The sequence below is a fragment of the Nipponia nippon genome, unplaced genomic scaffold (assembly GCF_047370975.1).
Source record: "Nipponia nippon isolate SJK-2023a ecotype South Korea unplaced genomic scaffold, ASM4737097v1 scaffold_1, whole genome shotgun sequence".
Classification (NCBI taxonomy): Eukaryota; Metazoa; Chordata; class Aves; order Pelecaniformes; family Threskiornithidae; genus Nipponia; species Nipponia nippon.
Window position 1 is genome coordinate 51,418,122 of NW_028262290.1, and position 123,348 is coordinate 51,541,469.

The 123,348-nt window shown below is 41.2% G+C and overlaps 4 protein-coding genes across 14 annotated transcripts; 2 read left to right on the top strand and 2 right to left on the bottom strand.

Annotated features, from left to right (window-relative positions):
* Positions 1 to 310: 310 nt before the first annotated feature.
* Positions 311 to 29,434, top strand: NPC1 (NPC intracellular cholesterol transporter 1). Of its 2 annotated transcripts, none has more exons than XM_087754957.1 (25): positions 311 to 583; positions 7,763 to 7,885; positions 9,140 to 9,246; positions 9,849 to 10,024; positions 10,930 to 11,097; positions 11,721 to 11,970; positions 13,912 to 13,988; positions 14,641 to 15,011; positions 15,410 to 15,636; positions 16,207 to 16,307; positions 17,292 to 17,394; positions 18,842 to 19,031; positions 19,446 to 19,628; positions 20,379 to 20,493; positions 21,311 to 21,438; positions 21,524 to 21,664; positions 22,247 to 22,336; positions 22,447 to 22,637; positions 23,432 to 23,547; positions 24,087 to 24,216; positions 24,624 to 24,824; positions 25,697 to 25,928; positions 27,056 to 27,169; positions 27,963 to 28,125; positions 28,802 to 29,434. In XM_087754957.1, exons 1-25 carry the CDS (start codon positions 500 to 502, stop codon positions 28,882 to 28,884), a joined length of 3,864 nt encoding a protein of 1,287 aa, XP_087611083.1. In that variant the 5' UTR covers positions 311 to 499; the 3' UTR covers positions 28,885 to 29,434. The 2 variants fall into 2 exon arrangements, with proteins under 2 accessions (XP_087611083.1, XP_087611090.1); XM_087754964.1 differs by lacking the exon at positions 311 to 583 and adding an exon at positions 7,189 to 7,278.
* On the bottom strand, positions 25,992 to 46,107 carry RMC1 (regulator of MON1-CCZ1). 3 transcript variants are annotated; one of them, XM_087754984.1, is made up of 21 exons: positions 45,729 to 46,107; positions 43,341 to 43,417; positions 41,770 to 41,854; positions 41,329 to 41,385; positions 39,895 to 39,981; positions 38,553 to 38,693; positions 36,817 to 36,920; positions 36,251 to 36,340; positions 36,034 to 36,139; positions 34,642 to 34,753; positions 33,497 to 33,541; positions 33,013 to 33,066; positions 32,569 to 32,697; positions 32,104 to 32,210; positions 31,315 to 31,434; positions 31,063 to 31,140; positions 30,796 to 30,900; positions 30,642 to 30,710; positions 30,273 to 30,498; positions 29,429 to 29,527; positions 25,992 to 26,248 (listed from the first exon to the last, which is right to left on the bottom strand). In XM_087754984.1, the coding sequence occupies exons 1-20, from the start codon at positions 45,894 to 45,896 to the stop codon at positions 29,448 to 29,450; spliced, it is 2,040 nt and encodes a 679-aa protein (XP_087611110.1). In that variant the 5' UTR covers positions 45,897 to 46,107; the 3' UTR covers positions 25,992 to 26,248; positions 29,429 to 29,447. The 3 variants fall into 3 exon arrangements, with proteins under 3 accessions (XP_087611110.1, XP_087611102.1, XP_087611120.1); XM_087754976.1 differs by lacking the exon at positions 25,992 to 26,248 and having other exon boundaries at positions 29,350 to 29,527; XM_087754994.1 differs by lacking the exons at positions 25,992 to 26,248; positions 41,770 to 41,854; positions 43,341 to 43,417; positions 45,729 to 46,107 and adding an exon at positions 41,517 to 41,762 and having other exon boundaries at positions 29,350 to 29,527.
* Positions 46,108 to 48,543: 2,436 nt separating this feature from the next.
* RIOK3 (RIO kinase 3) lies at positions 48,544 to 60,289 on the bottom strand. Of its 5 annotated transcripts, none has more exons than XM_087755025.1 (13): positions 60,135 to 60,289; positions 58,916 to 59,037; positions 57,897 to 58,042; positions 57,664 to 57,768; positions 57,011 to 57,120; positions 56,153 to 56,296; positions 55,132 to 55,259; positions 53,717 to 53,902; positions 53,076 to 53,235; positions 52,024 to 52,104; positions 51,846 to 51,935; positions 51,378 to 51,485; positions 48,544 to 49,945 (listed from the first exon to the last, which is right to left on the bottom strand). In XM_087755025.1, exons 1-13 carry the CDS (start codon positions 60,195 to 60,197, stop codon positions 49,844 to 49,846), a joined length of 1,545 nt encoding a protein of 514 aa, XP_087611151.1. In that variant the 5' UTR covers positions 60,198 to 60,289; the 3' UTR covers positions 48,544 to 49,843. The 5 variants fall into 5 exon arrangements, 4 of the variants coding, with proteins under 4 accessions (XP_087611151.1, XP_087611140.1, XP_087611129.1 ...); XM_087755014.1 differs by having other exon boundaries at positions 53,717 to 53,905; XM_087755003.1 differs by lacking the exon at positions 60,135 to 60,289 and adding an exon at positions 59,634 to 60,012 and having other exon boundaries at positions 53,717 to 53,905.
* Positions 60,290 to 63,677: 3,388 nt separating this feature from the next.
* SLC35D4 (solute carrier family 35 member D4) lies at positions 63,678 to 121,984 on the top strand. Of its 4 annotated transcripts, none has more exons than XM_087755043.1 (15): positions 63,678 to 63,825; positions 66,289 to 66,335; positions 68,931 to 69,008; positions 73,430 to 73,511; positions 76,765 to 76,842; positions 78,252 to 78,277; positions 79,711 to 79,762; positions 80,923 to 80,971; positions 83,004 to 83,049; positions 84,052 to 84,087; positions 91,378 to 91,412; positions 92,690 to 92,759; positions 95,313 to 95,406; positions 117,815 to 117,879; positions 121,298 to 121,984. In XM_087755043.1, exons 1-15 carry the CDS (start codon positions 63,754 to 63,756, stop codon positions 121,356 to 121,358), a joined length of 891 nt encoding a protein of 296 aa, XP_087611169.1. In that variant the 5' UTR covers positions 63,678 to 63,753; the 3' UTR covers positions 121,359 to 121,984. The 4 variants fall into 4 exon arrangements, with proteins under 4 accessions (XP_087611169.1, XP_087611176.1, XP_087611193.1 ...); XM_087755050.1 differs by having other exon boundaries at positions 78,255 to 78,277; XM_087755067.1 differs by lacking the exons at positions 83,004 to 83,049; positions 95,313 to 95,406.
* Positions 121,985 to 123,348: the final 1,364 nt, after the last annotated feature.

Below are 123,348 nucleotides of genomic sequence, written 5' to 3' on the forward strand. Positions count from 1 at the left end.
GCTGACCGGCTGCCGCCGCAGCCTAGGCGGGATTTGCCACGCCGGAGAGGCACGGCTTCGCTCCCACACCGCGCCGAGCTCCCCCGGCAGAGCAGCACCCCCCGGCAGAGCAGCACCCCCCCGGCAGAGCAGCACCCCCCCGCACAGCAGCCGGCCCCCCCCGGCCCCCGCCGCCACCGCCCCCCGAGGCGCGGCCCGGCCCTGGCGCGAGGCGCGGCCCCGCCCCGCCGCCGGGGGGAGGTGGCGCCCGGGGGCGGGGCGGCGGCGGCGGTTGGCGGCGGTGCCCGAGCGCGGCCTCCCCCCCCCCGCCCCGCCACCGCCGCTCCTGCAAGGGGCCGGCAGCACCGCCCGGCCTGGCGAGAGCGGCCCTTCCGGACCTGCGCGGGTGCGGCTGCCCGCCCGCCGCCTCCTCCACCTCCTCCTCCTTCTGCTTCTCCTCCTCCTCTCGGTGCTGCGGCCGAGAGCCCTGCCGGCCCCCCGCGCTTCTGCCCGCGCCGCCATGGGGAGCCCGCAAGGCAGACCCGGGCGGGGCGGCCTCGGCCTGCTCGTCCTCTTCCTCCTTCTGCTTCTGTCGCCCGTGCAGGTGGGTCCCTGCCGGGGGAGGCCGGGCGTCCTGGCACCGTCGGGAGGAGAAGGAGCGGCGGGTGGCCGCCGTGGGGAGCGGGATCCCCCCGGGTGTTGCTTCGGGGCTGGGGGGGAGCGGCGGCGGCTCTCCGCGCTGCCTGAAGCCGGGGGTCGGTCTCCCGGGCGCGTAGCCCGGCTGAGGGAAGCGGCTGTCCCGCCCGCCGCCCGGTGCGGGTTAGGCCGCTGGGCTCGGGGCGGTGCGAGGCCGGAGCGCGGTAGCGGGGTGTCCCCTCCTTGTCCCCGGTGGGGCTCTCCCTCCCTGCCCTCTCCCTCGCTCCTCGGCTCGGTGCCGGGCGGGGCGGCCCGGTGGCACAGCAGGCCCGCCTGCGAGCGAGCACCTGCGGCGCGAAAGCGGCCGCGCTCGGGCTTGGCAAACTTCAGCTTCTGCCCAGCCCTCGTCCCCTGCCGCGGCCTCCGGCAGCGGCTGCCCGGGTCCTGCGGCGTGCCCTGCTTGTGCAATGCCCTGTGCATGTGAGTCGCCGTGCCGTCACATGCTCGTGCGGAGGCTTGCATGTGTCCTCAGCGTCTGGTTCGGCTTGGTTAGGGTGTTTCTTATGCTAGGTGACAGCTTCTTGGAAGTAACAGGCTGTGCGTAGTAAGATCTGCTATTTATTGGTGCGCCGATATTAAAACTATGCGTTTCCTTAAAATTAAGGACTAGAATAAGTTGGACTTCTTGATACTTTAGGAAAAAATAGTGTGAAACCTTCACTTCTCTCTTCTCAGGCACAGTTTGTTTATGCTCTAGTGCAAGACAGGGTTGAGATACTCCACGTTCCTCTGGAGAAACAAGGAGTGTCTTGTAAGCTTGAGTGTTTTTTTTTCCTCCTCTCTAACCGACTTGGAAGCATACTTTCTAGGTTAAGTTTTATGCTTAACCCCTCGTTCAACTCACAAGTTTGTCATCCTGTGTGTGCACTGAGGTTCTTCTGTATCCTCTTCAAACAACCTTTAAAGAGCTTGAACAGAAAACTAGGAATTCATTCCTCTGGTACCACTGGAGAAGCTGATTGTTTAGTAATGACTCATGGTCTCCGGGTGGGTAGGTAAGGAACTTCACACCTTACCAACACTCCTTTATGTACTGGTTTTGGAGGGAGATACCATCTTGTAGCAATGAGGCGTGTCCTAGGCTGGTAATGAAATGACAAGATGCTTTCTTTTAGGTGACAGAAGGATACTGAGCTAGAGGAGCTTGAAATAAGTACTCGTAAGATTTAGGGAATCCTTGTAGAGGATGTGGCTTTGTGGTCCATAACAAGTAAACATTGCAAAATGACTTCAACCATGCAGGTTTCAGTTTTGTAATGTAAGAAAGCAAAATTTGATATTTTTTTTTTTTTTTGCCATTAACTCTTACTTACAGCCTAACACTCCACAAAGTGGACCTTGATATCTTTCAAAGGGAAGCTGGTCCTTCAGTTAGACTGAGCCTATATAGTGTTAGATGCTTGCAGAAGGGAAGCATTGTGAAGGTGAACCTTTTCTCTCCCTCAGGTGTACTGGTATTGTAATGTTTCATGCTTCCGTTTGTGGTGTGTGTAGGCTGAAGTGCCATATGTCATGCTGCTTCTTTTAAAGAAGTCAGTGGGCTAAAGTGGCATTTCAGTTTGCAGTCCTTCCGTTACGTACGCTTTCACAATGAACTTGAAGCGCTCAGCCTGTATAGGATGTATCTTTCACTCTGAACAGTGCATGGTACAGGACTTGTGCCAGCTAACTAGTTGACAGTTAACTACCCATTAATACCATCTAAGAACTGCATTGAAAATCTTGGCTCCTTTAGTCATGTTTCTGAATGTGGACTTACAGGAAGATGAGGTCTTGAAACTGTTCTTGTTCTCTTATGAACAGGATGGCATCTTGTGTGCTTAGTGGCAGCCGTTTCAGTTGATCCTTGTATAGTTATATTAAAACATAGACTGTCAAATTAGTGGCTAAGCAAGGTTGGACACAGGTTTCCTATCAGCAGCTGGGATCCCAAGCTGTAGGATATATTTGAGTTTCTGAACTCCTGTGGGAAGATGTTAATGGCAGGTGCTGCTCTGTCTCAAACTTGCCAAGTGGCCCGCAGTGCGGTGTTACCTGACCTTGGGCACGAAGTCCTGAGATGCCTGTGTGGAGCAACTTGCTTGGCGGGGATGGCAATGTAGCTTCAGAACAAGGCAGTAACCACTCAAGTTGCTTCCTGGAAAATCAGGAGTGACTTGTTCATAGTCTTTCTGGATGGAAAGTGAGGAAGCTGCCTTAGAAGGGGAGAGATGACTGAAGGGAATGACTGGTAGAACTGAATAGTACTTTGCTGGGCAGTAGACAAAACAATCTCGGTGTTGTGCCGTGTTATTACTATTCCTCTGCAGGGCATCAGGTATTTTGGTGCAGATGGCCTTAGTTGCAGACAGCTGCTAGTGAGGGGTCCTGTGCTTTCTGATCATGCATGCAGTAAGTGTGTATTTTCCCAATAAATCATTGTCAGCCAACACCAGCTTGCTCCCACAGATACTGAACTACTACCATTATTGCAACTTTCTCTTGCTGCTTGACCTTGACTTTCCTGTGACATGTGAAGTGTGCTTGGATAACTGCAGAAGGGGGGCTTGCTTTGCCTGACCAGGAGTAGCTAATGATTTTTCTGTCTGAAAGGGAACAGTCCCTTACCCGTGAGCAAAGGAACAAGAGGAGCTTGGCAGACAAGCTTGTCTCTGAATTGGCTGCCTCTGAACAAGTTACCGAGAGAGACAAAGTAAGAGTAAGAATTAAACCTGTAAAGTTTCCTTTAGTTCATGGGCCTCCTCCCCTCATAAGGAGGGCTGTGAGTAAACATGCAACTTCTGGGGCAGATCTGCAAACCTGACCTGGTCACCTGTTTCCATAAACCAGTTTTGCCATTTATTAAGGGTAATGTGGTATTGTGTTTCCCTAGAACTCAATTTCTCAACCTAGTGGGCCATATCACCTATTAAGGGTGATGTGCACTAGATATTAGCGGGGGGAGAGAGTATGCCGTTTCCTGGAATCTTTCTTCTTGCCCTGCAAGATCCCAGATGTACCATCCTAGATGAAGGAAGGGGAAACAGCTGTATCTGATGCCGTTGCCTTTTGCATATATTAGTAATCTTAATTTGGAGAGCCAAACAATGTTCTCTTGTCATCTGGTATTTGCAAGACTACAAATAGTTGCTGTTTCTGTACACAACATCATCATTGTTCTTTGTCTGCTTAACAGCTACATATTCATTGCTGGTGATGGCTAATGTTGCTTGAAGCATTGAAGGTTATTGATTTGTTTCAACATGCAGTTGAAGAAACTTGGACTGAAGTAAATGTGTTTATGATCTGTTGGAACACTGGTTTTATTACAAACAAATGATAATGCCTGGGCACCAGAAAGCTGTAACAGAACCTTTGTAGAATGCTAGTAGTCATGAAATCCCCATACATGTTCATGTGCAAGTTCTTTATTAGGGCTCCTGGAGCTCTGACCTGAGGTGAAATTTCTCTTCAAACAGCACACATCTGCCAGAAGTAGGAAGACACTTTTCTGAGCTCTGGGGATGTACTGAAGGCTAGTGTTAGTGTACTGCCAGATGGTTTCTAAGCTGTGGTGGGGGCAGGAGGGAACAGCCTTAGTCCAAGGTTATGTTGCTATTGCTTTATAAAGTACTTAGGAAAGTCCCATTTTAAAATATGGAGCACTTAGTAATGTGATCTTTTAAAAAAAAAAAAAACCAAAACAAAACCAAAACAACAACAACAAAAATCCCCAAAACCCCCACCAAACACAAAAACCCAAACAAAACCCAACCTTGTGTTAGTCTTATGGAGTCTCCTGCCTTGTTTAGAAGGCAGCTGGGTTCAACACATTTCTGTTAATTTTGGGGCTAGGAGGGCTTTCACCCATTTAAGGAAGGTGATTGTTCACCCATATCTAAAGTGACTTGAAAGTCTGACTCTGCAAGCAGTAGCTTTGTTAACTATGACTTACTTACAACCACACTTACTCATCCTTATCTCTTCCTACCAGTGTAGGAATGTTCTTCTGAAATAATGGCAAGAGCAAAGTACTACTTGTTCTGTAACTTACTCTAGTTTTTACTAGAGGGTTTTTGGGGGAAGAACTTCCAGCTGTATCTTATCAGTGGTAATGGCATAGTTACTTAGTCACTTGCAGTACCCCCGAATACTGTCTGAACCCTAGGAGACCAGCCCTTTCCCATATTTTGTGGCTGACTCGGTGATGAGCATGCTGTTGACGTGTTAATGTCCGAGGGCTATGTTGATGACTTTAGGCTGCTGACTTTGAATAATTTGATGTGTTTTAGGCTTATTGACCTAGTTCAATCACTGTAAATCAAGGATCACCAAAGCTTACTGGTTCAAGGAAGAAATTCAGACTTTTATTAGGGAGATCCTGTTAGGTCATGGCATAAACATTTAATCTTAGATTGTCTCTGAATTCTTGGCATTAATACTGAAATAGAGTATTCAAACTTGCAGTTCTAAGTGCTCTTCTAGTAGTTAAAAGTAACTGATCTGTTCAGCTTTTCTAAACAGGCTGAAAGTCTGAGTGATAACCATGTTGGGTTTTCCATTGTAGGTTTTATCAATGTGGAACTTCAGTAATATGGTTCTAAATTCTTTATTTAAATTACAATTGTGAACTAACACTAGGCCGAAACATCTCATCCTGCTTTTTCTTCTGTGTTTAGCTGAATAATTTTTGTTGCATGACTAAATGTCAAGTGCAAGTAAGTTGCTCTATGTTCTGTCTTGAAAACGATGGCAAAGAGCCTTGTAGGTAAACTTACAGACATAATACAGCTTGTATTTTATTTTGTATCTGTGTAGTTATAACTGAGGAAGTGTTACCTTGAAATACAGATGACATTTTTAAAATAATAGAACTATCAGTCAGCCTGATGTGGTAGCTGAAATTTACTTCAAGTTTTTCTATGTAAGAAGTGCCCTGATAAGTGGTGTGGTCTGGGGTTTTTTTTGTTTGGTTTGGTTTTTTGGTTTTTTTCTTTTTTTCTTTTTTTTTTTTTTTTTTTTTTGTAACACAGTTACCAGTTCTACCACACTTTCCACTCTGGAAGAAGTTAAGTCTTTCTGAAAAGAGTAGGTTGATAATTTTGTGGGGTTTAAAAAGAAGTGTTAGATAACCAGACTTAATGAAGCATAGAAAGTGTTTTTTAGGAAGTGTTCATAGAAAGTATGATTACAAACCATTCTAGACTAAACATGCAAGCCAGCCTGATATTGAAGAAATACCTAGCTCTGTTCTCATGGGGAGTAGTAAGCAGCTCAAAATTCTTCACCCTTTTGCCAGAATAGCAGTGAATCTGTGCTTCCTCTTGAAAAGATGATTAATTCACTTCTGACACTGGTACATACAAACACTAAACCGTCTTCTTTCCCCACTAGTAGATTGTTTGCTATTAAAACTGGGGTATACAGGTGTGAGGAAGTGGTGAAGATGGTGACTTCTAAGTTTGCATCAAAGAAGTGTTGTCTTCTTAGATTAATTTGATGCACGAACAAATTTACAATGTAGTTTCTGTAAATAGTCTCCAAGTTATGGGAATTTAACTTTTTGGCTTATGCTGGTGTTAAACATTCAGTGTTCACAAGTGCAATCTTAAGGGATCCTTTCCAACTTGTATATAAGAATACGGTGATACTTAGCAGCTGGCTACAAGTTTATCTAGAAGAAATGCTAGAGTAGACAAATGAAAGTGATCTGGATGGGTGGTACTTAAACTGACTTTCGGACCTGTCTTATAGTGAGTAACTTTGAATTAGGCCATGCTAGCTAGATTAAGTTAAAAGGAAAACAATTCTAACAGGGTCAGGTAAATTAACAATGGTTATTGTCCCTGATAAAAAGCCAATTACTGATGTCCTTTTTGAATAACTGTCAGTGTTGTTCAGTACAAAAATTGATGTTGTGGAGGCATTGTAATTCTGGGTAGCTCCTGGGTATTACTAATACAGGCTTTCAGGGGCCCCTTTGGTCAGTAAACAATATTATTCATGGTCAAGCACAAAGCACAGCAGTCTGTCCTTGCAGTGTAAGCATATGGTGTTTCTGGAAATGCTAGGTCAAGGTTGTTCAGGAGATAAAAATAGGCCAGTGATGTCTCAAACTGTACCATGCAAACTTCTGATCAGAGCTGGCAGAAGTGTAGTAAATGTTTGTGCAGTCTGCTTTCTGCTTGCAGCCCAGGTGCATAGGAAAACCTTGCAGCTGTCTTAAAGCTTTTGCTGTAAATAACTTGTTATTGCATTAAATGTTTTAATTTTCAGAATATATATTTTGGTTTAGCATTTCAGATGTCTCTGTGTCAGTATCACTGAACAAAAATACAAGGCTTGCTAGGTGCCACTGTCCTTTTTGAGTTTCCTTTATGCACGTAATAACAGATTTCTGAATTTTTCAATAGTCCCTTAAATCAAAACATCTTTAAAATGAGACTTGAAGCTTTTTTCTTTTTACTTAGTGCTGTGAGCCCATTTAAATGTTCCATGCTTAGGCTTGCAAGTGGTGATGGAGAGCATCCTTTGGGACTGTGACAATACATGGCATTCTGTGGTGAGTGCAGAGCTGTGAGGTGCAGAATCCTCTTTATGCTGCTGCTTCCTCAACCTGTCAGTGTAAGTGACTGAGTTTGCAAGAAGGGTTAAAAGGTGGCAGGAGGAACTGAAATATTGCATATAAGCAATGCACTTCTCTCCATGTACAGACTCATGCTCTAAAGTGACAGTTTAACCCACTAATCATATGCATTGTCTTGCATGAACAAATTTTCCACATCACCGTATATTTGAGATTCTTATCAAGTATTGATTTAGGTTTTTGTTAAGGAACTCTTGGTCTTAACTATAGACAGTGTGCTTCCTGTTTCTAGACTGGGCGAGGAAGGGTGGGGAGCTGAGCTGGTGATCAGTGGTGATGTGCACCATGTCAAAAACACATGCTTTTTTTAATGCGTGTTTTATGTAGTGCATGCTGATGTTTAAATTAGCAGTAATCTAATCTGGATTGTAAATGACTTTTGGAATGGTAGCACATAAACTCTACAACAGGTGAAGAATTTGGCAACTATTCCTTCCTAATCGGTTATCTTGTGTTGATTAGGTACTTCCACAATTGTGTGTCTGGTATGGGGAATGTGGAGTTGCTTCTGGAGACAAGAGATACAACTGTGCATATGATGGACCACCAATAGCACTACCAGAGGATGGCTATGACTTAATGCAGGTGAGCTTCTTTTGGAGGTCTGCTGCTAAAAACTAATTCTCCTACGCTTTCGAGTTTTGTATTGGGTTCTTTTGGACCTGCACTATGACCTTTAGCTTTCTTGTCCTAACTTGATGAGAAAGGGAACAGATTATCTCTGATTTCTCAGGTATAGCTTGTAGCCCCAACTGTCTGAAGGTAATATACTTCAGTTTGTGTTCAGAGATATGAGAAGTCTCCAACGTGTAATTACAGGCTTTCACAAACCTAACCTTAAATATAGGGTTGGTTCACTTTCCTGTGTGTTTTTCTCACTGGTTTGAGCACTCTTTAGTCAGACTGGGTTTTTTTTAGGACACTTCCAAACTATGGTACATCCTGCAGTTATGCCCTTCTGATCTCTAAAGGACAAGACTAAACTGTGTTTTCCATCAAATAATCATTCCTGATCCCTTCCTTTTATAGGAAGGCAGTAACCAATACCCATTCAAATGGAGCAAACTTCGACAAAGTTCAGTCTCCTTAGGTGTGCCTAGTGTGAGACTGTATTTCCTTATTTGGGCTTTAGTTGTCAAAGTGAACAAAACCAAAGTCAAAATAGAGTTTGTGGATTTGATGCACAATATAGGATGATCTGCCAGAAGGCAAGTCTGGCAGATGATAATTCAAAGCTTTAAAGTGTGGAATAGCTGTAGAGTTAAACAATGGTTTGGCTGGTGGCAAGAGTGACCTAAATATGTAGGTGAGCTAACTACCGTTTTGTAATGTTTCTGAAGACTTAATGTATAGTTTTTGTATGTTACTATCAGTTATACTTGTATTAAATGCATTTGTCTCTTCTATAAACTGAATATGAAATAGCTCTTCCAGGTGATCAATGATTTTGTGGTTAGTGGCTTGCCTTCTGAGACTTTAGAATCTGATACTATCTGGAAGGTATACTAGAGGATAAGCTGCAGGAATACTTTCAACTTGGATAAACATGTGTTGTCCTCTTACTAATAGACTCTCAAATACCATTATCATTCTATATATAGACCCTGGTGACTAAAGATCATCTGAAGGAGCTTTTTAAAAGGAAGTGATTCTTCTCCCTATTCTCTAAAGAATCTCATTGGCTAGGCTGATTTTTTTTTTTTCCTATGCATCTTCTGCAGCAACAGCTACTGTCTTCTGAAATATGCTGAAACAGAACCCATGACTATAATGAGTTCTGAAGTCTTAAACATGCTTTTCCTTCCTTCTCCCCTGATCTCAATACTGTTTTTATTTAAGGAACTCTGTCCAGGTTTATTCTTTGGCAATGTTAGCACTTGCTGTGATGTTCGTCAGCTTCAGACTTTGAAAAACAACTTGCAGCTGCCTCTGCAGTTTCTCTCCAGGTATGCTAATTAATGGTTAAACAACTAGAGCTTTGTAACATAGTAAGAAAGTACATTAAGACTCTTCTGTTCGAGTAGATGGTAGAAAAGGTGGTGATTTCATTTAAAGGCCTATTGGAGCAAGCTCTTAGAGAGACTTCCTCATCCATATCAGGAGGCTTTAATTTCATGAAACAACTACTTACAGTCTGGATTGAGTTAGTTGATAGAATAAACATTACCTTAGTTTGTCTCAAGCTACTATATTTGTAATGAAGCCTTCAGAAGAGGATGACATAAAGTATTGTTTGGTCTTCTTGTTCTAACAGAAGTCTTCCTGCTAGCAGCAGTTAAGTTTTCCTTCAAATTCTAGTCAAATTCTGCTTGTATCTGCTGTTTGAGGTAGGCAATTTTGCTAGTCAATGATGTTGATGTTACTGATGAGTATTAAGCAATTTTAATTAGCAATCCAACATCAGTTGGTGTTTAAAAACTTGCAGAATTTAAATATTTTGTTCTGTCACTCTGAGCAGAACGTTTACACTTGCTGCGTAGGTCAAATCAGGTATCCCTTGCACCTTTACCTCTTAATCAGATTGCTGTTTATTGACTTTCCTACCCAGATGTCCATCGTGTTTTTACAACTTGATAAACCTCTTCTGTGAACTGACTTGCAGTCCAAATCAGTCTGACTTCTTGAGTGTTACGAGCACCATACCTTATTATGATCCAATTTTAAAAGAGAACAAAAGTAGTATTACAGAGCTGCAGTATTTTATTGGAGAACGCTTTGCAAATGGTGAGTAAACAGTGTGTTAATTTACTTAGGCTTTTGTCAAGGTAACAAGACCAATGCTTTCTCAGGAAGAATTAGGAGGGGGAAACATCTCTTTGACTGTCTTGAAGTTTGAGGCATCAAGTAGGTACCAGTAGGTCCCCCTTAAAACTGCTGGACCACTAACTTCTGCCTGAGTAGGAGACATTACACTGACACCATTAGTAACAGTGTTTTTGAAGACTTGGCTGAGACTGGACATCTATACAAATGGTTAATAGCTGATGACTTTAACTTCAGAAAAACAAAGTTGTTGTCAAATACTGAATGTCCAAAGCCTACCTGATAATGAAACTGGTAAGTATGATAGTGCACTGTGTACAAACTTTACTACAGTGGTTCTCTAAGAGACAGTCACTCCTCTTGAAATGGACTGTTCTAGTCCTTTGTCAAATCCAAAGACTTTTTCTAAGAACAAACAAATTTGGCTTGTATTTTGGGTTTATAGCAAGCTTGAAGCATTAATTCAGTCTTTGTACGCTTTGTGCAGTAACCTTTAATCAAGTCATGAGACACTTGAAAGTCATATATGGCCTATAGGTCAAAAGTACCTTAAATATGTCATTAACTTTCCCTGAAAGGAACTTTATATTAAGTACTGTTCCCTCTCAAACAGTAAAGTAGGTTCTAGTGTAATGCAGATTCAGGTGGCCTACTCAGAGTAAAATAGCTGTAACAAAGCGTTGCAACCTTGAATACTGTAAATACAACTGAAAGCATTATTTCACTATATTAAGATGTTTCCTCTTGAAAACTATAAGCATGTCCTTTGAACTTGGTGAGTCTTTAATTACTGGAAATACTTGGAATGCTCACTCAAATACTAAGATTGGTTTAATGACTCTTCTGTCTTCATGCACTCTTCATAGCAATGTATAATGCCTGCAAGGATGTGGAGGCTCCATCAAGTAATGTTAAAGCACTGGGGCTGCTGTGTGGGAAGGATGTCAAGGACTGCAATGCAACCAACTGGATTGAGTACATGTTTAGTAAAGACAATGGACAAACTCCTTTCAGCATTATCCCTATCTTCTCAGGTAAGAAACTGAATAGTCCTTGCCTTTGAAGCTTCTGTCAAAGGCTGCATGCTACAGCTAGCATACTGATTTGTTAAACAGCTGCCCAGCAACAAATGTCTGCAGTCAGAGGCTTTCAAAGCAATGCAAGATAAACTGATTATCTCTTTTGATTTCTGCTTGGAAGTCGTACTTGGCGCTTTCTTTGTATGTGGCTTCTTGCTGTATAGATCTCTAAAACTCATTAAGGGATGGACTGAGCTTAGGCAACTGGATAGCTTGTATTCCTTGGGAAACTAGGGCAGTACCCTGATCCTTTAGGATTTCTTTGTAAGGAAATCGTTACACATTTCACAGTTGGAACAGATGAGGGGGATGACAGAAGTATGTGCTTATTAGCTTTACAGACTGAAGCGTTCTAAAACACGACCAGTCATTTAGTTAGCAGACAACTGTAAATAGTCGGTACCTGCTATGGAAAAGGCAGTGGCTTCTTCAGCTGTAAGACCAAGAAGAGCTACTGTATACAGAAGCTAGGGGCTTTCATGTAAAGGGTTAACTCATTTAACTGGGAAGGTTGTGTTGTGAAGGTCTGAATTTTTACCTGGTAGTAAACTGGCTCTGCAACTTGTGATTTGTCATAGATGTTCCTGTCCATGGAATGAATCCTATGAACAATGCTACCAAAGGCTGTAATGAGTCTGTGGATGATTCGACAGGACCATGCAGCTGTCAGGACTGTTCAATTGTTTGTGGTCCAAAACCTCAACCCCCTCCATTGCCTGCTCCTTGGCTTTTGTTTGGTTTGGATGCTGTGTATGTCATCATGTGGATCTCCTACATGGGATTTCTACTCATATTTTTTGCACTAGTTTTTGGAGTCTGGTGTTACAGGTAAAGCATTCACAAGGCTCAGCTCTGAAAGTCACTTGCCTTTTCCCTGGAAGCTTCCTTTGCCCAGGACAGAATGCTTATATCTCTACTTCTTCACCCAGCCAAACGTCATGTTCTGTGGCAGATGCTTATACTTACAGGGACACCAAAGCCCATGTGATAAAAAGTGAGCACAGAAATGGGTTAAGTTGATGCACAACTCGCATAGCATCCCTAGCTACAGGATCAAATACACAAATCTACAATTTTCATAAGCAAGAACTTGAGAGTATGCAGAAGTCTGGGGAAATGCATATATCTGCTTCATCTGATTGACATTAAGCCTTTGTGGTAAAGAGTAAAGTCTCAGTTCAGCTGTGTCTGTTCTTGGATGGTATGCATATAAGATACCAGAGCACTGCCTTCCAGGAGCAGTAAACTGCCTTCATACTCAAATGTCAAACTTCTGGAAGCTGTGGGGTTTTACAATGCTTAAGTCTAGGTCAATACACTAATAAACTAATATCTTGGAGAACCCGTATGACTAAGTGAAAATGCAATCCTATTCTCTTCCTCAAATCACTTGTTCCTTAAGTTGCAATTAGAATGAGCTGGAAAATTCCAGTGCTGGAGTGGCCTGTTTAGCATATGCAGCGTTTCATTAAAGCCTCCATTACTTCTCCCTGTTGTTGAACACTTTGTTGCACGTGTAACACACCATACTCTGTCAGGAGATGTGGCTGAGAGGGAAAGAATCACTAAAAGTTTGACTTAAAGATAATGGGATTGTAGGAACTCAATTCAGGATCAGTGGGAGAAAGCAAGATCTAGTATTGGCAGCAACATGCAATCATAACATAGTTTTCCTGAAGAGTAATACTTGTAACAAAGCAGTCATTGCCCCATTGCAAATTGTCATGAATACTTTTACTTAGTCTCCCGTTTTGAAAAAACTAAACAAAAGCTTAGCTTCCAGTAATTACAGCATTTTGTAAAGTAGGGGGGCAGCAAGCCAGCTTCTCTGTGCTGTGCGATACTCGCTAGTAAAGTGCACAGGTAACTGCAGTTGTAAATGCTTTGATGTGGGTGTGCAGCAATCCAGAGCAGTGGAAACCTATTAATACTACTTAATAGCATTTTCCAGAGGCTTCCACTGTCTGATATCCTAAAGTATGGTGGTACTTTTCAGTGCAACTTTAACATTGTTCAGTTATGATCAGGAATCTGAAATTGCTGTGTAGTAAGAATTAAATCTGTGTGGAAAAGGATAGTGGATACAACAAACTTATGACATGCTCAGCAGCCTTATCTTACTGGGCAACATGCGCTGTAAAGTACATGAAATGAGATGTCTGGTTCATAACCCAAAAGATCCTGCCATAATTGGAGGTCTGATTAGATTACCATGAGGAGGCTATTGAACTTCTCTCCTGCTCTGGGTGTCAGGAATGAGTATAAGCAATATAGGTCTGTTGTAAGCGTTCTGTGCTATAACTTGCCTGTCTTCAGGACAGGAAGAAAGTACCTTACTTCCCTTTTTTTCCACTTCCCTCTTTCTTCAGGCTAAGTAGGTGTAACTTAAGCAGTTTGACTAATGAAGTAAAATATTTCTAATGTAGAAATTTCTTGCAAATGTTATCACTTCAAGTTACGATCAATTTAAAGAGATTCTCTGTGCTGTTAATGCTACTGATCTTCTAAATATGCATGAAGAACGTGTGCTTGATCGAAGCTGGAAAAGTTTTTTAAGACAGCCAACATGGCTCAAAGTTGTTTCAAAGGATCATAAAGCTGGAGATGGCTGTTTTTGAGTGGGTGGAGGTAGGGGGAACATGGTGACTAGAGATTCTGGAGGAGTCAAATATCAAATTTATTACTAGCGTTGGACTCTATTCTTACTGTACAAACCCCCAAAAATACCTTTTGGAGGGGAGCAGGGTAACGTAGCTTTTTGTCTTGCAGGAGGCGGCACTTTGTCTCAGAGTACACGCCAATTGACAGCAATATAGCCTTTTCTGTGAATTCCCATCGTGACAATGGTATGTCTTAGATAAGAGTAACAGATTTATTAAAAACTCAGCTTAAGTGCATCCATGGGCTCTGGAATTTTAGCTTTGTTAGGCCATATAATCTATTCTTCCAGGGCTTTATTTCATTCTTTTGGCCAGTATATCTCTTCTTTTAGAGTAGCACTTAACCCTGTTTTGCCGGATGCTAAAAGCCCTGGTTGCTAGACAGTTTATGGTATGGGTCTAGCTATGCTAATAGGAAGTTCTGGAGTGCTTTGTAGCTGGGAGTGAAGGGGGCCACATGATGCTAAAATCAATTTGATCATGTTCTGACCCATCCATGTATCCATTCAAAGCATGCCATGAAAGAACTGTAGTTTAATTTGTGTAGGAGCTGAGGTGGCTCATTTTAATGCTTATGTATCTTTTAGCTGCTTCCTGCCTTTATTTGCTGTCAAAGATAATTTTGCATTAGAAGGGGCAGCGTTCGGTACAAGCTGGTTTCTGCCCCCTTGACCTCAATCAAGGATTGGTCCCTGGGTCCGACTGTCAGTGTAGACATAGCTTCTGGTGCCTGCTACAAACAGAGCTGGAATAAAATTTCATCTTTCCTAGTGGACTTAAAGAAAATGCTGCTTAACTGACTTCTCAAACATTTACTGTTTACTTCTTGCTCTTACAGGGAAAATTACCTGTGGTGAAAGGCTTGGTGAAAGGTTTGAGAATGGCCTAAGGATGACATTCACATCATGGGGAGCTTTCTGTGTCAGAAATCCACGTCCTGTTATCCTCTTCTCTGTGGTCTTCATTGCAATGTGCTGCTCAGGCTTTGTATATGTTAAAGCCACTACAAACCCTGTAGATCTCTGGTCAGCCCCAAGCAGCCAAGCTCGCAAGGAGAAGGAGTACTTTGACACACACTTTGGGCCTTTCTTTCGTACTGAACAACTTATAATTCAAGCGCCAAATAGCCGTCCAGACACCTATTCACCTTACCCATCGGGAGCAGATGTACCTTTTGGGCCTCCGCTTACCAAAGATATTCTCCATCAGGTAATTGGGGCTTCCTAAGAGCAAAGACCTAAACATACCTATCAGGTATAAGCATATGGAGTTGGCTTCCATCTATAATGCCATGTGTCCATCAGAACAATCACTAGATATTCATATTAAAAATCCTAGTCTTACTACAAAAGCTTTTTGCTGAAAACCTTGTCTTTTGACCTCTTCTGTTTGAGGTAGACTTGCAAGCTAAGTCTGAGTAAGTATTATTAGCGTGAACACAGAAATAATGAGATTTAGTCATGTGCTTCTATTGATGTGTGCCACTGCCTTTGGAAACTTACAGAAATATAGCATGCGCTTAAGTCCTGTCTTGCAAGAGAAATGCGCTTAAGTCCTGTCTTGTGCTGCTCTTAAACTATGGTTCAGTTTGTTTTTTTTTTTTCAAGGTGCTGGTTTTGCAGGATGCTATTGTCAACATAACTGCTTCTTTTGACAATGAGACTGTAATGCTGAAAGACATTTGCCTGGCTCCTCTTGCTCCCTACAACAACAACTGCACTATACTGAGTGTACTCAACTACTTTCAGAACAGTCATTCTGTGCTAGATCACACTGTTGGGGATGAGTTCTTTGTCTATGCTGACTACCACACTCACTTCCTATACTGTGTTCGGTAAGCAGTGCGATTATGTGTTTTTCTAACTGTAGGCCAATAAGGTCTTTGTCTTGCTGGCAAACAAAACTAACTAGTTCTCGCTGCCCCCTTGAACCTTGTCTTACCCCTTTTTAAACTTGCAATACTACGTGGAACTGCAGGTTAGTACAGATTTGCTTCTGTTTCTTTGTCTTAGTACTTCAGCAGGAGCTGCATTTTAATCAGGTTTCAGGTTAAGCTTGGTTCGGTGCAGACACTGGCTCCGTTGTACCTTAACCATGTTTCAAACACTTCTGAGAAGTAGAATTCTGATACAGAAGACAGTTTCTATCTAAGCTTTCACTTCAGTTTATAGTTCAGCTGAGTAAAAGCCACTCCTTGTCTTAGAAGCTATAAGGAAGACACCTTTAAAACTGTGTTTAAATTCAAAGCAAACATAGGGGCACAAGGCAATGTACTGCTAGCAGTCTTATCTCATTTCGCTCTTGATAGTCAGTTATAACACACAGCTTTTTAATTTTTTGTCCTGTGGTGCTGTGCCTTAGTTGTCAAGCAGAAGCTAACAATTATTGCTGGTGATCTCTTTAGGGCTCCAGCATCACTGAACGACACAAGCTTGCTTCACGATCCCTGCTTAGGAACATTTGGTGGACCTGTATTTCCATGGCTGGTGTTGGGTGGATATGATGGTAGGTGGCAAAACAGTGTTGCAGTTTAAGGCTTGGAAGTACATACTTGTGTGCTGCCTTTGGCACTAAAGGTGCGTTCTCATTCAACACGCGTTTAAATGCACTCCAGAGAAACTGGAGTTTTGTTAAACTTTCAGTAAGTAAGGATATTTTAAATGACTTCTCTGTAAATCAGTGCTGAGATTGGAGGCAGACTGCTTGCATTTGGCACTTCCAGAGTAGTCTATTACTGGAATATACTTGTCTTATTGACAAGTATGCAAGTATTCAGTCTACTTTGGGCCTGCTAAAGGATCTTTAGTTTTTGGAGTCTACATAAAGATGTGAAGTATCTCAAGTTGTCATGCTGGGATACACATGTATTTTGCTTTTGAGTTAGAATAAAGTTTTGTCATTGATCTGACAAAGCAGTTAAGAATAGATTAACATGTTCACAAAGGAAACCCTTTCATAATTATTCTGAAGACAGAATTTTGTTGAAGCAATTTATCCAATTAAACATAATTTGATAGATATATCAAACACAAATGTACTAAAGCAGCCTTTGAAGGCAAGCAGTTGATTAAACTGTAGGTTTTTGTACTTGCTTCCAGTAAAACCGAAGTATGCAAGAGGCACCATGTTTAACAAACCACATACTGTTATCTCACTAAATGGAAAGTCATAAGCACTGGTTATATTGTAGCCCCTTGTCTGACCGTGCAACAATTTAACATTAGGGTGCCATGAACACGGTAAATGATGAATGATTACTTTTGCATGCAATCTGGAGTGCTTCTCAACTTCCATTCTTATTTCAGTAATGTTTGTTCTTATTGCAGTAGTATTTTTGAGGACTGAATGTTGTTAAACAGATGGCATTTAATGGAGTTGTGGGGATGGGATTGCTTTGGACAATACTAATTTTAAACTTAATTGTACCTGCCTATACTGGAATGTAAGCTCCATTTTGTAATGCCTGACAATTTTTTTCCTACTCTACAGATGATAACTATAATAATGCTACGGCTCTTGTTATTACTTTTCCTGTCAACAACTACTACAATGACACAAGAAAGCTAATGAAAGCCTTGGCATGGGAAAGAGAGTAAGTAGGCTTCCCGTATTCTGAAATGCATACATTACTTACAGCAATCTTTGAATGTAGATACATGAAAAATACCTGTACTGCACTGATAGTTTCTCAGTATAACTACAGGGATGTTTTGAGAAGCAGCAAAACCTGTTAAGGACAGACTATACTGGTCATAAGACTTTCACTTTATCCGGCATACTTCATTTGCTTTGAGGAGATAGGTTCTAGTCTTGTTAGTGATCATCTACTCCAGTAGTGCTTGCTGATAAGTAATGTTAGAAAGGATTTTGTGTATTTTGCTTTGGCTAGAATTACACAAGAGAACAAGTCTTAGAGGAGCAGCTGAGGGAGCTGGGGTTGTTTAGTCTGGAGAAGAGGAGGCTGAGGGGAGACCTTATTGCTCTCTACAACTACCTGAAAGGAGGTTGTAGCGAGGTGGGGGTTGGTCTCTTCTCCCTAGTAACAAGTGATAAGACGAGAGGAAACAGCCTCAGGCTGCGCCAGGGCAGGTTTAGGTCGGATATTAGAAAAGACTTCTTCACCGAAAGGGTAGTCAGGCACTGGAACAGGCTGCCCAGGGAAATGGATGCGTCTCCATCCCTGGAGGTGTATTTATAAGATGGGCAGATGTGGTGTTTGAGGACATGGTTTAGTGGTGGACTTGGCAGTGATAGGTTAACAGTTGGAATCGATGATCTTGAGGGTCTTTTCCAACTTTAACGATTCTATGATTCTATTCTATGATACACAGGTAGACTCTCCAATCTACTGAACCGTTACCACCAGAGGAAAGGTCCAGCATTATCCTGTAATTCTTAAACTGTAATTTTTACAAAAGTCTTCCAGATGAGGCTCTAAAGCTTTCATCCCCTTCACCACCTTGAAGAGCTGATGTTGGCTTACACAGGCCAACTGCTCTGGCTAACAGTTCAGATGAAAACTACTGTACTAGGAAGTCTGAGACTAAGTATAACTAGTATCTACCTGTGTCACAAGCACGTCCCTTCAGTTAAGGGAACTGAAATAAGGGCTAATAAACTGTTCAAGTACTGTAAGCTGCAGTCGTATTTCATGTGTGTACTTTTAGGTCTAGCTTTGAGGAAAACTGCACTTACGCTTTGAAATAGTTTATGCTTATGCGAGATATCTGGTTATCCTCAAACTCTGGAGAGAACATGAAGATATTTCAGCATAGTGTATTTCTAGTGCTTGGAGTAGAGTTCTAGGGATGTGTAGTCAGCACCCCTCTTTTAAAAATGAGGGATGTCCTTCCAAGCGTTGTCTGGCCACAGTGCACTCTTGCACCACACAGACGATTTAAATTTGCCTTCAGCTGACTTCCAAGTATTTCTAATGATGTTTTATCATTTTATCATTTCATCAATTTATCATTTCTAATGATGTTTTATTTCTAAGATGTTTTATCCCTTGAAGTGTGACTGATTTTTTTTCCTTTCAGGTTTATTAACTTTTTGAAGAACTACAGTAATCCAAACTTAACTATATCATTTTCTGCGGAACGGAGTATTGAAGATGAAATCAATCGTGAAAGCCAGAGTGATATTGGCACTGTGTTGATAAGCTATATTGTAATGTTTGTGTACATCTCCATAGCTTTGGGACATATCCAGAGCTGTAGAAGACTGCTGGTATGTGTATATTTCTCACTGCTATAAACACTGAAGCTACAGCTTGCTGACTAGCTTTTCTTACCTTTTAAGTGACTGAAATATTTTTGCAGACTGCTCATATTCAATCTTGTCTTAAAGCTTTGAGTCCTCCTTGGGCAGGAGCTGGGGAAGCATTGTCCTTCTTGTCATACTTGACAATTCATGTGCTTCATAGCCTCAACTAAGTTTATTTTCACTTGAGATGTGCAGTCAACTTAAGCTTTAAGGCTTGTAGCTTCAAGTATTTTTTTATAAATATCTGGATCTTCAAAAGAACCAGAAAAGTAAGCTTTCTACTAACTACACTAAATATAAGAATATGGTTTTTTACCTTTGCTATAATCTGTCCTGTGTGATGATGCTGGTTTGGTTGACAGTCCATTACATTTTTAGGTGGATTCAAAGATCTCCCTGGGCATTGCAGGCATCCTGATTGTACTGAGCTCGGTGGCATGTTCTATAGGCATTTTCAGCTACTTTGGAATCCCACTGACACTGATTGTGATAGAAGTAATTCCCTTCTTGGTGCTGGCTATTGGGGTGGACAACATTTTCATTATAGTCCAGACACTTCAGGTATGTATTCTTTCATACAGACTCTTCTAAATGCGCCTGTTATCTTTGAAGGCTGTTAACTTGGAGCAGAAAGTCTTCTGCATTCCAGTGCTCAGCCCAGTCCAAGCAGCTCTGGACTCTCACAGGATATCTAGTGGTCTTGAAGAGAGCCAAGATTATATGTACATTTCCTGCCCCCTCTCCCCTACCCCCCAAAAAATTAAAACATCTGCTTTTTCTTACTGCTGGTTGATATCAAGCTCATTTAACATAGTTAATCCACATACTAATGATGTACAGATGAATAATATTTTTAACATCCTTCTCTGGTAGTTGTAGAACTTGACTACTATTTTGATCACTTGTAATTTTAGTGTATTGTGAGCAGTAATCATGGACTAAACTACATGCTTCAGTCCAGGGAGTTCTGACACTAAGTCTTAGTGGGTAATCGACTTTCTAAATTTGACAGGCTCAATAACCCACTGAAACTGGCACTGCCTCTGGAAAGTGTGTGGTTTTGGCTGAAGCACTGAACTTACTACTGCATTTTAACTTAAGTTTGAAGCAAGGCAACAGGGGATGTTCATACTGTTTTTGTCTTAAAGAATATCTGCTTTTTATATTGAACTCATGTTAATGCAATGAAAATGATAAAAGATAGGTTTGGATGTTTGAAAGTGGTTTTGTATGGGTGTTTTTTTAAGCCATATGAAAGCACTTTCTGAAGTGCATGATTCCTAATAATAATAAATTAATGCCTTAAAACAGAGAGATGAGCGCCTTCAGGGTGAAACTCTGGATAAACAGATTGGCAGAGTCTTAGGAGATGTGGCACCCAGTATGTTTCTCTCATCTTTTTCGGAGACTGTGGCATTCTTTCTTGGTAAGACTTCTCTAATATTTGAAGATAAGGGCCTTATCATACCTGCATGTTGCCAGAATAAATGCAAAACTAAAATACAAAAACAAAGCAAGAATTTGTAGAGGAAGTTTAGCTTAGTTGTTCTTTGCTATAATCAAGCTTAACTTGACTTCTGCTGAGGATAGACATTGTAGTACTTTAAGAGACTGACAGATTCAGAATTACGTCTTTTTAACTGTGCCAAGGTCTTCAGCTTGAAAGGCTGGAGGTTTTTACTGATTTGTAGTGACTGACAAGTCTAAATTTGACCTTAGTAATATATCAAATACCAGGGTGTACTAGTTCCTACACTGCACTCGGTCATCTTGCCACTGCTTGGAAAAATGCCCCTACGATAGATTATGTTTGGGGTTCACTCTTGCGGTATGTGTTAGAGGCGTATTTATGTTGTTACCCTTCAAGGCCTTCTTTCATAATGAACTTGTCTACTTGGAGTGTAATTTGCCATTGGTTCAACTTGCATTGAGTGGTTTAATATTGAAGCAAGATCTTGCCTGACAGTGCTCTTTAACTATACTCTTATGCAGCCTACACAAGACTAGTAACTTTGGAATTGAGAAATGTCTTAAAGCTGGTCACTTCTTTGCACAGCCTTAATGCTGTCAAACAGGTCAAAGACAGCAGTCGCAGCCAGGCTCATATCAGCTGTTTTCTTTATTCTGGAGAGAAAGGGTCTTTGTCCTGCTAACACTTAAATTGGATATCTGTCTAGAAAATGCTCATGCATTTCTTCGAGAAGGGAGCTTGCTTGTTTAACAAACTGGGTCACTTCCTTCAGGGACACTGTCTACGATGCCAGCGGTTCGCACATTCTCCCTTTTTGCTGGAATGGCTGTGCTCATAGACTTTATTCTTCAAGTCACTTGCTTTGTAAGTCTCCTGGGCTTGGATATTAAGCGTCAAGAGGTGAGTATAAATGCACCTGTAACTGCAGTGTAATACAGATGGCATCTTCTGCAGAACTGTACTAAATCTGGCACTTAATTTTCAGAGGAATAGACTGGATATTCTGTGTTGCATCAAAAGCAATGAAGAAATGAGCAGAGTCCAACGTTCTGAGAGCATCTTATTTCTGTTCTTCAAAAATCTGTATTCTCCATATCTGCTTAAGGATTGGATGAGACCAATAGTAGTATGTATACTCTGTTTACAGTAAGCATTATCTAACCTTGAGCAAAACTGTAGTGATCCTGCAGGTCTCATGCTGAAGAAAAGTCTTCAACACAAGGAAACAAATGAAGCTTCTAGGATTTTTGCTTTCAGCATTAGTATTGGAATAAGCTTTTGTAACTGCAAGAGTATTTCTAGTAAATAAGGGGTTAGACCTTGGGTTGTCCAAGGCCCAGATTTAAGAGTTGCACTACTAGCAATCAAATCACTTTAGGCATATGACAAAAATCAGCACGTGTTGACTCCTACACAGCACTAATCTAGAGCGGTGTTGCTGAATCTGTGATTTGGTTTGAGGTTACTGTGCTTATTTACAGAAGATGTTTGGTGTATCTTTCACTGCTGCCTTCTAAGTATAAATTTTCCATTATGGCTCCAAAGGGAACTCTTGAGTAGCTAGGTTTTACTGCCACTGTTGTACTAAGCCTGGGTAGCGTACTTAAACTAGAGTCTCTTCGTGTGGTTGTTATTAACTTAGTAAATTACTTCTATTGCTTGTTGCCTCTGTACAGTTCTCACTTCCGTGAATTTGCTTTTTTTGCAGGTAGCAGTGTTTGTGGGTGTTCTGTCATTCAGTACAGCAGTTATGCACAATGTAGAGATTGGACTGGATCAGTCTCTCTCAATGCCAGATGTAAGTCTTAAGATCACGTCGCTCTTCAGCAATTTGTGGCTGAATTGAAACCTTGATATCTTGTGCTGCCTCAACGTTATGTAATAGTAACTGAAACCTTTCCCTTTAAGGACTCCTATGTAATGGATTACTTCAGCCAGCTCAGCAAGTACCTGCATGCAGGTCCTCCTGTCTACTTCGTCCTAGAAGAAGGGCACAACTACACCTCTTTGGAAGGGCAGAACATGGTGTGTGGTGGAATGGGATGTAATAATGATTCGCTTATCCAGCAAGTCTTCAATGCTGCGGAAATTGGTAGCTAGTAAGTCTTTCATGCTTTTTTCTGCATAGTCACGTGAAAGAGATGTAGCTGACCAGTGTGTCCTTTTTAATTTATTTCAGGCTCAGCTGTTGATTGTACAATTGACTCTCTGTCGTACTTGCTTTATACTGTGGTTTGGGGTGGGAAGGGAAGAAGCTGTGGCAGTCTCCTAGAATGAGGGTAAAACCTGTCTGGACTGGTGGGATATATTGATGTACTTCCTTTTGGAAAAGGGGCTTGATCCTTCAAGGAATATGGGAGTGGTAGGAAGCAAAAACTCATGAAAACTTCTTAGTATGGTTAAGCTCTCCTAGAAGATGACTTGCATGCTCAGCTTCTAAACTTGGTGGATAGGCTAGCCTAGCCTGTCAAGGCTAAGCAGGAGCTGTATCTGGAGTTCAGTAGGTAACAACTGAAGAAAGTATTTTCCTGATTCCTTCCACTGTAGTTCAGTGGTTTTACTTCAGCCTAACTGAAGGAGGAGCCTTGCTTGAAAACTGAGGCAACAATATCTGGAATAGGATGGGACATAGAGTGGACAGGGGAATGGAAAGCTGAGCTTTGCAGTGGAACTTGAATGCAGGGAAGAAGCCTCCTGCTCTTTGCTAGCTGCAGTGTTATGAGCAAGACTGGCTCTTGGATGGGGTACTGGAGCAGAGGACTACATGGAGAGTTAAGTAGCTTGGACCAGAATGAGTTGGCATGGTGTAAGTCAGCACTGGAGAGATCAAGGGATGTGTTCTGAAATGAAACATAAAATTACTGATGCTGGATATGTTACATTATTTTGTTAGCACGAGGATAGGCTATGCCCCATCATCCTGGATTGATGACTACTTTGACTGGGTGAAGCCGCAGTCATCGTGTTGCAGAGTCTACAATACTACTGGACAGTTTTGCAATGCTTCAGGTATCAGCATCCATCTTGTTACTAGGGGATTAGCTTGGTTTATAAATTTCACAGCCAAAACATTCTGTCATGGTATGAGTCAGGTGAATAGCTTTTACTGTGAGCAGGCACCTCTTGAGTTGCCTTCTAATTTGTTTGAAGTGCTGTTTGAGTGAACTTAAACATTCTACTGGAATGCTGCAGGTTGAAGACAGCCTACCTAGACAGCCAATGTAATGACAAAAAATAACTTGTTATAAAAAATTTTGATGCTTCTGTTGGTTTCATTAGAGCACATAAACTTAGTGCTCTGGTTCTGTTTGGATCCTTCAGTTTGTAATTCTCAGTAACTGAGTTCTCTGGTAGCCCTTGCCTTAGTAGTAATAAATAAAAACAAAGGACTACAAATTTTATACAGAATTTTGGGGCTGATTAGTTATTTCATCAGTGAAAATGCTTTTTATGGAATTGTATCCTACAGTATTGCAAGTCAGAAGTTACTACTGTTAAGACAAACAATACTTGATCCTGTAGCTGACCTTCTTCCTGTATTTCTTCAGTCACCGATCCATCCTGCACTCGTTGTCGGCCACTGACTCAAGAAGGCAAGCAGAGACCGCAGGGCAAAGATTTCATGACATTTTTGCCAATGTTCCTATCGGACAACCCTAATCCTAAATGTGGCAAAGGGTAAGAGCCATATTCTATGTATCTTGCTTAGACCAGTGTGTCAAAGATACTTGCTCTGGAAGTGCGACTTTGTCTGCAAGGCTGGATATCTAATGTCCTTCTACAAGGCATGCAAACATTGACATCTCACCTGTTCTGTAGTATTTTCTGGAAAAAAAAAAAAACAAAACTGGGAAAACAAATGCATTATCAACTAAATGGAACAGCAGCTTTCCCCTGTACAAAGAGAAACAACTTCTATAGTCAGTCTGTTCTAGTATATTCTGTGCAATCTTGAAATGTATTGTGCTCTGAAGCTTTTATCCGTTTTGGAAACTGTCAGAAATAAGATTCTGAGTTATAAAAGCTAATAAATTTGAATGGTGCTCACTGACATTGACATCTAAAATGTTACTATGTTTATCTAGAGGACATGCTGCATATAACTCTGCTGTCAACTTAATAAACAACAAATCTGATGTTGGAGCTACTTATTTTATGACTTACCATACTGTACTGAAAACATCGTCTGATTTTATTGATGCTATGAAGAAAGCTCGGGTTATAGCAGATAACATTACTGAAACCATGGGCATCAAAGAGAAGAACTACCGGGTGTTTCCGTACAGGTATGCTTAGATCTTTCTTGCCTTAGTGACAAATACTCAACTTGAGGAACTGAGAAAAGATACTGGTTAATAACATCTTGAGACTTGAGTCTTGAGTTTTGTCTAACAGGAGGTAACATAGAGGCTCTGGAATGTCTAGTAAAACTACAAAAATACAACTTACATCCACAGCACTAACTTCTCTTTACTATGGTTGATAACTAACTTCAATCAAGGAACCTGTCCTTCCCCGTTCACCACAAAGGTAGCTCTGGCTTCAGCTTGGGTACTTCCTAGCTTTCATGGTAGGGTTTAATAGTTCTAACTTAAGCAGATATGTTGACTTACATCGTTGCAAGCTGTGATGTGAATGTATTGACTTCAAACTTAAGTTATTTAAACTTAAAGCAAAGGCAGCAGTGATGCCAAGTACTGCTTGTCTAATGCTTGCATGATGAACACGCTAAAGACTCTGTATAAGAGTACCACAATTAAATTGAGTTGGAATTGATACCTGTACAGCTGAAATACTGATCTCTTTGCTTCAAATAATCATAGCCATCCTTACGGTCTCACTGCATAATGAATCAGTTCAGACCCTCTGTAGTCATCCTGCAGATACCACAGTCAATTTGAGGAACTACTTTTCTGGCAACTACTGTAGCTGCTTAGTGGGGATTACCCTGACTTTCAGATACAACCTTTATTTGAAGTGTTAGTGAAGAGTTGTCATCTAACAGCCAGCGTTCCACAGGAGTCGTTCCACTGATGCTAGGAAGCCAATTCCTGTTGGTGACCTCTATACGGAGAAAACTTTTATCCTTGGCACAGAAGCTAATCTATTATCCTGTAACAAGGAAGATGGCTAACTACAACTTCTGTTCTTTCCACAGTGTGTTTTATGTCTTCTATGAACAATACCTGACAATCGTGCACGATGCTATCTTCAACCTCTGCATCTCCTTGGGATCAATATTCCTGGTGACAACTGTGCTGCTTGGTTTTGAAGTGTGGGCTGCTGTTGTAGTTTCAATAACTATTGCTATGATAATCATCAACATGTTTGGAGTGATGTGGGTCTGGGGCATCAGCTTGAATGCAGTTTCATTAGTAAATCTTGTCATGGTAAGTTAACAAGACATCCCTCTGCTGCTGTTTCCAAGTCTTGAACAATTGTGCGTCTTACATATATATTCATGATGCCGAGTAGTATTTTCTACTAAACTTTGTCAGGCATTTGAACAGTAGTGGAACTATCTTAATACAGCTAGGTGGTGCGTAGAAAACACGTTTATTCTGACAACTAGTCCTAGTACTGATAAGATACAGCAGTTGAACTGTAAGCTATATGGCATCTGGTGGTGGTCTCTTCTGTTCTGCGGCAACGGTTGTATTGCTGCTACACAGGGTAGGTGCTGTTGCGCATCAACAGAGGTTGTTCATGCCTAAGGTAAGGATACACAAGTCAGTGTTAAGGCTTCTGCTGTATTTACGATCCACAGAGCAAATCCTGTGGTGTGCTAGCAGTGGTATTGTTCCTGCATAAATGGATGAAACCACCGGGGGCAGAGTGTGCCTTGGTGAAACACGCCAGAACTTAGTAACTAATGGCTGAGTGCTGGAGCTCTGGCTGACCTTGCTCTCTAGAGATTTATTGCAGATCTGAGAAAGTTATGACAGAGTAAACTGTTGCTCCATGTTACAACTAGGCATATGTTCATGCAAGTCTACCTGCTAGATAAGTCCTAAGATTTGCCAGCTGTTCAATCAATGTTGTAAATGACTATTTAAACAGCTTGTTTTTAAGATTAAACTAAAGGCTAAATTCAGCTGAGGTTTTTTTTTATGGTATCAAATCAGCATGTATACTTAGTGTTACTTTAAAGCAATGTTATTGCAGCTAATATCTGTAAAGTGATTTTAGCGTTCAGTGTTCACTGCATGCACTGTATTGAAGCCAGCTTTCTTCAATGTCAAGAAGCTTTTGTCCTCCAAAATGATCTCGTGTTCTGATTCCTGTTTAATCAGATTAATTGTTCATTAGTAACGACTGGTGGTAAAATGCCACATGGTACCTGTAACAGCCTCTAGCAACCAGGTAATGCTGAGCTTGTAACTCCCAATAAAATTTTAACCCTGGGAATTGAACACAGCTGCTAGAACCTGTCTAGCCTGTCTAGAGTTCCGAGTGGAGACCTTATCATCAAAGTGCTCATCTAAATGATATTTTCATGTTTGTTTTCACTCTCTAGAGTTGTGGTATTGCTGTGGAATTCTGCAGTCACGTGACAAGAGCGTTCACCGTTAGTACTAAGGGCAGCAGAGTAGAGCGTGCAGAAGAAGCTCTGTCTCACATGGGCAGTTCAGTAAGTATCTCCTTTATGGGGGGGGGGAAACGAGTAGCCAAGTTACAACTTCACAGACTATGCCAGTATCCTTAAGTCATAAGGATGGCCTTGCCTTTTCTTTTTGGAGTACTTGGTTAAAGCTTAGAGGTCAACCTAGGCTTCTACTAGTAATAGGGGGGGTGATCAAGACTCAATTTTTAGTCGGATGTTACTACCACCTTACAGTAGAGAACAGAGCTAAAAGCCTTAGCTGAACTAAGAGTTTGGATTAACCTTGAGTTGTCCCGTTAAAGTTTAAGTGCTTCTCTCTTCCAGGTACTCAGAGATGACTAGGAAAGGTTGTTCTGAATACAGGATGCAATTGAATCTTTGGGAATGCAAGCAGGGCTTAGTATTTAGGCAGTACTGTCATGTCACTTAGACCAAGATAAGCAACCTGGGTGGGGTTGGAATAAACTTCTGCTGATACATGTACTGGACCCAGATAAGAAACTTCACTGGAATGTGCATTACTTCAGTAATGGCTTCCATCTGTATCTGCCTGAAGTAAAAATTCACTAAAACTAGCTGGCTGTACGGATCAGAGTGGATTTTTAATCATACTGAGCCTGGCCTGTGGTGTTGGGTTCTAATGGGACCAAGAAGTTGAACACTTCTTGGGTTTGGTTCTAAGGACTAACAGGTAAGGAGGCATACTGCATATAGGAGCCTCAAATTACAGAAGAATTTTAGCAAATGTTAAATACTTAAAGCAAATGGGTTACATAAAGCCCTACTTATCACTTAAACCCACTTTTTTTTTTATTGACAGGTTTTCAGTGGTATCACACTGACCAAATTTGCAGGAATTGTAGTACTGGCTTTTTCCAAATCTCAAATCTTCAAGATATTCTACTTCAGGATGTATCTAGCTATGGTTCTGCTGGGAGCAGCACATGGACTAGTATTTCTTCCAGTTCTGCTTAGTTACATAGGTAAGATGCGACAGTGCTCCAAGATGCACTTCAAACAAAAACAGCTAGCTACCTGTGGACACCTTCTCCACATTAAATAGGAAGGACTGCAAGGATAAAAAGCAGTACTTGAATGTGCCTCTCTGTCATTGGAGCAGCCGGTCTGTTGGAAAGCAAGGGTTGACTGGTGGCAGCGCAAGCTCACCGTTACCGGCGTGCTGAACTGCAGCAACCACAGCCTGCCCCGCGCGGCTGCGCTGCGCTGTTCTTCACGGAGGTGGCTGCCTAGGCCCGTGCGGCCTGCCAGGCAGCAGCGTGATTAATGGCTCTCAACCTGGGGACAGGACGGTGGGTGGAAGCCACAAACCTGCTGCAGGACAGCGTTCCTGCATTTGCAGAAGCGATCTCGCTTTGCAGTAAGGATGGTCCAAATGCTGTCCTCTTGAGTTTGGAAATTCACACCTATGGTGTAGCTCTTAAAAGCAGACTTTAACTGAGCCTTACTTAAGGGGGTTAAGACTGATGGGGATTCACCTACTGCCCTTGCTGCTGCTGACAGCTATTAACAGCTGAGCAAAGCATGTTTCTGAAGTCTCGTCAATGTTAAGCTGGACCTAGACAACTATCATGCATGCTGCTTGATGACTGACTGATCTGCTGTTGAGACTTCGGAATAACTCTGTTTTCTCTCACTCAGGGCCATCAGTAAATAAAGCTAAAACTCGCGCTGCACAAGAGAGGACCAGAGGCACAGAACGGGAGAGACTCCTCTACTTCTAGTTTTTAACAGTGTTCAGTGGACTCCATGAACTGTGGCTTAGGCCCAGCTCTTCTTAAGAACTGAAGTGCAGCAGTGTTCTATGACTATCACACTGTAACCACTACTGACTCGACTCCTGCACAGATTCAACTAGAAGATATCAGCTGCAGCTCTGGACATAGCTTTAAACTCAGGAAATGCTACGTGTGGCTCATGTAACAGTATTACTAAAGCTAGCTGTGTTAACAAGATCACTAAAACACTTCTGTTTTCAAGAGGTTGCATCTTTTTCTTCTAGAAACCTAAACCAGCGGTACTGCGAGTTGAATAGCTATTTTTGTCAATGAAACTGAGGTGACATGTGTATGAGAATGGACTGCTAAACCACTGACACTAATTTTAAATGCAGGTCAATGCAATTTTTGTCTCTATTTTTAGGGGGAAGCCATCACAAGTCGTAATATTTTTAGTACTATTTGCCAAAATGTCTTGTATATACTTTATTATAAAATAGCAATTTTGTAGTTCAAAAATCTACTTAAATGCAATAAATTAAGTTTATACATTTCAGTGGAAGAGTCTTTCAGAACGTTGTGGGCTTCATGAGAGCTTGTTCTCCAAAAACTTGTTTGAAGAAGGTGACGTGTTCTTCACAGTGCTCACCTGGGGGGGGGGAATAAAAGTTAACTTGAAAACTCAGAAACTGAGAAGCAAGATCGTGTAGTTTCCCTTACCTCAACTTGTAAGTACTAATTAGCTTTAATGCCTTTGAGTAAAGGAGTTTAACAGTTTTAAAGCACTGGAATACTGAGGTATCTCCAGTCCTGTCCCACGTATTCTTGTGGTGAAGCAGATGCCTGATCTAATTCTGTCTAACCAGCAGATTCATAGCCATGAGAGTTCTTTACTGTGGAGATATAAGACCTTGGAGTGGGATTCTCTGCCTATAGACTACATGGTGATTAAGAACATGTTGCCAGTGCAAGCAGTTTAGGTTGGTTTTTAAAGTCAGAGGAACTGTAGTATAAAACAGCTCTTGAATTTGTGTAATCTGTGGATTACAGACAACTGGACTCAAAGGTTTCTTGACCCAGTTCCTGGCTTCAGGAGAAAGCACTAATTGGAGATAATGGCTTTGTTAAACTAAGCAGTGCAAGCAACTGCAAGCCAAACAGGTTAGCTTCATCTGCAACTTCCTGTTTGGCTCGGTCTTTTTACTCCTGGGTGTGGTGTAGAAAGGGCTAAAACAAGTTAACTTTGGCACTATGCTTACAGGTAAGTCTAAAACACAGGCTAGAATGCACCAAGGGTTTTATCTTATAATAGGGACGCGGCTGGAGTGGAAGTGAAACAAGTCTTAGTTCTGTTTGCACAACTGAGTATCTTGGTCTAACTGCTTATTGCTTACCTGGTGTGAAACTAGGGTTTCCTCGTAACCGCTGATTTCTTTGTTCAAAGAATCTGAATATTGTATAGAAAAGCATGTCGTCATCTGCTTGTTTTGCTGCGTCAAGGAATTTGCGGGCTGAAATGCTGTCGTGTCCTCCAATACCCCTGATGAATCTCAAGGCAGCCAACACTTGGTGTTTGGACAACAGAACTTCCACTATTTCGTCATTTGCTGTGGAAAGTCTCTGTGAAGTCAATCACAGCTGTAAGACTACGCTTCTAACAAATGACCGAGATGCTAGCTAGTCACTTCAAGCTTGGTCAGGTAAGCTGTTTGACAAGTCTAGCCCACATGTGACATGGAGTTACTATAGTCTGAAATGCTTACTTTTAACATATCCAGAGAGAGCTGATGTGCGGGAGGGTAAATGCTTTCCAGGGACAGCAACAGACAAGCCTAGGGCAAAAGCAGAAATAACCTTAAGATTGTGAAGCCTTCCCACCTCCGTCGCTAGCTTATTGAGGCAACTTGTCTTACGTACCAAAGGCTTTGAGTCACTGAGCACATGGTACTGCAGAAACTGATGGAGCATGTAGAACAAGTTGTGTTGAACGAGGGTTTTGATGACCAGCTCATACAAGTAGTGCTGTGAATGCAGGAAGAAGACCATCAAAGGTATGGATCAATACCAGTTTTCACAATCTAGAAGGCAGTATTGTATTGGACTTAAACACATGACCAAGACTGGTCTGAAACTCCATGTAATTTCATGGAGCGAGGCGATATGCTTGGGACATCAATATTTTACCTGAACTGCAATCTGGAACTGGTTAAGAGAGCGAATGTATTCCATCAAGACTGCTATAGTGAACTTATGAGGTGCTTCCTGGACAAGAAAAAAAAGTGTTAGGTGGAGCCTGCATAGCTTCCCCTGTTAATGACAACCCCGTAAGAACGGGCACTAAAATACCCTAATCCTGACAATAAAGCCTTCTGCAGGCTCTTTCAAGCAGTCAGCTTAAGTTTGCTGCTCTAAGACTAGCACTTAAAATTAACTTACCTTCTTCTCTGTAAATACAGATAAAACGTGTGTGTACATGTCAGACTGGTCAATAACTGCTTGAGTGCGGACTGGACGTTTCAGGAGTGGATTACTTCTACTCAGGCCTGCTTCTACCACCTACAAGAAGAAAGCCGTTTTAAAAAGAAAGAAAACTGTAGTGGTGGTGTACAGTTTCGGTCTCATCTGTACAGAGACTGTTTTCCACTGGGAACATAACTATAAACATGTTTTGTTACTGAGCAAATTCACATCTGTGGTCGTGTTATACTGGATGCGTTCTATTCAGTGTGGGCTTTCATATTAAATTTAAAACTGCTTTTCAAAGTTACATAAATGTAGCTACTGTTATATGCCTCAAAGCCAGGAGATGAATCAAACTTACTGCGTTGATACAGGCCCTCAGCTTTAGAAGGATTTTTAGTATGTGGCTGTACGAGTTAGTGCTTGAACTTGGTATTTTAACAGAAGCAATTCCAAGATGCATCAGGGTTGTGTATGTTGTGCAGTGGTGTAGTGTGCCATGAAATCAGTGGTTTGGAAGCTATTTTGGTAGCTATGGATTCCAAGTTGTTTTTTGAGCTTCTACCCTCTTTCTGGGGTATGTTACCTGCCACACCAGGGTGCTAAGTGGGGGTCTTAGTGCACCTTGCACAGCAGGACACCTACTGTGAGCCCAAGGCAGCCAGGACCTTGGTAGGCCTGAACTTCCCAAGTAGAAAAGAGCATGCCTGAAATGCAAAGAGCATCATCCTATCTTTGTAAGCTGCTGTAGCTAACATGGTTTACCATAGTATAGCTTTGCTCAGCTTCCAAGTACTTCTTATATTCGTGATTCAGTTTGTCAAAAACAGTTGCAATCACAGACAATGATCTCCTTTCTGGCTCACTGAGCACTGCAAAAGATAAAAAAAAAAAAAAAACTATGAGGAGAACTAACCAGGGGCTTTTTAATGTTGCCTTTTTCAAAAGGTGATCTTACTCTAAACTTGATTCTAAACTTCAAAGAAACACTTTCAGTCATGTCAGATGTATTTTAACTAAATGGAGGGGGGGGGGAAGTTGAATTCTTTAATGCTGTTTAATAATTCCTTTAGCACGGTGACTGAGGGTAGTCTATACAAATGACATCTTGCAGGACCAAGCTAGCTTCAGAGGTGATCTCAAATCTACAAACAGCCCAGCTAACTTTGTGAGTATTTATGAATAAGCAGTATTGTACTTTCAAGAGACAGACAAAGCATGTGAACTTACTTTGAGAGCATACAGATAGGATAACCATTTTGCATTCTTTCCTTTGGAGAAGGAAATCCATTAGTCTTCCTTTATCTAGCAAGAGGTTAACTACAGGTTCAAGTTTCACTTGAAGACTCCAGAGGTAACCTTAATTTGAAGGAGTAAAACAAAAAGTGAATTGCCTTATATAGTATAGCCTAGACATTCAACTTTTCCACCTTTAAATGAGAACACATCTAGATTATGATTTATTTGCCTTCCTAAGTCTGTATTTTAGAGTAGCATTACCCCTGAAAAGTTGTAGTAAAGAGATGGTCATCCTCAGTTACCACTACCAAGAGTAATTGTCTTACTAGGTACATCTGCTTAGTCACTTTGTTTTCAGCTGCTTTGTGCACTGAAGGTATAAACCAGCCCCCCTTTGGCACCGAATATAGCAGAGTCAAACACCTCACCACTTACCTTCACTTGCACTGATGATAATATCAGGTTGAAAGACAATCCAAGAAGAAGAATCTAAATGTTAAAGTTCCAACATCCCTATTAACATTGATTCTAACCTGTTGCTACTAAATTCACATTACTGTACCAAAGCAGATCCCATTAACATACTTCCATTTACTGTCACCTTTTCTTGTAAGGTCTTGAACCATACTCTTGGAATTGCATCTTCAATTTCACGGTGTACCTATTCAGTAATTTCATACGTGCATCTCAGATGGCCAAGAAATGTGGTATTGTATTATACTAGACTTTCATTTTTACAACTCTCTGAAAGCATTACTGTCTCTTATGAAGCATACTATTTTGTCTTGAAGTAAATACGCATAATCAGCTAAAGCTGGACTTAATGCGTCAAGGTAACAAATGCCAGCTTCTTCCACGCTTGGTACATGGAATGAGGCTTCAGTAAGACTCTTGCACTTTTAGAGTATTTAAAGGATACAGAGTTTACATAAAACAGGAGACTGACTCGTCACAGAGGCTGGACCTGCAGAAAAATTAACATCAGGTGAAGAACAGTAGTACTCTGGCAGCTCTCCTACACTAACAAAATACAAACTACAAGCTTACACTGAAAAGGCAAGTATAGATCATAACACGTCTACCAGTCCTACAGTAGGCTAACAAAAAAGATACACCCATTTGTGTAGCCAGATCATCTACAAAGAAAATCTGACACTGTGAGAAGGCAAACAAATTCCTCAAAACATGATTGTTTTGTTTTTCAGCCAAGTGAATCATGCATGCAGCAGTATTCTACTCTACTCCTATAATTCTAAATAGACTACATTTGCTGAATTTATATGTAATCACTTCAGTTTCTTAAAAAGCAAGACTGGTTTGTACTTTCTGATGCTAACCTTTGTCTAATACAAACCTCCACCTGCAGATTTGTCAGTCATACTCCCTATTAGTGACTTGAACATCCAGGTGTTAAAGAGCTTTAAGGTGCAATCATTCCTATAGAAGCATCTTCTGTAAAGAGAACCACGCTGCTTTGCCATATGCTAGGGGAATTATGCTCAGACTATTTTTAGCTACTTTTAGCTACTTACTTGAGGGTAATTATCTGTTCTCCTGTCCTAGAAGCGTAGCAGAAAGATAATCTGAGAAGAAGAATCTAAGTAGTGAAGTCCTAACATTGATCCTAGCATTGCTTCTAAACTGGTCCTAAACTTGATTCTGAGCTTGGATTGTCTTTCAGCTTCTTTGTGACTTGGGAAGTTTCAATAGTCATGACCTAAGCCAGTAACACATGAAGTGCTTTTGAGTACGCACACAAGTTATTATAGTTGTGGCCAAAAAAGGAAAAAAAACCCCAACTTTGAAGTGTAAAAGTGAAGTACTATGGGAAGTATGCACCTTAAACAGCAACTCTTACTTTTCTGTAGTAGGCACGAGCTTGGAACACAAATTTATGCTCAATTCCTTCTTACCTTCTTTCCTCCCTCACCCTCTGCTAAATACACATAATAGAAGTGTTAGTAACCAGCATCCTGAAAACTGAAGCACTCTTGTATGCCAGCTGTTACATTTAGATAATCTTGATAACAGTGTTTTAGGGTATTTATTATATAGTAGTTCTACCTGCTACAGGTATTTGATAGGGTTGTATCGATCGAGGCGGAAGTACAAACTGATGGATGGTAGTAGACCCATCAAATTCTCCTTTTAGCTTGATGTCAAATATAACTGAAGTCTGCAATCGAGAAGAAATTAGTATTCACAAATGTGAATTATCACCCAGGCTGCTTTTCACATTTCCATCTTGTGTTCTCCATTAGAATGGTAGACTCATTTGGGTTGGAAGGGATGTGTTGTAGGCAGGGACATCTTTCACTAGATCAGGCTGCTCAAAGCCCTGTCCAACCTGATTTTGAGCACATCCAATGACGGGGCAATCCACAACTTCCCTGAGCAACCTGCTCCAGCGTCTCACCACCCTCACTGTAAAAAATTTCTTTCTTATATCCAATCTAAATCTACCCCTCTTTCAGTTTAAAACTGTTGCCCTTTAAACTGTCACTACAGGCCCCGGTAAAAAGTCTCTCTCAACCTGTCTTATACACCCCCTTGTAAGAGATTCGTGTCAAATTCACTGCTTAGTTATGCATGCTAGAAACTGTGAGGAAAATTCTGCATCTTCCTGCGATATCCTCATACTTGTACCCATTCAGTCCTGTTCAACTCGGGTCACTAGCGCTTCTACCCAGTATGGACCACATTCTTAGCCTTGCACAGTGGAAGTTAGCTTCACTTTCAGTGCTAATGAAACATGACTTCAGTTATTGTATAGAGTCATGTTTATAGCTTGACCAAAATGCTGGAGAACAAGTGCCCTGGGTTAAATGCTAATGTGTAGAATTAACATGAATTATAACTGAAATATCAACTAATCATTCCAATGAGATAATGTGCCCCTGTTCTTGAAGCTGCCCAAGAGAAGATAATACAAGAAGCCAAAGCCTTTCCACAAGTTAAGAGCAAAATACCACGTTAGCTTTACCACTGATCAAGCCTTGCTACTGAGACTACAGTCAAGCAAGTTTTACCTATGCTACCATATGCATAAGACCATTTGTGTTCATAGAAGTTTTTGCAGATCCAGGCCTTCGAACTAAAGGACACAAGTTTGTGTCATAGAAACATATCATTCAGATGTGTGCAATATGAGAAGTTCCCAGGATTAATAATGTAGTATGCAATTTAACTCTACCTCTTCATATAATGCCTTAAAAGCCTACACAGTGCAGCAGCAGAGTATCATGGGAAACTAGGAAAAATAAATGTTAGCTGAACAAGGTAAGAGGATAATTCTGAGTCTCTTATACCCTTGTGGTTTTGTTTCTGCAAATACTATAGCTTTTGGCAAAGCTAAGCACTTGCAAAAGTGTTTTACAGAGCTAACAGGCATCATTATTAAAATCTACCCATAACTTTTAAAAAGTTAAGGCACAACATAGTATAAATAAATCACACCTCAGTATCCTGATGATGTACTACCACCAAGTTATCCACAACATTCAGGGCAAACTTCCCAGTTCTGTTCAGCTTTAAAATATGTGTCTTCTTACAGGAGCCCTCTCTACAGAAATAGAGATGAGAAGAACGGGTCAGTAAGCTTGTTTAAACTAGAAAAGCAGATGTCTCTTACACACATGTGAATTGCCACTAATGTTCTTCATTCTGCTCTTACCTTGGTAAGTGATAGAGGACTACTTCTGCTCCTGTACTATTGGAAGTCCTTGAGTGATGCCTCAAATAGAGAACATAAAGCTGCCCATATCTAATGAGACAACAGGATTAAAGCATTATTTTCAAATAAGAGCTCTACCAGTCTGTTAGAGCCATACGTTTTATCCTAAAAGACCAGATGTGAGATTACCTAAGTCAAATGATCAATGAATTAAAAGTGAAAGACCAAAACAGCACTCAGTAAATCACAATGCGCAGCCTATGCTCATGCAAGTTAGGCATCTAAGAACAACTCTACCAACACATCAGTTCAAAAATGAAGGATTCTCAAAATTCTGTACTAATCAAGAACAATTTCACGTAAGACTTCTCAGTTAGCTTCCCTTCCCCACCTTGCCCCAACAGAGTTGTTTAGATGCTTTGTTCAAGGCAGTAACTGAAGCACTTTAAAGCAGTAGTACTGCTAAAACAAGAAATAAGTGCAACCATGTTAATGTTCTTGTCCTTTCTCAGCATCCCCAAACTGTCATACTTTTCCAAGAAAGGCTTGATTAGTTAGATACATACATTGTAGCCATAGCAATATCTCTTTCAGAAAGGCTGAGCTTGGAGGACTTGGGTGCTGCAGGTAACTCAATTTCAAATTTTGATAGTTTTGACATCGTTCCACTCTGTTAAACAGCAAAAAACCCCAAAGAAATCCATTGTTAAGACGTGAAACAGAAACAGCTCAAGTAACCTTTAATCAAACGCTGCATCAATAGCACCCCCACGAGGTGAAGAATGGTGACAGCCGAAAAGAAAAAAAAAGGGTTTGACACTGTTTTTCCTACTGTGATCCCAAACACATACTTCTGATATTACTATTTTAGCAGCTTTATCATCTTGACTTTATAACATCAGCTTCAAGACAAATTTGCATGTAGATCCCATTTACAATTGGCCTGGAGATCTCAAGCAGTTCCCTTAACTTCCTTTCTCTCTTCCAGCAAAGCATATGCTCCGACTCTTAAATAACTGCTTACTGGGAAGGGGAAAATATCAGTACCTCCTACCAGTCACAGTCTCCTTTTGTTCCTGCTAACTCCAGAATCTGCCTTATACTCAGAGCATACTCCTGCTCCTGCTCAAGGTTTCCTCTCTCCTCTTCCTCTTTTCCTATAGAATTTGTATTTAAGAAAGTTTTCAGAGTTTCCAAAGCTTCTACTGAAATTCACTTCCCCTTCTCATCATTAACTCATTCTTGAGCATGAAGTGTGAACACTACAGAAGTATATCCTTTGCTAGAGCTCTATTTTCAAAGATTATTTTAGTACAGTACCTTTCTCAGGAAATCTTTAAAGATTGCCTTCTGAACACAAAACAAAAATTATTTAGCTTCAAGCTACAACTTGACACAAAATGTTAAGGAGGGGGAAGCATGACCTAAGTTCTTAAAAAGAAAGCTGTGAGAGTCTAGTAAGTTCCACCTAGCCACCTAAGAGAACGTCATTTCAGGATACAGTATAGACCCTACACAAGATCAAACCGGGAAACCCATTTGAATAAGCTTCTTTTTAATCTCTTCCCTTAGACTACCAGCGAAATCTTCCTAATCCTTTGAGAGAAGCAAGATGAACTCTGTAGTTCTTTTCCTCATTTTTTAAATCATCTTACTGCATGATTAACTTAAAACGGATCCCAGTTTTTACTACACACTTTTTCCAAGCCAAAAATATTTTCCCAGTAACCTGAAGTGTCGTCCACAGGGAAGAACACTAAGAGAAATAAATACTGTAAACAAAGCCCTCTCATGCTTGGGACAATAGTTGCTTCTTAAGCGCTACCTTTTTTCTTTCTTTTTCAAATTCATCCACTCACATTTGGAAGGTTGTAGTTTTAATCACAAGTGAAAGGCCCTTAATTTTTCTTTATTACCGCACTACGGAGTGCAAATGCCCATAGTAAAAGTAAATAATATATACTTATTTAAGTAGAAAAAAGATCTCTTGAAAGATATTTAAGTTGTCAAATATTGGGTCACTATTTTTTTTTTTCCTTTCTCAAGGTCAACTGTCCCACATTAGCTGGACACACCTCTTCCTGAAGAGGACATAAGAAAGAGCAAATTACTTCATTTTAAGCCATCACCTAGGAACCACCTGATAGATTTTTGCTTTGTCCTTTGCTTATTGTCATATAAGGATGTGAACACATGCGCCTCTTGGAAGAAATCCAGGAAAAGCAATAGAATATTTGAGTGAAGAAGCAGCCTAAAAAAACGGAAGCACACAAAATGAAAAGTTTGGAACATATTCCTTTACCTTGAAATAGAATGGCTGCAGGACATTGCCAAGGACAGTGGTTGACAGAAGAATAACAGAGCTCTCTGGACAATACATGTACCAGTTGACATTAATACTCTGATTCTTCAGAAGTTTTAAACTTCGTTTCTCTGGTAATACCTGGAAACACAGGATATTAGCATTATATTACCACCAGGATTCCAACAGCATAAATGGTACTACACAGTAGCTAGGAATGTTAACTAAGAAACAGTTAAGTGTAAGGGCATTTATAGTGCTAGAATTAAAAATCAAAAAAACGACAATTACAGCTTAGGCCCCCATTTACTGTAGCTAAGGAAATGCATATCAAATCCTCCTCAAATTCTAATGAGGTGAAAGGTGCTGTCTCTTCCCCCTCGTCCAGGTCTGGGTGTAAGTTCTGTCCATAATGGAGAAAACACCTAGCTTGACACAATCAGTGAAGTTTTATTAAAAAGTTATTACAATATCTATCTTTGTTGCTGTCACTCTCCAGTTTCTTTTATTTTAAGAACCATGACAGCATATAAATTGATTCTCTTCATTTTAAGGGCTTAAATAACTTCTCTTCAAAAAAAACACTTACTTGATTTGGTCCTTTTACCTGCAGGGTTGACGTTCATAATCCTTTTAGGTGCCAAATATATTTTTCTCCCTCAATCAGTAGGAAATAATGCTGCTTTTTCAGTTACTTTCTTTAGTAGTAGCTATTAGTAACAGTAATTATGTGAAACACCATGTCTTAGCTCCAAGATTGGGAAGTGCACAACTTTGGAGGAAGTTTACATTACCCCTCATCATGAATGTCATAAAGGGCTATTTATTCATTAGATTTCTCCAAAAACATATGCAAAGGTAATTACACATAACACAGAGGAACTCAGACAATGAGATCAACATAGGAGGAAGCTGCCAATTTGCAGAAGGATATCACTGTCTTAGTCAATTATTTGTTCTTTGCTGCATTTTAAGCATGCACACATCCTCCCCAATGCCGATTTGTTTTGCATGAAGTGATATTTCACATTAGATTTAGATACTTATTTCCATACAAGCCAAGAGCATCTATTAATCTAGAGTTCTCAAGGCTTAATTCAGTACTCCTTTATATAGGGTCTTTGTTAGCTGTGCTAAATAACCTGTTTGTGTTAAGTTTCCCCTGCCCCAAAAAGTACTCCTCTCAAAGAGAAATAATCATAGTCTGCAAACAGAACAGCGGAATTTCTTTTTTAGTAGTGCTTTCTCAATCAGAGAGCTAGAAGAAAGGAATTCAAAGATACTGACACAAATTTATATTTTCAAATTTCTAAATATGTCCTACAGGAGTTGTTTGTATTACCTGATAGAATTCAATTCCTTGATCTGTGATGAAGACGATTTCTGTAGAACTTGTCCAGCAGAATCCTAGAATATTGGCATTCTTTGTCTTTTAACAAACAAGCAAACAAACACTCTTTTACTTGGAAAAATTAACTATTCAGATAAGCTAATATTACTAAATGAAGAATGCGAGACCAAAGGCAACTTAGTTATCCAATCACTGGAGTTAATACTTTTGGCCAACCAGACACCCAGCACCCATCAGCTCCTTTTGTAAAGGCTTCCAAAACTATGTATGAACACAACTACTGTACGACCTGAATTTTTTGGCAGCATGTAAGATTTACAAGTCTATTACACAGTCAAATTTTCTTTTTGCCCTAAATACAACCAAGTTCTTCTGGCTCAAACCATACTGCCAATTCAACCAATTCCTGACATGAAAAGTGGATTCCTTCTGTTGACAGAAATTAAGAACTAAGTGAAAATATTTGCCATGACTCCACTCAGAACAGTACCATAAATGCTTTGCTAGAATGGTTTACTCAAACGCATAATCCTACGTAACGAAGCAGAGTGTGCTTCAGCTTCAAAGTCTACAGGAATAAAGGGATCTGTGCAAATCATGTGTTTAAAAATTTACTTTAGCATTCTATTACCCCAAGATGTAATTTATCTTAGTTAAAAGTTGGAAAGTACCAAACAATGACAACGGTACCTGTTTCTGGTAAAATAATTGTCAAAAAAATAGAAGCGTTGTTTAAAAAATACCAAACATAGTATACAAACTAGTAATCACTTACTGTCACTGATCAGTGAAATGAGGGTAAAACATCCACATTAACATATCTGGCATTAGTATAATTACTGTCCACTGTTTCTGTAACACCACCACTTTGCCTCTTCTCCTTCCCAAACCTCAACATTTGTTCATAACATCATAGAATCGTTAAAGTTGGAAAAGACCCTCAAGATCATCAAGTCCAACTGTTAACCTATCACTGCCAAGTTCACCACTAAACCATGTCCTCGAGCACCACGTCTACCCGTCTTTTAAATACCCTCCAGGGATGGGGACTCAACCACTTCCCTGGGCAGCCTGTTCCAGTGCCTGACCACCCTTTCGGTGAAGAAGTTTTTCCTAATATCCAACCTAAACTTCCCCTGGCGCAGCTTGAGGCTATTTCCTCTCGTCCTTGTTGCCTCCACAGCATTTCCACTCCTTTCTAGGAAAGAATTCAAGTGACTAGACCAGGAAGTTTTTTATGGTATTGTTAATACCTGTTCATTTACCTCAATTCAGATAGAGAGTAGTGCCTACATATCTCATTTACTTCATGTTAGTGTTTTCGAAGGTATCCCAATTAGCTCTCTTGTAGAGCAGAGGCCACCAGCGTAACTAACATTAGAGTTTCACCTAAGCATATAAGCTTTGGACATTTACTTAACTTACCTTACATTCTTGTGTATATTCTAGCTGAGGGCTATCTGGAATAAAATTCAAAAAATCCTGCGAAAACACCCATGAAGCATGTTAGCAAATATGAAGCACAGACAAGATACAAATGCAGATACAAGAGAATAAACATTAATTTATTGAATTATTTTGGATGAGAGATATCAAAGAAAAACTTGACTTACTATATTCTACTTCATCCCTGCCAGGGAATTCTTTATAGGAGTTGGCTCCCCCCACACTTTTTCTTAAATGATGATATCAGCAAGACAACAATGTCGCCTGTTCAGCCCCTCAGGATGATAGAGGAATTTTCACTACAGCTGTTGTTAGCCACTAGACCTCTTGAGAACTTTTGTCTCAGAGGCTTCTACTCTGGTACTGTAAGTAAAAGATTTCCAGCTCCAGTTCCCTGTCTGCAGGGTGTAGGTTTCTTACCACACTCTTCAAAGTTCTCTGCACAGCCAGTATCTTGTTCCCCAAAGAAAACTTGATGCACTTCACTTCTCCTTTGTCTTCCATCCTATACAGAAAGAAAAAGAAGTTACAGAAATATTGTCTAAAATAGTTCCTTACAGAAGTCTGTAATACACCCTCAAAAAGACAATGAGAGAGGGGAAAAAAAGTGTAGTGCAAATGCTTTTGAATACAACTTCGGAGTGTTGCCGGACAAGTACAGGATTCAAAATTCAGACTGGAAGATAGTGGTAGCTCAGCCTTCAGAAGTCCTGAACACATCCGTAACAGAAGCATGGCTAAGATCGCACAAATTACCACCTGAAGTTACCACAAATGCTCAACTCTGTTGGCCTGTGATGTGGAACTGGAAGACCGTGGAAGTATTCAAACCTGCGTTCTCAGTTCTCTCCCAGCGAGTCTGGAGTTCTGTGACACTCACCAACGTCCTGCAATCAGCTACTTTACTTTCAGAACTACTGCTAAGCGACCTAAGCCTACTCGCTTCCCCATTAGGACACATCCTCTAGAAGAATTTCTGATGTTACAGGGAGAGTGAGGCTGTTTTCACATCATTTGAAAAAAAGTAAAAAATGTATTCTTACCAAAGAAGCATCAGCACAATTGGCATGAATAAGGTAGTTCTACTTCCAGTATACATTATTAAGTATAATAACTTAAGAGAGAGCTAGATAGTGAAGCAAGAAAACTGTGGAACCTCCTGAAGTTCACTGAGTACTTTTAGCTCCCTTGGGATTTGTGACAAGGGTAGTCAAATTAAAAAGTCAAATAAAAAGAGCAACTTTCAGGACAGGCCCTATGTAATACCTGACAGATCACAGTAAACACAGCAAACACACCTCGACTGCTAATTGTTTCATCCATATCTGGACTGAAGCAACCTTTGAGCAAAAGAATACTTCCTTACATACGGACAGCAGAGTGCAAAGAGCCATTGCTCTTAACAGAGGCATATCTAAAATAGTTTTCTAAAGACAAAGTAGTTTCACTGAAAGTACTGTTGTCAGATTCTGCAAAAAAAACCGTTTCAACAAAAAAATGGAAGATATAAAAGAAGACAATTTAGATTAAACAAGAAACAGAATGTAAGAAACTGACAGGTAGGAAACACTGCGCTGGAATCACAGGCATGAAACTCAGAAGTTACAGTTCTCTACACATTTACATTTACTTCATTTTGTTTAACTTGCTGAACCGCATCCTTGGATAAGTCACTGGTGTTGTAGGAATCACAAGTTTGAATCCTCACACTCTCTCACATATATAGTGTGTTTTAATAAAACACTGCTGTTTAAAAAAAAAAAAAAAAAAAGCCACAGCCTACTAACTTTTTCCCCCCTCAGAAGACTAAAAATTCACGAGGGCAAAGCATGCCATCTTAATTGCAAGATTATGTCTAAGAACAAAATCCAAAGATGATCACAACTACTTTCAAGTTTTATGCCTGAATTACAATAGATCAGGACTAAGCACCACATAATTTTAAGACTGCAGAATTCTATCCCAAGACAACAAAGATGAAGGTGCCTTACCTGAAGGAAATGGGATTTCTATCCTCCAAACCTTTGACAACAACGCCTGTAGCTCCACCAGATCGAACAGCAAAAACCTATAAAAAAAAGTTTTGAACATATTTGTAGCTTATTCAAAATCATAACCTTAACATGCTTTCTTTTCTGTAAGCCATAGCTTTAATTTTTTTACTAGACATAATTTTTGTTGTTACACAGATCTGTCAGTTCACACTGAGACTCAGTAAATAATCAATTCCTTCCTCTGGAGTGCCAAGTTTACTTAGAGTTGACAGGTTTCCAATGGTATTGTAACAGTCTTGTAGGCATATTCTGAACTACTGGGCAAGTTAAAACAGTAAAAGTCTGTATAAGCTTTTTTTTTTTTTTAATATTCCTATTTTCCTAAGTCATGTACTAGTAAAAGTATCTGAGACATCAGGGCATTGTTTAAAACAGAAAGGAAATCAGCTTGAGGATTGGGAAGAGATGCAACTCAATGACCCAGAAGCTTGATCTTGTCCAAATATGTTATTAGATAGGAATAGTTTAATAGTAATCTGCAGTTTTGCACGTACCTAAAAAGTTTCAGTGAACTTGCACTAACAACTTGAAGAATTCCTTTAGCGCAACTGCACATATATATCTATAAAACCTGCTAGAGCTATACCGCTTGTTCAGCTGGAATAAGGTAACATTAATAAAAAGTCACGCTGTTGTGAACTTTAACTAGCTTAGAAAAACAAAGGCAGATGCTGTATTTGTACTTGTACGTGTGGAAGCACTAGACACCCAGATCAGGTCTCAGAATAACAGATAGACTGTTTTGTAATATTAGCCATGCTACTGGGTGCAGTGTGCTCATGCAGGAATACAGGTGTCAAGCCTATAAACAGCAAGCAAGTCCACAGCTTTACTAGAATGATAAATACTTAGTTTAACTACTGTTGATATTGATGTAGACAGAAAATGAAGGCAACACCCTCTAAATCTTTGTGAGATGAGAAGATAGCAAGGACAGATGTCTCGGAAAGCCGTTCACGTGGGAAACTGTCATTGAAATGCTGATTACAAATGATTTAGAGACACTTTGGAAATTAAACAATTTTAGAGTAGCAAGAAAACATGGAGAATTAAATTTACAGTTGAAAATAAGTTTCTTTCAACTGAGTTCTTAAAACCCAGTTTCTGCATAGGTGTATCACATCCACACTGTGATATAGTGTCTCCTGACAGGCATGTTTAAGTAAACTTATTTCACCTGGCCCTCACAACATAAGGATTATGGTTTATAAAGAGAAAGGACACCAATAATTCTAAACAGAGTGCAACAGGAAGAAACACATCCCAGAAATACTCCCCCCTCTCCAAATATGCCACTGATCACGTCCACATCACACGTAGAAAACCACACCATTTATATGGGGAAGAAAGCTTGAACGTTTCATCCTGTGAATGCTGAGGTCACAGAATGGTTACAGGAATTAGACAGTGGAATGTATCCCCATCTATATAAACCTCATGACAGACTGTGGATCTTTTAGCTATACTGAGCTGAATACTCAGAAGCCCATAGGAATATTAAGGAGAAACACGCTTAAAAGAACTAAAGCCAAGAAATGAAAAGCGAAGCATCCACTGGGGTCCGAGCCACAAGTAAAGCTACAAATATTAATTTTTATGAATGTACCAAACCTTAGGAATTGAAAAGGGAAAAAAAAAATCAGAGAAACGAAGCTAACAGTGAAGTGACAAAGTTCGCCAGTAATGTTGGGACACTTGGAATAGAAAGAAAAAAGTGCTCACTCTGAAGAAATCCTGAAAGACCTTACAGTAGTGAGAGTAAAGGCAGGTGAAATTCAACCTAATAAATCTATGTTGATGCATTTGAGAAAAAAAATTCTACCATCTCTAGCAAGATGACAGGGTCTGAGCCAGCCGCCCAGCAGCAAGACCTCACAGCACAGCCGTTCCCCAGAAGGGGAACGGCCAGCCTCATGCTCAGCAGCCGAGGCACGGGGATGAAATCAAACCCAGGCATGGGAGCCTCCAGACCCCTCTCCTCGGAGAGGCGACAGAGCAGCAGCGGGAAAGGCTGAGGCAAGAGGCCCGAAGCCGCGACCCCAGCCTGCAGAGCCGAGCGAGGCACGGCGGGGGTGCCGGGGATCCGCCGGCCGTTCCCTCTCCCAGCCGCCCGGCACGGCCGGCTGGCGGGGAGGGGCTCGGCGCTGACAGAAGGCAGCGGTTCTCCCTCACACGGCCCCGGCGCTGGGCCGAGGTCCCGAGGCGACGATCCGCCGTCAGTTGACAGATACCGGCCGGCGGCCTGTCAGGACGGGGGAGCGCGGCCTCCCGCCGCCTCCCGCGGGGAGGGGAGGGAGGGCCCGCCGCCGCCGCCGCCGCGCCCACCTGCTTGTTGGCCTCGTCGAAGAAGACGCAGTTGACGGGGTTGGCCTTCTCGAAGTGCACGGGCCGCGCGCACAGCGCCAGGTAGCAGCCGCCCTCCCCGGCGCCGGCTCTCCCTTCTCCTCCTCCCGGCGCCTCTTCCTCCCCCGGCGGCGGCGGCTCGCGGCTCATGGCGGCGGCTCACCCGGCGTCAGACGGTCCCACAACGAACCCTCCGCCGCCGCCGCCTCCCGGCCGGCCGCTTCCTGTTTACACTCCCCTCACACGTGACGCGGGACCGGCCTGCCTTAAAGGCGCCGGGCGCCAAGGCGGCGGCCGGAGCGGAGCGCGCGGCTGGCCCGCCGTGGCCGGGCAGGAAGCGGCGGCTGAGAGGTCCCCGCCCCGCGCTCGGGCGCGCGCCTCCCCCGCAGGCCGGGGGCGTGGCCCCGCGCTGCCCCGCCCACCCCGCCACCGCCCTCGCAGCCCCGGTTCGCCTGCCGCCGCACCGGAGCGGGCGTCGGGCGGAGGCCGGAACGGCGGGGGCTGGGCCTGCGCGGCCAGCTCGAGCCCGCCCTGCTGCCGCACCCCGCCGGGGCAACCGGCCCCTTCAGGGGCGGCCTGTGGCAATGCCGGGGCGGGAAGGGCGCGGTCTCGGTACCGCTCTGCTGAAGTCTCTCCCCGGGCCTTAGGTAGGCCTCTTGGCTAGCTAGGCGGTGGCTTTGCTGGCCTCCTGGGAGGAAAACACCGAGAGCTGAGGCGAGAGAAATACATTTGGCCCAACCTCTTAGAGTGCTTTCCCCAAAAAACCCGAAGCTTTTGGGGGGGAAGGAAGCACCTGCTTCACAGCTCTGCCTTAATGTGTCCACGCTTACTGCATCGCCCCTGAAAAGCAGCCGCTGCTGATGCTGCTTCAGGGCATGAAACCGCTTTCTAGTGGCTAGTTGTAAGGGAAATTATACCCTGAAAACAGGACTGTTTTCAGTAACGTTATTAACTTCAATAATGCTTTAAAGTCTGGATTGTTTCTCAGCGTTTATGCTTATTTCAGTTTGGACAATAAACTAGCAATGGGGTTTTTCTTTTTGGTTGATGCACTGGCTAGTGGCATAGTTCACAGGTTGCAAACAGTATGGTTTAGAAATTGTGTGAGAACATCATTAATTACATATTTGCTAATTGGCTTAGAAAGGGAAACAAAGGAAATAAAAAATAAACAGGGAAAAAAAAAAAAAAAGACTGAGATCATACCAATTCCAAGTTTTCAGATTAGACCGGAGTGGCACAACTTTGTACAGGAGAAATAGAAATTTAAGCACCAGGTACTAACACGGTATCAGGCAAACAACTGCTTGCTGACTTGTGACCCCGCTAGTCTAACTGCAATCATTTCACATCAGACTAGAGAAACTGAAGTCACAACTAGGAATTACAAGCAGCTATTTGTTCTGCAGAACCCTCCCGCATCATCAAACAATTCTGCGTTAACTAGAGAGGACAAGTATTTCCAGAGCATTTGAAGTTCCTTAAAGTTTATCATTTTTTACAAAATAAAAAATTCATTGCATGTTAGCCAAAAGTTTAGTTAATCCAAGGTCAAAATTTAAGAAATTCTACTGACAGTTAACCTTCTCCTACTTTCCTACAGGACAGCAAGCACTTTCTACAACTGCAATAGGAATATTAAGACAGTAGACACTGAGGTATGGGGGGGGGGAGAAATCAGACAAGTATATAAACACAGAACTAGAAACTATTGTGATAGTTTTAAAATTGACCATGAGAGCAGTCATAATGTCAGAAAAGTTAATTAAGCCAACAATGAAAAAAATCTAGATTTACTTCTAAGATTCTATTTGCTTAATAACAATCCTAGAACCTTTTATTTCAAGGGTGTCCAGGAAAATGCTTGTTTTAGCATCTTCTTACTTGTTTTCAACTACTTGACAACATGCCCAGATGTCTCAAAATCTCAAAGCAAATTCCTGAACCAATTTTACTGCTGGAAGTGAAAAGATGTCTAGGCAATATAATTGAGCCAGTAGCTTTAAATGACAGACTTGAGGACCATTGCTTCATTTATTAAGGATTTTTTGTGGTGGTTTTTTTTTTTTTAATCTGTGCTAGACAGATTTTAGAAAGAAATTAAAAATGACAGTAACAACTCGGGCTTCAGTCCAAACACAATGATACAAGCAGGTGCCTCTGTTTCAAAATGACAACGCAAAAACCACCCTCCCCTCACTTCCCCTTATTTCTGCTCTCTCTTCCTCTCACTTGATGCAAATACCCCTCACAATCGGCATCTTTCCTAGACAAGCACATCGTAAGGCATTAGAGAAAAAAATATCTCAAAAGAGTTGCTAAGAAATGTTAGAGTATTGAAACTCATAATAAGCCTAGAAGAGGACTATGCTTTTCTTCTTAAAAGGAGAAGAAGAAGGAGAAGTTCTGGTTATATTTGACAACAGCAGCTGTAGGTCTTCCTGAAGGGGTTAGATAACTTTAGCACCTCCTTCTCAGTACCTAGTCTGTTCTTCCCCTGATAACATTATTTTGGGCAACTGCTTCACTGAGCAATTAGGAACAGACTGAAGTCTCCAAAACACTAAGTTCCTTCCGTTCAAAAGGGATAAATGTCTAATTTAGAAAAGGGAAGAGGATCCAAGTACTGGGATGAAACTGGCAAAAACATCAAGGTTGTTTACCATTTATGTAGTACCCACCAAAATAGTCATTTTTCTATTGCTATAATGAACTAGCGTGGTCCTTCCCTAACGCTGCTTTAGTGCAGCACTGAGGATCAACGAAGGCCTGTACAATGCAAAGAACCACGCAAGAATACCTCCACAAGATCTTAAGTTTTTACTTCGCCACCAGCTTTCCAACAACAAAAAAACCCAGACTTAAAAAAAGTCATTTTCACAGCACACTGTGAGAATGTCACATGTAGCAACACTATATTCTGCTTGATAAAGAGCAGCATCGGAAACAGCAGAGTTAAAAAGTCGATCAGAATTTCTTATTTCCAAACCATCCCACTACATCAGTTCATCTTTAGATGTGTTGTTCTGGAGAGAAACATTGCTAGATTTTTAGAACTTGCTAAAATAAAAAGACTGACATTAAGAATAAAAGCATGAGAAAGACAAATTTGAGTATTCTTTTTGCACTAGGAAGCAACAAGCTTCATTTAAAAATAATGATTATCAATATTTAGTTTTTATAGTCTATGATTATCTTTGGGGCACATAAGAATGTTTGGTGCTCTACCCAGAATTTCAGTTTAGAGACAGGATTATTATAGAGATTTTTTTTGTGTGTTTTGCTTGCACTGAGTTCTTGGAACCGCTTGTATATTAAGCGTCAAGCTCATTGAACTTACTCTTTGTTACGCAGCTTGGATGCAGCCCTCAGGATTTCCCGGCATGTCACCAAAGAAGTCCTCCGCGGGTTGGATTCAAATCTGTTTCTCATGTAACACCCAATTGTATTTACAGAGATAGTTAGAGCCACACTCTATGTACTTCAAATGAAAAGGTCCAGACTTTTGCATATATAAAACACATTGGTTTGTTAAATTAATGTTTTCATATGAAGATTGCAGCGCATAGTTTGACTTTTCATTTTGCCCTTGGTGGAGAAGGATGAAAGGTTCACTGACATTGTGTCCACACACAATTTATAATTAGTTTTTCAAATAGCAATAGGAAAAAAAGAGGGACTTTCCTAGTGTGCTTTCCCACTAAATACTTCAGATTATTTTAAAATTTTTTTTTTAAAAAACTAAAACATGTAAGCTCTGAATCATGCAAAATATGACCACCTCAGCTACATTAATCTAACGTAACTGGGCAATTGGTGAAGTTGCCAGACCATCCGAAGAGGTAGTGACAGTCCATTCTGACAGTGTCAGCCTGATGTGTGGGCTAAGTTAAAAAAACAACAACAAAAAAAAAAAAACAAACCAAGAACAAAACCAAAACACTGAGGCATCACCGTATGCTCGCTGTGTTTTCCATTTTGGTATTCTCAGTCAACCACTCTTCTCTTGACATTGGTAGCTGACATTTACCACTGCACCAACATAGTTAGAAGCAGTAAACTTGTGTTTCGTTTTGTTAGCAGCTCTACACTCAGTGCTATTCATCATATATAGGTGGGTCTCCATCACTGGAAAACATTGACAGTTTCTTTCCATGATTCTGCACGTGATCTTCATTCATCTTCTCCAAAGCTTCAATCTAGAGAGCCAAAAATAAATCCATGCTGAAATTGTAAAAGCACATCTGCACCAGAATGTTTCTCAACAGTGTTAAAAGGTAGCTTCAGGTGACTGATCAGGTATATACAATGTTGGTGTTTCAATGATTCAGTTGTACCTATGGAGCAAGATACTTTAAGGAAGTACAGCTTGAAACATCTGTTCTCAACAAGTCAGTAAAACAAGCAGCACTCCTTCATAGCCTCATGCTATGTAACTGAAATGCAGGAATTGCAGGGAGGAGGGGATGACTCTTAAGACTTCGGCTGTATTCCCCAAAGTACGGAAGCATTCCTTTCTCCAACTCTGAACACCTCTACTGTAACTCAGCCGATCCATCAGCATTGGAGAAATTCCAAGTAATACTAAGATTACAAATCCACTGCAATAATTTTTAACGGTGAAAGTTGAAGACAGTTTTACTTAAATGTTTTGTGCAATCAAAGTAACACAGTACAGTAGCTTATTTTAATCTTCAGGCTGATAAGTTTGGATTACTTCCTCTTGTACTCCAGGGTAAGTAATTTTAGTTACTAGTGACTAAAGTCAAAGTCTGAAGTTCAAGGATGGACCGCTCAAATTCACCTCTATGTAAACAGCAATGTAAGTCTTTCCCATAAAATTTATACAGTAAAAAAGATGACCAAACAACAACAACAAAAAACCTGACCCCACCACACCCCAACACTCACACAGTCAGTGAGGGAATTGGTTTTCGCTTGATTAACTGATACATAAGGATCTTGGAACAGTGCCGTTGTGGTCCCTTTATCTCTTGCCCTGTCACCCTTAATTAGTAAGTATGGAATTTTTGACAACTTATTTTTATAAATGCCTGGTATCAGGATGCATGCCTTGAGGAGTTACAGCCAAAATTTGAAAATTAAAAGCCAAAGGTGACCAAAGATTCCTTGTCCATATTTACATTAGCATGGTTTCAGGTGTCTAATTTTAGGCTTGAACATTGAAAATGCTAGCCGAGTATTCAAGTAAGTTAAAATCTAAAACACAAAAAATAAGCAGTAGAACTTTTTTTTTTTTTAAACCAACTTTCCTTTCACTGCACAACCTTTAACATATGGAAGGAAAGACAACAAAGCTAGCTTTTAAACTAAACCAGATCACTAAATTGCCCTTAACACTGAAAGAAGCAATTATATGCAGCATGAAGCCTTTTATACTTTGGAGCAGGGAGATCAGGAAAGGGCATAGAGAGGTCTGTCAATCCGAGTTTCAGAAAATGTTTTTACTATGTTGAAATAATCAGGTTTAAAAAAAAAAAAAAAGAGATGCAGAATGCTGAAATTATACTCACACACACTAATCATACAAAATAAACGTGGAAAGTTAAGGTATTACAACAGCTACTATAGCTAACCAAATTAAAACATTAGACACGGAGAAAGCCATACCTCTGCTTGGAAGTCTACTTCATTGTCAGCTGTAATATTTAAACCCGAGACAGCATTGAAGAGTTCACGCTCATTAAGTGCTTCTGCCACACCTCCTTTCTGGAAGAACTAGTCAATATAAAAAGCACACATTAAACACTTTACTACACAAAACAAAATACTTTTTTTCCTTCCTCAAGTTACAATTACAGTATTTAGTCAAAATGACATTTTTGCTTTTGTTGACCTACAGATAAAAATAACTGAAAGAAGTTTTAAGTTCTAGTGGTACCATTTTCTTCTTCCACACTTTTTTCCCTTCTGGAGAAGAATACTATCGGTACAGACAATATGCAAGAGAAATCATATATAGGTGTTAGTGATAATTTTTTACAGAGTTGTACTGGTTGATTTTTAGTTAGCTCTGAATTGATTTTATCTTGGAAAACATTCAGCATACCAGAGGATTGTCAGATGAAGAGGTCCTACCTGTGAAACATTCTTACAGTCTCTGAACAAAAACTCAAGTCCGTGAGGATGGGTTGGCTCCACAGACTGACTGACATCAATAAGCCAGACCTGTAGTCACAGAGAGACAGCAATTCACTTTGTGTTAACATTTCACATTAGAGGAAACCTCTCCTCCCCACATCAAGAATACGCTCACCTTCCCATCATGCCAAAGCATGTTGTATTCACTTAGATCTGCATGGACCAGGTTGCACTCCTTATACAACTGTTGCATCATCTGCAAGGAACCAAATTAATGAATGAATGAAGTGTGCTATACTCCAAATAACTATCATTTGCATGACTATAACAAAGCAAATCCTTTCCCCAATCACCCACCCAATTTACATCATTTTTTTCTTGTCTTCAATAAAGTTTCACATAGGGAACCGCAGTTTTGGTAAACCACCAGCAAACTAAGCTTTTATCACTGAGCTTAGCTGGTCTGGGAAACTCATGTCAGCTCTGCCAACCAGTCCAAGTGCGTAAGACAGATAAATATGTTCTCTAAATATACCTGTCATTCTCACCCCTATCACACAGGAAAGAAGTTTCACAGTTCTAGATACTGAATCCTAACTAGTATGCGTAGTCACATGTTGCTCTACTGGTCTCAAGATTTGAGGCGCAGACTATTCATATTATCAAGCTGTCAGGCTGGTTGGTTGGGTTTTTTTAATGTCTGTAGGAAGCTAAGAGTGAGTGGACAGTTAGCAGGGACATGTTTGAACCAATTACAGCAGATAATAGGAAAGTAAAGTATCCACCATGCAATATTCTCTGATTTCTAGATTTGTTAAAAATGGGGGTGGGGAGGGGGCTATCCACTGGAGAGTGCTTAAGCATTGTAAATTAAGTATTTGGTAAGCCCAGAAAGACTTCAGAGAACTTTCTAAACCACATACTGCTTCTATAAAAGGAGGACTACTTGCTCATAATTTCTCTGCTGCTAAATATTTGTTTGTCATCAAGTTCCAGCACGTTTTCTCCTCAGATTAAGATTCAATTTATTTTTTTTTTTTTTTAGTACATAATTTCTTATTTATTCTAAGTCACACATTAAGCAGCAGTAAAATAAGCCTTTGGACTCTTGATCTTGAAAGTGATGCAAGCATCCTGAAAAGTAAATAAATGCTGATTTGTCCTTTAAGTTATTCCCCTAAAAGAAAACACAACCCAGAATTGGAGGAGAAATCAGCATCATCTTACATTAAGAATCTGACAGTAGGCCTTTTTCATATCTTCACTACTAAGTGTTACATCCTTTAGTTTAGGAGCTGGGACTTGATCCTGGCCAATGAAAGACATAACCAAGACGTGTTTCTTAAGGATAACCACTTGAGGACAAGGAATTCCTGCATTTTGCATTCTGTGAATCAGAAAATAGATACTGATTAAGAAAAACAAAACAAAAACCCTACAGTTCTAGTTCCTGCTTGCTCATTTCCAATCCTAGAGAGCTGTGTGTGAGAAATTTGATCCAGTCAAAAAGTCTTTGATAGAGACTGAATTGAAAACTAAATAAATATATATATTTCACAGTATTTCACATAGGAAAATTTAGATCTTAAAGTCATAAGTGGGTCTAAAAATGCTCACTGAAAACTAATTACTTTTACAGCTAGAGCCTGTTAATTTCATTCGTTTGTAAATTCTGCTGCCAAATCGCTGAAGATGCTGACAATTCATTAAACTGTAAGAAACCAGAGGCTTATTCAATCTGTGCTGGGTTGTATATTGTTTAGCCTAACAATCAAATCTAAACTTCTACCTAGACATAGCATAACTTCCTTAAACAGAGAATCGGAAACCGACAGGCATTTGGCAACTACATTTTTTTTTCTCTTTACCTTGTTAAATTATGCATTTCTTTCTCAGCCCACATACGAATAATCTTTCGTGGATTCAATTTACTGAAGCGGTCTTTAAATCTGTAGTCATCCTTAATGTATTTGTCACGGTTCTTGAATTCATTAAGAGTTGTTTTAAACACTTTGATGGCACATTCTGGAGGTATAACTTTATCTTCAGTTGCACTTCTCGTGGAAAAAGTCAAATACATAACAAAGTTAACCATTCACATCTTTACAAGCAAATGCATGGGTTTGGTGGTCCGTCCGTCCGTCCGTCCCCCCCCCAAACATTGTAAGATACAGCGATTTTTAATATACAAGAGGAAAAGATCTGTTTTTCTGTCAAATTTGGAAGCCAATTCAAGTTAAGTTTATAAAAGTTCTATGATTAAGCTTGTATATGAATGTTTGGGTATGGCATTTTGATTATATGTTGCTTATCAAATAGGTTCCATCTCCCAGTTTGTTAATATTTTACTTAAATCATAGAACAGTTTGGGTTGGAAGGGATCTTTACAGGTCTTCTAGTCCAACCCCCAAATGTCATAGCTAATAACAGCCCTGTTAATGGATGTACTTGCTTCAAGAAATTACAAGTGAAAAGAGTCTTGCATTAGAATAATAATGGTAGTATCAAAACATTTTGTTAAGCACCACAAAGATATCACCCATTGAATAATACTAAGCAAAAGAACACTCCTGAACATCATTCAAGCAAAGGTCAATTAAAAAAAAAAAAAAAAAAAGGCACACCTTTACTCCCCACCCCCAACCTACCTTTCTCTGGACATCTCTAAATAGATTATCTGTATTTGGGTTTTATTAGCTCTTTCTTAACTCACTTTAAACTAGTGGTGTTTCAATGCACTACAATCATGACTAACATACTACATTCCTTCCAGCATGGTAGTCTTTAAAACTGGACTCTTGCATGATTTGCAAAGTGAACAGCATCCCAACACTATTCTCAAGGTAACCCAAAAGGAACAAACGGCACCTCCACTGAACTGCACAGATGGAGCTGATAATACAGCAAGCTGTACGGAAAGACAATCTTCAGATAGCCTAAGATCATCATGACAGCACTGCAGTCTGGGGCAGGTCGGTGGAAAGAGTTCCTCAAAATCTCAAGACTTCTTTTTTATAAAAGGAATACATCTTTTTCCACAGAAAGCTATAGTGGATTTGTCCCCGTTCATTAAACGGTCTCCAAGGAGGAAAGCGGGGATTTTTTTATTTTACAGTTGGTACCATTTGGTTTTCAGATTTTTATTATTATCATCTGTATATACATGAATACAAACTTTAAGTCTTGGGAATAAAAAAAAGTGCAGATCGTTTAAATATTTTTGTGGTTTCTGCTTTTTAAACCATCTCTTAAAGCTACTGTCAATAACAAACAATATACCTACTTTCCTCCATATGCATGAAAAACAACAGATTCTTTTCCTGTGCTGATGCAGCCTGTGATGGTCTCCAGCATCCCAGCGTTGACCATCTTGTACAGAAGTAAACGCGTTTTAGGATCCACTGCTTTCTCCTACAGGCAAGAAATGAATACTCAATTCATTAAAATAATTCTTTGCTTTACAGTGAGTTTAGAGTATTTAAGTACCACAATCGTTCAACTAGGTGGAAAGAATAATGTATTAAGAGCATTCTCTCAATTGATAGAGAGAAAAAAGAAAAAAACAAACCAAACAAGCAGATGAAGCAAAGCCAAACTGCTCCAGCACCGTCATCTTAAGATTTAATACTCTCAGGTACCTTATCAACTGTGTAGCACATGCAGTATTTTACCAATTCTGCATAAACTACAGACTGTGGCTCAAGAGCACCTTCTACAGTGTTTTCAAGAAGTCTTTATAAATCATGAATCAAAATATCCCAAGTATCATATTCCTTTTTTATCAGTAACAATAAAATAAAGCGAAACACCCAAATTTGAAGAAGTCCACAGCAGGAATTACCAGAGGCCCTGCTCTAAACTCACCCATAAAGCACATCAGCTGGCTTCCTAAATTATTAAGTCAGAGTTTACTTGGTCACCTCATCTTCCTGAAACTTGCTATGAAGACAGATCTTTGGAGCCACATGGTTCAACTACAGAGGATTAGTCCTCTGGATGGTTTCTATAAATAATTTCCAGGCAGTTTATTCACTGTAGCTGATTAAGAGACAAGTTTAGAAAGACAAAGAGAAAAAAATGGAAGCTGCTTGCTCTTACTTTGGTATGGCTCCCACAGTAATGCAGCTCAAATAAAGACAGCCTTTTTCTAGTTGGAGCTGGCTAATACCATCTCCTTCAGCAATGTTAACATAATACCGCTTAACTGTTTTACTAAAAATAGAATGTTTCAAGAAATTACCAAAACAGTGTTCAGCTGTTACACAAGATAAAAAGTATATAGACACACTTCATTAAAAACATACAGCAGTGGAGTGCTCCTTCTTTTCATGGAGCCTTGCGCTTCGACGTTCCTCAGAGTATGCGTGTTGCTTTAGGGCATTGAAGACTTGATTTGACAGCTTTAAGTCCATCCCAATTCCATCCCCAACTTGGAATTCAGGTGCAAACTACAAGTAGAAATAACAGAAATTTAAGCATTGTTACTAGCAGGCACCAAAAGTTGGCACAAGCAAAAATTTCTCATTCTGATTTGGAAAAACCTGGGGTAGATTAGGACCTATGCGAAACCCACTTTGTGCAATGGTGCCACTATGCTAAAAAACATATTGCTCTAAACTCAGAACTCAAAGTTCTGCCCAAATTGATATGAGATTACCTAACATCCTGTAAAAATCGCACTTGCAGCATTTCCTTTTTTGCAGAAGTTGCACGAATTACATTAAAGAAAACGGAAGGTATGTACTACGGATAAACAGACTGAAAAGCTGTAAGTCACACAATTGACTGAAACTAAAGTTACTCGGCTCATCAGGCAAAAATAAGTTAAAAAAAAATTAAGTTACATGATAGGTATGCTTTTCAAAAATATCCTCGGTGTTTTAATTGCCTGTGTACCAAACTTGCTGATAGTTTTGTTTTGCCAAAACAGTTCTGTGCAAATTCTTGAATCGTGGTCATTAATAAACTATTATTAAACAAAAAACCCATGCAACTCAAAATGCCAGTTTGAATAACTAATCCAAACACTGCATTGCTTTCATCTGATTAAAAAAAAATCAGCACTGTATACAGTACCACAGATGGACAAGCATTAGTGCTTTGGTTGAATTACAGCATTCCGGTTTTATACACAAAATAAGTTTCCTTAAGTTTTCGCTTACATTTTCCATGCGAGCAGTGTTCTTTCTTCCACATACCACTTCATCATGTTTAGTAGTAATGTCTTTTCCTTTGCCAATGAAGCCCCTTCTTGGTGTAGTAGTAGGTTTATCTGCCATCAGTAAGAAAAATAAAACAAACTTTACATCTAAACAAACATAACTAACACTCATAAAGGTTCCACAATGCCCACAAAAGTAACATAATTTTGTTCATTAAACAGAATAAAATACTTCAATTGTATGATGTTAATGCAGTCTTCCCTTATCCTACACGTGACAGCTTCTTTTGCTATGTTATGACTTATTTCTGTATCTTCTCTGGGGTGTCAGACATACTTCTGGTGTGTTAAAGACAGGAATATCCAAGATCATGTCCAGATGCCCCTAGCCAAACGTAGATGACAGATACGCATATCCCACAATACTTTCCACGTACAATAGTTATTTTGCCAGATTCAGCCACCGAAGCCAATATACTGGCAGACAGAAGCCTGAAGCTACCCGCCCAACTTCCTGCATAACACCTCCCAATTAGGTGACCTGATTTTACATACAACTGGTATGTCTCCTTACGTTCAAAAAACTACTTTAACTATGTCATATTCTTAGGTCTATTAACCAAAGAAATTGTATTGTTTAAAACTGCCACATACCTGCTCTATACGGATCATGACGGGTATCCTGCCAATCAACCTCATCCTCTGAGCTGTCACTGTCATAGGGATGCACCTTCCGATAATTTTCAAAGGATATGGAGACTTGAGAAACGGAACAAATAAGCATGACCATGATTACCAGGGACTTGCTACTTCCTCACAGCTCTGTCAACTTAAGCAGAGCGCCAAAAATATCTCCAAAGCAAAAATATTTCTTCTGATGAGGGTACCTTTGCTATCTCCATTGATCTTCTTCTCTTCACGCCGAAGCTGCGCATCATATTCCCTGTCAAATTCCATCTGCAGCATCTGAGCTAGCATTAGGTCGCTAGAAGTGTCAACATTTTCTCCTGTAATAAACGGTCCTTCAGCAACACTATGTAAAATGAAAACAGAAATTTAAAAAATTAAACACAGTAATTCGAACAGAAACACCGCTTTATACCATTTCGTCTCTCTATACAAAAGACCTCATGCAGAGCTGCATAGAAACTAATGGATCTCAACTCTCTGCCCTGCTCCAAGCAAACACTAAATATCAATAGACCATGACTTCATTTCTCTTTGCCACTCCTTTACAATGAAAATATTACTTAAACATTTACTTGTTTACCATGCTGTAAGAAGCATTAGGCTCTATTTTTAAGATGCCCTTCATGAAAGAGAAAGAAGGCATACAGGGGCGTGTGTGTGTATATATATATATAAAATCTCCTTAATTATATTTCAATATATTTTTACAAATAAATAAATAAAACAAATTTTTTAAAAAAAACAGTGTTTCTTTGATCTGCTCCACAGAAAAGACCACAGGCATAATTTGTATAAGTTTAGAACTAGTAAGCTCTTGGCCTATGTTTAGAGCTTCCAAGTATTAGAAGGATACAGGTGATACACCTGCCAGTTCTCAAAATAACATTCTGCACTGTTAACAGTGTCTAAAACGGAAGAAAAAAACCATTTCTGACAAAGTTTCTCAAAACGTAGCTTACAGACTGGCTTAAAGCACCCAAAACAATGCAAAGAAAATATCAAGAAGGAAGGAAGGGTGACAAAGAAGAGAATCTGAGGAAGAGTTTGAACTGGGGAAGCCATCTTCACTGAAAAAGACCTGCAGAAGCAGAATTAGGAGATAACAGGCAAAGCATTTACTATATTGCTACGCATTAAGCAGGTTGTAAGAAAATGCAGAAGAGAGAGAAGGTGGCTTCACAACTGCAGAGATCACTAATCCCGGATTTAAACTTACGCAACCACTTCAGGAAAAGCAGCATTTTCTTCTTCCAGCTGCAGTTCTTTCGCCAGCTGTTCACTCATTACATCAGCAAGGGAACACGATATTGATGTTGTGTTGGGAGCTCCCCACGGACACTGTAAACAAACATTTTGTTCAAGTCAGCAAGAAGTGCAGTGGCAACACAATAATCAGGATAACTTAGCTGTCACTGGCTCTAAAGTAAGCTCATGTAATCTTATAACAGCTTGTCTTCTCCAGATACTTGGGGAAGTTTGACGAACTAAAGTACAGAAAACACCTCAAGGAGCAGTTTCATAAACTCAATAGGGAGAACTGTGATTGAAAGGATGTTGATGGCCACTTACTAATAGGGGGGAGAGGGAGGGAGAAGAATCAGTTTCTCAGTGTCAGTACCCTCTGAAGACAGGGGCAAAGCCTTCCCAGAAAGTTTGCTTGCAAGTGTAAACACAGTCTATGTAAAGATTCTCTTGGAATAACACAGTATTAACGGCTTACGCACAGCTTCCTCCCCCGTTTCTAGAGCCCTGAAAGGACAGCCATCACAAACACCCCCTCCAAAAAGCAGAAGCACGCACACAACTTCGCTTGGGGAGGCGGGGGCTGGGGAGCGATGACTCCAACCGAGTTGCGACTCCCTGCCTACCGCCCCGGTAACCAAACTCGCTTAGACCCGACTCCCCGCTCACCAACAGAGCTTGGAGACAAACACCTCATTTATCGGGGTCCAACAGCAGCTCTCTCCACCAAGATAACCGCCCGGAGCAGCGAACCCCGCCGTACCCGCTCCAGCGCGGCCCGTCGCTCGCTGAGGCAGCGGCGCCAGGCGCTCCGCTTGCCCGATAACCCTGACCCCGCGTTGCCGACACCACCTCGCCGCCTCCTCTCGACGGCCCCCGCCCGCTCCGAGCGAGGCGGGCGGAAGAAGGGCAGCCCCTACCGGAGTCACCTGCCTGCCTGCCCCGCTGCCGCCAGCGAAGGTCGGCCGGGGACGGCGACCGTGCCCCGGCATGCCTCGGTCTTCCTCCACCCCCGAAGCGCCAGGCCGGCGGCGGCCGCACCTCTACGGCCCCGCAGGGTGGAGGCGGGGTGCCGGACACAGCCCCGCGGGCCGCCGCCATGGCCTGGCAGCGCCCAGCCGCCGCCGTTAAGGCCCAGCGGGCCGCCGGCTGCGCCCGCGCCCCCCGCCCAGCCCAGCCCAGCCCGCCCTCACCTTGCTCCGCCAGGCGGGGCCCGGCCCGGCGTCGGGGGCGGCGGCGACTCCTACCGGGTCCATCTGCGCGTGCAATGGCGGGCGGGCGGCGGGGCTGGGGCGGCGGCGGGGGCTCTCCTCAGGGCAGCGGCGCTCCGAATGCGGAACCTTCCGGGTTCTCCCCCCCCCCCCCCGTTCTCTCGGACCGTCACCTGCCGTCAGGCTCCCCATTGGCCGGCGGCTCGGGGCGTCACCCGCCTTTCCGGTGATGTCACCGGGGCGGCCGCGGGGTTACCGGCGGAGCCCTGAGCCCCCCGGGGCTGCCTGCGGGTTGGGGCGGCGGATGGGGAGCGCCGGGGGCGAGGGCGAGGGCGATGGCGATGGCAGAAAAACAAAGAGGATGAAATCAGATAGGTGACGTTTGCTTTTATCTAAGGAAGTAACCAAGGGAAAAAAAACGAAAACAAAACACATAAGCGACTTAATTAATTTGATCCTGACCCCATTACCCGCTGTAAATACAAAATCATATACTTTGTATGTGATCTGACACCTATTACACCTCAGGTTTATATGTAATGTTTATCTGGAAAATAGTATTGTGATTAAAATGCCTTGTTTCCAGGACAGGGGCAACTGGGTGGTGTTTTGCTGCCGTACAGTCGCTGTCTGACATCTGCTCGAGCAAGTTTCCCCAGCAGGAAGGAAGCGATGCCTGGAAACCTCCTCAGGCCTGGCTCACCACCGGCTATCAGAGGTGTCTGCAAACGGAGGCAACTGTGCCGTCCCAGCCGCTGTCGATAACCAGGGACCCAGCCTAGCAAAGCCGGCTGGCTCCGAGAGCGGGAGGAGCGGTAAGGGGTCGTACAGCCCCTGCGGCATCCCCCGGCCCGCTCCGAGTAAGTTCCCTGTTACACACCTGGCAAAGCCCGCGCTGCCAGGGCAGGCCCGGCAAAAGCCACTCGCATCAGCTCTTAGGCATGCAAGAATCAGCTTTGTCAGCCAAAGTTCATCTACTTTGTCCTTAACAACCTGCAATGACGTAAGACGTCACAATCTCCCAAAACAGTCTGTTCCAGTGTTCATTACTGCAGAAAGTCCCCCACTAAAGGGCAGGCGGTTTGGCAGATGGTAGGGACCCAGGTCATAACGGCTGCCTCAGCTACGCGCAGCCTGCAGGTACGACACAGGCGTGTGCCACGGAGACGTTAGGATGGCTTAGTCTGGTGGTGCCGTATCAGTGCGGTTCTTATCCTCTCTGCCTTTAGCCCTGGTGGAAAGAGATTATTTCTTTCCCTTTGCAGCCGCCTTTTGGGGTGTGAAGATTGCTGCCATGCCCCCTTCAGTCTTCTTTGGCTAAATTTATCAGTTTTATAAATGAGCAGAACGTCAAAGCAATGTCCTGCTGCCCCAAGAAAATCATTGCTCTAGCACAGCTATACAAGCACTGATTAAGAAAACGGGTTTTGGTAGTTTTTGATTCAAAAAGACATTAACAATGATTTAATATTCCTATGTCTTTTTATTCAGTTTTTAATTTTCAGAAATAAGCCTTCCGTATTAGTTTCTTACCTGATTAGGCCTTGATCCCATGACCTCTTATATGAATGGATCAAGCTTTGAACTAATTATACTAAGAAGAAATGTTCTCTAAAATGACGTGTAAACAAAATCATTTGCCACACATTCACATCTCCTAATAAAAATAGTTAAAAATCTAGATAGAGCAGAAACTTCCCTTCATATTACTCAAAATAATTCCAAAGCTGTATAGCAATTACTTAATATGTAATTCAAGTTAGTCGTGATAAACAACATTGGCAGAAATTTATATCTTCATTCTTAATCCCTCACTGTAAATGGCCTACAAGAATTCAAACCTGCCTCTGCATTTTGCTGTAGGAAGGTATATCATCTTTGTCCGAGTCTCTCACTTTTAATGAGAAATACTGCAAGGAACACAGAGATATCACTGTAATATTTTGCATGAAAATGATACTCTACTAAAATAAAAAGTCAAAAGTATTCTTATCACATGCTTACGTTCGTCTTTGTAGATACCTGTAAACTTTTCTTGTTCTTTTTTAAAGCTTTACAGGCTGAATTTCTGGCACAATGCAAAGTACACCTTTGTTTGCAAAATACACATTTGAGGTACTTACATAAACGCATGCTCTGCAAAGCAGAAATGCTGTACCACCTACCCTGCCACCTCTTGCGGCATCCATTACGGTGGCATGTCGGTGATCTCTCTAGACCTGGATGGACCAAACCTTTCAGCACTGGAAACCCGATGTCTGTTTTGGGCCACCTCCTTACAAACCAGATAGGATTGCATCTGATGGACCAAAATCCTTGAATTTGTCTTGGTGCAACGGAGACCGTTCAGCTGTTGCGCTCTGTCTGCTGATTTTTGTCTTTTGAGGCTAAACGTAGCAGGTTGGACAGGCTCATTTTGTGGGCTGGGTTTGGCCTCTGGTCTACCAGTTAGTGCCCCCCAGTTTAGGCCACACTCAGTTCCTTATTTATACTGCTTTGCTCTGCCCTCTAAAAATAGGGTCTACGTGTACAGAGCGAGCCCTGGCCTTTGCATTACCTGAGCAAAATCAAGGTGTGAACTGCAGAGACAGGGCCTTGCTAATACCAGATCTGGGAAGAAGGAGGCTTACCTGGGCCATAATGAAAGAACGCCCAGTAATCGTGACTAGGTAGGGCATGTCTTTCACTGCTTCTCTACCTCCCTGGCATATTTATAGTTTACATGTCACCGATGAATCATAGAATCACAGAATTATAGAATGCTTTGGGTTGGCAGGGACCTTTAAAGGCCATCTAGTCCAACCCCTCTGCAACGGGCAGGGACATCTTCAACCAGATCAGGTTGCTCAGAGCCCCGTCCAGCCTGGCCTTGAATGTTTCCAGGGATGGGGCATCTGCCACCTCTCTGGGCAACCTGTTCCCGTGTTTCACCACCCTCATCGTGAAAATTTTTTTCCTTATATCTAGTCTAAATCTACTCTCCTCTAGTTTAAAACCATTGCCCGTTGTCCTCTCGCAGCAGGCCGTGCTAAAAAATGTCCCCATCGTTCTTGTAGGCGCCCTTTAAGTACTGAAAGGCTGCAATCACGTCTCCCTGCAGCCTTCTCTTCTCCAGGCTGAACAACCCCAGCTCTCTCAGCCTTTCCTCACAGCAGAGGTGCTCCATCCCTCTGATCATTTTTGTGGCCCTCCTCTGGACCCACCCCAACAGGTCCATGTCTTCCCTGTGCTGAGGACCCCAGAGCTGGACGCAGCACTCCAGCTGGGGCCTCACCGGAGCGGAGCAGAGGGGCAGAATCCCCTCCCTCGACCTGCTGGCCACGCTGCTTTCGATGCAGCCCAGGACACGGTTGGCCTTCTGGGCTGCGAGCGCACCCCGCCGGCTCACGCCCGGCTTTCCACCCCCCGGTCCCCCCGGTCCCCCCGCGCCGGGCTGCGCGGCGCCGCTGCGAGGCGGCAGCGCCGCCCCTTTAAGGAGGCGGTGCCCGGCGGCGGGAGCCCGCTGCCCATTGGCGCGGCCGCGGCGCCACGTGTCGCCGCCATGGCCGCCGCCGGCCGGGCCCGCTCAGCGCGGCGTTGGCGGCGGCGCCCGCGGTGACAGATGTATCTGAAGAGGCCGGCGGGCGGCCTCGCCTTCTGCCTCTTCTACCTGGCGTCCTGCTTCACCAACAAGGTGAGGGAGGGCGCGGAGCCGCCCCGGGCTCGGAGGGGCCGGGGGCGGGCGAGGCGGAGGGAGGCTCCGCTGTGGCAGGAGTGGGGGGCTGCGCCTGAGAGGGCGAGGTAAGGGCGGGGACCCAGGAGGAGGAGGAGGAGGAGGAGGAGGAGGAGGGACGGTGCCCTCTGCTGTCCTGCCCTGCTCAGGGAGAGGCGGCCGGCCAGCCAGCCCCTCCGGAGGAGGACTCCCCCACGAGTGAAAAAAACCCTGGTATTTCAGCCCAAAGGCTCGCCGCCGCCCGTCCCCGTGTGCGCTCCGAACTGAGGAGACAGCTGTCTTCTACCGGTCCCGTTTTTCTCTGCGTGTGACATCTTCACCTTCCCGTGACGCGCACGTTTCAGTACTGGCATATTTAGGAGAGTAAAAAGGTGACATCGTATTATTCAAACGAATGAAATGTTAGTTATAGAGCCAGAAATTAATCATAGAATACCAGGCTGGAAGGAACCTCAAGGATCATCTGGTCCAAGCTTTCAAAATTATGCCGCTCTGAAAGCATCAGTGATGCTGGATGTATTTTATTATTGGGTATCTAGCAACCGCCGAGCGCATGTTCATTCACAAAAGAAGATCTGTTAACTGGAACAATAATACCAAGTACCCAAGGGAAAAATCTGAACTATTCAAATCATTGTAGTAGTAGCGAAACAAATATTAACTTCCTTCGACCCTTTGACAGTTTAATTAACCTGCAAATTAAGGACATGAAGTCTCTTTTCCACTGTGCAACTTAATTGCCTGTTGGTGTTGCTGAAAGGCCTAAGCAGAAGGAGAAGCAGGCTGAAGACGGCCACATTGTGAATAAAATTGTACAGTTTAAGCATAGTTTGAAGTAGTTTGTTCGCTCTGGGAGGAGGAGATAGAGTAACTACTCCTTGCTGCCCTATTTGTTAGAGAGTGTGTCCATGTTTCTAGTACAGATTTCTGAAAGAAAATACATTTTTGAAGCAACTAGGGTATGGATTTCCAGAGGAAGAGTTAGAGAAAAGCAGCATTTTGGAGGTGAAAATGAAATCTCTTCTCAGCATCGGCCACTGGTTTCTGTTCAGAGACATTAAGGATGCCCAGAAGTAGACTGAAGTCGAGACATGAAGCAAAGTTCATTGGCAGAGACAATACACGTGATCTGACAGACCGCTAAGAGCAGTGTTTAGTTAAACAGAAAGGGGCTAGAAGAGCTGCCAGACTGCATCATGCATTGGAAAAGGTACTCGGCTTAACTATACTTGAGAGGAAGTTGGAAGGACTTTGGCATAGGGCCTCCATTTTCAAACCTGAGTGTAGGTTTCAGTGTAATAAAGTTAAAAAGAACCCGAACACAGACCTTTCAGTTGTTGCAGGTGGTAGGTAAATGCAAATGGGGGTACAGACAAGTGCAGGTATATCGTCCTGATTTAACACCCATGTGGCAGTTCAGACAAGTGTATGTGTAATGTGACCCTTTGTGAATCAACATGCCTTGTCTCTGTATATCGATGCCAGCTTCTTAGTGACACCTCCTACACCTGAAAACTGGACCTTGCAAACTGCTGAGCACAGTTTCCTCTCTGTTGAAAGCTTTCAGCTTCTCCTTTTGCCATTGACAACTTCTCCTTTTGCCATTGACAACTTCTCCTTTTGCCATTGACAACTTATGCTGGCTTCTGGAAGGAATGGCAGGTACTTTTGCTTTCCTCTGAGGAAACTTCAGTCATTCTTCTCCTTTGCAGAAATAGCATTTATATACTTCATTATGGGAACTTGTTAGGTTCTGATATACACGTCGAATGGCATATGTATTTCTGCCTCATGTTTGCATATATATATATATATATATATAGTGGGAGAAGATACTAGTGTCCATACATGCAGACCCTGACAAAGCATACTAAAGCAATGACACAGAGGCTTTGCTTTTTTTCCCCCCGTGTATTACATCTCCAAAGGGCTTTAAGGACTGCTTAGTATTTTACACAAAATGGTGTGTGAACAATATGTTAGGTCTGTAAGATGAATTAATCATCAAGAGACAATTATGTTAAGATTATTGGTCTTGATTCTGCTAAAGGTTGCCTCTGTCTATGATATGATTTTAATTGACAAGTGCTTATGTCTTTTTGTTCCTGTTAATCCTTTTCCTGTTCAGTGTGATGCATGGAGTGCGCTCAGAAAGTTAAAGAGCAATTCATAAGCAATTCTCTCCGTCGTTCAGTGTGTCCACCCCGTACCTCATGTACTTTAGGGTCTGCTCGTTCCACAGTGACTGGGGCAGCATTCAGCCATTCTGGCATGGGAAGAGAAATTACTGAAAACTTTTTTTTGTCTTTGTATTTTTCTTTATTTTGGTGGAAACTTTTTGTGTTTTGTTGCTCTCGTGATTTTTTGTCAATGTTATAATGCTGTAGGTGTTTGATGTCCATTAATTTGGTATTTGTTTTCCAGTATGTCCTGTCTGTCCTGCAATTTACCTACCCTACCCTTTTTCAAGGGTAAGTACCATTTTAAGAATACAGTTGTTTAAAAAATTACTTTAATCAGTAAATGTCTTGCCATTCCATGATGAAGCTAACTTTAGTACCTCTTGTCATTACTGGCTTTTACTGTCTAGAGAACAGACTTCCTGAAGCCTTAGCAAAGCATTCATTAATATGTCTTGGTTAGTTTTTAAACATTGTGATGGTGACGCAATTAAGCTATACAAACTCCATCGTTTCTCATTTTTCTGAAAGTCTTACGCTTCAGCATAGCAAAGTACCAATTATAGTACAGCCTGTCGTCTTTGGAAATGGCACTCATGGGTGATGTGCTGTTGTGGTGTATTCTTTTGCTATGCTAATGAAAACCAACCTTAAACCCATGTTTAGGCATACACAAATACCATGTTGCTTATTTTCATGCTTAGCCTTTGTTGTAACTCTGCATCACAAGTCACTATCATATCTTAATCATTGTAATGGGAAATTTAATGTTTTGCCAAATATCCGTAGGTACCATCAGTGCTGTTAATAATTTGTGAGACATTTAGTGAAAATCTGGCCTCTTAGGGTCGAGACTTCCCCCGTTTGTTCTTTGGAGATAACGGTAAAGTCTGCAGACACTGGATATCTTTGATTCCTTTACTGCTGCTTAGCATGGCTTATATTTTTGCCTGACATGCAGCCCCAGGACTGCGATCAACTCTAGGAATAATTGCCTTGGGAATCTCCATTTTCTTTGAGTGTACTCAGCTCTATTAAATAAGCAACGGATGCTTTCTTTACTTCTGACACAAACACAGAGACTAGCTCTTGGACAAGGCTTTTATCATATGGTGAAAGGGTTTTGAGTAATGTATGTAAAATACAAGTGTGGTAAATCAACAGTAAAAAGGCATATTTCAATGGCAAGCAGCTGCCTTATGGTATCTGTGTTACCACAGTTATTTCCTTTTTCTATTATTTGGAAATGCATCTCAGCATCTTAATATTTTTCCACAAGTTCTGGCTTTTAAAGGTGACCTTTCCCTGAAAATTATTAAGGGGCTCAGGTGTGCTTTCATTTAGAGCTATGACAGATGAGCAAAGGAAGAGTGTTATTCTCAGTTCATGCTGTTATTGTTTGTTGTCATTGGTTTTGTTCCCTATATAATCTAAGACTATATTGCATAGTGCTAAGCATCTGGAACTGTTACTAACTTCAACTTGTGTCCTTAAAACCTGAGATGAGAGGAAATTCTTCACAATAAATTTGATGGGAATTCATCACTGGCTTGGAATAGGGCACGCTCAAACCTGCAGCAGACATCAGGGATACCTGGCTTTTAAGCTCTCATATGCTCCTCATCTAAAAAGGGTTAAGTGAGCTGTGATAGTAGCGCTGAATATTCATCATGCCCATGTGGACAATGAGCTCACTCTTCTCTGACACTGTCCAATTCTATGTAATACTGCATAGAGTGAATATTTGTTTATTTGCGTATGTGTGAGAGAGATTTTAAATAATTGCTTAAATGCATTGCAATGAATGGGAATAATAAATAAAACCAGTTCTGTACCTGTTACAGATGTTAATGTGATTTAACATTGTCGTACAGTATCTCTGTCTGAACTATGCTAGATGTTCAAGGATTTTCACCCAAGAAACATGAAACATGTCTCTGAAAACCACTAGCTTAAGGAAGAAGGAAGCTAATAACTTATTTTAATGCTTAATAAAAATCAGTGTGCATCACTACTAATTTTAAGTTATCTGCAAGCATTTCTAAGGCCTCATATACTACTTCCGTAATAGACTAAGGAACGCCTTTGTGGTAGGGTAAGTCATTAGACAGATAAGTCAATGCAGAATGTATGTAATTGTTATATACCTTTTCAATGAGAAAACCGCAGTATTGTGGTTTATATGCAAGGTTATCTGTCTGTAAAGATGTTTTCTCTAGAGGCTCTGAACCAGAGGCTCATGCAGCATAATGATGTTATTATTGTTATAGCACTTCACTTGGTGCTTGCTGCACAAGGTGCAGGGGAGGGGGGAAAGCAGTCTGAATTCGAGGGAGTTTGTAATCTAATCCCAGCAGGAATAACTGTGGGAAGTCATAGAGCTAATGTTTGAAACTACTAGGACTACACACATCATCCCTGGGGCTTATTACTTCAGCTGAAGCGAGTCTTTGAATCCTGAAATCATGTTTATTTGTTCTAACAATAACAGTTCATGTATGAAAAGGTACTAATCTCTTGCCACAAACCTTGCCTCACTTGCATCTTCAGATCATCATGGCTGTAACATCACTATTATTATTGTAAACCTCGTGTGGGAAGAGATGATAAAATGGGGATTCAGTAACATGACTAAGGTAATTGTGGTAGGTGATAATTTACAAAACATTTGAAACAGAAGGTGGAAAAAACAGAGTAGTAGACAATTTGGAGGAAATGAAGGCCCACAAAAATGAAAGATTCAAAGGGAAATAGTGGCATCCCTGGTAACCTGGAGAAACGGTAGATAACTAGAGTCATGGGTGTGCTGTGAGAAATTCTGTGGTCATGCTCCACGTGGTTAAAAAGGACAAACAATTCAGATGTGCCCTTTTGTTTCTGTTTCAGGTGGCAGACATTAGTGGGTGGACTTCTGCTTCATGTCTCCTGGAAGCTGGGCTGGGTGGAGATAAACTTGTGTTCAAGGTACTGCGGGGTTTTCGGTATCTGTTAAATACTTATTTTCTGTAGCTGGGTTACGACATAGTTAAGTTGGTTGTGGAAGCTACTAACTTGCTAAACTATCAGTTGGGGGACGGGGGTGTTTATATATGTTCTGCTTCACAGGTGTAGGAGAGATCTTGTGTTTTAGTCTGATGAATGTTCAATGACACACACTTTAACTGATCACTAATATAAAGTGGATTCAATTTAACCTTGGTAAAACAATCGAAAAAGCATAGCCATTAGTGAAAACTTTAAGGATAACTTATCCAACCATCTGTCCACCTCTCTTCCCTGGATTATTTTATAGCATTGTAAGAGAAACCTTGGTAATGTTAGTTAAGAGCATTGTCACACGCTTCACCAAAACCTCAGTGCAGTGAAGTCCACAAACGTGATCTGCCTTTGTCTCTAAGAAGTGTGGCCCATAAATGGGAATCATTCACCCTTGCCTAACTCTAGCATTTATAACCGCACAGCAAGAGCAGCGATTGCAGTACAGGATTGATATAATAATCAAACTCCAAATTAAAAGGTGCTTTGTAGACAAAGATCATCTGCCTGAACTGAGTGTGATGGCAACTCAGAAGAGTCGTCCAGCATAATGTACTCTGCTCAGGTGGATCCATTCTGCAGTATGTAGTGTGATGTATCTTTTTTATTTCGCAAAATGTTACGATTTATAAGATGTGTGCCCACAGCAATTGTTGAATCTCCATCTCTAGAGATATTCAAAACTTTACTGGACAATGACCTGAGTAATGTGACTTGACTCTGAAGCTGGGGGGGATTGGACTAGATGACTGCCAGAGTTCCCTTCTGATGTAACTTTCTTCAGCCATTCTGTATTAGCAAGTGACAACTGATTAATTTTCTGTTTGGGATTCAAACAGTTGGCTTGCAAAACTGAATCTCCCCATTTGGAATAAAATCCTGCATGTATGTTAGAAGAACCACGCTAAGTTCTTTTTCCATGTCCGCGCAAGTGAACATCACCACTGAAACTGAAGTCAAGTTGTAAATGGAAACAGAATTTAGCATCCTATCTTTTATCCGCAGTGTAGATAAAATGAGGATATTGGTGTAAAAGCTGTCAGTTATATTGGTAGAGGTAGGATTAGTGTCCAAACCTTGCTTTAGTGGCAGTTACTGATATATATATTATTATCAAATGTATATTGCTTATGCAGATTTTGTCTTCACAGAACAGTCTAAAGGACAAAGGAATACAGCCATCAGTAACGTCCTTTTTAGTTCAGCTTTTCATCACTAGATACTACTTTTGCTTTAAATTATGAAATTAAAGAAGTTGAATCTTTTTTTAAAGATTGGAAAAGATATTTTCATTTTTTTCAAAACTTGGAAGGCACTAAAGAAAATACTGGACAAGGACCATTTTTTGCTGTTGTAGAGGATGTTTTTATCTAAGAAAAGTTTTGGTGAAAAGTTAGTTTGTGTTTTGACGATGGAGACTTCAGGCCACTAGGTGTCAGCACACTATAGGAAAAGCGGTTAAAATACGTCTTGAGAAACCTCTTCATTAGTTTAGCTAATACAGAATGCCTGTTCTAGAATAGACTGAATGAAATGACCAGAGTTCATTGACATGTTTTGGCTATAACTCAGCCAACTGCTTAAGCATGAGTTTAAATCTGTCTTTCTTCAGAAGAATTAGGCACATGTTTCAATGCTTTGCTGAACTGGACTTGTAGGATGTAGCTCCTGTATTAAAACAAAACCCCCAAACCCGTCCAAAAAACAACCAAAAAACTCCCCAACAAACAAACAGAATGTCTCAAAACTTCTGTCTACCACTTCCTCTCAAGTTCCTTCCCCCTCCAAAGGTGATTTTTCTTAGTACTACCACTGGGCTAAGGACACTTCCCCCCCACCCCTTTTACAGAGTATTGGTCTGTGAATCTATCTGGTTTGGGTTGTTTTGTTGGTTTTTTTTTTGTGTGTGTAGGATACTTAAGAATACCATATCCAGTCCTCAGTCTTGTCATGCTTGAAATAATAAACTGCCACCCATTTGTTTGTTTATTTCCACAAAGTCTCAGTATTTCTGTCATGTGGACCGATCTCATATGCTTTCTGAGCCAGGTCAGGTTATCCCAAAGTGTCTCAGCAGAATTATTTTATTACATAGAGATCGTGACCCTTTGTCTAAAGTCCGGAATACTAGCTTCACAATAAAGACCAAATAAAAACATATTACTTAGAGTAATTTCTCTTAGGTTTTGTGGCTATCCTGATTTTCATCTGCTTCCCCCCAGTACTCCCAGCTGTAAGGGACTCTGTCACCATCATTGTTGCTTCTACAGGGTGAATTGTGACTGCAAAACTTATATCCAAAACAAGGGCTCTGCGGAGCGCAGAGGAATATGTATAGCATCTGTATAATGCTTCCAGTGCTGTGGTCTGCCCAGCTTCTGCCTAACCCTTGTAGGCACGTGAGTCCTATGTGTTCTGATTGGCATTTCTTCTAGTGCTGGATTTTCCCCACAGCTAAGCAGCAGCTCAGAGCCTTGCTTAAACCAAAGCTCCAAAGTGTGGTTTAGGGGAAGCTACCCATTGACTTTAGTGGGCTTTGGACCTAGCCCTACAACCACGAGCTCATCTGTTCTTTTATGTCACTGAGGTTTCCTGTGTTGGCAATACAGTGATGTACATGCAAAATAAGAAGCTACTAATTGGTTTACATACAAGACAGATTGTTGGTGCTGACACGTTACATCAAACATCCATGCATTCTTTTTCAGTGCTGAAATTCCCACTTGGCACCATAAAATTCTACCCTTACGTCATGGAAAAAGCATCTGAAGGCCTTTTCCATTGCACTTCGCAGTATTGCATTGGAGATGAAGATATATTTGGGATTCCTAGAATTTAGTGGTGGGGAACATGAAAGAGTGTTATGTTCTAAATGAAAATTCAGTTTTCATCGTGTGTTCCTTTCATCTTCCCAGCCTTCCTTTCTTCCCTCCCCCTTTCTTCCATTTGTTGCAGTTCCAGTAGTGTGGGGGTATTTTTGTTGGTGTCTGATGTGAACTTGTTGGTAATGGGGTATGACAGTTTTAGATCCTGGTCTTGGTGAAATTCCAGTTGAAGTCAATAGCCTTAAAAGGAACAGTGTTTTTATAAAAAATGATGGTGACTACCCCCAAAAACAGAGCAAATATTTATGCCAGTGAAAGAATCTAAAGATTACTCTGTTTTTGTTACCCTGGGTTTTTGATCAAGTATCTTAGAAAATTATGTATTAAAAAAAAAGAGGAAATGTGATGTTTAGGTTTTTTTCCTTGTCTGTGTTTATATGAATCTTTGGGCATGTTTTGTCTTCATTCAGACTGTTTTGATTTCATCCTTTAGTGGTCTATTTTTCTTGTGTTCCATGAAGTGTGGTAGTGTAGCAGTACCTGTAATTACATTTAAACTCTTACATGCTAGTTGGAAGTGTAATCCAAATTAAGGAACTACAAGTAGTTTGGTTTCGTTTTGAGAACCAGCATTATTCACTAACATTTTCTTGACTTTAGTTCAAAGCTTGGGAGGAGCGAATGGGGGTAGCAGTGTCTTCAGTCCTGGGAAGCCTTTGGACCACGCCTTTAGATCACTGCTACTCCTTTCCTCCCTTACTCAAAATCTTACCTTATTCTCTCTGAAATTTACCACCTACCCGATCCCTTTTTCCCCTGAAGTACCAAGATCAGAAAAGGAAAAGTGCAAATTCTGGAGCCCCTTCTCAGGACTGAAACCTGACCCTGCTGCAATAACCATGGCTAAAAAAAATATCAGATCAATCTGTGATGACTTCATTCCTCCATTAGTTGTCAAACTGCCTCTAGGAGTTTGGCTTAGTCAAAGGAGTATCATTAGGAAATCTCAAGAGACAGGCTCCCACAGAGACAATCTGATCTTTAGGAAGAATCTCTTTGTAAATCTGGCTGAGAAATGAATGCGTGGGTGGGCAAGTGTATTTGTACATAGTGAAAATGTGTGCTGTCTGTGCAAGTATGCCATTTTATGCCTTCATTTGTCAGTTTTTTCTTCTTTCTACAGCGCATCAAGGAAATTAGTTGAAATTTCTCTCCCTTAAAACCAATAAGAGTAATTGCCATGAAACAAACAATTTTGCAGGGAGAGGAGCCAGGGGAAGAGTAAAAGAAATAAAATATATTTGCAGATAGCTCCTATCTGGGATTAGATGAAGTGATTAATTTCTGTCTCAGACTTCTTTACTACCTGGGAAGAATACTGAACAATCAGACAATGAATTTAATATGCACACCTTTGAAATACAGGTGTATGTATACATATTATTATATTCCTTGCAAGCCACTGTTGCCAACTGTATGTAAACAGAATGTGGTGAAGTAATGGGATTTTAATTGTTTTCACAGGTCTGAAATCCTGTCATGGCTTCCTGCTTCGGTACTGTTTGTTGGCATTATTTATGCTGGCTCTAGGGCACTGTCTAGATTGGTAAGAAGCGCACAAGTAGAAGTCAGTTCTTTATTACCTGTACTTTTTATGAGCAAGGAACATTCTCTTCATAGAAGCTGTTTAATGCTGTTCCTGGGTTGGGGGGAAAGAAGGGAGGAGGGGTTTAAATAGTACATATATTGTTAATGGTGCTAGAGCAGCAGTCCAATCCTATGAAGAGTAAAGCAGTATCAAAAAACACGTCCGTCACAGTCCAAAGCACTCAGCATCTCTCCAGAGTACTCAGCGTTTTGCAGAACAGATCCTCAGTGGTCTGAATTGTGCAAGTAGGGAAGAAGCTGAAGAAGCTACTAGCTGTAACTTTGCAAAAGGAGGAATGGGGCTGTGGGATCTGTGGGAAATCCTTCCAGGAAAAGGATGAAAACCATTTCAGTGAGAGGCTTTTGATGCTTTACGGGATTTGAAAAAATAAATTGAAAGTTGGAAAGAGATTGTGAAAAGGGTTAGATTAGTCAGTTTTATGATCCATTTGAATCACAATAACCTACCAAATGTTTAGAGGATATCAAATCTGCTTTCATTAAAGTTGAATGCTTTTTATTTAAATTATGTAGTCTTTCTTAAAAAAAAGAGAAGAAAAAAAGCGGTGACGTGAATTTTTAAAAAACAGCAATGTTTTACTGCTGTTACGCAGTCTGCAAAGCCAGATTCTGCACTAGTTCCCTTCTGCATTCTGTCAGTGCATCTTAATCTGATTCCAGAGCCAGCTCACTCCTGCCAGCTCCTAAACCCCAAGAAGGATCAAAAGGGAATTTTTGACAAGATTCTGCTTGTAGTGATCCCTGGCACACCCCAGTGGAGAGGTAGGGCAGAAAAGGACAGGAGGTCTCTGTCCTCACAAAGAAGGCTGGGGGCCTCAACTTGGACCCAAGTGACCTTTGGAAAGCACAGGCATGTGCTCAGAAGCCGCATGCCTCCAGATTAGCTCTGTCTCACAGTGATTGCATTTACTTCTTCTTGGTTCCTTGTCAAAGCAAGCTCCATTGGGCTTCCCTGGTGCAAATTGAGCAAAGATCCCTAAGGAGAGCCCTGTCTGAAAACAGCAATAAAGCCTTGGCACCAGCATCTTTTCTGTCTGTTCACCTGGAAGGTGTAGGAGGTATGAATCACATCCTCTCTGCTATTTCTTCTTACTTCTTAGTCATCCTGTAAGTTACCGTGTTTCCCTCATGTCCCTGCTCTGGTCATTCAAGAGTGAGATGCACTGGAGTGGCAGAGGGGCTGTGAATGGTTTTGATTTGTATCCCAAACCTTTCTTAAGGAGCATCTCCCATTTTTGAATGTCTTTTTGTTGTACACAAATGGGGATTTAGAGGCCTAATTCTGTGGCCATTTTAGGAGGAAAGACAAAAGGACAAGTAGTCCTAGGCCATGGTTGCTATGTAATGCCTTGTACTGGAGCTAAATTCAATCCTACATAGAAGCTTTACTTACAATAACTTCGCATACAACAATTTTGTGACACAGTGAGAAGGAAAATGGGCTCTCCCAAACTTGTACCTGAATTGGCTCACCTCAGCAGTGTATTTGAGTTAAGTGGGTTTATTCCTAAAGCAGAAATTACGTGCACTTTTTTGATCAAAGCCAGGGAGACCCACTTTCAAACACTCCTGTATACTGGCAGGGCTACAATCTTAATCTCTGGTTGTGCCTCTCCCTGGAGGTGCTGGCAGTCTCCCCTGCCCAGGAGTTCAGGGCTGGAACTGGAGGAGGGCTGCTTAGCCCTGGACTGTGATACATTAACAAAAGTATGCAGAGCTGCGAGGGGAGGTTTGTACAGAGTCTATTCACCCTGCCTGCCCAACCAGTAAACCTTTCTTTGCGTAAGCATTAAGCCCACTCACAAATTTAAGAAATACTTTCATCAAAGACAATAGACATATGGAGAAGGTTAACTGGGCTAGGCAAACTGGAGCCACTGTTGGCTCCAAAACACATTTGGAAGAGCCAAAAGCAGGGAGGAGGAAAGAAAAACCCAGTAAATTGGCTTCACAAAAGGAAAAATGTAAATTCTGCTGTCAACTTTCCTTGTGTATGGTTATTTCTTGTATTTCCTATTATTGTGTCAGGCTCAGGATGCTTATGTTAGATACATGTAGTTTTATGTTCTCAGTTGTACAGCAACGGGGTTGAGAATTGGTTTTCAGAATCGGTGAAGCTGGGGCTGACAACTTCACGCCAGTTTTGTTTGTGTGATTTTCATTCCTTGCTAATTTAGAGGTGTTAAAAGTTATCTTGGTGTAACTGTTGTGTTTATGGATCCACCCAAGTTGTCATTATGACTTAAAATGTTTAATTAGTGATGCTTATCCAGCTTTATGGGAATGAAAAGAAAAATCCAGAAAATACAGATTTCTGAATACGAAGTCAAATTTAAGAGATATTTGCTGATTATATCACCTGATACTTAAAAGGCATGGACATCACTGAGAAATTAACTCATTCTCTACTCATGTGATTTAAATACTATACACAAGTAGGGAAATACTGCTTCCTAAAACTGCCTTAGTCTTTAGATTATCTTAATTGGAGCAGAGAATTGCTTGTTTCAACTGTCTGAGAGATCATGGATCTGATTTGGAGAAAGTATTATGGACCACTAGTTCTGGTTGGGTTTGCCTGGGGCAATGGGTGTTTGATTCATTATTGTTATCATTGAGGTTTGTTTCTTAATGATTTCATGTTGGGATGGTGTCCAGATACCTCAGTGGGTATAATTTCAACATCACTTCTGTATGAACTATTAATTTCTACCCTAATTTCAGGCAGCGCTTCCTAGCAGTAACTGAAAGCAATCATTTGAAATCATCTTGCCCGTAATTCTGTTGCTAGGAGTCACCCTGTATTCTTAGTAGCAGTAGACAGAGATGGGAAAACTAATGAGAAATGTTTACTGTGGAGGCTGCAGATATTTGAAGAGAGAAACAAAACTAGAGGCAGAAACCTGCAGCAAATCTCACCGAGGCAGCTGTGTACAAACAAACTGACTGAGCACTCGAAAGTGGGAGAAGCAGCAAGCAGGGTCTGCATTTAAAGATGCCCCGTGTCATGTAATGGTGATTGGAATGGATCTAAGTCCCTTTTAGGAGATGTGGCATGGGTTTACAGCTTAAAAAACAAACCAAAACCCAAAAGCACAAACATGTGGGACAGCTGTCCCTAAGAATGCCCCTTCCTATGTGTGTGACTGTTCTGGTTTGATTTGGGCGTTTTCGTTCTCTCCCAATGGCAGCCAATCCCGGTGTTCCTCACCATGCACAACACGGCAGAAGTTATAACCTGTGGGTTCCAGAAGTTTGTGCAGAAAGAGGTAATTGATCTATTAACTGATACATTCAAGGTACCTCCTGTGATCTAATTGCCCTGCAACAAGACACCTAATTTCTTTTAATATGGGCATTAGTGCCATGTGCTTTTCTAGTCTCGCTGTGATAACTAGTCATTAATGAGACCCAGAGAGCGCTTTGCTGCTGACAAGTATCTATATTGATGTTTTCTTTTCTTCTTTAGCTGATGAAACACTGCAAATGTGTATCAACAGTTTGATCTGCATTTTTAAGACTGGCTTGGTCTTGCTTGTTTTTTCCTTTTGAAAATTAGTATCGCCTCTCTCTCATGCCCCATGTAAGAATCTCATTGTTTGAGCTGAGAGGGAGGAGGACTGGGTCCTTAGATCTAACCAGTTTAATATATGTAGTATTTGATTTATTGTATGATTATAGATAGATCACATGTCCACATGAAATGCAGGAAAAACAGTGCATTTTTGGATTTGTTTTGAATGCTTGAGAATCTGTCCCAAGACCTGTTGAAGTCAGGAGTGTAATTCCTGCTCCCTTTAGTAAGAGCTGGGTTTGTTTCTCTCAAACTGCATTGGGGATCCTTCTTTTTAGGCTATGAAATGCTTTTCTAATTAACCAGAGAGCTGCTGTGTGAGGTAACACTGGGAAATCGTTCATCACAAAGTCATTTCTACAGTGGCCCGTGGCTTGCTGTGGAAGGAATCTTCCATTCATTACCTCTGTTGTGTATATAGAAGACAAATAAATGGCCCACGTTTGCTACTCCTAACAAACTGAAGAGGTCACTAAGGTTATGCCTGAGGGACATAGCAGTGTGTACCATGGCATGTCCCTGTGGCATTGTCCTCTGATTAGTGTCTCTGTCCAAGTGTTTCATATTTTCCTTCTAGCTCACATGTTTATGTCTCCTCTTTGGAAAACAAAAGCACTATGGACAAGGATAATGCGAACACAGGTCTTGCTGGGAAGCTTCTGGAGACTAATTTTGGACCAAAGGATTGGGAAACTCTCATGAGTTTAGACCAAGACTGAGTTTGCTGGGGTAGTACCTAATTAATTAAGAATACTCAATATTTGAGTACATACAATACATAGTTCTGGTATAGTTCAAGTTAAGTTTGAGGACCAGGTATAAAGTTCATGTCTGGTTTTAGGTTTACCTGCTGGTAACTAATCTGAGAACATAAATAAAGTTGAAATATGCTGATGTGTAGTCCTGGTTCTCTTTTTGAAATTAAATTTGCTAAGAAGAGCTCAAACATGATGGGGTGTTGAATGTTGCTCACTGGATTTTTAATGTGTTTTGGTGCAGCGCGATCAGCTGTCATCACTTTCCTGTTTTTGGAAGGAGAAAGCACTATTTCACCATTTTTATTTTTAAATTTTAATTTTTTTAATCGTACTTTCTTTTTTACAGCAGACCTCTCATCTGAAAGTCTGCAGGTAAGCTTTTAAAACTGCTCAGATTCAGATTCAGACTTGTTTTTGCTCCAGCTTCTGTATTTGCTTCAGATAATGGCACACCAGAACAATGAAGAATGTAAGGCATATTCCCGTGGGCAGCAAGCCTAAATTGCAACACAGGAGTAATTAAATATTTTTAAAATGTATTTTCCTTTTTTTTCTTTAACAATTGCTTAGAGACATTTTTTTTGTCCTTATAAAAATAAAAAAAGCCAGAAGGCCAGTCTTCCTGAATAACAAAGCAGTGCTTCTAAGTATGTTTTTGGAAAGGAGATAGAAATCAGGTTTGAAGTTCCAGTGGGTAATCTTAAAAAGTAAGAGAAAGATAATTAATGTGATAGAAAATAGCTAAAAATGCCTTTCCTAAGAAAGAAAAGGTGAGGATATCCAGTTCTGCTAGAATCATTCCTATTAAGCTACACAACATACCAACCCTCATTGGCCCTAATTGTTTAGGCTTCAAAAAGGAGATAGAAAGGGACGAACAGAACTCAGCTGGTCATGTATTAAAAGTTTCATTCTTCCCCCTCCCCTATCCCCTTGAAGAACGCATATTTGCTGTCCACATTCTGTAATATTTTAGCTGTACTTGAAGAGGATGGTGTTGGGTTATTATTTAGCGTACTTAGAGGCACCATCTTCCTAATTTCTTCTGGTTGTTTCCATTATCTGACTTACTGTGGCCTTGTTTTCACCACTGGGTTATTGTCAAGGACACTAGGTTTTTTATCTTCTTTATTCTGTCTTTTCCTATGCCCCTAGAGAGCAGGAAAATAAGCTGCAAAAGTGAATGTTTGTTATTATTAATAGTGACAGTCCACAGAAATTCCACATCAGTGTATTCAGTGTAGCCTGTAGAAATACTGACTCAGCCACAGGTTAAGAATTTATTTAGTCCAAATCAGTGGACTAGGGGAGGACTTGTGCTGTCCTTAAGCCATTTCTAGCATGATACCACTCACTCCCACTTTGTTCTGCATTCTGGAGTTACACCATAACTTTTAATGGAGTCACCTCTGCTGGAATTGTTGTAAGAGGCAGTTCGCCTTAATGAAAGAACTTTTTGGTAGCCATTCACAGCCAGAAATTGGTTGATTTTGGCTTTCTGAAGCAGCCTAGGGAAGCCAGATGGCAAGTGAAGAATAATATTCCCTATCAAAAAACTTGTTTTCATCACTACTGAGATGTTTTGTGCTGTTTCTCTTCTCATACAACTTTGTTGTGTGTGAGTTATGAAGAATGCATGATGTAAAACTTAATATTGGTGGCAGAAATTACTTTTTAAATATGGAATAAAAATTAAACAAATGAAATGTCAGAGTACAATTGAGTGGAATTGCCTCTACTTTGCTGAGAGTACAAACCCAGATTGTGAGCTTTTAGTCTCGTTTGTTTTTTTTCCTTCTCCACAGTGTGCTGTTCCTCCTGGTAGCAGCAGTGTGCCTTCCTTTATGTGACACACAGGTGAGCTCTGCTTTGTGAAGCAGCTCTAGTTAGACCTTGATATCTTGTTAGCATATGAGGGATGCAGCTTTTACTTGTAAGCTAGGGTGGGCTTCCCGCGAGGGAACTGTAAATGTTGCCTGTTGCTATGTTGTAGTCTTGCTGGTTTTAATGTGTTTGCATCATGGTAAAACCTCTGAGCAGTGTAGACGTGCATCTCTTCGGTGAAGCTGGTGGCTGGGGAAACCAAGGTTTAACTTCATATAGGGCTTAGAGCAAATCATTTAGGTTTGAATTAATTGCATGTACTTTCAGGAGGTTGCTAAATTAGCTTTGTAATCACTCTACACCCTTTCTGTAGCTACTGGAGAAAGAAAGGAAGTACCTCCAGAGAGTAGCTCAGTCCAGCAAAGATCGATTCCTTGGAGGTGCTTTTCTCTTTCGGAGATTTAGGAAGGCTGCTTCCTTGTTTTAGATACTTTAGTTCATGTCTGAAGTCAGGTGGGATGAATCTAGGAATTTGTCTGGATGCATCTGATCGAATGTAGTCATCAGAAGTGTGGCACCTGTGCTAGCTCCCTTCATAGTCCATGGTGCAGAGTAGGAAATTCTGGTGTATAATTCATCTCCCCTGAAAGCAGACATCTAAAATATGCCAGGTGAATTCCTCTCCAAAATGTTTATTTTTCCCCATTGATTGTGAAGACAGCCTACCTTGCTCACAGGCAGATGTCTCTTTAAAGCACTCTTTTGGATACTCGGTGGTTAGTGAGAGCCTTGGGGAGAGAGACTGCTTAGCTGCTGCAGGGGCTGAGAGGGCAAAGGAGACAAGACAAAAACCTTAGTGATGTTCCTCTGATTCTCTTGCCCCTCCCTGACTGCCAATACACGACTAAACAGACTGGGGTCCATATTTAAAATGGTGTACTTACCTGAAAGAAATAGAGCTATCCTTGCCAAGACTAGTTGAGAGCCTGGGTGACTGGTATATGCCAGGTCTCTAAGCAGGACAGGAAAAACTTTAGTCTTCTTAGTCTTCTTTAGTCATCTTCTCCTTCTTTGTAGCATAGCTCCCACTCGCTGTACTTGCTTTGTGAAGTTAACCGCAGGGAAATAGCGATACGTATATTTACATGAATTATTTATTTTACATTTATTTATGTAGATGTTCTTTATTGCAGTTTGATCCAAACGGTTATTTCTGGGCTCTAATTCACTTGGTCTGTGTTGGTAAGTCATTTTCTTTTGCAAAAAGAATTAGGAAGAGTAAATGGGATGGAGAAGCAAATCAGCTTTATTATGAAGTTACTGATATTTAAGGTTCTTGATGTAAGAAACACTTGGAAAGAATGAAGAAGCTCAGTAAAGATAAGAAAGTGTATTCCTTTTATAGCTTTTATGCTGAAAACAACAACAGAATAAACTAGATATTGCAGTCAGTTAACAGTAGATGAGAAAATGTATGTACAATTTTAATCAGCACTAAGCTTTTCTGGGAGTTTTTGATGGTTGCCTACTAAGAGACACTTCTTTCTGAGGGGAAAAGAAACATGAAAAAAACCAAGCAATAACTTGTAGTTGGAGCTTTATTGCACACACTGATTTTATTTAAAAACTGACAAAAATATTCTAAAATATCATGGAATATGCTCCCAGAGGAAGGATGTTGAAATGTTGGGGTTTTTTAAGCAATCATATGCATTTTTAAACATTTTTAACAATTAGTTGCATGACTTATCGGGTTTTCTTTTGTCTTTTTCAGACTAAACATTGATTTGGATAAATCATAATTCTTCCGTGAAAAGCTAGAAACAGTCAGACACAGAAAATCTGAAGAAAACAGGAGTAGTAATTTTTAACTAGGAGATTTGTGTCTTTTGGAGCATTAGGCTGGATAATAAGGGACTTGTAATTGGTTGTTAGCTGTCCTATAGACTTAGCGAGTGACTCATTCATATGTTAAGTCTTGTCTGCAAATTAAGGATGATTCCTTCTTTATTTTGTCTATTCATACTGTAAAATTTTTAGGGCAGAGGTTATGTGTTTATATGTGTTTGTGTCTAGGGAGGTCTAGAGATCCCACAGGAAAATGTTGTTAACATACAAATAAGAAATATTTTTTTTTCCTTTAGGAAATGTTATATGGTAAACATTTCCTCATTTAGATAAAACAAAAAAAGTAAGGATTTTTCACTTCAAATACTTGTTTGCTGTAATGAGTGATGTTACTGCTTTCTCAAAGCCAAGAGGTCTCATTTGTCTCACTGCTAGGCCATGGAGGTGGAAAGCTGCTTAGAGAGTCTTCAGGAGACCTTTTCTGTGTGCTTGAAACATGTAGGAAGTGCCAACATAACGTTTATGCTCAAAATATGGCTTCTTTCCATTTCTCTTGTTTTTGAGAGAAAGTTGTTGATATGACTGTTGAGGGTTTATTGTGTAATTAAATTTCCTATCAACTAACACAGAATAAAGATGCTGCAAGAAAGGGCAAACGGATGAACTAACTTATCATACGGTTAATCAAGACAGAGCATTAGAGAAAGGATATGTGTTCTAACCTTCAGCTTGGCTAATGGTGGCAGAATTGAGGACATCTGTTACATAGTATTCTACTGGATTTGCTTTTCATGTTCTGGTTTTCTTTGTGAATCAAAAAAAAAAAAAAAACAAAACACAAAGCCTTGAAGAAAGGGTCTGAAAAAATAGAGCCTGAAGCTGTATTGTTGCTTCCTGGAGTGCTTAAAGCTTTTCCCAGAATAGAAATGGGAGCTAACCAAGGGGTGGGTAGGTCAAGAATGTAAAGAACCCTGAGACCCTACAGCTGAGGGAACTCTAAACAGCAAAGACAGCTCAGAGCCAACAGCTGTAGGGGTCTACATAGATGAACACACCATAGAAGTTACCCAAAAAACAGGGTGGGCTGAGGAACCCACTCTGCGACACTGTTCTGTGTGTATTTACACGTACGTGTACACACACACACACACTCTCCTTTGTAGTTGCCGTGAGCTAGGAGTTGTCTCTTCTTCAGAAGGACTAGCAGAAACACATAGCATGACACTACTCTGAGATGATAACACTTTGAAAACCATTGATTTGAAGCGATAGGTTCATTTTACTCATGGTTTAGGCATCCTTTGTGCCGTGTTGCTAAACTGTAATTCAGAGGAGTTCCATGTCTGCCGGTACCACAGCCAAACAAGCTGTTGTTTGTCAGCATGATTGCATGTTATGGCAATTACACATGTCATTTCAATTACAGGGGCTTACAAAATATTTCACAAGTTGTGGAAACCCAGCTCTTTAAGGTAATGTGTTTTCATATTCTTTTAAAAAGAAAGAGATTGCTATCAGAGAGGGTTAGAGACACATCTGTGTAGCAGTCAGGTAAACTGTAGGGATCTCTGCATTATCAGCGTGAGCTGGGCCGCTCTTGGTTAATCATTAATGACTTCTCTTGCAAGAGGAGTCTTATTTATTGTTGATAACAATAGCATGTGGTTATTGATAGCTACACTGCTAACTTGAACACTGAATTAGTTTTAAACAGTGTATTATCAAAGGATGATGACTCAGTCCTGGAAGAAGAACCCCTAATTATTGGCACAGGCATGAAGAGGAAATGTTAGTTTGTGTTAGCCTTGAAAGCCGCATGGTTTGAATCTGTCAGTATCTCCCTTTGCGACACAGTCTCAAAAGTGTGTAGCAGCTGGTGAGTTGCCGCAGGACTGGAATGGCCGAGTACCTTAAAAACCTTGAAACCTCGCACTAATCCTATGTGCATGTTAGAACTTCAGCCAGATGATAGTTGTGTTGAAAGCAGGTGGCGTTACATGTTCACAGTGTCTATAATCTGCAGTTGTCTGGATGGATGGAGATGGATATGTTGCCACTGTATGTTATGTATATGTACATAATACATGTGTGTATAGGATATGGATGAGCTCATTTATTTCAAAACCATTTTCTGTCTGTGTTTAAAGGGTCTAAATTTTAGTCAGTCTCACTTTATCTTCACTTCAAATGAGACTCCCACTGACACAGTAACAACAGAAATAATGGGGAAATGATATGTAAATTAGTATGCTGATTAATATATTGATAATATTATAATATTAATAGATTATGGTTATAATGTATATAATTATAATATAATGTTAGTGTTACCTAATTACAACATTGTGCCATACATTATATAACATTAATATTATGTAATATTACAGTGTTATAGTACTACCTAATATGCTGATCTCTTATACCAAATTAACTGCATTACTAAAAGAACACCTTTTTTTCTTTCCCTCTTTCAGTGATCTGGACCAACAGTACATCAACTATGTATTCAGGTAAAATGAATAAGTCTTTGATACACCATAGCTGGTTTTATGTGGTGTATGTTTTCATTTTCAACCGTGGCTTGTTTAGGAAACTCATAGCTACCACTACATAAATGTATTTATTTAGCAGGACATTCACTGAAAGAACAGTGCTAAGCTGAATGACTTAGCAGCTGAATTTTTTTGGCTCTGCTTGTAGGTGTGCATGCCAATATACACCTGGGGAGGTAACGAGGTGTTGATTATGAATTTTTTAATCACCATGTGCACAAGTGATCTATCGTTTCCAGAAATAATATTTACAGAGTAACTCCCTGGCAATACCCCACTTCAGAAAATAAAACTTGTACAAAATTGCCAGAAGGAGAGGTAGTGATTACAAAAGTACCATGTGCAAAGAACATGAGCAGTAACCAATTGTTCAGAGTGCCGTTAGTGGGATTGAGTAACTCAGAATTTCAGTTGTTATTCTGATTTGGAGATATAAAAGTGGCTTGTTATTTTGTAGTTAGTGAAAGAGCCTGAGTCACTGATCAGACTCCCCTGTGGTTTTTTATTTAAAAAAAAGTCAGTCCTTTCCTCAAAGAGCCATATAAGCCAGAACATTCGGTATGCATGGTTTCCGCTAGATTTTTGTGAGGTATATTTGAAATAAGATATTTGAAGTAAGATATTTGAAGTAAGATATTTGAAGTAAGAGGTATAGAGACTTTACTAGATTCTCCTCCATCCATAATAACATCTTGTGTATGTTGACCTTTTTTCTTGAAATGGGAGCTAAAGTTGTATGGGAACACTATTCAGTATGGATGCTAAGTTCTAAGAAAGGATGGTCAAAAGGAAAGAAAGAGAGAGCAGAAGTTAGGAAAGCATAACAAAAGTGAAGTTGTGCTTGTCCATTTGATTAGATGGATGTGTGCTCTTGTCTGACCACATTAAAGATCCTTGATAGGAGCACATCAGGGACACCAGTGTAGGAGAGTTACTTCACTTCAATTCCCATTTATCTTGTGAGCATCATCAACATGATAATACTGTGTATCTCTTTCTCTCTTAGTCCAATCAAATCTCATATTTCCATAAATATTGCTTATTTATGTAAGACTTGTGATTTTCCGTTTGTATGATTCCAGTGCCTACTCACCAGCGTCCCATGCATTGACAATATCTGAATACCAGTTTGCTTGAAGTAGGCTCTTGTTTAAGTCAGTTATTTTTTTCCATCTACTACGAAGTGCAAAGCAAATCAGTTGTACCCAAAGAAGGTGGTTGTGTGTACTGAAAGTATAATTTTGAAGAATTCATCCTGGAACTTACAAATATGCTGCTGTGTGCAGAAATAATCCATGAAGTCTTGAATGAGCTGTAGCTATTTGTCTGTGGTGAAGGGAGAATCATGAAACAAGCAGTAAAATCAATTGATATTTCATTTGGCACCTGCCTGACTGTGGCTCTCAGTTGTCATTTTAGTTGAAAACTGTATCTGGGCCTGAACCTTTAAATTCAGATTTTGGCTGAAGGTATTAATTTTGCAGCTTTGATTGAAAAGTCAGGGCTGGGTTCCTGCTGTGTTAGTTGATGGTATCCTTTGAAGTTGTGTCCAGCAGAGAGCAGGAGTTCCACATTACATGGAAAATATGATTATTGATTTAAAGGCTTTTGAAAGGGAGAAGCTTCTCGCTAAGGAGCTATGAGGTGCAGTGGTATGTATTTTAAAACTGTTCTTTAAAAACAAAACAAAAAAAAACCAACAAAAAACCAACAATGGAATTATGCAGATTGGAAGGTGGCTTTTTTAGCATCTGCTTAAAAGCAAAAATGTGTTATGAAAGCTTGCAAAGATTTTCACCATTAAGGGGCTTAAAGGTCAGTGTAGCTTGCAAGATGATAGTGCAAAGCCCTTGCTGGAAAACAGCTGGCTTAGAGGAGGTAGAAGACTGGATGCTTATTTGTTTGGCTTGGGTCTGTGGATATCTATATGTCTATGTATCTATATATGTATGTATGTATGTATATATTTCTGTGTGTTAGAGAAGCTCACAGTCCATAGCATTTGAACCTCGTCTTGTCTAAGGAAGACAAATAATACCATGGGCAATGGGATGTGACATATCATTTCTTTTAGAGTTTTGTTTTGTCATAAGAGTGGGTGATGTTTGAAAGGGTGTGAAATTTAGCGGAAGCTCTCTCCTTGTTTGTGACCACCATGACATGCCACTGCCATGAAGGTCCTCCAGTGTCTAATGGGGCTGGCATCTTTCTGCTGCTGAAGGCACTGGCAGGGTTTGTCTCTTTGTGAGACCTCTGCGCATGTAGTTATCTTGGAGATGGCTGCCACTTCCCAAATTTGGATGAAGCTGGTCAGCATGTTTGAGAGCTGTGTAGAGCTATGTATGTACGTGTACACACAGCTTTATTGCACAAGCTTAATTTCTGTAGAAAACAGTGAAAAGTATTTTTAAATCACACTGGGTAGAGGGCATTTTACTCTGAACATTCTCTGAATGAGCGCTAACTCCTCGCGGGCAGTTCTGGGTCAGAATTACTGTAAATGTGTGAGTATCTCTGTCAGAGGGTGCCCAGCACTAAATTTGGTGATTTAGCAGGTGTTAAGGTATATGCTGCTGCTTCTACTCAGGGCTTCTTGAGGACTGTTTCAGGCATGACAGGATCCCAGTTCCACCTCCAGAACAGGACAGTCTAATGTGTACCAGTGGTCTTGTCTGTACGAGTATGATTCTATGATTTATGAAGGAACTTGCTAGTGTGCTATCAGTCCAACTTTCTCATCTTAGCACTGTTATCAAGAGGCCTTTATAGCTTCTTATTTCTAACCTAGATCAGACTGCTGACATGCAGCTGTGTGGGGAAGAGAAAACAGCTGTGTGGGCACAGCCAGATAGTGTTTAGAGTCATAGAATCGTTTAGGTCGGAAGAGACCTTTAAGATCATTGAGTCCAACCGTAAACCTAATGCTGCCAAGTCCACCACTGAACCATGTCCCTAAGCACCACATCTACATGTCTTTGAAATACCTCCAGGGATGGGGACTCAACCACTTTGCTGGGCAGCCTGTTCCAGTGCTTGATAACCCTTTTGGTGAATAAATTTTTCCTAATATATAGGAAAATATAGGAAAATATATAGTTTTGTTACAACAGAGGCTCTTCAAAGCGTTTCTATTCAGTATGAAAGCACAGTTGTACTCTGAGTGTAGAGACTGCCTGGATAGAGCAGATTAAAAGTTTTGCCCCAAGCTACTGGATGTTAGAATCTACCAATATGTTAGATTAAAAAAATATATATTTAGATTAAAAAGAAACATTAACTGTATTGGCTCTGTTGGACACTTCCAGAAGTGCAACCAAAATTGGCAAAGTCTCCTAACATATGCTGTCCCTACATGCCATGCACTGTTTCTTGTTTTAAAACCTGGAATAATTTGGGAGGGGAGAACTTCTTAAGCAAATGTACATGAACGGGAACTTTCCAGAACCAAACAGATCTGAAGAAATATTTGCTGATGTTGAAAGTGTGGCGTTCTTCTCACTTCATCACTTACAGCATGATTATTCAATGGCTTTTAAAAAAGGAGCCAGACCAGGAGCAAGTGTAGGAGGGAAAGCGGAGCTGTGCTATGCAGAGGAGGGAGGGGTGATGTTGCTTCTCAGTGCCCAACCCCGTCCTGTTCATCCGTCTCCCATGTGTTTAAGTGTGCGGGGTGAGGAGCAGGGGGAAGAGGGGAAATGTACTTCCAAGAACCTCCCTCTAATCCTCCAGTCTTGTTCCCACCACCTTTTTTTACTGCAGTATTGTATTTCGCTGCACTCTGACTTCTGCATTAGTGTTCTACTTCCTAGTGTTTTTTTCCAGTAATCTTGCCTTTTCTTTTATTCCTTTCCAGTCCCCCACCTTTTATCAAGGAGGGAGCCAGATTTCTCCCACCTCAGCTAGCTGGCAAGGGGTAGCATGAGAGAGGGGGTAGTAATGTCTACCTGGCATGTTGAGGGATAGATAATATGTCTTAGAAGTGGGTCACGGCCCATCTTGAGCTTTCTGCTATGCTGAGGCAGGTAGAGATATGTTACTTCTTGTGGAGAACCTGGAAGAAAGTTTCAGTACATCCCAGTATCTGTCACCGTCTGATACGTGTTCATGAAGGCATGCCAGATAGCCTAGCAGTCACTGAGGAGAAAACAAGAGGCTTGTTGCGGGAGAGTTTCAAATGGTGAATAAATGGCACTGACAAAGGTGTGAGGTAAAGGCTCTACTCTATGCAGCTAAACTACGCCTGGCTTCTGGAAGAGCTGCTAATCTGTCACTTTTGTGAATTAAAAAAGCTGCAGTGGATTTTCTGCAATAGGGAAGGGCAGCTTTGCAGGCATAAATTGCTGTTCTTGCTGACAAAACCTCTTTTTAGCCAGAAAGAAAACCACAGGTGACCCAGCCCTCAGTATTGAGTACAGGGGAAAAAGAGAGGAGCAGAGAAATCTGGCACAGGGATTTTGGTTTTGCTGCAGCCTGATGTCCAGGCTGTCCTGCTGGAAACCTCTGAATCCCTAATCTGGTTTTACAACATTATGGTGTCTTTTCTACTGATGTTCTGTTCAGAGCAGAGTTACAGCATAGCTTGAATGCCATCTAACCTATTTGCTTTAACCTGCCCCGCACTTCACAAAGAAGGTTTTGTTTTCCTCCTGTGTTTTCTTTGGACCAAGGCCTGGGATGTCTGGTAGGGTTATCAATTCCTCTTGGTTGCAGAAGGAAGCTTCTCTCTGAGCATTTCCCAATCTCACTGTTTTTTTTGTTTAAAAATTAATAACGCAAAGAGCAAAAGCGGAGAAACACGGCTTAGTCATAATTCTCATCACTGTTGATACAGTTTCACTTGCCCTGCCAGTCTCCTGTTTTCTCTGTTATTCAGTCAAAAGCAATAGCCCTTTGCTTCCTTTTCGCTCTTTACCAGGAAACTGAGGAATTGGGCCTGTTTGTGGTGAATTCCTCTTGGTGTCCTGTGCATGTGTGGGGAGGAGAGGCGGGGGGGAATTGCCGACTGTAAGTGATCTGCTTTGCCTTGTTTAATTATCTTTGTGACAACCACAACTTTTGAAAACGTATAAATATTGACAATGTGAACATACTGTACCAGCTGATGCCTTTCAAAGACATTGTATAAAACGTTAAGCCTAAAATACGCGCCTGCCTGTCACTCATGAGCTGTTTCCTCCCTCAGCCCGTTGCCTCCCAAGGCCGAGTTCGGGGACGAGCTTCCCCCCGAGACTTCCTTGGCCATGGGATTTCCGTGCTCTTTGCAGTTCCTTTTGCTACCGGTGTCTCTGCGAATGGTGCTGGGATTCACCAAAGCATGCCGAGGGCAGGCCACCGAGCGCAGTAGCCTGGTCATGGAGAGACCTGGGACCAGCTGAGAGCGAGCAGGCTTGGAAACAGTAGCTGTGTTAGCAGTGGAAAAGGGAGTTGGCCTGGTATAAGCACCGCGCTGATGATACTGTACTGCTGTAGGTACTGGAGGTAGCCCATTTACAGTGAGTTCAGTTTTCTAGCCATAACCTTGTGTGTTGGGAACCACTTCCAGCTCTTTCTCTGCCTTAAATTTTCATTGTGCACGCTTCCATTCCTCCACTGGTTGAGTTGGCACTTGACTGCCATTACTGGGCCTAGTGAACTGTAAGAATCACTGGTAATAAGCCAAGGAAAATTGCCTAGCTTTAGCATTCATAATATTAATGAATGTCTTTTTACCTTTGTAAGTGCAGTGCTTGCTGCTTATCAAGAAGCAACCTCTCCAGATACTCTTTTCTCCTTCTCCCTCTTGTCCTTTGTGTTTGTCATGGACGTATGTTGTTGGTAACTGGAGGAAGCTGTAGCTCTGCTGTGGAGACATGCATGCTTCTCCCATCTTGCAGTGCCCCAGAATACGTTTCTGTAGCCTTCTAACCTTGGAAACAACATGGAATGCAAAAATTTGGAAAAAAATCAGAAATTTACCGGAAGAATCAGTAGCACTGAAAAAGGCTCTGTACTGCCTATACCGCAAAATCAGAGGATGAAGTCTTTGTAGGACCTCAGAAATCTTAAGCAATACTCCAGCTAAAGAACTGGTCACAGCTGATTTTCTTGTTCACTTGTCTCTTTCTGAAAAGTGTGCATCATTTGGTCTGGTACTTGGTTTTATTTTCATGCTTTTTTTTTTTTTAAACGTTTAATTGCAGCATTTGTCCTTTCTCTAACTGACATTTTGGGAATGAATGTGCAGAGCATGCACAATCACACACATAAGACTCTATATTTGACTCTTACATGCAATATACGCACATCCCTATAAAGCAGACATCGGTACGCACACAGCTGAAATTAGTCCTTGGACAGAGAGACACTCAAGTCTAGACACAAGTACAGTTCTTTATAGATTCTGTCTCAGTGGTGTCACCAGCTGGCTGAACAGCAGGTCTGTTGAAAAGGACTTGGGGGTAACAGTGAATGCTGAGATCTATAGGAGGCAGTAGTGCATGCTCAAGGCAAATTAAGGCAAACCATACATTGCGCTACATTAGAAGGAGCATGGCCATCAGATTGAAAGAAGTTTTTATGAGCATTGCTGAGGCTGCAGCTGGAATACTCTATTCAGTTTTGGGCCTCCCAGTTCAAAAAAGATACTGAGAAATTGAATATCTAGCACAAGGCTACTGACGTTGTTAGGGACTTAGAGCACGTGGCCTACTGCAAGGAGAATTTGAAGGAGCTAGTCTTGTTGAGACTGGCAAAGCGGAGACTGAGGTGCAACCTCGCAACTGCCTACACCTTCTTGAACGGGAGTTGCAAAGATGACAGAGCCAAACTCTTCGAAGGAGTGGCAGATGGTATAACATGGAACAACAACCATAAATTGCAGCTTTGGTGGTTTAAAGACAGGACATCAGGAAAAACTTCTTCGCCAGGAGGGTAGGGTGGCCCTCGGACAAGTTACCCACGGAGGTGTGGAATCTCCATGCTGGGAGGTTTTTGAAACCTGGCTTTTTGAGACAGAGCCACAGAGGACATGATCAAATATTGGTGATAGTCCTGCTTCAGGTGAGAGGTTGTATTAGGTGACCCAGGAGCTCCTTCCCAACCAACTTTTTTTTTTTTTTTTTTTTTTTTAAATTGATACTTATGCCTCAGTTATTCTACTTAACTGGAATAAGTTTCACCATGAAAAAGAAACACAAAGCTGTCAATTTATAATGTTCAGGCCATGTAATAAATTCTGTAGTATACAATTAATCTTCTTTTATTTTTTAGTGTGGTGCTGTTGGCCTCTGCATCCCATCCAGCAGGTAAAGTGGATTGAGTTGTTCCTTTTTTAGGTTTCCATATTGCCTTTCCTTTCCATGCATGTTTTTAGAGGTGAAACCCTGTAGAATTTTAGCCCTGGAATTCAGCAGGAATATGACCAGTAATATGATGTCCTGTAGGAAGAGGAGAGGAGGGTATATAACATTGCGTAATTTGCATGATATTTACTAATATCTTTCTTAGCTGCCCTTTGCAAAGAAGCAGCATGGGACAGGCAACAAAGAACAGCTTTTGAGGTGGTGCATGGTAAAGAACAAGGATTCCCTAGGTAAATATGTCCCTTTCAGAGCAGTGTCCCAGCACTCCATACAGAACTGAGTTTCCTTCTCCACATTGCCCTCAATGCAATGCAGAGATTTCGTTTTGTTGCTTTCATAAGATGTATCGCATTGCTTGAGCCCATGGCAGGATTTGAAGTAGCAAAAGATCAAAGGCTAAAAATGGAGAAATTGAATATTTGATGGTGGCTAATATTCCTGTCATATTGGTGTTTAAATAGTTAGAAGGATAAAGATAATCATCTGTTGCTTTCACTAGATATTTGCTCAGTCAGAAAAACAAAGGAAGAAGCATTTAAATAAACATAAATTCCCCCTTTTGCCTGGTGGTGCATATTGTGTATATAGCATTCCCCCACCAGGATAGACAGACATGTTACGCAAAATAGTCCTGCATTTCAAAAAGTGAAAGATGGAGCTTCCTTCAAATCCGTAGAGCCTGAAGGCCAGAGAACTACTGGGAATTGTTGCTACTAAGAACAACCAGGGCCCAGGTTCCTGGAAATGCAAGTACTCGAGATCTCTGCTTGGATCTGGGAGAACTTTTTTAAACCTCTCAACTTGCTCTGTGTGACAGAGTTCAAATGCCAGAGGGGGAAGCAGCCAACATATGTCTGTGTTTCCTGTTGCTTCAGTAGGAACTATCATGAGCTTTGTAATAAAAGAAGTGGATATGATACATGTCTATCCACTGGCAGCTGTTGCTTAAGCAGGATTTTCTGTATACTAGCAAAGAACACTCCTGCGTATCCCTTTTCCCTTTTTCAATCAAAGGCAGGAACTGGCTAGAAGCAAGGTCAGAGAGAAATCATTAAACACACTAGAAATGTGGAAAGCATCATAAATGAAAAGTCAGCCAGCTGTAAAGGCTCAAAGGAATGTTAAACTAGTAATGTTCATATAATTGCTGTTCCCCTGCTTGTAGCAGCGGGTAATTTTTTTCCCCTGTGTTCCACTGAGTGTATTGCTTTGTCCCTCAGGTGATCTCTTCAGTGCCTTGGACTTTCCATTCCTGTACTTCTACAGGTTTCATAGCAGCTGCTGCGCCAGGTAACCTCTCTGTAACAGGACATGTGAATGTTTTCAAAATAAGAGATCCTGTTGACTTCCAGCCTTGACTCTCAGTTAAAAATTTTGGAGCATGTGAAGCCTTAGTTATACTAGTTTCTGCTGGCATAAGCCAGTAAAACTGCAGAGAATATGTATCTCTGCATATCTGTGGATATGCATTTGAAGGCCTGAGATTCAAATTTGCTGGAAGTATATGTGTTTGAGTGAGTGCATTCTGATCAGGAGAGTTCCCAGTCGCCAGTCAAATAATTTTTACCTAATGTAGCAAAGCTTTGATAAATAGCATCTCTCAAATGCTTCTCAGGTCGGATTAGCCCTTGTAAAACTTGCTGTTTGCAGTGATTACAAAGTATTAGTCTTCAGCAGTATATGGGTGTACATGGATTTATTTGCCTGTACATCTTGTTATTTGGCAGAATGCTTTTTTTGGGTAAAAGGGAAAAGCTTTAACAAGCGTTCCTTTATTTTGAGTAGCAAAAGTTCACTGTCCAATAGTGTAATTCTCACAGGACAATGTAAGTATGTTTTCTATAGGTCTTAATTATCTCAAAAAAATTTATTCCTGTCTTTCCCCTCCAGTCTTTTGCCAAATGGAAGTATTTTCTTTTTAGAGGGGAAAAATATTTTCAAGCTAACTGATGGCAAAAATATTTCCTGATTGTTAGGGATTTTCTTAATTGTATCCGGATTTTCCATTAAAAGAGGATATTAAAAATGATTGTTAAATAATTTCCCTATGTACATGGTTTTTTGGTACTAAAGTGGCTTTTTTCAAGGGTGGATTATCCACACTACAAGTAACTTGCAAGCGGAAAGGAATAGTTAGATGGAGAAATGAGCATCTCAGTTGCTCTCCTACATCTTGTAATCTAGTGTCTTTGTAGACATAAAGGATTTGGAGGAAAACCTATACAATGTAAAGTAAGGGTAACTGATGCAGATAAATCTACTACCTGTGCAGAATGTCCGAAGCATTAGTAGTAAGGTGCAAAGTTCTCCATTTATTTAATGAAATAAATAGGTGTTAATTGTGACATCAATATTTCAGGTATTATAATTAGCTCTTTCACTTTTTATCTCTGAATTACGCTAAACAGCTTCAAATCACTCTGACTAAAAGCCCTTCTCAGCAGGGCAGAAGATGTGGAACAAACTTAAGCCAGCTGCTGACTTTCCAAAGTTTGGGCAACTCACTGATTTCTCAGAGTGGAATGCTCTACTGTTCAGAACTTCATCCTCTGTGACAGGGAGCTGAGTTTGGGCCTATCTTTTATCATCAAAGCAGCATCTGCTTTCTTGGCCCCAGGCACAGCGGATGGTCCTCTGGGGTCTCGTGTTATGGCTCAGTGTAAGAAACCCTAGTACCTCCTACTCCTGGGCAGTTATCTTACCCTACTGTTTGGTGTATCAAAAACGCCTGTACTGACATGTGGCTGAGACGCCACTTTGCCACACGTACTGTGCAGGGAACAGCACTTGGCTGAGGTGCTGGAGCCCAGCACGGAACTTCTGACCTGGGAAGCCACCATCTTTCACCCTTCCTGCTGTTGCAGAGGGGGCACCAACTGCAGTGCATCAGTATCCAGAACAGCATACCTTCTTCAAATACCAAGACACTTTTTGCCTCGCTACCTGTGTGCTGTGTTGATCCTATCTCCTTTTCCATGCAACTTCCCATAGTACTTTATCATCTCTTAGGCCCCTCAACCAGCCGCACAGTAGTTTGTGCCTTACATATTTTGAAGTCCTTTTCTATTCCCTGCTTGCTGATTTACACTATTTCACTGGTTCACAACCAGTGGGTTGTAAGTATGTCACAAGAGAAACGAAATCCAGAACCAAAGCTTATAAGCTCTGTGAGGTCCAGTGAGATGTGGAACAGAGTTTCCTTAAGAGTAGTCTTGGCTACAGGAGCGTTGGGGACTACTGTCCTATGTGACCTGAGAATCAAAATCCACGTAGTCGTCAGCAGAGAGCTTTTGAGTATTCTGTTCCCAGCACTACTGACTCATCTGTCTATTTGTTATACAGTAGAGACTTATTTGACTTCCTAATTGGAATTCTAGGCTTCATGAAGTTTAAACAGCTTGAAAGCTTCAGGCAGAAACTTTACAGTGGTTATTTTTTCAGTTCAAGGCTCTGTGGAGGTTCAAGTGAGTTAGTTGCCAAACATGTGTGGCTCCTGTTGAAATTAGCATTGCCTTTATTCAGAGCCATTGCAATGCCTGAAGTTAATATTTCACTTCATGTTTCCAATAATCTCTACTTTTCTGATTATGCAAGTGTATTAGAGACCAGCCATAAGAGCGTCAGACTTACTTTACTCAGACTCTAGTCACTGACTGAACAAAACCCGAGATGTACTGGGAATAATGTAAGCTCTTTGTCCACCAGCTTTCTTTCTCTAGATGGGATTAACACTGCTTGAAGGGTTACTGTTCAGTTCTGCATTAGGAAAACCCAGATGCCTGTATGAGGTTGCTTAGTTGAAATTAAGAGACTTTATTAACAAGCTTTCCCCATCCCTTGCAGTGGACTGTTGGGATTCTTTCTGATGTTGCACACAGTGAAGCTAAAAAGCAGCACAGCCTCAGGGCAATACACAGCATGGAGTTTCCTTGCAAAGGTAAGAGAAAGACCGTTACAAGAACACAGTGAATCTGTGCTTCTCCCAGGAGAACTGAGGAATTTCGGCATCTCTCTAGTTTCCCTTGCTATTCCTATTTGATGCTCCTAGGGCCTATGTGCAACCTGCGTGTGGAGTTGAGGCAATAAACATCGGGTGCTTAATAAGCCCGCATCATTAGCTGAGATGAAATACGGCATGTAGACTGAGTTTAGTGGAGCTGGGCTGATTCTTGCAGCTAAGGATTTGGCCTACTGAATCCCAGTAATGCAAATCTATCCTTTCCAAAGGTGTTTTGGAGAAGAATACTCCTTCTGAGGGTGTGTGTACCAGCCATTGTTTCCAGTGTGTCTTCCCAGAGCCACAAGTTAAAACTAGTACCCTGAAGTTCAGTACCAGAACTCCCACCACTGTCATTGCAGGGGAGAGTGGTGGATGTCGTTTGCCTTGACATTAACAAGGCTTTTGACAGTATCTCCCATGATGTTCTTATATCCAGATTAGACTGTTATAGTCTGGATGGGCAGACAATTAGATGAGTAAAAAAATGGTTGGATGATCAAGCTCAGAAGGTGGAGGTTAATGATTCCTGTCTAACTGGAGGCTTGTGACAACTGGAGTAGCACAGAGGTCTGCCCTGGGACCCATCCTGTTTAACATCTTTATTGAAGAATCAGAGGTGATAGAGTGCACTCATGTTTGCAAAGGACACCGAACTGGGAGGACCGGTCAATAACACTGAAGGACAGGGTTGCCTTCCAGAGGGACCTGGACAGGCTGGAGGAATGGGCCAACAGAAACCTTATAAAATTCAGCAAGGACAGATGTGAAGCCCTGCACATGGGAAGGAAGAGCTCCTGGCAATAATACAGGCTGGGGACTGGATGGCTGGGAAGCAGCTCTGCGGAAAAAGACCTAGGGATTTTGGTAGACAGCAAGCTCAACAGGAGCCAGCAGTGTGCCCTGGCAGCTAAGAAGGCCAAAAGTATCCTGGGTTGTACTAACAGTAGCACAGGCAGTAAATTCACGGAAGTGATCATGCCCCTCTACACAGCACTTGTTAGACCCCGTCTGGAATAGGGAGCCTTGTTTTAGGCACCTCAACACAAGGAAGACATTGATAAACTGGAGCGAGTTTCGCAGAGGGCTGCCAGGAAAGTCAGGGGGCTGGAGCACTTGCCTTGCGAAGAGCGGCTGCCGGACCAGGCTTGTTCAGCCTGGAAGAGAGACAGCTTTGGGAACACCTAACAAACAGCAGCTGCCCAGTAGTTATGGAGAAATTATCAAGGCAGATCCAGGCTCTTTACAGTGGTGCATGGTGGGGAGGGAGGTGAAAGACAACAAGCATAAGCCAAAACAACAGAGGTTCAGATTGGGTATAAGGAAAAACTTTTTCATGCCGAAGACAAGTCAGGCAGGGGCACAGGTTGCCCAGGGAGGCTGTGCAGTCTCTGAAGGTTTTCAAGACTCAACTGGGCAAAGCCCTGAGCAACCTGGTCTGACCTCCTGAGGTCCATTCCTACTGGAATTATCCTATAATCTGTGGATCTAGGGTCTGGCCGTACTTTATTTAAGTTATTAACAGCTCATTTGTTAAATTATCAGTGGTAAATGCAGGCAGAAGAGCTTGTCACACTCCTTTTCCCTGGTTAGATTTTACTTAGTTTCATCACTCTCAGCTATGTCATCTGAAAACCACAACCTTCCTATGTGGTTTGTGATCACAGCTTTCCTACTACAGTGAATGAAGCTGTTACCTTACCAAAAAAAAAAAAAAAGTAGACTTGCATAATATGCTTGTTTAGAAACTGTAGTCAAATGAGTCTTTGGTTTTTCAGGGATAACAAGAAGAGAGTGATATGGCTCATTTTGTGCTTTGCAAGCTGTTCCACACTGTACAAGTCACATAGAGTTTCTTACCAGTTTGAATTTCTTCCAAACATTCTGACTGTGCAGATTTTAGTACCTTAGCTTTCTTCTTGCTCCTTGGTAGCAAGTCAACTGATCTAAAGCTTGCTCTTGCACCTTTTTTTTTTCTTTTCTTTTTTCTTTTTTAACATTCTGGGCTGGAGATGGGCATAGCTGGCTCTGCTAGTAGGTATCGTGAATAAGGAGAAATGGTTCTACATGTGGTATTTATGACCTATCAAAAAAAAATGCAGGCCAAGATGTGTTGTGAAATATATTTTAAGCAGATTTGGGTCCTTCCCAGCTGAAGTGGATCAGAGCCGTAAAGTCTGGACTGGATCAAAGCTTTCCCAAAGGTCAAGAGTTTCTAGATTTGTGGGGTTTGGCCAACTCTAGACATAAATTAGACAAAGCTTATTCTAGCCACTGTTGTCAATGAAATTACGTGCCTTTATAGCAACTAAAGATTTGTCCCTGTGTCACTATGATAATTTAATCTGTTCTTCGGCCTTAAAAGTCTGTGTTTGTTAATGTGCATGGTTTAATTATCTTGCTTGGGAAGGTTTTTGTAACAGCAAATCAGTCCTTTTCCTGTTGTAGCTTCTAACTCAGTGCTCAAATTATATGTCTTGTCTTGAGTTCAAAGAGGGCAATAAGTAATAAGGACATGAGATCTGTCTGTAGCACTAGTAATTTTATCAAAACTAGCAGTTTCCCTAATGTCTCTCACTAGTGTTTTAAAGATTGCTATAAGAATGATTTTAGGGCTCAGTCGTACCCTTCTGAGGCAGCACGAGGAGCATGGAGGGACTGCTGCTCCAAGTGCTGAAATGCAGCTGATTTGGGGGTAGAAGTCAGTGAATGCTTGACAAATTCAGAAACACTATACATCCGTTTTAGTACAGGGATCAAAAGAGACTGCAGAGACAGACAGAGGTAGGCAGAAAGCAAGTCCTGAACTGGAGCTTGCCTACAAGGGTAGGGGCTGATCTACCAGTTCCTACAAAATTCTCACAAGGTATCTTGTAACTATAAGGAACCATAAATTTACATACAGGGTAGTTAAGAAGAGTCCTATCTATCTGATCACTAGTGCTGTTTCCTGCAGGTGTTTGGAAGTGTTAAAACTACATACTGATCCAGCCCAACATTGCCTGGGTGTGAGGGCTGTCTCAATCACATCTTAAATCATCATAGGTGCAGCAAAGCAGTATTTAACTAGTACTGTAAAAACTTGTTTAAATCCAAGTGTGTGACTCCCTTTTAAAAAAACAAAACAAAACAAAACCAAAAAAACCCAAACCACAAAACAACAACGAAAAAAAAACAGAAGGAAGTTAACGTGGATAAAGAATAAAGATAGAAACTATTTGAATCTGGACTTGCAGAATGCGATCCAGTGGAAAAAAAACCCTGGTCATAACAACGGCTTTGCGTTCCCGCATGAGCATTTTTCTTGGATCGAGCGGTGGCCTAGATCATCCTCTTAATCTCTCAGACTGACTGGAGTTTTCACCAGCAGTTGGAAGGGAGCAGCATTTGAGGCCGGAATATGTTTGTCTTGCAAATGAGCCAAGAAAGGAGAACGCTGTAGTCTTCAGACAGCAGCACAGGCCTTGAGGGAGGTGCAGAGAATCAGAAAATGTGTTTTCCATTTGAATGCTTTGTACCTGTGTGACTGATGAGCTGGGGTTGAGATCGTTGCCACCACTTCATTTCTTGTTAAGTGCCGATAGACCAATAAACTAACCATGAGATCTGATCGGGCCTGCTTTGCAGATTCAAGGAGGCATTCTTTGTGAAGCCCACATATTTGGCCTCCCTGCCCTCTAATTTTTCATTCACTTAAAAACTGGAGCTGGGTCATAACTTGTTTTTATGATACTTACTTTGGCTGCGGCAACTTAATCATTGTGTAAGGTTTTAAAATTCTCGCCCGTAATGATTTCTGACAGCTTTCCTGTCAAAGTATTGCTTTGTGCAGAGACAGACAAAGCACAGGTTTCATCTGTGTACATAGTCCTGTGTGATATTTATAGTGCCAAATGCTCTCTGTACTTTTGCTGTGAGAGCAAATAGTGTGCATGTTAGTCATATCTGTATAGATTCATGAGAAATGCCAAAAAATCACTAAAGTGATCTGTAAAGCAAAAAAAATGCTTTTAAGAAGCCCAAGAAATATGGAATGCTTTGTCGTAGCCTTGCACAGATTTAATCCCCAGAATAGCAAGGATTTGAGGCTGTACTGAGATTTGTTGTTTTAATTTGAAAGCTATCCTAGTATCATGGGTCATATACTGGAAAGAAAAACTGGAGATGCTCATATATACAGACAGAAGCATCTGGTGAGAGCACTAATGAGCTCTAATGGTGCTGTCAGTGAGTTTGTTTAGACTAAGCCTGCCAATCTATATCTGGTGATGAAACCTGTTAGGGTCTGCAGAAGTTAAGCAGCAGAAATAATTTAAATAATGAATAGAAGGGGAAAATGGTATTTCAGAACTTTTTTTCAGCAAGATACTGGTTACTTATGAGTTCATATTCCCATATCATGTTTCGTGTTATCCCAATAAACCTCTAGTAGGGAATTCAGCTTGTTTCCAATAGGAACCTGTTGAGACACCTTGTTATAAAGAGAAAGAATAAATGGGAAGGTCAGTGGATTTTGGATTCTCTCTTCTTTCCTCCCTCATCGGATAACTGAAATCAAGTTGCATTGAATTTTACACTGGTTTTCTTATGCATTGGTTGGAAGAAAATTTAGATTAATCCCATCAGGAGTATGCAACTCTTCTTTCTATATGGCCATCCCACACACCGTTATGTAATCTCTAGTGTGTCTGAACAGTGTTGGAGGCTCCCTGATACATAAAAGCATCCTCTGACAGCTGCTTTGGTTCCTTGTTTGTTAACTTTAGAGGTGTTTGGCCCACGTCACCCTATGTTTAATGCTGGCTGCCAGACATTGCGAAAGTAATTTTGCAGGAGCCTATCCGAAAGAGTATCTTATCTGTGGGTCCTATGTACCTAACTGTAGACCCCTGTACTTATACCCCAGCAGTTTTAGTCCTCCCCCAAAATATATAACAGCTATTCAGAATGTCTCCTGTAGTCTTTGATTTTATATTTTGTGTCTGTGTATCTGCTTCTTTGGTCCCCATGGTGTCTTGAAGAGAATGCATAGACTAGATCCACTTTCATGTCAGTGCAAAAAAATGGATGATATCCCTCTTAAAGATTGGAAAAGTACTGATGTTTTTTATTAAAGCAGAAATTCTCTTTTTCCTGCTTCTCATAAAACAGAGAGGCCGCAACTGCAAATCTTATGGGGCTCCTAGCCTGGTTACGCTCACTGCACCTCTCTCCACAGATAGCAGTTCAAATGAGAATTTTATCTGCTTTAATTCCAGGGGCAAACCAACAAAGAGAAATAAAATGATTTCATGTTTTTCCACATTTTTGCAGTCTTAAAGCCTCTGCTAAAGCACGTGCTCCTATTTGTATATCTCTTAATTCCTTTTTCACTGCTGCTTAGCATGCACGTGCTATAAAATATTCTGGTCCAGAATGTCAGTTCCTTACTTCTGCAGAGGGCTCTTTACTTGCAGAAGTAAGTGCTGCTCTGGAAGAGTCCTGCCATTGGTACCTTTTGAAGCAAATGTCTCTCCTTGTTCATTTCTGCCCTATGGGAGAGGATTCTGGGTAAAAAGATATGTTTAAAAATTTTATACTTATATTGTAACCAGAACAAGAATGTGTTTGGTTATCTGGCACTTGCCCACTTGGTTATATTGTAGATTGAAGTAGTGTCTTCTTTGCACGCTACTGTGCTCAGGCAAAAGTGACAGTGAGATTCTTGGCTGAAAATCACATTGCTTTCTTGGCCTGGACCTGATAAAGCTTTATGCAAAAATGTGATAAACTCCCACTGAAGTTCCATAAACACAGTGCGTTTTCATTCGGCAAAGATCCTGCACTGCGTGCAAGGCTGTCTCAAGATCTCTGCTCGCTCAACCTGGAAAAACCGTGCAGCTGCAAGCCAAAGCCCTGGCAGAGAGGGAGAATTGTGTGCTAGGCCTGACCAGACTTTGCTGGTAGGTGCTCTCCGTGCCACCAGTGTGGTTTGAAGCGTGTCCCTAATCTGAGAGAGGGAGTTTCTATGACCCTAAAGCTTTCAACTATGCCAAGAAGGGGTTCATAGAAGTAGGAGTGAGCTTCTTCCATCTACGCAGCTTGTGTACTCTTATGCATGCGGATATGCACACACATATGCATAAAGATAATTAAAAATGGTAAAAATCCTTATTGATTTGCGGTTGGTCCTCGCTGTATGAAATATGTACGTTTATTCTTGACACATATATTTGATTCCTGTGAGTCACCATGGGGACTATGCAGATACCTTGGAAAAGAAAACACGTCTCTCGGCTGAGCTTGACAAGCAGATAAGGCAATCACTGTGCTCTTAACTGCATCTTAAGGGTTTATAAAAAAGACCAGTTGCTGAAACCTTAAAAGTATAGGGTTTTGGGTAGTTTCCATGGAGACAGCTTGATAGTTACATTGTAGCATCCAACACTAATTACACCATATAATTGTTGGGAAGACATCAGTCTCCATAACAACTCCTTTGTATGCTGCATGACCACTAAGCTAAGTGGCACAGGCTCCCTGTGGGCACTAATGCAATTTCAGGAAGCTGTCTTGTAAGAATAGCTGAGACTTGTTGGAGATTTTGAATCTCCAGGTAAATGGAAAATTTCAGTATGTACATTGAGAGGTGTTGTATAGGGCTGCAGTTGTGTATCCATTGAAAATGGCAGCTACACAGCTTTTGGGCATGGCATGGTCACACAAATAAGTACATAAAGTTGTGTGTTGCAACCTGGGGGTAGTATTGCAGCAGAATTTTCATCTGTGCTTGATATAATAAATACAGTCTCAGCAGACATTAATTGATAAATTGAGCCCTAAGAGATGCTCTGAATTAGTTTGTTTCCTTTTATCCATCATGATACCTATTTGAAGTGCACCACGTATATTTGGTATTGTCATTGTCTTGAACATAAAGCTAACTGCAGAACCACTAGCTTGGAATATGTCTTTGGAAGGTACTTTTCACCCCTACCCTTGACAAACTGTCCCTATATACTTGACAGTAGAAAATGACAATTTCCAAGCAGATTTTGTCAAATCTAACAGAATTTTGAATTGCAGAGGATGCAGGTTCATTGGTTCCTTTGCATAATAGATTCTTAGTCTACCATGTTTTTATTTGGTCTCCTGGAGTTACTTACATCGGGAGAGCTGAGGCTGGGAGATGAATCATAACCGTGACAAAGAGAAGACGAAAGAATGAGGACTGTTTTGGAAATCGTTTCCATTGCTAATGTACTGATGTAAATGCCAAAATTATATGGGAGAACTGTGCACTATATAACATACTAATGCAGAAGGTTTCAAAGCTAGCTAAGGCTAGGCTTCCATAAAGGAGCAAAAATAGCCACATTCTTCTCCCTTGCTGGTTCCCTGCACTTTTCAGGATCTGGATCGCTAGCTGCCTTTTTGATCCCGAAAAACCTTCATGAGTGAAATGCCTCCAGACTGCCTCACAAATCTTGAACCTGATCATTGACCTCTCTGATAGGCACTTGGTGTCACACTCCAGGTTGCTTTCTTCAGAAACTTCTCATGTTAGCGAGCTGCTGCTGTCTGAAACGGGTCTCCCTGCCTTTCTCTTCCTCTCCCTCCCCAACTCAGAACCAACCTTCGCAAAATCTCAAGTGCATTCATTTCTCAGTCCCACTCTGTACACCTGTTTAAGGATTGGATTTTGACTTTCAACAAAAGTCAGCAAACAGCAATAGGGCTCTGGTGGAGGCAGACTGGATGGCTTACATCCTGTCCCTGAAATATGTGGTGCTCAGGGAAATCATATAGGCTTCAATCAATCTCAGGAGATGATTGTGAGCTGTTCTCGTCCTATCCACAGCTAGCACGGAGAGGAAGAGGGCAGAGTCCAGCTGTCTCTCCATGCATGTTGCAATGGATGGCTGTCCTAAGGGGGCAGAAGGGAATGGGTCTTCTTGCAGAGGCTTCCCCACCCTTTCTGAGGGACTGGGAGGCCAAAGACCATAGTCAACTATCGTCACTTCTGTCACTGTCTTCCCATGCATGGGACACACAGGGACCGCTGAGGCCCGCAGGGATAAGCGTGTAACCTTGTGACATTGCTCATAAAAGGCATTGCTCAAAATTAATTAGCTGTGTTAATGTTTTAAAAAACATTTTTTCAAGTATCATGTTTTTTAAGGTTTCTGATGGAATATTTTGACCTTTTGTAACAGTGAATGGTTAGGAAGCCCTGGAAAGACTTTTGTTTTTGAATGGAAAAATAAAACCTTAAAGAATACCAATTCTTCCTTGCAGTCCTTAGCATAATAATAATAATAATAGCATGTCAATTTCTTTCCATTACATCATTACTAAAACAGCATAAACACACCAGAGAATGGCAATGCAGAGACTGTGTCTCTGTTATTATTGTTGGGTTGTACGGAAAGAGGTCAGCAGGGAGATTTAGTTATCTGGTCTGGGAATTGTTTGTTTATGAATTAGGTTTTCCCAAAGGAGTCGTGAGATGGGAAATACAATAGGAAATGGACTTTATACATGCACAGAAATACCAAAACTGTAAGTGTCATGCAGGAGGGAGGTTGATGGAAATGTGCTATTTTTGCTAACAGATTTTTAAAAAATACTTGATTACGCATCCTGAAGTTTCCTATGCTATTTTTGATACTAGTGATATCCTCCACAGAGTTCTGAGTTAGTCGTGACAGACGGATGTTTTATATCTGATAATGTTGACAAGGAACATAAGCACTTCAGGTGTTTCTATAGATTTTAACAATGGAAAAATGCATTATATTGCTTTTCACTAAAATATTCCCCTTAAGCTATGCATCCCCATTGGTTCTGACAATATCCTTGAACCCTTTCAGCAACATTTGTGCTTTTCATGTATAAGTAAAGCAACATACATAGAATCTGTTCTCTTATAGCAGTGATACTGGGGGCAAGAAGAGGTTTGCAGATGCACTCAAAAACCGCACAAGTCTTGAACTGACAATGGCCTCAATCTGCAGCGTTCAGCCTGAGACCTTCGGGCAATCTAGCGTGGAAAGAGCAGTCGCTGAGAATGTGTGCAGCATCCTACCCAGCACACCCCTCTACAGCAAGGTACTCCAGATATGATCAGTCCTGGCACAACGGGCCAGTCCCCATCTGGGTCATTTGGGCCAGTTGTGGAGGTGGCTTCAGAGCACGCAGCTGGGTGGGTGTTCACCTACCTGATGTCTCCGTGGAAAAGAAAACTTCACTGTTGGCTTCCCAGGTTGCTCAGGGGATATTTTCTGCTGTCAGTCTTGTGGTCTGCTTTGTGAAGGTATTATCTGGTATAGGGCAACACCTAAGCTCATGGCTTTGGACTGTGTCCAGCTGACTTTTGAAAAGATCTTCAGTTCTTGCGATGCGTGGAAACACATTGATGTAGCCTGTAACGTATCTGCCTTTGGCCTCATTTATTTGCCTTAGTGGCCTCACTGTTGAAGTTCCCTTTCAGAAGTCATGGTCCCTTGAACTATGTTCTCTTGCACTTTGAGAGAGAACAAACTGACAGGGGTTGAAAGTATCAGGCTGGTTAATTTGGACTTTGGTGAGAATTATGAAATGGTGCACATAAAGTAGCTAAATGCTGAAGAATTATCACAGTCACAAAGCTGTCTATTCTTAAAAATACTATCTTCCACCCCAGTGCCAATGTATTCTGCCTCCTGGAAACTCAGGTCAATTTTCCTTCTCTTCATGGACCCCAGCTGCCAGCAACTTTACACTCTGCCTGCTGGAACCAGCTTTTTTTACCTCCTGGGTGCCAGCTGAGCCACCACTGAGCCACTGCCATGGGAGGTCATGGACCACCTGTGAGGAGTTTGGAATTGCCTCCTCTCCCAGCTTTAGTCAGAGGTCCTGGTACTGCAAGGCAGCTATAGTTACAGTTCCTGCCTGATCTGGCTACTGGCCCACCCACTGGCATCTAGCACTTGGGAGGAAGATAGACACAGGCAGATGCTGAGCTTGGTCCTTCCCAAGGAGCCAACTCCTTTTGTGCAGATACACATAGCAAACTGACAGTTTGCCTGTTAAATTCGCCACTTAAGTGTGACAATGAAAAGCATGGTCGTCTTATCTGGGTTATCAGCCTTCTCTGTCTCTTTATGGTAATCTGTATTTCATGATCTCATAAGGGTTAGATGAGGTGAAGAGTAACTTGGAATGCCAAAAGGCTAGTTCTTGCTGAGCTTAACGTAAGATGAAGTGTATTTTATTGTGGTATTTTACAGCAGCAGAGCATTACAACAGCTGGCCACTCCCCAAAACTGAAAAGCAATACTTTTCAAATCAGATAGAAGAAATAATTCTTTAACGCAGTACACCATATTACTGACCAGTAAAATTGAGGGCATCAAACAGAAGATAATACTGAGACAATTGACTGAGTAAAAGTAAAGAGAAGTGTATATTTTTTACAGGTTCAGATCTGCTCAAGAGGTTTCAGTGACTGAGTCGCTAGTAATTTCAGCAGAAGCAGATATTATATGGAAATCTCTCTAGGATAGAAGTGGAAAGATTAATAAACTGTATGCCACGGGATGTAAGTTTTGTATCAACTAAGGTCAAGGAGCAGATCCCTCCTTTTCTCTGATGTGCACATCAACTGCAGACTTGCTGCATTAGGGGAGGATTGTAAAATCTCCTGAATTCTCTACCATCAACCAACACTTGATTAAACAAACCCTTGGTCCACTCCAGTTGATGTCCATGATCCTAATAGGTAGAACACTTCACTGCTGTCATTGTTGCTGTTGCAATGTGTACTCCATTACACAAATATTTAATAATTCTTAAAATGTTCTTAAGTCGATGAATCACATTGCCCTGTCAGCTTCTGAGTTCAGAGGTTTCAGGGGAGGGACTAAATGGCAGGAGCAGTTTAAAACCTTTGCAGTAATGGGTCAGCATATAAGGAAAAGAGACTCCTTGACAGGCTGAAATGACAGAAGAAAAATACACTTAAGCATTATAATGCATGAAGCATTTACAGGAAACAGGAGACGTTGGGTCTTAAGTTTGGTATAACCTGGAAATACAAGTATATTTCACCTTTTGGTCAAATATACGTGCATCAATGGTCAATCTTGTAACAGCAAGAATGGACGAAGCACTTCTTGGCAAAGTCAAAGAAAATCAAAGTTATTTGACCTCAAGAAGCCTTCTCATGTCCCTTGTTAAATGACTTTTGTTGTCCTTGCTTGACAAAGCTTCAGCTACATGGATTGTGCTTCTCATTTGCAGAACTGACCTGAACAGATGCCGTGAGTCGGCTGCATGTACGCACACCTGTTTGAATCATGATTGATAGTGTTTCCATATCAGCAAAGCATGCTTCAGGGAGAACATACGTGAGTTGTGCAGGGTTTTCCCTTTGTCTCCTTAGTACAGAACTGGAACACTGAGAGTAAGAACAGTATCTGCGTTACATTGTCAGTGGTCACATTTAAGAGAAATATTTCGGTATGAACAGAGGCACTGTTAAAATTGAGTTCTGTACTATAACCACTCTGCACTTCATAGGCTGAAGATTGGTGGCACTTCACCAGCTATCTCATTAGTCATAGGAAGGGAAATGTATGTTTTGGCCATTATCTCCAGTAGCAGAGAGCGAATGCTTCTTGTTTTGGCTTTCTCTTTATTATGACAGAAACTCTGATGTTTGTGTTTGAGTGAAGGTAGGGTGGAGTGGCTACCTGGTGTCCAAAAAGAAATAGCTACCATAATTTTCAACCAAATCTAGTATTTTACAAGGGGCAAAGAGGTTTTGGGTTTGGTTTTTTTTTAAAGTCGCAGGATATCTTTTACTTTTTGTAGGAAAGCAAAATGAGTTATGATGTGCTTGTAATAGTTCAGTCCTATCTCATCAGTGATGTATGGTTATGTATTTCTGTGCTATATGTAGTATGTGTTTATATGTGAATGTGTATGTAGATACATGTTTATACATGGATAGACGTAGGCCTTACTGAAAAGAAAAAGTTTTGTCCTGTTCATGTCCGATCGTTGTAAATATGACCATGGTATCCTGTTTCTCATAAGAGAATTTTCTTACACAAATTCTATTAATTACATTCAGTAACCCACATATCCTTCTTTACCTTCTGTACTTAACTGTTGTAGGGTGTCTCTGCAACATAAAATAATTGCTGTATCTTTCTCTATGGTGGCTCTTGTGAGATTTAAAAAAAGAGAGAAAGAGTGCAGAACCAAGGAAATTAAGGTATCACCAAGAATCAGAAAGGCTATCCGTTAGCTATACACTAAAATCTTTGTATGGCTGAAAGCTGTAAGACAGGTGCCACGTACCTTAAAGAGCTGCAGGCAGAGGGTTCTCTAGAAATGATTCAGAGGCAATAGACAGATGGGCTTTTTTGAGCCCTTTCTGCATCATAGGATGGGGCTGGGCCATACAGCTGGGTTCCAGAATGACCTAGTAACCGCAGCTTCAGTATCCCCTAACGGCTCGTTTTCCCCCACAGCCAAACTGCTGATGAGATGCATACGCTGCAAGAACAATAGCTTGGCCACCTTTGTCTTATGAGGAATAAAAGAATGATGAAGATGATAGACAACAATTCAGCAGTTCTTTTGGCAGTCACATGATGCTCAGGGTTAAATAATAGTTACTGTAGCATATTAATCTGAAAGGATTATCCATTAATCCTTGACAATGTATTAATCTGATAAGACAGGATGCTGAATGACTTTAAGGAAGCTGATACAACCACCTATTGCTTCACTCTTGCACTTACAGGCTCAGTGTCTTGGTTGTGTTGGTCATCACATCCTGGAAATGAAAAGAACGTACAAAAAACAGCGCTGAGAAAAATCTCCATAAGTGCAATAGACAGCAGAGGATGGATACCTAATTCTCTAAGTACTGGAACTGCATATGAATATCTAGGTATAGAAATGCAGAGGGTTATCTGCTCTCTAAATGCATACTAGGGATAATTAAGAAATCTGCTTTCTTATAGCAACTGAAAAGCTGATATAAAGAAATACTCCTCTGCGATACAGATTATTGTTTCAGGTATTGGTAAGGTAAAAAAAAAACACCTTAAAAATATCTGATGATTTTGCTAGAGGTGAGCATTTATACTGCTTCTGTTCTGAAAACATTTTATAGGGCAGGTTGCTGATTGTGTTTGTCATTTGATCTACCCTCCCCCTCTTTTTTTTGTATGTTTTCTGTTTTAAATACAACTGATTTTAAGCTGGCTCAGGAGTTAATTGCTATGAAAACCAGATAGATTCATTTACACTAGAACTAAGCTTTATCATTATCATTAGGCATTTGGCTGCTAAGGCATGTTTAAACACCGGCTGCTTTTGAGTCACAATACACGGAACTAATTGTGTTCTTAAAGAACCCCTGGAATTTACCATTATTGTTTTAATAATGCTCAAAAAAATAAAGAGGAATAAAATATAAGGAAAGGGCAGAATAGAGTGACCAAACCTCCTTTGAGAAAAATGTGCTTTAGGGAAGCTGGAGGTCTGTGCAGGCATTTAGGCAAATATGAAATAAAGGATCTCAAAGAAATTTACAGCCGCCGGTAAAACTTCTGTGTGGCTGGATCAAAGCTGTGTGGATCATGAAGTTGCTGACTCTGTCACCGTTGCCATGGTGCCACCGTTGCCATGGTGCCAGCATCGCTTATCGTTTAAGTAACATCGCTGCCCGGGCCCATCCACCTCTTGATCAAGGATGTGTGTCAGGGAGGGTTAAAGGGTTTTCTTCCTTCAGGAGAGCTGAGCAGAGTCCGCCTATGAGCAACGTGCACCTAAGTATGCTGTAATGCACAGGCTCGTTGCACTGTCTACTGATTTAGTAGGCTGACAGGCTCCAGATAAGTCTGTCAGGGAATAAAAACCCTTAGGGCATGTCTGCACCTTGGTCAGGCTGTGAGGGTAGTGCAGCAGACATGCTCAAGTTAGCTTTAAACTAATAAGCAGAATTGAGAGCGGAACCTGTTTTGCTTTCCCCCTTTCTCCAATGTATTTCACTTTGGATTGTTTGTTTCCCTTGTTTGGCTGCTCAGCTTTTCAGGCAGGTTGATGGCATTGCTGTTTCCTTTGGGAAGAGCCATTATTTTGGTGGTTCAAGGCCAAAGCTTCATTACTTTTCCTTGGAAAAAGCTGTGTCTGCTTAAAATCCTTCCTTGTCGGTGGATTTACTAGTACAGCTCCTTCAGGGGGCTGTGTTATCAGCTGAAGCCATATTTTGTCTTGCCTTTTGATGGGTAGCAACAGACCCTCAGAACAAAGTCGAAAACTCTCACAGTTTGTTTCAATGTGTTTATTAATACAACTGAACCAATATCTAGGGGAAGGAGGCTTTACAGGAGAGTTGGTCGGCAAAATTTTGCCCACATTTGCTGTATCTCTTTTAACCAGAGATTGGCTTTGGCACTTTAAAAATGGTTTACAAGGAGCCTTCAAGCTTCTAGAAATTATCCAGATTGCACGGAAAGCCTTCTCATTGCAACAGGCAATATGCTTGAAAGCTTCCAGGGAAGTTATTATTTCCATGGTAGATCATCCCCAAAGCTGACCTGAAATTAAACAGTTAATGCTAGTTTGATTTTGGTCTGGTTCTGCGTGCAGGATTCATTCAGATACTGTGCAGGATGGAGGAGATCTCCTGTGCACAGTATCTGCAGCTGTTAACGGGGCTTTATTTTGATTGATGACCATGGGAGAAAAATAGTATTTTCTTTTTTTTCCTCCACGTTTTCTTTGCATTTATTTTTTCCCTGCCCTATTTACAAGCAATCCGGTTGTACTTGAGTTTAGTTCTAGTCCCATCCTATCTTTCTTGTGAGGGAGGATGTGTACCATGTTTGTCATCTTTAGCAGGGATTTTCGCTGCCGACTTACAACAGGTTTCCAGTGACTGTACCAGCCTTCCACAACTGGTGAGCTTACTGGTGGTCATTGGTGCCTCTCGTTGTGCATTGCTGACTTTCTGCAGTTTGTGAAAGTTCACAGTCAGCACCTGCTCTACGAAGATCTCCTCTCAAGTCTGGGTTGTTTCAAAAAAGCTTGTCAGTACTCGCTGGACCACTTTAGTCAGGGTTTAGACAGGGGAGATCCAGGTCCCTCAGTGTTCTTCCATGTATTTGGCTGTCCCAGTCAATGCCCTGTTCATCTGTTTCTGTAGCTGCTGGATCTCTCCGAATCAAAGTATTCTTGCTAAGGTGCAGAGAAGTTACCCTTCTGACAACGTTTGGTTGCCTTAACTTTGGATGTAGCAAAGCAGAGGAGAGCTAGATAGAAATGGCTTGTAGTCCAGCTGAGATGAAAAATGTATGTAAACAAGGAGGAATGGTGTTAATAGCTTAGAAAACTCATGTGACGTAATGAATACAGAAGATGGCATTTAAAGATTAGCTGTTCCTTTTTTCCTGTTCTGAAGACTTTTGTTTCAGTTTTGCTAGATCTCCATCCCTGACATAACATTTTGTGTGCGCGTATGTACATATGCTTATTCTCAAGTAGATATACATACAGAAGAGATGTAACTCTGAAATCTGAGAAATTATTTCAGTGCCCTCCCTCAAGAAACTTTAAAAGAGTATGTGTTGTTACTGATGTCTGCCTGCTGTAATTTTTGCCTTTTTGGTAGTACTGGATTATCTTGATGTAGCTGTTTTCAGTGGCACTAACAGTGATCCATTTCCCTGGTGATTTTTGATGATTATCTTAGCAGCTGGTTAAAACATGCAGAAGAAGGACAAAACAAATATGTCTATAAAAAGCTTGACATTGCTTTAATTCCACCAGTAGAATGAAAACAAAGGTTACGTACATCAGAAGCTTTTTCCTGATGTTTTGAGAAGATGACCTGATGATAAATAGAGTGATTTATTTTGAACAGTGAGTGAACTTGATGAGCCGTTTCAAAACACTGTCTTTGGAAAAAATACGCGTTTTTGTAAGGACAGAGGTTTTGGCAGTTTGGGGAAGTGAGGTTACAAGGATTGCCTCTGTGTACACAAGCTAAGGAAAACTTTTGTAAAGTATTCTGTGTTCACTTACTGTAAGAACTATGACATTTAACTTTCTAGCAGTTTAACAGTGAATCAGAGGAAACATACTTTTTATATGGTACATAAAAGTATAGTTGTAATATTAACAAATCACAGTCATGTCTGGACTAAATACCCCATATCTTTCCAGTCCAGATAGGAAGATTAAATCCGAATCTAAATTTTGAAAATGTCCTCATCCGTGTTCTTGGTTATATAAACAACATGTTCCTGAGCACCTCAGAAATGCTAGATATTCAAAATCTACAGCCAGCTTTTGCAGCTTGAAAATCTTTCTCTAAAGTAATTGTAAAGTCAGGGACAGAACAGATCAACGATAGCTTGGTCAAGAATGACACATTTATCTAGCCAGTGCTGGCTGGTTTGAACCGATCAAGAATTGACACCGTAGAGGCTATGGGATAACCACAGCTGCTCGGTGGAGAAGGCAAGGCAGCAAAGAATGCAGAGTCCTGCATTCCTCTATCTCCCAGCATCCAAGTTTCTGCTTTGTCAAGGACCGGGAACCCTTAGGATGCCATCTCCTGTCTTCAAGCCACATGTGACACTTACCAGAATTTTCTGATGTTTTGTGGTCAAGAAATAGATCTAATAGGGAAGCTGGCTCAGCAGTGATCTTGCCTTTTCTTAAGGTCCTTCAGCAAAGAATTCTCCAAATAGTCTTTGTTTTTTATTTTGTTATCTATAAAACTAAATTAATTTCGAACTCTACATTAATTTCTAATTTTTTCTAATATTTTTGAAACAACTTCTATGAAACAAATTTTGCTTTCTCTTCTGAACATTTTTTCTTGTCTGACCGTAATGTGATTAGGAGAAAGGAGGGGATCATTCACATCATGAGTTGTGTGATCGTCTGTCTATCAAAGTTCCTTGGGAACTCTTTAAAGCTAGTGGTAATAGTGCCTCCCTCCACTCATGAATCACTAAAGCAAATTTACAAATGCAGATGCATGAGAGCACATTCTTTCCTAGGGTGATTTTATGTGCTGGATTTATCCCTACTGTGCAACAAGTTCTTCCACACATAAGGATATTTCTGCTTTATGAATCTTAGTCTGTTACCCAACGCTTCAACAATGTCATCGTCGTTCTTGTTGCTTGTAATTCAGCCTTATAAGGAACAAACTCTGGACCTGTGGAATTGATTCCCCTCTTCTCTTTGGATCCTGAAGTTGGGCACTGCACTTCAGAGCAGCTTGTTAGATGTAAATGATGATGTAAGCAGTGTGTGGGATGTCATATGGCCTCTGGGCCTGTCTTTGGTTCCCAGAATGATGGGAATGCCTGAAGTTTTCACCGTTTTTTCTGAGGAACGGAGTCTGGGAATCTCTTCTAACCAAGAAGCAGCTTGAAACTTCTGACTGTCCCACTTCTTGTGGGTTAATGCTCTGGAGCCCCACATCCCTCTGCTTTGCCAGGCTGTGGTGTACCAGTATCCAGAGCTCAGCCTTTCGGATAGGCATTTCACCACTGAGGAAACACAGACTTTTTTCCTCCTAAGTGATTCCTCGTGATCCTTCCCTAAAGCTTCACCATAGTTCATGCCTTACCAACTTCTGATGAGTTATCTTTGATGGCCATGATTTCTCTGATGCACAAACCCTGGAGCTTTCGCATGTCCATGGTCATTAGGCAGAATGAGTTCAGCCTCTCCTGTTTCTGTTTCACTGTTTACAATGAGCAGGTCTTTCCTATCACTGAATCTCCTCGAAATACGTTGCTCTTATTCAGAAACTGGAGCAGGGATCGCACAAGCTTTGTTTCCCTCTTTAGGGACCAGGTTGTAAGGTGACAAATGAGTCTGTATTTCTCTTTACCACACTTAGGGTACAAACTTGTAAAAAGGCTGCTGTTTCAAGACCCTTCTCTGTGGCACAGTCCAGCCACAGGGCTGGGTTGCCCTCTGTTTTCTCTCCTGGTCCTTGTTCACTCGCTGTACTAGAGTAGCAATGTAAAGAAGTCCCATCTGTTCTTTTTCATTATCTAACTGTTCAGGCCCAATCTTTGTTCCAGCAGTCCTGCAGCATTCTCATTGTGCTTGAAGTGATGCTGCTCTCATCTTCTTTCTTCTCCTTCCTGGTGGGATCTGCAGTCCTAGCTCAAGCAGGCTATCTGTATTACTGTAGAAGCTGTTTCATCTAGGGTAAGTTGGGCTGGGCTGATGAGTTTCTGCAGGTTGTGTCCTCCAGCAGTGGAGGAGATCAGCCCTCTCTCCTCTTCTGCACAGACCTCATCCCAGGTAAGTATCTGTCGCAAGGATACACTTATTTCCTTCAGTGCTGGTACACATTGTAAAGAGCTAGTACTGGTTTTGATTGAGATAACAAACGCACTCTGAAATGCCAAGAATTTTGTTTATTTATAAAATTACTTGTAAATAATTCAGTGATTGAAACGATAGAAATAGTTGAGATCAAGGCAAATAGGTGTTAATAAAGTGTTCCTTTAAATGGGTCTTGTTTCCACGGTACAATGGAGTGACACATTAAATTCAGAGTGATTTATTTTAAGAAACAATCTTTTTTCCTTTTTTCTTTTGTGCAAGGAAAGATTTGAAATAATTTCTCAGGAATACTTTCAGCTCACATGGAAATGTTTTGTTAAATGATGCTACGCTTGGATTTTTTTCCTAATCACTGAAACCTGTGTCAGAATTTTGTAGAAATATTCGCGGTATGAATGTTTTTAAAAATAGCGTTTGCTGTACTGCCTGGTCACAGTTCCTTTGAGCAAGTAAGTAGGCAGAGTCCATGGAGCTATTCCTGTTTATAAAATTGTTGGGTTTCAACCATCCAGTCTGTATCATATGGTAGAATTAGTGACTGTATGTCAAAATCTTGGGGACTTTTATTCCAAATATGCTGGTTATAGCTAATTAAAATTTTCCTTTCCACCTCCTAGTTTTAAAGATTCAGCACCAAAATATATTTGGAAATCATTAACTTTAGTTTGCCTTTTTACTTGCTTTCTTTTGTCTTGCAAGCTCATTCCTTTTCCTAAGGCATCTGAATGCCTAGGAGGACAACTGTGACCTTTAAAGTGAAGAAAGAGATATTACTGCACTTAGCGTGTTGTGGTTTGGTTTTTTTTAAAGGACATTCAGAACATCAATGTAGGTGGTTTTTTTTTAAACTAAATGTGCACTTAAAACACTTTGGAAAATGCTGAAATGTACTTGAAGGAAAATTACCTTCTGAACTATGTGCCTAGACTTTAGATTCTTCCCCTGGAACAAATTATATGCTTAGCTTCCCTGAAAACTTGTTTTTAATTTTTAAATGTGTTCCTCTTTTACATAAACAACCAAAGGTGGACATTTTAACAATGTGTTTTCCTTTTGCTTTGTTTTGTTTTTTTTCTTCCACACGCTTACTTCATGTGCTCTTCCAACCCACATTTTGTTTCTCTTTGGCACTGAGACACTCTTACATAATTTTTCAAAAATACAACAGTGTTCTGCTGTAATAGTCCAAAAGGCTACAGCCTGCATTTTTGCAGAGGTTTGGGATGATCGGAGTAGAATGGTGTATTGTTTTTGATAAGGCCTGTTTTCGGAGGGTTCTTAAATGCCTGTTTCTCTGCTGTTGGCCTCTTCTCAAGTTTCTAATAAACAGGACTCTACGAGGCTGTGGGTGACACAACTTTAACTTGTGTCACTTCTCAAATACAGCACTTCAGTTTCTTTCAAGAGAACAGCTTAGAGAAAAGAATTCTTTGTAGATACCACAGCTGCCATCCTTCATTAGTTCCTGTTTACATGCTCGGTAACGAATATTGTATATTTTTATGTAATAAATTAGTATTAGCCTAAGATAAGCTTAGTGCAGTTAATTCCACAATCGTTCACACTGATGTAAATGAGAAATAGTTCCTTGTAGGTCAGCACAGCTGCTGCAAGGTGTGTAAAGGGAGAATCCAGCCTGCTGGAACAAGATGTGGATGTATTTTCGAGTGCTGCATTTGAACTGACGGATATCCAGCCTAGGAGCTGCGTTTAGGTAAAGTGCCTGAAAGATTCAGCTCCTGAATGGTTAACTTCCACTGTTTGGAGTAGATGTCAGCTCTCTCTGGCTGCAAATGACTATGAGACAGGCCCAGGTGTGACCTGAGTGTGGACAGCTGCAATATCATCTTCTTGAGTTTTGAAGAATAACTCTCAGTTTGTGACTTTTTCTTCTCCTCTGCCAGTTTCTTTTGGGTGCATCTATTTAGTCATATGTTTACCTGTATGTATACATACAAGGCTGTAGGGGTAGAGCTGATACACATCTTTGATTTTCCCCTGGAGTGGGAGCTCGCTTTTTCTGTTGGCTTGGAGCTTTACAGTGTTGCCTATGTTGTACACTACTGTGGTAGGCAGTGTGCAAATGCTTAAGTCAGATGAATGAATAGTTCCTATCGGGAGGTATTTCTGTGGTTGTATTGATACCAGCAATTTGATTGCCGTGCAGGAATGGAGTGGATCTGCAGTCTTGTGGTATCCTGCCTGGATCAAGTCCATCTCCTGCCTCATTCTCTCTGCAAGGTGCCTGTGCTATAGGCAAATGGAGAACAGTCAGGGTGTTACTCATGGTAATCTCTAGGAAGAAAAAAGCCATGTCCTGCATCCCTGAATCTCCCTAAAGTAGAGAACATCCCCAAATAGGCCAGAGGAGACACTCACTGTATAGTCCCCACCGAGCACCACCGCTCCTGTGTGGTGCTTACTGCCATTGCGTGGTCTCACTGCCAGCTTCAGATTATTGTCCCCCCTCCAGCTGCCTCGTAGAGTGGGGCTGGAGAAGTGGCGTACAACCACCTCTTCTTCACCCGCTGCTGCTCGTGATCCTGCAAGGAGGATGCACACTCGAGGCAGATTCAGGACCCTGCCTTTTAAAATGCAGCCGTAACAAATGTAGTGGGTATCGACTGTTAGCCCAAGGTCTGGTGCGCAGAGCCTGCTCTAAAATGGCATTTGCTTCCCTACTGCACATGTAGTAGTGTTTTAACAAGCACTAGGTTACATAATGAAGTTTCTGCTGTCTCCCCTGGGAGTCAACTAGACAAACAACGATTAGGAAATCTTAGCTGATAATTGTTTAAATGTTTTGTTTCTTAATTTCATCTCTTTCCTTGGGCAATTTTGTACTATCCTAAATAGTTCCTTTCATTCCGCAGTGCTTGTGTTTCCCAAGTATTTGTAAATCACTACCAGGTCTTCCTTTCCCACAGGCATTGCTTATCCTAACTGTTGACTGAAAATCAATCCCTCCATCTAATGACTCTGTCACTGTTCTCTGAACTCTTTCCATTTTACATTATCCATCTGGCAACAAAATGTCCAGAACTGCGTGCAGGCTGCAGATGCGGTAGCTCCGTAGCTGCTGAGGAAGGGATCTGTTACAAACCATTGTATATTGGGATCTAGCTGTTTCTGGGATCGGTACTATGTAAATATAAAGTCATTTGCCCATAGCTTCTCTGCCCAGGACGCCTCGGTGTAATGAGGGATTTGTAATATAAACCTCCTGAAGTTGCGGTGTTTTTCTTTACCCCATACCTTATTCCTTTTTTTGGCTTTTCTACACCCACAAACACATTTCAAGCTCTCGTTCTCCTCAGAAATACAAGGCTTTTCAAGCCTGGGATCTGACTGCTCTCCCCAGTCTGCTGTTGCCAAATAAAAGCGAGCAGGTTTCCAGGCCAGGCCAGCTGGGATGTGTGGTAAGGGACCCTCTGCTCTGGTTCCCTGCCCTGCCTCCGCTGTGTCCCCGGTCCTGTAGGAGTCAAAATTGAACTGCAATGCATGACCATCGTACTATTTTCCCTATTGGTTTCCCAGCCTAATGAGCAGCATGTTTTGCCTGTGCTTTCCCAGCAATGCCCCACAGTGAGGTTCCTGCCCTAAGCTGGCTGCACAGGCCTTGTGTCCCCATCTGTTGGGTCTTTTTCTCCTCTTTCTGGCCTGCCTCCCACTGGCCAGAGGGGAAAGGAGGTGCCTGTATGTAGCCTCTGCTCCTGCATCAGGAGGAAGGTTGGGCAGGAGTGGAAGCTCCATGTTTAGCAATGTCTCACTGTTTAGCATAGTCTCATTGGGTTTCTCCTGTCCATTGACTGTCTGTTTTAGGTACTGCATCTAATGGTTAAGAAAACAAAGAAAAAAAAAAAAGAAAAGAAAAAAAGGTGACTGCATATGCAGAAATTTAATTTCAGCAAAAGCATTTCAGTTTTCATTTGTGATATCACAAGTTCACAAAGTGGTTTTTTTTTTTTTCCTTTCAATTTAACAGGTTATCACTGCCAGCTTATCACCGTTCTTCTTTGTCATGACTGCCAATGTACTAACAATTTCTTGGTAAGTGCCTACGTGAGCTTTTTTCTTAACAGTAAAAGTGAATTTCCACACAGTGCTTCATGTGGAAATACTTTTTAAATGTCAAGTTCTGTTAGTGCCGGTAATATTTTGCACGTAAGGAGAACCAGGTGTGCAATGATGGATGCAGTACAGTAATAAAAATAGAAGAGTGTTTCTTCTGCCTCTGTGGGGGAACATGGACATTTTGGACATTAAGCCTCACCGCAATTCACTCTGCATGTTTTACAGCTAGACAAATGGATGCAATAGGCAAATAAATGACCCATTCAAAGTCACGCTATAAATTGATGGTGGAATTGGAAATAAAACACAGAAGTCATGGTTTGGTGACAGCATCTTTTTAACCAATAGAGTGCATTCAGGTTTCCCTAACACAGTATGTACTGTGAATGCATAAAATGAAAATAGTAGAAAAATGAAATAATGATAACAAACTTTTTCCAAAGCCGTATAAGGATTTTGTACCATGTGGCCACACATTATGGATCACCTAATCTGTAATTTTTAGGTAGTAATATAAAGGATTGGGGTACAAATTCCTTTGGACAAAGACAATGTTTTTGGTCTGTGTTTGTACAAGACTCAGCGAAAGGGAATCCCAGCCCATGGTTGATGCTCCTAAATGCTTCTGCAGTGCAAATAGCAACTAAATACGGGGTTAGGCATGTGTCTCTGAGGACAGATTTGTTGTGGAAGTAAAAAGCTGCTTACTTTTGAAAAGCTTCAAGCTTGCCTTTTCCCTTCACAGTTTGGTTGCCAACCTAAAGATTCAGCTCTGCACTGAATGGGATTAGCATGTTCTTTTTTTGGGGTGTGATAAAGAAGTTACAGGAAGGAGAATCTCAGTTTAAACTAGCCCCGTATACATATGTGTGAATATGCATCCCCATATGTACGTTAGGCACATGTAATCTCAAATACTAAAATAAGTCATGTGGAATTTTTGGTTTAGTTCTTGGCATACATTTATGTGGCCTGTGTGTGTAAGGGGCTGAACTAATATCACTGTGCCTAAACCACTCCTAGTCTAGACCATTAACTTGCCATTCCTCACCATGTTTTACATGTGTTTGTGCAGGTCTATCATGTGCGTGCTAGAGGTAGGCTTTTATAATACGTATGTATTCACTGACATGTATACTAAAAAAGTCATGTGTACCTTTGTTAATGTGAGCACATGGACCCGTATAGTTGCACACATACTACATGCCCTATATGCCCTGAAAGTAATATAAATGATGAACACATCTGTATCTTTAAAAGAAACTTTTCTTTAGCCCTTAGGCCACTGTTATGCTTTGATTGTTATAATTCAAAAAGATAACCATTTTATTTATTTGTTTATTTCATTTCTGTTATTGCTTGTGCATCAGCTTATCAGCAAAGCTCTGGAAATAGTTTGTTAGATGATAGAAGCTGCAAAGCATTCATGAGATCATTAATCACTGAGTTTTTTAGTGTTGCTCCAGTGTTGTCATGGACAATATCATACGTTAATGTCTGAGTGGTGGGCAAATGCAGTTAGCTGTCACCCCACAATAAACAGAAGCCGGAGGATTTGCCAGATGGTAAACTGAAGGTAAATCAAGGGTTGGCGTTTAGCCATGTTTTTTGCCCTGCTTCATCTTGAAGTTACAATGATGGTTTCTATTGGCCTAGCAATCTGGATTGCATGGCCACATGGATACGTGAGATTTCACATGCTTCAGAAAGGGATTCTTCTTCTCTGATGTAGGACATAAGATACTAAAGAACAATCTAGATGCAGGCACCTTTTTACAGAACAGGGCTGTACAGTTTACTATCTTTTGTACAGAATTGCCAGTCTAATTTTTAGAATGATACATCAGAGATGGGTTTCTTTTTTAAAGTCTCTGTTAAAAATGTTGTAGAAAACAACACATCTATAGAAATGAAAAAAAAAAAAAAAAAAGAGTAATTTCTAAGGCTCTTTAGGATAAAGAATACATTATCCAACCTTATCTTCCAAAGGAATTAATGCAGAGGGTATGTTTATAACTGGAGCTGAAATCCAGGCAAGACATGGGGGTTAACCCTCTCCAGAGAAAAGTGTTCAGAGGTTGTTAGTGATTACAGGCAAACAGGCTCACGTGTTTTAGATCTTTTTGAAAAGCTTGCAGCCCTCGCAGCCCTTTGCTCCTTCTTGGTAATTCCACATCCAAAGGTATTCTGTCTCTACAGTGGACTGTCTACAGACTGTCTGTAGCACCTACTTTCCAGAGCTATTTACTGTGTAATAACTGTAAGATACTGTACTGTTGTTATACAATGTTTGTATTGTCAGAAACAAGGGCAATTATGTGATTTTTTAAAACAGCTCACCAAAGCTAAGATTTAAGTGAATGTAATGCTATTAAAGATCAGAGAGCCTTCAGCTTTACATGCTTTTTTTTCCCAAGGAGAAAAAAAAAAAAGCCCTCTTACAAATGAACTTAACAGAAGTTTGTTTTGTTTATAAAGTTCACTAAGGAGCTTTTCTGTTTCATAAGCTAACTAAGCCATGAGGCTAAGATGAAAGGTCAGTACACTTAGCTTTGCACTGTTACAGAAGGGGAGACGAGTTGGTATCCTACCGTATTTCTGTCAGCTCTGATAGATAGCAGAGGAGATTTGGGGATTATTAACTGTTGCACAGATTGAGTGGGTTGATAGCTTATTTCAGTGAATGGTTTTGTTTGTAAAACCATTCATCCTGATTTGGATCCCTGCTTCTAGCCTGAGTCTTGGAGACAAGCGTTAGTGCCACCACCATGCTGTGAGCAGCACAGGAAGGAAGCGCTTGGGCACATGTACGATTTCGGCTGGGGCAGGTGCTTTCACCAGGTTCCTCACAAAGGGAAGCCAACACGAGAATTTCTACCAGCCTCGCTACACCAGTGGGATCTCCCCTGAGCAAAATTCTTTTTCCCAATTTCCTCAGTCCCCAAAACCTAGGCTTTGTGTCTCCTCCTGATTTTGTCAAGTGGCAAGTTTTCAGGACAGGGTGCAAACAGAAATTGCAAGGGGGAATGATTAACCTAATGAGGTTCAAACTCTCCTGCCTTCCTTTCCTATTCTTGCTAGCGTGTGGGCGTGCAGCTATTCTCGTAACTAGGTGCAACCTTCTCTATCTAGATTTCTGCCTATGTATTTTCACGTGAATACCACCAGCCCTAAAATATAGGAAGGGTAGTTTCTGATGAGATCAGTTAAATAAGACATTTCTGGTTTCAGCCTTTTCTTAGCTAGACGAATGAAAAAATCGCCTGGGTTACTGTCTCTAGGTTGAAATGTGTTTAGACAAAATAATACCTTTCTCTTAATGTTGTGCTCTTTGGCATTGTGTCAAGTAGAGGGACTTGCCTGATGCTAAATTTGTGGTATACTTTGTTTACAGCCTTGTGATCAGTGGAGTTGGAGAAGCTTTGCTTGTTTACACTGAAAGGACAGGCACATAAAGAGGAACCAGACCTCACCAGCTGGAAAAGCGCTGACTTGCAGCCTAGAGACCCTATCATGAATAAAATGTGGCAGCAGGAATGAAGAAGTGCAACCAAACACAAGGAAAGAGACCTATTGTTTTTTTATTAAGAAAGAAAAACTATGCTATTAATAGTGCTGGTAAGAGAGCAGCATAGTTGGCAGGATGGTTAGGAGCCTTTGCCTCAAAGCACAAGACAAACTATTTCTGATTGATGTGGTAAAGGAAAAACTGCACTGTCTCATGCTGATGGCTCTGTGTGAGAACCTCTCAGAACCTCCCTTCTTGCACAGGGAACTGAACTCAGGAAAAGCAGCATTCCCCACTGGATGCCACCAGTTTTTTTGTTGGAAACTGGCAGCAGGTTGTACCAAACAATATCAGAGCCCAGATCCTGCCATGAATTCAGGATCAGGAAGGATGGATTTGGTCTCCAACTGTTCTGTAAGCAGCAAGCTGCTGCACACAGGTCTCTAGTCACGTCGTTTGAACTGGCACAGTGACCGAGGCCATGGGGCTTCTGGAGATAATCCCCTTCTGGAACTGCAGCGGTTTGACAGCTTTGCAGAATGGGGAAATCGGCAATAAATCTCGGTATCTGTAGTGATTGCTCTTTGTGTATTTTTTTTCTTTTCCCATTCTCTGAGATTTCTTTTGAACTCTGCGAATTTTTGTCAGCTGGAGGGGGTGGAGGGACTCATACTGTTCCCAGCAGTGGTTTGTCTCTTAAATTATTGGAAGAGGCAACAAAGATTATGAACTTTGAATAAATGTCCTAAAGAGTGTAAGGCAATTCATCTCAAGAGTTCTTAAAATAATTTCATTTCTGGTTGCTTAATGGCTGTTAGAAATTAGTCTTGATATATTAGTGCCTGGGAAAGCAATCTATGTGAAAGTAATATTAAATGATGAGTTGATAATATTGTGGGAAAGGTCTAGATGGTAAAAGGAGCTTGATAACATATCTGCAATGAGGAGAGGGACTTGTCTCACATGCCATTAGATATCTAAAGCGTAGTCCCTTAATCTAAGTTGACAAAGTTCCCTTCATATTCAATGGAAGGAGAGGGATGCCCTCACAGAGATGATTCTTCACTAGTTGATTGCTGTGTTAATGTGACCGAAAGACCCTGTGGAAGTACTTATCTTTCTGTAGCTGGAAATTTGGTGACTAGTCTAGGCAAGACACTTGGCTTTTAGAAGGCAACAGTTAGCTAAGGTGTATCTGCTTCAATCTAACAAATTCCACCAGCTGGGTTTTAAAGTATAGCTATATTTTAACTTCAAATAAAACACTATACTTCAACAAACAAGGTAAATTTTACAAAGGATTGCAGTCAATTTCTATGGCTGGAGAGTTTTACGTAAAGATTAGTTGGCTTTCAGAAAAAAATGCTGTAGTTTAAAAAAGAGAATTCAGAGAAGTACTCTGGCCTGCATTGTACCTAAGCTTGTCCCAGTTAATCGCAAGGGGTCTGTTTATACTGGCGTGTTGTCCACGTATGTTGGGTCACACTCTGGCTTGAGTTTGGAGTGAGCCATTTTCTTGCCAAGTGGTAAAACTCAGGTTTGGGAAGAAAGGAGAGAGGGACAAGCATGAAAGAAACATGTGCTTGAACTTGAGCACTAGTCCTGAAACCAACATGAGCCACATGGCACGGGTAGTTGAGCCCATACTCACGCCCAGTGAGCCAAGACACAGCCAGCCATGGACCCTCATGGCCTCCCAGTCTGTAAATTCAGGCAGCGCTGGGAGTAGTGGCTGCAGCACACTGGCTTTCCCCCGACAGCGAGCTCTGCCAGCCAGTCGTGGCAATAGGGTAGGGTCCTCACCGTGCCACCTTTCTGCTGATTTTGATGTGACTGGTGACCCTGGGAGACCTCATGAAAGAGCCCCGGTGTGATAGCTGAGGTTTTGCAATTGTAGCTGGAACCTTTGCTGGGGGAAGGGTTCATCGTGTACCTCT

Bases quoted from the DNA above. Each gene is read 5' to 3' on its own strand.
- NPC1 (XM_087754957.1), top strand. From the start codon at position 500: ATGGGGAGCCCGCAAGGCAGACCCGGGCGGGGCGGCCTCGGCCTGCTC. The intron at 584-7,762 runs GTGGGTCCCTGC...TGTGTTGATTAG, and splicing joins TGCTTCTGTCGCCCGTGCAG to GTACTTCCACAATTGTGTGT. The intron at 15,637-16,206 runs GTAAGCAGTGCG...TGATCTCTTTAG, and splicing joins CACTTCCTATACTGTGTTCG to GGCTCCAGCATCACTGAACG.
- RMC1 (XM_087754984.1), bottom strand. From the start codon at position 45,896: ATGAGCCGCGAGCCGCCGCCGCCGGGGGAGGAAGAGGCGCCGGGAGGA. The intron at 33,542-34,641 runs GTAGAACTACTA...ATTTTTCTGCAG, and splicing joins CTATCAAATACCTGTAGCAG to GTCCAGCCTCTGTGACGAGT. The intron at 31,141-31,314 runs GTAAGTTAATTT...TTTCTTGTCCAG, and splicing joins CTGTATTTACAGAGAAGAAG to GAAGCACCTCATAAGTTCAC.
- RIOK3 (XM_087755003.1), bottom strand. From the start codon at position 59,933: ATGCCGGGGCACGGTCGCCGTCCCCGGCCGACCTTCGCTGGCGGCAGC. The intron at 53,906-55,131 runs GTAGGTATATTG...TTTTTCCACGAG, and splicing joins TTTCATGCATATGGAGGAAA to AAGTGCAACTGAAGATAAAG. The intron at 49,946-51,377 runs GTATGGCTTTCT...TTGGCTCTCTAG, and splicing joins AAGTAGACTTCCAAGCAGAG to ATTGAAGCTTTGGAGAAGAT.
- SLC35D4 (XM_087755043.1), top strand. From the start codon at position 63,754: ATGTATCTGAAGAGGCCGGCGGGCGGCCTCGCCTTCTGCCTCTTCTAC. The intron at 78,278-79,710 runs GTAAGCTTTTAA...CCTTCTCCACAG, and splicing joins TCTCATCTGAAAGTCTGCAG to TGTGCTGTTCCTCCTGGTAG. The intron at 84,088-91,377 runs GTAAAATGAATA...TTTATTTTTTAG, and splicing joins TACATCAACTATGTATTCAG to TGTGGTGCTGTTGGCCTCTG.